Source organism: Acanthochromis polyacanthus, chromosome 7, assembly GCF_021347895.1.
Source record: "Acanthochromis polyacanthus isolate Apoly-LR-REF ecotype Palm Island chromosome 7, KAUST_Apoly_ChrSc, whole genome shotgun sequence".
Lineage (NCBI taxonomy): Eukaryota > Metazoa > Chordata > Actinopteri > Pomacentridae > Acanthochromis > Acanthochromis polyacanthus.
In genome coordinates, this window is record NC_067119.1 from 36,003,868 (window position 1) to 36,148,046 (window position 144,179).

General features: G+C 39.8%; 3 protein-coding genes and 1 long non-coding RNA gene across 8 annotated transcripts; 1 reads left to right on the forward strand and 3 right to left on the reverse strand.

The window, feature by feature from the left end:
• Positions 1-20,939: 20,939 nt before the first annotated feature.
• LOC127534859 (bromodomain-containing protein 4-like) lies at positions 20,940-32,797 on the reverse strand. The gene is made up of 5 exons (XM_051951148.1): positions 32,702-32,797; positions 32,537-32,644; positions 32,230-32,479; positions 22,664-23,379; positions 20,940-22,578 (listed from the first exon to the last, which is right to left on the reverse strand). The coding sequence occupies exons 1-5, from the start codon at positions 32,795-32,797 to the stop codon at positions 22,366-22,368; spliced, it is 1,383 nt and encodes a 460-aa protein (XP_051807108.1). The 3' UTR covers positions 20,940-22,365.
• Positions 32,798-50,906: 18,109 nt separating this feature from the next.
• hmgcra (3-hydroxy-3-methylglutaryl-CoA reductase a) lies at positions 50,907-70,235 on the reverse strand. Its single transcript, XM_022217273.2, has 20 exons — positions 70,072-70,235; positions 68,874-69,039; positions 68,629-68,740; positions 68,398-68,485; positions 68,229-68,313; positions 68,032-68,137; positions 67,601-67,707; positions 67,401-67,517; positions 66,863-67,023; positions 64,244-64,503; positions 63,999-64,162; positions 62,346-62,540; positions 62,106-62,264; positions 60,699-60,856; positions 60,467-60,572; positions 58,837-59,007; positions 58,111-58,251; positions 57,870-58,028; positions 55,488-55,642; positions 50,907-52,564 (listed from the first exon to the last, which is right to left on the reverse strand). Exons 2-20 carry the CDS (start codon positions 69,036-69,038, stop codon positions 52,510-52,512), a joined length of 2,664 nt encoding a protein of 887 aa, XP_022072965.1. The 5' UTR covers position 69,039; positions 70,072-70,235; the 3' UTR covers positions 50,907-52,509.
• A 3,577-nt stretch (positions 70,236-73,812) lies between these two features.
• On the forward strand, positions 73,813-103,059 carry LOC110967609 (beta-1,3-galactosyl-O-glycosyl-glycoprotein beta-1,6-N-acetylglucosaminyltransferase 4-like). 5 transcript variants are annotated; one of them, XM_051950686.1, is made up of 13 exons: positions 73,813-74,031; positions 85,312-85,550; positions 85,689-85,841; positions 85,988-86,130; positions 88,564-88,738; positions 92,105-92,274; positions 92,495-92,591; positions 92,760-92,856; positions 94,366-94,840; positions 97,453-97,585; positions 97,837-98,707; positions 99,030-99,093; positions 100,822-103,059. In XM_051950686.1, the coding sequence occupies exon 13, from the start codon at positions 100,823-100,825 to the stop codon at positions 102,116-102,118; it is 1,296 nt and encodes a 431-aa protein (XP_051806646.1). In that variant the 5' UTR covers positions 73,813-74,031; positions 85,312-85,550; positions 85,689-85,841; positions 85,988-86,130; positions 88,564-88,738; positions 92,105-92,274; positions 92,495-92,591; positions 92,760-92,856; positions 94,366-94,840; positions 97,453-97,585; positions 97,837-98,707; positions 99,030-99,093; position 100,822; the 3' UTR covers positions 102,119-103,059. The 5 variants fall into 5 exon arrangements, with proteins under 5 accessions (XP_051806646.1, XP_051806647.1, XP_051806648.1 ...); XM_051950687.1 differs by lacking the exon at positions 92,760-92,856; XM_051950688.1 differs by lacking the exons at positions 85,689-85,841; positions 85,988-86,130.
• Positions 103,060-110,855: 7,796 nt separating this feature from the next.
• On the reverse strand, positions 110,856-112,625 carry LOC127534744 (uncharacterized). The gene is made up of 4 exons (XR_007943114.1): positions 112,086-112,625; positions 111,886-111,983; positions 111,689-111,800; positions 110,856-111,605 (listed from the first exon to the last, which is right to left on the reverse strand). It is a non-coding gene; the product is annotated as an uncharacterized LOC127534744 (long non-coding RNA).
• Between the last annotated feature and the right edge of the window lie 31,554 nt (positions 112,626-144,179).

Below are 144,179 nucleotides of genomic sequence, written 5' to 3' on the forward strand. Positions count from 1 at the left end.
TCTTACGCTCTTACTCTTACGCTCTCTTCTTACTAACTTGCTTACAGAAACTAAGTTCGAGCAGTTCTTTTGTTCTTTCTTTGGCGCCTTTCACTATCTTTTGTCCTCTTTATTCTAAGTTTATCCTGGTAGCAGGGCTGGCCTTTGCTAACCACGACTCTTAATCATTTTTCTTTTAAATCAAAGAATAGATATCTTCGCTCACTATTTAAACAAATGAAGTCCATTTTTATTTGACGACAATTATTTTTAATTAAGAACTAATTTGATCCCGTTTTCACGGCTCCAACAGTTTTTTTAGCGGCTCTTTATTCATCTGTTCTCCAGCCAAAACTGCTGACCGAGACAAAACAAGAGCCTGCGGTTTTATTTTGTTATCAAGCTATTTTTCGGTCAAGTCAACCCCAGAGAAGGACGAACGTTCCTGCGTTCTCCCCACCATCGGCTGAGATCCACCCAGCTGGCCCGAACCGAACCAGAGGCGCTCCACAACACCCAAGACGGCAGGACGCTAAGACGTTGCCATAGCGACAGACTTCATGACTCGGGGATCCGCCGAGGATTGAAGTTCCGTTCAAGACGCAACGTGGTCCCAGCCGGAACGAATTCTGAGCGACCCGTTCTTCAACAAAGTAAGCCAGCAAACGCATTGGTGTGATCTGAATTATTGGGTTGACATCTCAAAAATAGCTTGAAATCTTACTTAAATAGCTTCCAAAATCTTCCTTTTAATAACTCCGTTTAGTCACCTATCAGTCGTTCATTTTTCCAAATTATTAATCATCTCGTCATACCTTCAGCGGTCTGATTACTCAGTCCATAATCCTAGTAAGAAATGCAAATCTGAATAATTAACACACACACACACACACACACACACACACACACACACACACACACACACACACACACACACACACACCCATCTATCATCACCTACACCCACACACACACACACACACACACACCCATTATACTTATTACTGTATTAATCACTGTTTTGTTATTAGTTTTAGTCAATAAATATCTTTCATTTAAACCACAATTACAGTCTCTTTTGCGTTTATATGTGTTGACTGGGGTCAATGTTTTTCGAGGATTCTCGACATTCAGATATTAGACTGATTAACTAATCAAAATTTTCAATCCATTAATAATATTTTTTATTAAGATGGATTAATAATTTCCCAGTAAATAGACTGGGTGGTGCCCCGATTAATAAACTATCAACGAGTGCAGACTTATTAAATTAACGTTTAATAAGGCAATATCGCTACACAACCCCCAATGAATATTTGACTGAAATGCAGTTCATGAAGACGACATGTTAACCAGCTGCTACTTCCAGGCTGCTGCTCTGCAATGCAAAAATCTTGATTTAATAATGTGTCTTGACAAACTCACCATATCCATGAGTAAAAGGTGATCACTGTGCTGAGAATTTGACTACATTTACATGATCACTCAGACAAAGCCAGAAGAAACAGAATATCTTCTTTTTTGTCACTCATTAACATGTACCTCTGAAAAAGATAAGATCTACATGAGAGGTTTGTGCCATAAGTGCAAATGAAAGGTCTGAGGAGGTTAAGTGTTACTTGGGCTAATATTGAAATGTTCTTGTTTTAATGAATACTCAAATAAAACAAACAAACAAAAACACATAAAGCTGCCAAATCAAAGAAAAACTTTCAACCCCCACAATGAGTGGATCTGGTGGCTCTGTTTACAATGTGAGGCCATTCTGCTTCCTGGACCAACTCCCTTAGACAACATCAACAAAAGCAGTTTCGTTGTTGTCTCTTCAAGGATGACATTGTCCCATCCATAGGCTCACAGAAAGGTCTGATGAAAATGAAAATAATGGGAATCATATGCTACACTTTCACAGTGGAGAAATTTTAGAATGATGTGTTTGACAGCATTCTAGCATTAAAACACAAAAATGTCATGGTGGGTTTGGGGAAACTGTGTGCAGACGCAGGAGCAGGCAGAGACTGAATCAGGTGAAAATAACTGAACTGACAACATAGCAATTTAAATTTAAGGATGAATGTTGTTCAATCCAACGAAAGGACAGAAACACAATTCAATGTGGAGATTACAAACACAAGTGGGGATAACTGGGAGAGAGTGGTGGAAATAAATTAAACCAAATTTCATTCAAAAAAAGTGAAATACTGCAAAAACCCAGAAACAGAATATGAAACCATGGAAATCTAATATGAATAAACTATTTCTAGACTAACAAAACAGGAATACTCACAGGAGAGTGAAATAGCAAACGGGGCAGACAGGAGATAGGTCGGGGTTCAGCGGCGGTGAAGACTGGCTGTGGGGAGGATCAGGGCGGTGAGCGTGTTACCGATGTAGGGTGGTCAGGTGCCGGTGGATTGGGGAAGGCAGGTAGGAGACAGGTCAAGGAGCACCAGGATCTTTGTCAGGCAGGGTGTGGAGGAATGAACTGCTCTTTTATGGCACAAGGAGATTGTTCACAGGTGAGCTAATCCCTGTAATCAACCACACTGCATGCAGGGCTGAATGACAGGAGAGAGGGAGTGAGGGGGGTGAGCCAGGCTGAGTGTCAGGGAGAAAAAGAGAGGCAGGGAGAAAGAGCAGTAGTTATTTATAGCAGCAAGCTATAAATAGCACTCAATAAATGAAATCCAAAAAAGTACATTCCTCTCAAATTTCAAAACACTAAAGACGTGATTCTTAACAGTCAAAATGTCCTTTTAAGTGCGAAAGACCATTAAACATCTTCACACTGTCTGTGCAAGACAGGGGTTAGTGGAGGGAGAATGATGGAAAGACAGTTGACAGTATATTTCCTGGACATACCTGCTTATGTAATCAATGCTATTTTAAGATTAATCTAACTGAAGCCTCACAGTCCTGCTGGCTGATGAAGTTCATGGGATATATCTTGTCGGTCAGTATAGCCTTCTTTAACCCTTGCCTCAGGTTAAATCAGGACCAGCTCTCCGTTTAAAGGGTTAGATTCTATCTGCCTATTAGTATTCCACCTAACAGGTTTCAGCAGAATAATTAAGCTGGTGTCGAGGAATACTCGCCTAGGTCCTAACTGTCTTCTTCCAAACGTCTTACCCCTCTTACTCCAATAAATACTCTCTTACTAAGCAGCCCACCTAAGTAGTAGAATTGATTTATTGAACACGTTTGTTAACGACAGCTTTCCTCTTAAAACTGTGGCACTTGTTGATATTCCTAGGTTCGTTTTAGAGGTTTGGATAACTAACCTCAGGGGTAATGTTTAAATAACTAGTTGGATTAAAGTAACCTTTAAGAACCATTAGATTTAATGCACACAATCAACTTAACTTTTTACCACTATGCAGAATAGGTGAATCATAATCATTTCATTAGACTTCTCTTTAAATGCAATATAGCGTTTTATTAAGCAATTATTAGCAGGGGTACAGCATTAATTCATGATTAAACAATTTAATTATTTCTGATTATTTCTCACTTAACTAAATTAAACTAAGCTGAGCGTACCTAAGAATCTTCTCTAATTAGTAAATTTAGGAGAGAGAGCGGACAGCCAGGCCTTAGCTGCCACGCCCGGTCTTGACCTGCGTCTAGTTGAACTCCTCCGTGGACCAGCAGACTCGGTACGAAGTCTTCTTTGTGGGTGGAGGGTGTTCTTCATAGGCAGGGGGAGTGGAAAGGTGCCGATAGCCAATCGTTGGTCTGGCAGTTATCTTTAGTAGCAGCTGGAACACAAGTGTGGGCGTCTCAGCTGTCTTCTCAGTCGGATGGTGGTGGTGGAAAGCCCCCGTCTCATCAGGCTGTGGTGGGTCACTGGGTCCTCCAGCCCCTGGAGTGGAGCAGCCCTCTGCTGCTGCCTCCTGTGCCTCTCTGGATGCCATGGGTGCTTGCCTCTCTTCATCTCTTTGGACAACTGCAGACCTCTCAGGACTCTCCGTCTGGCAGAGTGTGGTCTTCGCTTGTTGAATAAAGTTAGAACAACTTTGCTTCCAACGATGTTCTCAGCAATCTCTGGAGCCTAAGTCCTGCGTTGTCTTCACGTCTCTTGGGCAAAAGGGTCCGATGAAGATTCTTCAGAACTCTGGCGATGCTCCCCGGCAGCTCCGGCGAGCAGCATCTCTTGTAGCTCCGGCGAGCAGCATCTCTCCCCTCCGGGGGAGAACTCCGAATTCAGTGTCTGTGTCTCTGGGTTTTATACCCTAGCTCGACTTCAGCTTAGCACATACACATTTCTACACACAATTCTAACTAGTAGGTACGCCCAGGTAATTAATTCATAGGTTTAAGACACAACCTTCTTCCTATCACGCATACATCATTCTTTCCATCTTTTCTGTTAACACATCCACTTGTTACACACACTTCAGTTGTCATGACAATGTAGGCATGAGCCCATCCTGTCATCCTGTGGAAACTCCAAGTTCCTCATTTCTGAGGAGACTTCTGCTTTTCCCATCCTGTCTGCATACAGCTCAGAACAGCACAGATTACTTCCATTCAAAACTCACTTTGTTACACTGAATCACTTCTTTAAATCATTTTTCTTAGCATGATCAAATAACTTATTTTAAATCATTCTCTTCTATAGCAATCATCATTTTCAGAATATATATCAGCCTATTAAAATCATTCTTGCATCAAGCATAAGCATAATCATGTGGTTAACTTATATAGTTTCTCATTTTAACTTTTCATTGGTTTGCTTAAAGCTTTTATTTAGGTGGTGGTTGCTCCTGGGATCTCAAATAACTAGGCCCCACTTGACAATCTTGCATACATTTTTTATTAAAAGCCAAAAAGTATTTATTTTGTTTTGCTAATTATGATCATTTATTTACAAATTCCATAATTATTTATTATGGAAATAATCACTTAATAAAAAATAGATATCACTAAAATGTCAATTAAATAACTGCCCAAATTTAATAACAATCACTTTCTAATTAGCTAAACAACAATAAAATGAGCTCATTCAAAAATAGTTTTGATTGTGCTCTTTCTATTAAGTTAAGATAATCATGACAGATATATATTTTTGGCAATATATCACATTTTATATGGAAAATAACAAATTGTATGTGTCCGAGAAATTACTTTCAACTAAGTTACTCATTACAAAAACACCTCTCAATGAAACGTGTTAATTCTAGATCACATGACCTGCTCCACATGAGGTCATTTCCTCCTGAAGAAAAGACTGGCCAGACTCCAAGGCATGTTCTTTTTCCTCTGTCTTAGTTATTCAATATAGTGTGTGAGTGAAATGTGGACAGTGTAACTAAAATATCTTTATAAATAACTTTATTTTTAATTTCTACTTAATTCTATATATAATATTTAGAAGAATATGAAGGCGGCCATGTTGATTTGTGCCTGAAAACAGCAAAAAGGTCAACTATGATACCTGTCTACTATGATGCAAACAGTCCCACAATTATATGTTGTTTTAAATGCTTTCAGGACAAACAACAAACTTCATAATTTATACCATACTCTGGTAAAATAAACTTACAATAATGCAAGGTTTTTCAACAGACATGATGTTTAGCCCCATGCAGTCGCACCACAAATGTAGAAATGTAGCGTAAAAGGACATCATAGTGCGGGGGTGTCCAAACTACGGCCTACGGGCTAGCTACGGCCCGACCATCCATTTTGAATTGGCCAGTATCAAAATTCTAAAAATATAATGGATTATGGCCTGCACATAGTGTTTGTGCTTAACTGTATCGTTCTTCTAAGTTTTAACACTCGGTGGAGCTACTGTCTTGGGCTAGGCCAGGGGTGTCAAACTCAGTTCCTGGAGGGCCACTAGCCTGCATGTTTTAGATGTTTCCCTCTTCCAACACACCTGATTCAGATGATCAGGATCGTTATCAGGCTTCTGCAGAGCTGGATGATAATCTGATCATTTGAATCAGGTGTGTTGGAAGAGGGAAACATCTAAAACATGCAGGATAGTGGCCCTCCAGGAACGGAGTTTGACACCCCTGGGCTAGGCAGTGTCTCCACAAAGCAAACAATCAAAGAAAAGAATTGTTTAGGGCAGGGGTGTCAAACTCAGTTCCTGGAGGGCCACTATCCTGCATGTTTTAGATGTTTCCCTCTTCCAACACACCTGAATCAAATGATCAGCTCATCATCAAGCTCAGCAGAAGCATGATAACGAACCTGATCATTTGAATCAGCTGTGTTGGAAGAGGGAAACATCTAAAACATGCAGGATAGTGGCCCTCCAGGAACGGATCTTGACACCCCTGGTTTAGGGAGACCAAAAATGGCAGGACCAAAGAGACACAAGGTTGCAAGTGAGTGCAGAAAAATTTAGACATGGTGGAAACCTGAAGATTTCTTCAAAACAACCAAGGGAAGTGTGTCTGTTTGATTTGCAATGAAACTGTTGCAGTAATACAGTGTATGATACGGAGTCCCTAAGGTGCCACGGAGGAAAAAAAAAATCGTGAGCACGAGATACGTATTCGTGCGCACGCGATACTAAAGTGTGCACTCGAGATAGTTATTTGTGCGCACGTTTTAGCTCAAACCTGTGCACGTTTTAAGATAAAACGTCAGCCGGCGGGAGGAGTACTCAGATTTGGGCCGTGTCATTGATTTCATACAGGAACAATTACAAGGTCCGGGGAAGATGCATGGATATCGGTGGATGTTCACTAAGTGCCAAGAAAATGGCCTAAAAGTCAAGAAGGAAGAAGTCCGACTCATACTGGCTTAGCTGGATCCAGAGGGGTCAGCATTCAGACAGCGACGGAGACTGTACAGAAGACAGTACTTCTCAAAGGGACCTCTGCCACATCGACTCAAACTGAAACCTTTTGGTGTGTGTATTAATGGGTGTATCGATGGCTTCTCTCGTAAAGTAATTTGGGTGAATGCCTACAAAACAAGCAGTGACCCAAAAGTGATCGGAGGCTATTTTGTCGAAGCTTTAGAGACATTAGGTAAATATCCCAAACTTGTGCGCACTGACCGTGGCACGGAAAACGTCTGTGCGGAGCTGTTCATGGTCCTGAATATTACTGACCTTTTTTCCAGAGCTGTCCTTACTGATTAATCCCCTTATTTAGTCAGACAAGCAAATCAAAGTAAGAATAACTTTGCACAACAGAAAACAGAGCACAGAGATTAAAACAATGTTTTAAAACAGAGTAGGTATACTTTATGTTGCGGGTTAATTTAAAACAGCATGTCGCTGGAAATAACGTGATGCCGAACTAAAAAAAGTTACTGGGAAAAATCCTAAATAATATGCTCCTGGCATGAGAGCCGTTATATAGGCTATGCTCCACAGTTATCGCAAAGTGAGTGAAATTTGCAATCATTTTACGCGAGAGAGAGAGAGAGAAAGAGAGAGAGAGATAGACAGAGAAAGCAGGGGTCTACGTGATACGCAGGTATACGCCGTATACCCACAAGAAAATTTTCCAAATTTCTGTATACCCACTTAAAAATGCGCAACGATACGTATACCCAGGGGTGTAAACACGCAGGTATACACCGTATACCCACTAGAAAAGGTCCCGAATTTCCATATAGCCACTTAAAAATGCGCAAACATATGCATCAGTATGTTTTATTGACATAATGTTCACTTTCCCGTTCATAAATTTGTCTTCTCTGTGTTAGGAAGCGGTGAAGCTGTATGGCTGAGAACAGGGCTCACTAAAAGGAGAGACAACTTCTTCCATCTGAGAGAATCTTCTCAAAAACACGGCAGATATTCACCTGAAAGAAGAAATGGTATCAGCCCATCCAAGCTCAGGCATCTGATTTTTCTAAATGTCAGCCTGCTCTGAGGACATTTATACTGTTTGAATACTGAGTTTGGTTCTGTTTTTGTTCTGGTTCTGTGGGTTCATGTGCAGAGTTTTGTTCATTTGTTTTTTTGTGCAAAAAAGTTTGATTGAGATATTAAACAAAAGTAAGAATGCCTGTTTTCGTAACAAAACAAATGCACAAAATTAGTCAATTATAAGGCTTCTCATAAAAACACTGAATGCAAAAGTGTTTGTCAAAACACAAATGATTCATATTTGCCTGGTTATGCTAAAATATGAGGCTACAAAGAATAATAAATTAGGAGCCGTTTGGGAGCCGAAAGAACCGGCTTTTCTTTGGAAGCTGTGCCAAAAGCTCTCTGAAAAGAGCCGAACTTCCATCACGACTGTCCTCTCTGTCCCTCATCTCTCAACTGCTTTTTGAAGGCAGAGCTGCAATGCAATTCAGAGATGTCATTGGCTGAGTAGCGTCACGTGGTATGCCTGAACTCATACATAACTGGTCTGTGCGTTTCTGAGCTGATAGACCAATGACAAACACTGGAAAGCTGCACTGGTAAAATAGAAGTGGCCTGTCAAATTTACACCCGCAGAGACGGCGTCTGGGTCCGGATTCGGACCGCGGTCCGCCTTTTAGTGATTAAAAACTTAAAATTGATTGGTTCCACAAAAATACATAAAACATTTTGAGTACTGAGTCATTTCGGTACAAGTGATCTACTAATGAGGGTCGTGCTTTTTATTAAAAGACACAATTTTTGTTGCCATGCTTCGTGTCTATATAAAGCAGCACATTTGAAAGTTCTCCAGAAACAAAAATGTCTCAAACAAGGAACCTAATACAGGAAACACACCTGAAGATACAAATTCTCAGGCAGAAAGGATACAGCTGCCGCCAGATAGCCAGAAGTGCAGATGCAGTCCTTCAGCAGTTGGATACACACTGCAGAAATACAGACCAACCAACAGCTTGGAAGAAAAAACGAGATTTGGCATCCAAGAGTTTCTTCTGCATGAAATGACCACATGCTTGGGAGTGCGCATGCGCGGCAGCTGAGCACTCGGTGAGAACGCCAAGCTCCGATATTTTGTCAAAATTGTGATGCTTACTTAACAAAAAGTGCCTCAAAGTTGGTGGACCTAAGATAAAAGACGATTGACTGTGTCATGAGCCCCAAAAAGGTAAAAGAACAGCCGAAACCAAACGACAAGGCCGTGGAACAACAGGTGGAACAAACAAGCAGCATGGCAAGTACACGAGATAACACCGAGCTCTCAGACTTGATATGCTCTGTAATAAGAGAAGAGATCAGTGTAGTAATGAAAACACTTACTACCATCACTGGCGAAATCTCTGCTTGTACGCAGAGGCTTGGAGAAGTGGATGAAACTTTGTCAAAGCTCGAGAGTCGGATTACAACCTTAGAGATGGAGAACCAGACGCTGCTCAAAGCTAATGTGGAGCTGAGAGAGAGGGCTGAGCGGCTTGAGATGCACAGCCGCAAATACAATCTGCGAGTGATTGGTCTACCGGATGGCATCGAAAAAGGCAATCCGACGAACTACATGAATATGTTGCTAAAAGAGTTATTCAAAGACAAGCTGATATCGGAACCTGAAGTAGAAATGGCACATCGAATTGAACCGTCGGGGAAACCTGGAGGGAGAGCAATGATTGCGCGCCTGCGAAAGTTTACCACGAAGGAGGAGATACTGGAAGTGGCAAAAAAGGAGCGTGCCTTACTGATTCAAGGGATGAAGTTAAAGATCTTCCCTGACTTGACAACAGAGATGGCCAAGAGACAAGCCAGCTTCTGGGATACCAGAAAAAAACTGAAGAGTGCTAACGTGAGGCATGGCATCATTCATCCAGCCAGAGGTGAGACTAAAAAGTTCACAAACAGCTATGAAGCTGAAATATACTATAAAACTGTGATCGAACCTGGGGCAAAGAACATCGGATAAAAAGGATGAGTTATGAAAGAAAAGATGGACACAGAGGCCTTTTGGAATAAATATGACATGAATTTTTGTATTAATGACTTAAAGAGAGAGAGTAATTATTATTAAGAAAATACTTAAGAAAAGCAGACCTATATTTTTGTTAGGGTTCTACTATGTAAGCTCACAATGTTTATTTAGATTAAAATATGGATCTTAATTGTGAGCAGGCGTAGCTCAGTAAATGTTTTTGGTTCATTACAAGACTTATGTGAGTGTGACTGAGTGTGTGAATGGTGTTTGTCAGAGCTTATTTGTTATCTATGTTCATATGACAGCTCAAAGGGAAAATAAAGGTTTAATTATTGTGAAACAAATACCAGATGGTTAAAGACAAAATACTGCTGCAAAAAGGAGGATTTAAAATAGCTCATTTAAATGTGTTTAGCTTAAGAAACAAAGTGAAAGATATGCAGGATATATTACAGAATTATAATTTGCAGGTGTTAGTTTTATCAGAAACAAAATTAGATTCATCAATAAACAGCTCTTTATTAAGTATAGGTGATTATGATATCTATAGATTAGACAGAAATTTGTATGGTGGCGGTGTAGCTTGTTATGTCCAAAATCATATCCCAGTCAAAATTAGAACAGACCTTATGATAATAGGAGTTGAAGTTCTATGGTTACAACTACAGTTACCTCATTTGAAGCCTGTGATTATTGGATGTTGTTACAGACCACCAGATGCTACTATAATGTACCTTGACCAAATATGTGAAATGCTGGATAAAGTGAGTGATACAGGAAGCGAAGTCTATTTTTTAGGTGATTTAAATGTAGATTGGAAATCTAAAAGTTGTGCGTTAAAAAATAAGTTACTTTCATTCTCTAATACTTGTAATATGAGCCAACTTGTCCAAGAATTTACGAGAGTGAATTTAAAAATTGATGGTTCTTTTTCAAGAACTCTTATTGATTTACTTTTTACAAATGTACCAGAGCTATGCTCTGAGGCGGTCTCTATTCCTGTTGGTTGTAGTGATCACAATTTATTGGCATTATACGGAAAACAAAGGTGCCTAAACCAGGACAAAAATTTATTTGTAGAAGGACACTTAAATATTTTAATGAAAATAATTTTGTGACAGAAATAAGTGGCATAGATTGGTCAGAGGTAATAAAAGAATTAGATCCATGTAAAGCGGTGGTGGTCTTTGACAACTTAATAACACAAGTGATTGATAAACATGCTCCTTTGAGGAAAAAAGCAGTGAGAAACATCTCAGCTCCATGGCTGGATCAAGAACTCAAAGACTTAATGAAACAAAGGGATAAATTAAAAAAGGAGGCAAGTGAATTTAATGATATAATATTGTGGAATAAATATCGTACATTATGAAATCTTGTAACCAAATTAAATAAATCCAAAAAGCGCCTGTACTATCAAAAAAAGATTCAAGAGGCTAAGTTGGATAGTGTAAAACTATGGGGAATATTAAATGAACTTATGGGAAGGAAGACATTGCTAACTACTCCGACTTTCTTGGAGGGAGATGAAACATATCTTACTAAACCAAGGGATATTGCCAATTACTTGAGTACATTTTTAAAAAATAAAATCCAAAAACTTAGGAATACTTTGGGGCTTCGACAAACTGTAAATATTTCATATGATTTAATAAAAAATAATATCATGCAAAATAAAGACAATACTTTTACCTTTGAGGAGGTCACAGAGGATTACATAAAGAAGCTTTTGTTAGCAAGTAAAGACAAACCTTCTGGTATTGATAATATTGACATAAAATTTCTGAAGTTAGCGGTAAATTATATTTCCTTACCTGTCAGTCATATTATTAATATAAGTCTGCAAAGAAGTGTTTTTCCGTCCCAATGGAAGGCAGCAAAAATAATTCCTTTAATTAAAAATAATAAAGAGCCACTTTCAGGTCCAAACAGTAGACCAATAAGTTTGTTACCGTCATTAAGTAAAATTTTGGAAAAAGTTGCATATGATCAAATTCAGAAATATTTTTTAGACAATGACTTGAATACAGTTTATCAACACGCATATAAAGCAGGACACTCCACGACAGCTGCACTTACTCAGATTACTGATCACTGGCTTGAGGAAATTGATAATCAAAAGATAATTGGAACAATATTTATAGATTTAAGTGCGACTTTTGATTTGTTGGATCATAATATTTTATTAGATAAATTAAGATTGTATGGATTTACATCATCAGCTGTGAAATGGGTTGAAAGTTATCTTTGTGATCGAGAGTATAAGGTTTATTTTAATGGAAGTTATTCTGAGTTTGGACTGATGGACTGTGGTGTGCCCCAGGGCAGTTGTCTGGGACCTTTGTTATTTTCTATTTTTACCAATGATTTTTCGTTGGTGTTACAACATGCAACCATGGCTATTTATGCAGATGACACAACAGTATATGCATCTGCACAAACTGTAGGTCAACTGAATAGCATCTTAAATGATGAAATGGCTTCCATTACACAATGGATTCAAGATAATAAATTAATTATTAATACTGGGAAAACAAAATGCATGGCAATAGGTTCTATATTCAGTATGAGAAATGCACCCAGGCTTCACTTAATTCAAGGAAGTAAATTAATAGAACAAGTAGAGGAAGCAAAATTATTAGGTGTAGTAGTAGATTCTAAATTGTCCTGGACCAGTCAAGTTAATCATTTATTAAAGAACATGGGGAGAAGTATGGGAACCATTAAATACTGTAGAAAATACATTCCTCAGTGGTTGACCAAACAGCTAGTTCAGTCATTAGTACTGTCCTATTTAGACTATGCATCAGTCATTTGGTCTAATACGAGTGAAAATAATTTACACAAGTTACAAGTAGCTCAAAATAGGGCAGCACGGATTGTGTTAGGTTGCCCTTATAGAACTAATGTAACAACAATGCATAATAACTTGACTTGGCTGACAGTTAAATGTAGATTTAAGTACTTTTTAATAACATTTATTAGAAATGTTATTGTTTCAAAAATGCCAAAAATTATTCATTGTAAATTAGAATTTTTTTCAGGTATTCATAATTATAATACACGCCAAGCAAGTGAAACAAGGTGTCTATTGCCTCAGAGCAGAACAAATCAAAATCAGCGAACTGTGAGTTATCGAGCCATGATTGCATGGAATGCTTTACCTAGATTTCTTATTGCAGAGAACAACAAAATTTGTTTTCAAAAGAAATTGAAACTTTTTCTGTTTACACAATAATGGACACAAAAGAAATACTAAAGTGAACTTACAATGAATGTAATATGACTTGTTAGCATTGTTAGCATTGTAATATGCAGCTATGTATTTGTATTTTTGTTTCTCTTGTCTTCAGATTTTCTCATTGAGCTCTTGGTAGCTTTTTGTTAAATTGTATGATAGGTGTGTAGAAGGATATAGGCGTGTGTGTGTGTGTGTGTATATATGTATATATATAAAATAAAAAGTGCATTGTTTGTAATGAATATGAGAAAGACCCCAGGAAGAATAGCCTCTGAGCTGTGTCAGAGGCTAATGGGGTTCTTAATAAACAAACAAACAAACAAACCACATCCTGATCAGTGTGTGCAGGAAAACCACCAAAATGACATTACAGGAGCTTCAACAGCAGTGGTCAAACCAAACTGGTGTCCAATGTTTCACCTGCGCTATACTACGGTACGTGGTTGACTTTTACATCATGGCTCAAGTTCCTACAAGGCTGTCAAGAAGCCCTAATCTATGAGAGATAGAAGTTAGCACAGCGTTGTTGGGCCCAAGCACAGAAGAACTGGACAGCCAGGAAATGGAAGAAGATTCTGTGGTCAGATGAGTCCAGTTTCCAGCTTTACCTTCCTCCTGCTAATGTGACAGTACACAGAAGGCTAGGTGAAGCATTATCTCCAGCATGTACAGTACCTACTGTCAAGCATGGTGGAGGCAGTATCATGGTTTAGGGATGCATGAGTGCTGCTGGTGTTGGTCATCTCACTGTCTGTGATGGCACATTGAACTCTGCCAAGTATTGTGCCATTCTCCAAACATACATGCTCCCTTCTACATGTGCTCTGTTCTGTCGAGGTCAAACTGGATAATACTCCTTAAACACATCCAGGGCCAGTAGAACTTGGCTGCAGGAGCTCAGTATCCAGGTCTTACAGTGGCCAGCTCAGTCCCCAGACATGAGCCCCATTGAAAATATGTGGTGGATTATCAGTGGAAGTAATTCAGGACGAACAGGACAAGTTTACCCCTCAACAGTGTGAAAGACTTACGGGGAACATGCTGCTAATGGCAGGACTACTAAATAGGAATTACTCAGCCAAGGAATGGTGGAGTTATGTGACGATCGACGTATGTTTGTCTGTGAATCCATCTGTCTGTCTGTCAGCATGAAATATTACTCAAAAACGAACTTGGATGAAATTTTCAGGTTGTCAGAAATGACACAAGGACCACCTCATTAGATTTTAACAGTGATGTGGCTTGTTGTCTGGATCCACGGCTTTGTTAAGGATTTCCCATTGCCAGATATTGCTGCCGGGATGGCGTCGCTTAAACCATGACGGGAACACTGTGTCAGTTACCCGCTGATGATCACATGATTGCGATCCCACTCCAAATTGATGTTGATTCATCAGTTGGAAATCATGCAGGGAAGAACTGCATGTGGGGTGTTTCTGAGTCCCATCAATTCCTTCTGCTACATATTTAGGTCATGCAATGTACCAAACTCCAGCCAGACAATGGTGAAGCTCCTGGTGTTTCACAAAGCCTTTATTTACATTCAGCCATCAACCTTATTTTGAACACAAATTTACCTTTCTGTCCTTCACTCCTTTCTTCAGGAACACCATCAGAGCTTGTCCCCATTCCAGCTAGGTACTTCTAAGTTTAGACACATCCTTTGCTAGACAGCAACAGCATGGAACAGTTTTCTTTCATCTTTAGGTAAATTTCAGACTTTTCGGCAGCGTCTTCATCATGTCAAGAAACCGCTTCTTAGATAAACACTTCCTGTGCTGCTGGAATGATGACAAAACAAAAGCCCGTAACAATAAAAATACGTCTTCAAAATAAAAGCCTGGAGGGTTGTTTTAACACAAGGAAAACAAAGGCTTGTCAGAAGTGATGAACTGATCAACAGACCTTTCTAAGAGTGATTTGCACACAATTCAGTATCCATACATAATATGCACATGCAGAACACACGCCTGTCTTCAAGGTCCATCCATCCATCCATTCTCTATACACCGCTTTATCCTCACTAGGGTCGCGGGGGTGCTGGAGCCTATCCCAGCTTACTCGGGCGAAGGCAGGGGACACCCAGGATAGGTCGCCAGTCTGTCACAGGGCTACATACATAGACGAACAATCACACTCGCATTCACACCTACGGGCAATTTAGAGTAGTCAATTAACCTCAGCATGTTTTTGGACTGTGGGAGGAAGAAGGAGTGCCCGGAGGAAACCCACGCATGCTCAGGGAGAACATGCAAACTCCATGCAGAAAGATCCCAGGCCCACCCTGGGATTTGAACCGGGGATCTTCTTGCTGCAAGGTGAAAGTGCTAACCACTACGCCGCTGAGCAGCCCTCAGCTCAAGGTCATTTTTTATTAAAGATTTCTTCCGTCAGAAATGATATGTCAGCTGAGCAGCCTTGGAGGAGTACTGTGCTCTCTGGGTGCGTTTCTAGTTTGATGATGTGATGGTTTATTTATTTTTGTTCAGTTTTGAACACATTCTCTATTATTTGTTGACTTTGACATTGACAATGTTGAGAACTGACTTATTGAAATTGTCAAGAATTTAATTTTTTTAGTTTTTCTTGTAAACAATAAAGAAAAAAATATCATTTGTATTTGTTTGTGTCTGTCTAATGCAGACACACCTTTATGAAACACAGAAATGATTTTTACACAAATATTTCATGATAATATTTGAGATTGTGTACATTTTACAAGGTGTCTGAAACCTTTTCCACCACTACTGTTACAGTACCTTTATTCTACCGACTTCTCATTCATTTCAGTGAAAAAACAAGAGGTTAAGTGCTCCAGGGGTTGTTCAGGGAGCCGGTAGACCTTGAGTGAGTGGCTCAGTCCTTTGTATAATTTTCTTTATGTAGCCCTTAGGTGGTCCAAAATCACTATACTATTTTACACACATGCGTTCATCCAAGAGTAGAAGTCTTCTATCTCTTAGAAAAAAGTTGATTCTTTAATATGAATGATGGACTTGGGAAAAAAGAAAAGCACCTTGAAAAGGAATGGACCACCAGTGGTTACTTAGGCCAAGCTAATCTGCAAATGTTTTTTAGTGTCGAGGCAGAGTTGGAAAGGTTGTATAACAGGATCACATAGATGTTCTTACTGGGTAGTGTTAGGTTCAGAAAACCAATGCTTCAAAGTTTCTCATGATCAACTGTATATACATATATATATATATATACATATATATATATATATATATATATATATATATATATATATATATATATATATATATACACACACACACACACACACACACACACACACACACACACACACACACATAATGAGATGAAACAGTCACAACTCGAATTAGAGGACCTTGAAGGTCAACAGAATGATTTGTATCTGAATTATGGACAAAAATACATGCATATGTAAATGCAAATACATGCAATATTCACAAGGGGATTTTACAAAAGACAACATAGCAAGTTTCTCAAGTGAAAGGCTAAAGAAACTTTTCATTACATGGTTGGTACCATGGGCAGAGAATTTGTTGCTCTATAAAATCATATGATGTCTTTTTGTGAAATGTGTCCTTTTATGTTTTTGTTGAAAGTCATGAAAACAAAGAATTACTCTGTCAGATTACAATGATCTGCAAAATGTATATGACAAGCTGTAAACCAAGTAGTGCTGTCATGAAAAACATAAATATATATACATACATACATACATACATACATGCATACATACATACATACATACATATATATATATATACACACACACATATGTATGTATGGTTGTTTACTTGATTTCAGTAGTTTCAGAAATCTCCTTTGCTTGGAAACTCTTTGCATGTTCATTAAAAACATGCAAAGAGTCTCACACAAAGACGCACAACAGTAATAACTCACCGTGTTGGTTTCCAGAGTTTGCGTAGTGGTGGGATCATCTCTCTCTTGTTGAGGTGGGCTGTTCAAGTCGGGCTTGCATGGTGGTAATGACTTCTTGTACTCCCTGTTGCTGCTCATCAGAACTTGAGCATCATCTCATCACCTGTCAGTCAATCAGCTGCCGTCACAGCAATTCCACTTGCCTACACTGGGTTCAATAAGTGGTTATGGCTGCAGTGTAGAGGAGTCAAGCATGTCATCTTGAAGCTGAGTCTTAGACAGAGGAGAGCAGTGGGAAAAAAGCCACTGGACAAAACAGCCACAAACTGATTTTTGTTGAAGGATTACAGTTACATAATTCACACTGAAAATCCCACCACAGGAGGATAATAGTGGCACTAAGCCTCTGAGTGCTTAAAGTGATAATGTGCTTCATCCATCCTGGTTTTCATTTCATTTTGATGAAAACTTTATTCAGTGTTTGTTAGGGAATTTCTGCGATGTCAGGAGAGGAAACACCGGAGGCGAACTCAGGAACACTCAGATGACTGATGTAGAGAAAAATGCTTTACTGAATTCAGGAGAATTGACATAACAAGTGCATTGTCAGTATCAACTCTGAGGAGTCTCTCTGTCTGAAAGAGAAAAGAGGCAGGATCTAACCTTGTTGTAGTTGCTATATCAGCAAATAGTTGTCTGTCTGAGCAGTTGGTGTGCTTCTGTGTGTCTCCAATTGTAGTCAAGGGATGACCTGTATGTTGGTTCGAAATGACCTATTACCTACAATTTTTCCTTAACAGTGTTTATACTCTGTGATGCAATATTGCTTCATTTTACAGTTCTCTTCTTTCCATTTTCTGATGTTTAGTATGACAACATACACTGCCTGGCCAAAAAAAAAAAAAAAAGCTGCAAGCTAATATTTTGTTGGACTGCCTTTAGCTTTGAGAATGGCACTCATTCACTGTGGCATTGTTTCAGTTAGCTTCTGCAATGTCACAGCTTTTATTTCTGTCCAGAGATGCATAATTTTTTTACCAACATCTTATATTGATGATGACAGATTTGGACTGCTGTGCAAAGTCTGAAGGTCTGGACACTGTAGAGGCCAATCCATGTATGAAAATGATGTCTCATGTTCCTTGAACCACTCATTCACACTGTGAACCCATGAATCCTAGCATTGTTATCTTGGAATATGGGTCATTCCGTGTGGTTTCACCAGATGGTGGTTGCCGCACCATTTTCAAATTAGTCCTCAATTTGCATGCCATTAGATAGTCACAAAAGTACTTTCTATGCAAAATTGTAGGCCTGTAGCTCAAATAGTTTCTGAGTTGTGGGGGTCTGAAATTTTCTGAATTTGGGCTATAAAAGCCTCGCCAGCGTTTTTTGCATCTTTCAGTGGTTATTTCTCAGCTTCTAGACAATACCAGAGAGCTGTAAGTTGGTAAACAAGGCCTCTGCATGTAGCTAGTGCCCCACAAACATCCCCAGGTGTTTCCCTACACTCTGTAGGCCGTGGGGGCTTGCTAAAAATGCTAAAAAAATTAAGAGATACCTACTCACGAGTGGGGTTTGGGAACTTAAAAGTACTAGATATACTGCACAGAAGTGTTCTAACACCCCTGGGTTCCATTCTACACAAACTTGTGTGATAACTTAGCAAACTGGAGCTTTCTAGGTACCTCAGTTTGGAAAATATGAGCTCCCAAATTTGGACGAGATTTTTAATTGGCTATTTTTGGTGGCAAAAATCTCAGTGTGGGACAGGTACCAGAGACCCCAAATTTTTCTACAAGACAGTTCCATCTGTCTTCTATCACTGTACAAAAAAGCAGCAAGGTTATATTTGTAGTTACTTAGATATTCTTACTCAAAATGGCATGGGTAATGTCAAAATCGTTTTTTTGGCTTTTCAGTACTTTAAATTGGGATACAAGTATTAGTAGTCATTCCAATGATAGTATTATGTATGTTTTGTTCTTTTTGAAATGTTAGTTGTTAAAGGTGACTACCTTCAAAAGTGTAATGGTATACCTTAGGTATACCTAAGTTATAACTTAGGTATAGGTTCTTTTGCTTGTAACATGACATTGTACAATTAAATTTAACATGTTTAGTCCCACTGCACTGATACTGTAAAATGTGGGCGTAACCAGCCCATTTTGGGGGGTGCTCAATCACCCCCAAATTCAATCCTAGCACCCCCAAAAATGATAGCATTTTTAAAACTCTTTTCCCTCATAAATGACCGGATACGCTTAAATATGATGTAAAAACGCTAGATAAAGAAATAAAGAATAAAACAAAACAAAAATGTGAACAACGCAGCGTCAGAAATACACCCCTGCCTTGAAATGGTTCAATCCATTTGATTTCCAACCGCTCCCTCCCGCTCCTCCTTCGTTCCTGCCATTAGCGACATACTGTCTGTGTCTGTGGAGGCTCAGGCTTATTACAGTGAGAGTAGTAGTTATGTTACACATTGGTTAAGTTGAACAACTATTCTACCACCCAATACCATGACTTTGTTATTATCATCAACAGACATCAGTCTTCACTTTAGCTGTATTGAATCGAATGGAACATATTATAGTCTATCAGCCTAGCTTAATTGGTGCGTGTGTTTATCCTCCCAGCACCCATGGATATACAAACATTTTTCGCTAAAAAAGCACCATGTTCAGGTGAGAGTGGATTACCCACAGTAACTATAAAGAAATACAGAAAACCTCTTCCTAATTTATTTGTATATGGTTGTCAGCGCTAGGAGAGAGAGGGCCAGAAGGGGAGGAGAGGGCACCTGCAGACCTGGAGAAAACAGGTAAAGTCACTGTGAAGCAAAATATCAACAGTGACTGAAGTTAAAAACACCCCATCCATAATATAATTTAACATGTATTCTGATAATTATGTATTCTCTCCTCATGTCAGTTGACCTTATTCTAAACAGGGTATTTTCATTACATTTGATGATTATCTTTTAATCATTTTTTATTAAGAAAGTTATGAATTGATACTGTTTATGATGATACTGAATTTATATCTTTTTGGTTAACACCTTGTGTTTGATAACACAGAGGTAGATTATTTATTTACTATTTTATTATTATTACTCATTTAATTTTTAATGACTGCAATATATTTTAATGTGGTTGTTAGTGGAAAGGGAGAGAGATAAAGGAAGAACAGGAAGAACCAGGTAAGAAAATTAACTGACTATTAACTGACTAGTGGACTTTATTTTAAGCAGGACATCCTCATTACATTGTCCTTATATGATTTTTGATTTGACTTTTATTGTTAAAGGAGGACAACAGGGAGAGACTGCTGGAGCTCATGAGGATAATCAGCCTGCCCAGCAAGCCCAAGATTTAGGAAACCGAAATACTGGTCCTCAACAAAATTAATTTATACGCAGATGATATATTACTTTATTTAGAAGAACCGGCTACTTCATTAAGTATTTAATTTAATAACTAAATTTTCACATTTATCAGATTATTCCATAAATTGGACAAAATCAACATTACTTCCGATCACAGAAAATTCATGGAATCCTGCAGACTAGGACCCTCACTAGTCTTCCTCTACAGGCAATTTAAAATACTTAGGCATAAAAATTTCATCTAAATTATCTGAATTAACTCACTTAAATTTTGCCCCACTACTGGATAACATCATCAGTGACCTACAGCGCTGGAACAATCTCCCTATATCTCTTCTGGGACGAATAGCTACTATTAAAATGAAAATCCTATCAAAAATAAATTACTTCTTTTCAATGATTCCATTCAAACCAACGTCCAACTGGTTCCAGTCGCTGGACTCGGCTATCACAAAATTCTACTGGAATAATAAAAAAGCAAAAATCAGTCTATCTACTCTTCAGAAAAGTAAATCCGAAGGAGGTCTAGAGGCACCAAATTTTATGCATTATTATTTAGCTAACCAGCTACAATATCTTATTCGATGGACACAACCTAACAGAGATGCCAACTGTTGGTTAGAATTAGAACAGAAGGATTGCAATAGCATCAGACTTTCAGACATACTCTTTATTACAACATCCATTAAACGACACAACTGTTTTAAAAACCCAATGATTTCCTCCACCTTGACCGCTTGGTGGAAGGCATTAGAAATTACAAACTCCAAATTGGAGCCCTGTGAGTTCTCTCCCATTTGGCACAACCCTGACTTTCAGGTTAACAATCAGCCGCTTCATTTAGCTGCTTGGGAGCAGAATGGAATTACACATCTTCACCACCTCTTTTCAGAAAATACGTTCATGTCATATACAAACTTGCTTCAAAAATACAAAATAAAAAATGGGAACTTTTTACATTATCTACAAGTTAAAATATTATTAGAAAATAATTCCAACACTTCAAGGCACGCTCCGGCCGCCTGCATTAGCTAAAGCTATCTCAAAGCTTTCTCTGACAACAACTAAAAACCTCTCTAAAATATATAAGCTACTCTCAAGCACTGATACAATATATTTACCCATCTCTAAATGGGAGTCAGACCTATCTATATCTCCGGAACTAGACTTCTGGACTCAAATTTGTGATAATGCATTTAAAATGACAAAACACACAAACTTACAACTCATTCAATACAAAATCCTCCATAGAACACATATTACTCAATACATGATGAAGAAAATGGGATTCTCCGACTCCGAAATCTGTCTTCAGTGCTCCCAGAACACTGCTGATACTTATTTTCATGCTCTATGGCTATGCACCCCCGTTAAAATTTTTTGGAGTAATGTGTCAGAAAAGCTTTCTGCAATCTTGGACTGCAGGATTCCTTTATCTCCAAGCAGGGCCGGACTGGGAAAGAAATTCAGGCCGGGAGATTTCCAATCAGTCAGGCCACTTCCGCCACCGCAAGGGTTGTGTCACGTGGGATAATGCACCAAAATTTTGTGTTTTTCCTTCCAAAAATATGCATTTTACAGTTATGTTATAGCAATTACAACACTACTAAACAGACAGTAAGTCTATTAAACACAACCATAACGACAGCTCCATACAGTCCAGTACTTTTCTCTTCACTACCCTCACCAATTTTTCCAGTGTTTTCCTTTTCCTATTATTTATATAACATGTGGAATTAAAAAAAACATATTATTTTGTCAACAAATCATTTAGATGTCAGCTGGTCATAGCTAATAACCAATGTTCATTTTATAACTGAAAATTGTAAGTCAACTGCCTATCCTACCTGAAGAGGGGGTCTCAAACGTTTTCAGGCTTCCTGCAACTCACCTGACACCTGTGGAGCTTATTTGGGCCAGACATTTTTTATTATATTTTGGCCTTTGAAGTCTGATGATGCATTTGTGAGAACAACCGACCGTTTGTAAACTTACTTGAAGTAAGGGTGCTGTCACGAACGAGCGGGTGGACCCAAGCAGAGAGCCACACTACCAAGGCTGGCTGGAATGAAAGTGTTTTATTGTTGGAGGTGAAATGGTGGCTCGATGGGGGGAAAATCCAGGGTGCAGGAGCGGCTGGTGTAGTGGGGGGATTTTGGCCAGGAACTGGGGGGAGGGGGGGTCCAGGCAGGGACAGGAGGGGTCCAGGCCGGAATGGGGGGTCCGGTGATGATGAGTTGCTGGGGAAAGTGGACGAGGGTTCTGGGTGGCTGGATCCCGGGCAGCTGGGTCTGAGTGGAGGCAGGAGAAAACAACGTAAGAAAACAAAGGCAGGAACTCAACAGAATATGCAGGAGGATAGAGCATGAACTGAACTGTGTGGTCTTTGTTCAACAATCTGGCAGGGAGTGGAAGGATGAGCTGGTTCTTATTGTGGAGGTGAGTAATCAGTGTGATGATCGTCAGCTGTCCGGGAGCCGTAGGGGTGGTTGATTGCCTGAGTGGAGTCAGCTGGGAAGCTAGACTCCACTCAGGCACCGAGCTGCAGGGGGAGAGACAGGGCAGAGTAGCGGATGGGAGACAGAGAGAGACAGGCAGGGCAGAGGAGCGGATGGGAGACAGCAAGACAGACAGGGCAGAGGAGCGGATGGGAGACAGCAAGACAGACAGGGCAAAGGAACAGGAGAGGGGGAGAGGAGCATGAGAGGGAGAGAGATGGGGAAAAGGGTATTTGGGATGCCAGATGGGAAAGACAGGGGCGCCCCACGGACCCAGCCAAAGAGGGGCCCGCTGGGGCAACCAAGGAGCAAACAGAAACGCAGAAGGACACAGGGACCAGACAGAGCGGAAGGGACCAAAAGGACAGGAAGGGCAGAAAAAATGAGAGGAACCGACAGGAGGGAAGGACGGGAGGGAGGGAGGGAGGGAGGGAGGGACAAACTGAACTGGAGGGAAAGGAAGGGCTGACTGAACGGGAGGGAAAGGAAGGATGGGGGACAGGAAGGACGAAAGGGACAGGAGGACTAGAAGGACAGGAAGGAGAGAAATGGGAGAGGGACTGAAGGGGATTCTGGGCTGGAGCTGGACCTGGACTCAACTGGACTGAGAGAGGGAATGAACTAAGACCGAACTAAGGACTGGGCCTGGACTGAACTGAGGACTGGACAGAACTGAGGGCAGGACAGGACAAGACAGGACTGGACTGAGGACAGGACAGGACAGGACTGAGGACAGGACAGGACTGGACTGAGGGAAGGACAGGACTGGATTGGACTGGACTGAGCAGAGCTGAGGGCAGGACTGGACTGGACTGAACTGAGCAGAGCTGAGGGCAGGACTCCGGGGGTCGGCCCGAAGGCTGAACTGGCCGAGGATGGACAGGCCGGAGAGTCCGCTCTGGAGGACGGACTGTAGGCCGGACTGGCTGGGGATGAGTGGGCCGGAGGGTTTGCTCTGGAGGGCGGACCGTAGGCTGGACCGGCCGGGGATGGACAGGGCAAAGGGTCCGTTCCGGTGGGCGGAGGGTCCGTTCCGGCGGGCGGACCGTAGGTCGGACTGGCTGGGGATGAGTGGGCAGGAGGGTCCGTTCCGGTGGGCGGCCCGGGGGCCGGACTGGCTGTGAATGGACAGGACGGAGAGTCCGCTCCGGGGCCGGCCTGGTCGAGGCTGGGCAAACCGGAGGGCCCGTTCCGGGGGACGGCCCGAAGGCGGGACAGGTCGAGGCCGGACCGGCCTGAGGATCCACTTTAGAGGGTGGCCCGGAGGCGGAGCTGGCCGAAGGTGGACTCGCTGGAGGGTCCACCTCCGAGGACGGCCTGGGGGCCGGACAGGCTGAGGCAGGTAGGGCAGGGACCGGACGGGCCGGGGCTTGACAGACTGGGGCTGGATAGGCGGGAGGGGCCGTATTGGAGGGCGGCCCGGAAACTGGACAGACGGGAGGGGCCGTAATGACATGTTGACACCCATTTGCAATGCATACATGTAATTATAACATACACATACAAATTACATGTACTAACTTGAATTCAGGGAGCTCTGTAGTAGTTTATGGTTGATTAATTTAAAAATACAACAATAATGTTGAATTTTACAGTATTAGTGCAGTGGGACTAAACATGTTAAATTTAATTGTACAATGTCATGTTACAAGCAAAAGAACCTATACCTCAGTTACAACTTAGGTATACCTAAGGTATACCATTACACTTTTTGAAGGTAGTCACCTTTACAACTAACATTTCAAAAAGAACAAAACATACATAATACTACCATTGGAATGACTACTAATACTTGTATCCCAATTTAAAGTACTGAAAGCAAAAAACGATTTTTTTCTTCCTTTTTGTCTGCATTTATTCTCATTGTTTAACTCCATGGAAGGGGTGTCAACACTTTATGACATTAATGCATATTTTAGTCTTACAGCCAAATATCTTATTATTTAGTGCATGCGTGTGACCATCACCAGCCCTCCCTGAAAGCTAAGCTGACACTCTTTATTACATTTCCCTGTTTAAGAGCCAGGGAGGGCAGTGCTACACCTCAGTGGTGATGTGAGGGGAAACAAAGGGTGGACAGGACAAGAGGGGACGGACAGGGACAGGGACTAGCAAGCGGTGCTACTACATCTGAAGAATATCAGGTGTTGTGTTATTCCCAACTAATAATTACCCATCAATAAGACAAAAAAGCAAACACATACACAAGAGAACAGAAAACCAAACAAACAATAAATAAATAATTAGCCAGACAGTACTGAGCACCATAGTTGTGGGTGTCATGTTAGTATAGAGTGGAATAGGCCAGAAGATACTAGAGGAAGATACTAGAGAAAAGGAGAGAGGGTTTAGTGTGAGATTAGACTCTGGAGAGAGTCTCAGCACATTCCGGCGGGTCCCATCACTGCTCAACAGCGGAACTCAACAGGAGCTGGTGGGACCTGAGCAAACATGCACATGCAAGTGTGAAAGAGCCCGAAGCCCAGAACAGCCATCACAGCAATGCAGTGCCAAGCCGACAGGGCCCCCCCCCCCCCACAGGCCGAGGAGCCACGGGGCAGCGCCCCCAGAGAGCAACCGGGGCCACCGTGTACCACATGAACCCCGAAGACAAGAGGGCGCAGCTACCGACACCCCCAGCACGCCAGAACCGACCCAGGCAGCCCGGGCAAAAGGACCCACCCACCACCCAAACCCCAACCCCGCCCACCCCAGCCCCCACCAAACCCCCGCACCCACCACCCCATTCCCCAATGTGAAGTGCACAATCAGAGGCAGTCTGGTGTGGATCCGGCCCAAGAGGACAAAGCAGAGGGGGAGGCAGGTACTGACCACCGGTACTGACACAGAGGGCCCCCAGAGCCAAGAGGCAAGGGACCAGGGAGGGCCCACATGAACCAACTGGCCCAGCCGGCACAAGAACCCCCCGGGAGCTGCAGATCAGAGCAGCGCCCCGGCAGGCACCATAGCCCCAACACAGGTCAGCTACACGCGGCACCCCACCCCGAAGGGGGGACCAGGCCGCGCCACAAGGAAGCGAGGGCCACAAGCCGCCACGCCCACCCAGGGGCCAGTACGCCAAGGACGCCCACCCCGCAGCGCCCCCGAGACCCCACCCACCCCACCACACCCCAGGACAGCACCAGGCCCGGACGGAGGCCCCCAGCCAGCAGAAACTTGACTCCAGTGGGGGCACGCAGGCCAGGATCAAGGCCTGTGCCCAGGTGGGCCAGAGCCACCCCCCCAGTGAGAACACCCAGCCCCCACGCCAGACCGCCCGCCTGCAGAGGGCCACCGGCCCCCCACAGGAGAGGGAGAGGGGCGAGGAGGAGCGGGCAGGCAGGAGAGGAGGGAGAAGGAGGGAAGTGGAGCAGGAAGGGACAGGGGAGCAATGGAGGGGCCGACCCACCCCAAGCCCCAGGACTAGCCAGGCGCCCCAGAAGAGATCAGCCGCCGACACCCCGAGGTCCAGGGAGAGCATGCAGACCCAGCAGACCCAGAGCTCAATGGGGGAGACACCCGAGACATCCACCACCAGGGAGAGGGGCCCAAGCCACCCCGACCCTGCAGAGCCAGAGAGCAACCCCGGGAACCATAGAGAAGGGACACCACCAGTGCATGCATACGGTCTTGAAGTCCATGGTGCTATCAATCTTTGAGAGTTGGAGAGTTCATAAACTGAAATAAAGCAGAGGAAAGTTAGACCATATGCACAGACAGAACAGGTATTACAATTTATTTATTTATTTTTATAATGGAGGCAGTGGCATATGCCCACATACAAGCAGGAGCTATAGGTTAATATTTAATGAATTAATAAATGGAGACCATTTTTCTTTAAATGAGTCCAATTGTTTTTCCCGGGTAGCAGACATTCTCTGCAGTGAAATGTGTTCTGTGAGGAGGTTCAGCCAATGGATGATGTTGAGGGCTTTCTTATCTTTCCAGTTAACTAAAATAGTTTTTTTGGCAATGGCGATAGCTGCAAGTGTGGGTTGGATGTGGATGTCCGGTAAGGCTGTTAGCGTTAGGTCACCAATTAGGCAAATGTTCGGGGAATGTGGAATCCCACAGCCCAAAATATCGGAGAGTTTCTGTGTGATTAGTGCCCAGAATTGATAGACAGGTGTACATAGCCAAAGAGCTTGAAAATATGTGTCAGCCATGTTTTGGGTGCATGGAGTACATGTGTCTGAGTTTGAGAAGCCCATTTTATATAATTTATATTGGGTTATATGCGTTCTATGAATAACCTTAAATTGGATCAGTTGTAAGTTGGTGTTTTTTGTCATTTTAAATGTGTTTTCACAGATCTGGGTCCAAAAATCAGAGTCAAAGGATTTGGACAAGTCTTCTTCCCATTTGTGAGTTGGCAGGTGAATAGAATCTGTCTTTGAGAGTGAACTATAAATTTTTGAGAGGTTCTTTTTGTTTCTTGGAGACAGTTTCGTAATGTATTTGACAAATTCAGGTGGCTGTAAATCAGTTGGCTGTGGATTAGACTGAAGCGATGGAATTCTACTTGTAAGCGTCTTCTTTACCTGTAGGTAGTGGAGGAAGTTTCCATTTCTTATTTCAAATGTTTGGAATAAGTTTGTATATGTCCTAAACATGTTATCAAAAAGGTGGTGGAGGTGGGTGACTCCTCTCTCTGCCCACGTCCTGAAATAAAGAGCTATTTTATTGTTTGCAAAATCAGGGTTGTGCCAGATTGGGGACAGTATGCTGGGTTTTAATTGGGAGCCTGTGACCTCCAACGTTTTCCACCAAGCAGACAAGGTGGAGGCGATCATTGGGTTCTTGAAGCAGGAGTGATGTTTAAGGGCAGAAGTGATAAAGGGCAGGTCAGAGATTTTGATCTGGTTACAATCTAACTGTTCTAGTTCCAGCCAGGAGTTATATTCTACATGTGGATGAATCCATTTGGTGATATACTGAAGTTGGTTGGCTAAGTAATAATACATGAAGTTGGGGGCCCCCAGTCCCCCTTCTGATTTATTTCTCTGGAGGGTGGCCAGACTGATTTTAGCCTTTTTGTTCTTTGAATAGAATTTACCAATGGGAGAGTCTAACGATTGAAACCACTTTGATGTGGGTTTAAACGGAATCATGGAAAAGAGGTAGTTGATTTTAGGTAATATTTTCATTTTAACTGTAGCTATTCCTCCCAAGAGGGAGATGGGGAGGTTATTCCATCGCCTTAGATCATCACAGACTTTGTCCAAAAGTGGGGTGTAGTTCAGGTGAACTAGCTCTGAGAGTTTGGAGGAAATATTTATGCCCAGATATCTGATGTTGCCAGTAGGAATAGAATAATTCGAGGTTTGGACTGTGGGATTCCATGGGTTTTCTGTTAAAGGTAATATGATTGATTTTGACCAGTTGATGGAGTAGTCTGAAAGACGTGAGAAGGTTGTAATGAGGTTAAATACTTCCTTCACTGAGGTTTTCGGTTCTTGTAGGTAAAGTAAAATGTCGTCTGCGTATAGGTTAATTTTGTGTTCAGTCTCCAAAGCACAGATACCTTTGATATCAGTGCTCTGACGTACAGCTGTTGCTAATGGTTCGATAAAAATTGAAAACAATAAAGGAGAGAGTGGGCATCCTTGTCTCGTTCCCCTTTGCAAACTGAAACTTTGTGAAGTGATTCCATTAGTGGTTACTGTAGCCTTGGGTGAGTAGTACAAAGCTGATATCCACTGGATAAATGACTCTCCGAAGCCAAATTTGCGGAGCACAGCGAAGAGAAAGGACCAATTGACTTTGTCAAAGGCTTTTTCTGCATCCAGTGACATAACGATAGCTTCTTTATTGTGGTGTTGCGTCAGAGAGATTAGATTAAGAAGTCTTCTGATATTGTTGTGGGAGTGTCGGCCATTTATGAAACCTGTTTGATCATAGTGGATTATTGACGGGATAATTTTCTCCAACCTAGAGGCGAGTGCTTTTGACATAATTTTGATGTCAGTGTTGATTAGTGACAGAGGTCAATAGCTGGAGGGAAGTGTAGGGTCTTTGTCTGGTTTCAATAATAATTTAATTGCAGCTGTATTCATATGTGAACTTATATAACCATTATTTTTAATCTCTGTCACTGTCCTGAAGAACAGGGGTGCTAACATTGACCAGAATTGTTTAAGAAATTCAGCAGGGAAGCCATCAGGACCAGGTGCCTTGCTTGCTGGCATACTGTCTAATGCACACTGTAACTCTTTGATAGACAATGGAGCATCTAGTGTGTCTCTGTAATCTGATGTTAATTCGGGCAAGTTTAGATTGTCAAGAAAGTTATGAATATCTTCTTCGTTTGGGTTGACTGTTGATGAGTACAAGCTTCGGTAATAATTATAGAAAGTCTGATTAATTTCCTGGGGTGACTGAGTGTATTTTCCTGAGGAATCCTGAATTGCAGTTATGAAGGATTTTTCTTTATTGCGCTGGAGTTGGTTCGCAAGAAATTTTCCTGTTTTATTGTTGTGTTCAAAATTATTATATCTCAGCTGTTGTAATAAGAACTCTGTTTTCTTTGATAAGATATTATCGAGTTGTAGTTCAGACTATAATTGATCACTTGGATTTATTGCATATGTGGCGTGGCGAGGGAGCTCTAAGAGGAGGGGAATGGAGAAATGGGGAAAAATGGCTAGGATTCAAATAAATGTTGCGACAACGCCACCCAGGGGAATTTCACCCCCGGGACATTCAATTCAACATGATCAACCAAGGACCATTTAAACACTGAAGGCACACAGGTTCGTAATCACTTGGGCAAGAGACGTGTTTCCAAAAATATAACAATTTCTTTATTTAATTATATTATCAAATATAAGAGGCAAGCCACCAGTTTAAAATAAAGAACCAGGAGTACTTAACTTAAACAATAAAGGGAGCAGGCTGGCTTACCATGGCGGCAGGCAAACAAAAATAACCAAAAAGAAGATAAAGGGGGTCCAAATAATCACACCTGTGACACAACACACCAACGAAAAAGGGGATCCGTGAACCACCACCAGGGATTAAACTGCCGTCGAGGCTCACCAAACCTGCACAAAAGAAACAGATAATTAGTACTCCCGATTTTAGCAGTGCTGGTGACCAGATCATATACACTATTAAAACACACACGCACACTCACTCGCTCCACACAACATTTAAAACACAGGTACAATATGAGGCATAATAATCCTCATAGCCTGAGGTTTTTAACGTCAGAAGTACAATGCAGTAACTCTAACACGTTGGCGACACGCCAACACAGTCAAAACAACAAATGGTAGACACTAAACAGAGAGCTATAGGCACCAAAAAGAGCCGTAACCAAAGAGAGCCGCAACGAAGAGCCGGCAAAAAGAGCTGGCAAAAAGAGTTATAGGCACCAAAAAGAGAGCCGAAACGACAGGGCCAGAACAAAGAGCCGAAACAGCAGCCAGTCCAGGGAACGATGGCGTCCAATGAACCACACGTTTAGCGGCAACCCGGTTAGCCGTGGCGCAGTGTAGCAGCAATGCAGGCTGAGGAGATCCAACGAAAACAGCAGCAAATAGACCTGTCGTCACAGAAGCACCCACGGCACGCTGAACGGAGCGACCCGTCTCCCAGCATCACTGTACCAGCGATATTATGTACGTCCCGATCGATCACGCCAGATCCAGCCCGCTCGGCTGCAGTTACCACCACGGGGAGAGCTCAAGAGAAAGCATGAGACTGAGGTAAAGCCACCCACCTGTGTATATATATATGCAGCGGCGCCGGATGCCGCCCCGCTGTCACAGCGACGATTGAAATAGCACAGTGCCACACAGTGGCTAGGAGGGAGAAACCATCCGGCCACAAGTTCTTTAATTTTTTCCTCAATTTCTTCCTGTAGTTGTTGATCCTTTTTTTCTTGTACGAGGAGTACGATATTATTTTGCTGCTATTTACGGCTTTTCCAGTTTCCCAAAGTGAAGATGGAGATACATCATTGGAGTCATTGTTTTTTAGAAAGTCTGCCCACTCACTTCTTATTATTCGATCAAATTCCTGGTCTTCGAGTAGAGAGATGTTTAAGCGCCAAGTCAGAGGAGGTTTAGGGATGGAATCTGTTTGCAGGCTGAGAGATATTGGTGCATGGTCGCTGATAATGATTGGGTGAATTTTAGTAGTAGCTTTGTGTGCAATAGAGTTATTTGAGAGGAAAAAGTCAATTCTTGAAAATGTTTGGTGCACCTGAGAGAAAAAAGTATAGTCCTTCTTTGTTGGGTTTTTGAGTCTCCAGACATCTTCTAGTCCAAAATCTTTCATATAATCCTGCATGACTTTTGCTGATTGTGGTTGTTTTGCATGTATTGGACTATGAGATCGATCTAGTGACGGGTTTAATACTATGTTGAAGTCGCCACCGATAATGGTTGTTGAGTTAGCAGATAAGTCTGCTAAGTGGGAGAAAACCACATGAAAGAAGGCTGGATCATCATTATTTGGGGCGTACAGATTAACAATTGAATATAATTTATTAAAGATTGTTGCCTGGATAATAATATATCTGCCCTCTGAGTCTGTTATTGTACTATTTAAAGTGAATGGTACTCTCTTATGGATTAGAATAGAGACCCCTCTTTGTCTGCTGTTATAACAAGATGAAAAGATGATATTATAATTACAATCTAATAGAGATTTTTCTTCTGATTCTACTAAATGCGTTTCTTGGAGGAGCAAAATATCTGCTTTTAATTTGGAGACATAATCCATAATTTTAACTCTTTTTGTTTGTGAGCGTATGCCATGAACATTCCAGGCTACAATATTTAACTTGAACATAGAGAGAGAAGTTCAGTCATTGAATAAGTAGCAATATAGAATATCGTCTGTGTGTGTCCCTGTGAGCTGTTTGTTGCTGTCTGTGAGCTGTGGGCGTTGGAGAGCGATGTACATAGCAAGTCAGGATCTATATATACATTATATAATAGCACAACATTGCCTGAAACATTATCAACAAACACATTATAAAACATAGAAGCACAATAAACATGGGGGGTACATAGGTGTAAGTGAAAATGAGGGGGGTGAGTGTGTGAGAGGGGGAGAGGGGTAAAGGGAAACATATAGACAGGGAGAGACAGAAAAGTAGGAGGAGGAGGGGGTTCTCCAGTGGGGAGTGTAGATAGGGAGGGTGACACATTTACATTTATGTGATTTAGATTTTTTTTAAATTACGTTTTCTAAACTAATTTAATAAGTGGTATACTAAGTGTTTAAGTCCTTATTATCATTCTTATTATTATTATTAGAAGAGCCAGGGGGTAATGGAAGTTTCCCGAAATAGCTGCCCATCTATGTATAGTTTGTCTACAACTAGTGCAGTCCGTTTACCTTTCTGCCTGTGTTCTTTCATGATGGGGTATAAAACTTTGCGCCTCTCGTTTATTTCTCTGGGAAACTAATCATTCATTCCGTAAGACGTACCTTTCAGCTCCCGTCCTTTGCTCCTTACAAGCACTTTCTGTTGGAAGTGCTCGAACTTTGCGACGATAGGACGGGGGCGGTTTCCTCCTCGGGGTCCAAGCCGGTGGATGCGGTGGAAAGTGATGTTTTTAACCGTGTCCGCAGGGATTTTAAGCGCTGACACCATGAAGTTTTTAACCAGGGACTCTGGATTATCCGGCATGGATTCAGCGATGCCAGAGAAGATCAGGTTTTCCCGCATACTCCTCGACTGAATGTCCAGGACGGTCTCCTTCAGGGTTTTGTTTTATTTTTTAAGTGTACTCACCTCTGAAGTGACAGCTGTCAGCGTGGACCAGAGTTCCGAGTTGTCTCTCTGCAGGTCCTCTATCTGCTGGTGAGTGAACTCCAGGGTTGCCTTCAGGTCCTTAATCTCCTGGTGAAGCAGACCAAGGATATAGAGTTTTTTATTAATAGATTCAAGAACACTTACCTGGATATCCGTGGTCTGCAGGTCTTGTGTGTCAGTCGCGGAGTCGGCCTTCTTCCTCTTGTTTGGGTTTGGGGTCTGGGTGGCTGGTTCTTCCATCGAGCACCGGATGAAGCAGTCGTCGATAAATCTCTCGAGGTCCTCCACTTTTAGCTCTATTTCTGCAATCTTGAGCAGGCTACTTCGGTTGTTTTTTTTAATATAAATTAGTCGAGAAAACGGCGATTTGTTTGCTTCTAATCTAGCAGCTGGGGGCCGCCATGTTGAATTTGTCACTCTCGCAGAATCTCGCGATCTCACAGCATCTCCTCCACCACCTTTTGGTGGTGGTGGAGATGCGGAGAAACGATTTTGACATTACCCATGCCATTTTGAGTAAGAATATCTCAGTAACTACAAATATAACCCTGCTGCTTTTTGTACAGGGATAGAAGACAGATGGAACTGTCTTTTAGAAAAATTTGGGGTCTCTGGTACCTGTCCCACACTGAGATTTTTGTCCCACACTGAGATTTTTGCCACCAAAAATAGCCAATTAAAAATCTCGTCCAACTTTGGGAGCTCATATTTTCCAAACTGAGGTACCTAGAAAGCTCCAGTTTGCTAAGTTATCACACAAATTTGTGTAGAATGGAACCCAGGGGTGTTAGAACACTTCTGTGCAGTATTTCTAGTACTTTTAAGTTCCCAAACCCCACTTGTGAGTAGGTATCTCTTAATTTTTTAGCATTTTTAGCAAGCCCCCATGGCCTGCAGAATGTAGGGAAACACCTGGGGATGTTTGTGGGACACTAGCTACATGCAGAAGCCTTGTTTACCAACTTACAGCTCTCTGGTATGTCTAGAAGCTGAGAAATAACCACTTAAAGATGCAAAAAATGCTGGCGAGGCTTTTTATAGCCCAAATTCAGAAAATTTCAGACCCCCACAACTCAGAAACTATTTGAGCTACAGGCCTACAATTTTGCATAGAAAGTACTTTTGTGACTATCTAATAGCATGCAAATTTAGGACTAATTTGAAAATGGTGCAGCAACACCCCCAAGGAATATCTGGTCATTTCTCCTGGAATGACCCATATGCTCGTGCCATCAGGGAAGAAAAGCTCCGTTGATAGAAAGACGTGGTCATTCAGTATATTCAGGTATCAGCTGACCTCATTCTTTGGGAACATAACATTGCTGAACCTGATCTGACCAACCCCAGATCATAACCCTAACCCCACAGGCTTGTAGGCATTGGCCACGATGAGTTCATCACTTTACTGCTTCTCTTCTTACCCTGATGCCCCCATCACTTTGAAACAGGGTAAATCTGGACTCATCAGACCACGACCATATTTGTTCCTCAAAGATGATGGTTCACCGCTATCCTTCCAGGTTTTAATAATGCATTGGACGGTTCTTAACCTGATTGTAGTGGCTTTAGAAATCTCCTTCGTTGTTTTCTTTCCTTGATGCAGGCCAGTAATGTGACCCTTCTGAGACTGATTAACATCATTTCCATGACCACAGGAAACAACGTGGTTGCTTAAGAAATGAGAAGCTTCTCACTGCATCAGCTAGGGTTAAATAAGTTATTGCAGCTAAAACGTATTCATCTATGCAGTAATTGTCCAATGGAAGGCTCTTACCCATTTGTCTAATTACGGTAAATCCAGATGGCGACTTTTTTTGGCCAGGCAGTGAATTATACTGTTGTACAGAAAAAATTGAAAGTGACACCAATGTGGATGTTCTTTCATAATGTTTTGAATACATTTTTCTTGGTTTTCAATTCAGTTTTTCCTTTGATTTGAACTTTTTAAATTGTAATTAGCTCCAGGACATTCTAGTTATGTTCTTTCCTAATGATTTGCTTGTTGAACATACCGTATTATTAAAACAAAAAACCTAAATAACTGAACAATTAAGAGTTTAACATGCTTAATCCTTTTTGTTTCAACAGGTACAAACCTGCCTAAGACAAAGTATACCCTGGGGTACACTTAGACTTGCAGGGGTATAAAATGCCTCAGGCCAGAGAACACATTTTATACTCCTTCAGGCCAAAGCATAGCCTGAGGTATACTATATTTAACTAATCAACGAATTCAAGGGAAATAGAAAATTACTCTGGAAAAATAATGAAAATAAGGACCAAAAAAAACAAAGAAGGAGGACAATTTTTTTTCAAAACTAGGTGATAATGGAAGAATCAAGAGTGAAAGAAGACAAAAACCAAATGACTACCATCTTTAACTCATTCTTTGTCAGGGCTAAGCTGAGAATTTTGGTACAAGATCAAGAGTTCTCAAACCTGAAAAGGCTGAATTATCAGTTTTTACCATAAACAATGTTTCAGAATCAACAGTGTTAAAAGCACTTAATTACATAAAAGGGTGAACGTATGAGGATGCTTTTGATCCTGATGCAAAATTTGTAATCCACTGACTGATCATACCTGATAAATCTAACAATAACAACGTCCTATTTTTCTTCTTCTTGGAAGACTGCAGTAGTGACTCCTGTTTTTCAATCAGGTCACAGAAGCAGCCTATCAAATTACAGATCCATTAGTAGCCTCTTAAATTGCTGTAAAGGTCGTCTGTAATCAGCTAGCCTCTCATTTCAACAACAAGAGATGTACTTTATGCTCACTGCAGTTTGGCTTCCTAAAGCATCATTCCTTAGAAACATAAAGTTGTTTTCTGGTTGAACTAGTCAAATGTTATCTTGACAAAGGTACTGTTGTTGTTTTTAGATTTTAAGAAGGCATTTGACACTATTAATCATAACATTATATTTTTGATCTGTCAAAGCCTAGACCTGGTTTGAATCTTACTTAAATGAGAGAAAACAGTGAACAAGGGCCGATGATAAGTGTTCCCCTTTTTCGAGTTGTACAGTAGGAGTCCCTCAAGGGTCTATTTTAGGACCAGTTCTATTTAGTATTTACAGTAATGACCTTTAAGTGTGCCCAGGTGTCACTGTACAGGTGCATGCTGATGTTACTGTGATTTTTGCTCATACACAATCTAAAGAAAATCCATCCATCCATTCCCTATACACTGCTTTATCCTCACTAGGGTCGAGGAGGGTGCTGGAGTCTATCCCAGCTGACTCCAGAACAGGTTGCAGACAAATTGACTGCAGACTGCAATGACCAAAGTGTCAGACTGGTTTCACAAATTCTTGTTTGACACTTACCGAGGGACAAGCTACTTCTGTCATCCACCACAGTTGTTTTCCGGATCTTTTGGCCTTGCTGAACACAACAGTGTGTTCTTTCTTTTTAAGAATGTACCAAACAGTTGACTTCACCACTCCTAATGTTTTTGCTATCTCTGATGTTTGTTCTGATTTTTCAGCCTAATGATGGCTTGGTTCACTGATAGTGACAGCTCTTCGACTTCAAATTGAAAGTTAATCTCACCAAATTCCAAACGCAAATACTATACTTTAAATAAACTCAAGACCTTCTACCTGCTCCTTGTAAATGAAATAATGAGTGAAACACACACACCTCGTCACAGAACAGCTGAGTAGCCAGTTACTTTTGGTCCCTTACAAAGGTGGAAAGCACATCTAAAATGTGTTGCAATTCCTACACTGTTCACCTGATTTGGATGTAAATACCCTCAAACTAGAGGTGAAAGTCTCCACTTAAAGCACATCTTGATTATTTCAATTCATTGTGGTGTACAGAAACCAAATGCTTAAAACTGTGTCAATGTCCAAATGTTTATGGACCCAAAAAAAGATACTTTCCAGGTTTGTCCCAAAATCAAGCTGGCTTGGAGTTCATTTCAGCTAAGTGGCAGAGAGGGAGAAACTGAGGGCAGAAGAGTTGCTGCTGGAGGCTGGATTCTGATTGATACTGTCACATATGGATGCATGTTATGTTAGGTACTAACAGATCACAGAAATTGCGGCTTGCATGTAGTAAAATGTTAGGTAGATTATCCATGGCAGATTGCTGTAACATACCTCAACAAAAGCTATTATAGACAATGAAACTAAATCCCATGAACTTCCAAAAACTTTCCACAATTTTACTATATTTCATGACTTTTCCATGACTGGAAAATGACATCTTAAAATTTTAAGATTTTCACAGTGTTGACAGTAAATACACTAGACAGTCTTTTCCTGAGTTCAAACGTATCTCACCTGAGGATGTCAAGAAAAATGGATGATACTCCAATGCTCCCTGTTTTCTGCTGAGGTTATCTTAACGTGCTGTGAACTGCACAGATCTCAACCCATACTTAGAATTCAGAGTAGAAAAAGACAAGTCAACAAATTACAGGAAAGCTATTAAATAGTTTCATTGATACATTACAGAATTAACAATGGGTTCCAGTGTCTACATTTGCCTCTCAGTCCTGAACCTTTGACAAGCTTTAGATGCTTTACATGTTTCAAGATAAATGACACAAAAGCTCAGAATGCTATATGAGGAAGAGAAGCTTACTGAGAAGTCATCAATGTTCCTGTTTAAGTCAGACAATCACAAAGCTCAGAGTGCTATGACAGCAGATAGACCATTTCTAGGTTTCGGGTTCATTTACTTTACTAGGTCACATTTCTCAGTCAATATAATGACAAAATAGCTCCAATATTAAATAAGATAGACTTACCAGAAAAAACACACATTCACAGTGAGGTTTGTAATTTTTTTTTTTTTTTTTTACCATGAGGACAGGTTTGTACTTTAATGGCAACACAGACCTGATCAAAATCTGAAGACCAGTTGAAAAATTGCTAGAATTTACCTTTTGCACATTTGGATCTTAATGAGGTTTTAAGTAGAGCTACAATATGCAAAAGCAAGAAGGGGGCGTGTGACAAAAAGCACTTTGAAAAAGTCATTTATTGAAAACAAGTAAACTGAAATAGGCTGCTTATCAGCTGATCAAAAGTTTAAGACCATCGCTCAAAAAATTACAAAAAACTCTCCAAACCAGAACAAAAAATTTTCTCAGTAGGACTCAGTAATGAGCAGCTCCACCGTTCTTGTTAATCACTTCAAAAATTCGTTTGGGCATGCTTGATGCGAGTGATTCCAGGAAGCTTTTGGGAACATTGCTCCAAGTGGTGAAGATGGCTTCATGAAGGGCTCCAACTGTCTGGAACTGATGGCCATTTTTATGGACTTTCCTTGCCATCCATCCCCAAATGTTCTCTATGGGATTTAAATCAGTGGAACATGCGGGATGGTCCAAAAGAGTGATGTTATTCTCCCTGAAGAAGTCCTTGGTCAAGCGAGCATTGTGAGCTGCAGCGTTGTCCTGTTGAAAAACCCAGCTGTTACCACACGGACGAGGGCCCTCAGTCAAGAGGGATGCCCGCTGCAACATCTGCACGCAACCAGCCGCCGTTTGACGACCCCGCACCATCTGAAGCTCCAGTGTTCCACTGAATGAAAAGCACCCCAGATCATGATGGACCCCCTCCACTGTGCCGAGTAGAAAACATCTCAGGTGGGATCTCCTTGTCATGCCAGTAACGTTGGAAGCCATCTGGACCATCAAGGTTAATTCTTTCTCATCAGAGAATAAAACTTTTTTCCACCTTTCGATGTCCCATGTTTGATGCTCCCTGGCAAAGTCTAAACGGGCAGTTTTATGGTGTTGAAGGAGACGAGGCCTTTGAATTTGTTTTTTGTTTTAGAAAACCTTTTCCCGCAGATGCCGTCTGATGGTTATTGCGCTGCAGTCAGCACCAGTAAGGGCCTTAATTTGGGATGCTCCAGCTCAGCGCAGGTGCAATTTTTTTGGGTCTACCACTTGACTTTTTTGTTCCATAATGCTCAGGATCTTTCAAAAAAATTTAGAATGACCATCTTACTGCGTCCAGCCTCAGCAGCAATGGCACGCTGCGAGAGGCCTTGCTTCTGCAGCTCGACGATCCAACCACGTTCAAGAAGAGAAAGCTTCTTAGCTTTAGCCATCAGGAGGTCATGACCGTGTGAATGGCTGACAGAAAATGAGAATTTTGAGCAGATTTTGGCTTTTATAGCTTGTGGTCTTAAACTTTTGATCAGCTTATAAACAACCTATTTCAGTTTATTTATTTATTTTTTAATTACAAGTTCCAAATGTTTTTTGTCTCACTCCCCGTTCTTGCTTTTGCATATTGTAGCTCTACTTAAAACCTCATTAAGATCCAAATGTGCAAAATGCATATTCTAGCAATTTTTAAACTGGTCTTAAGATTTTGATCAGCTCTGTATCTTCACTAGCTTTAATGAGATCATCACTTGGAGCTAGTGGAATACCTTGCCTTATTAATGTTGACACCATTAGTTGGGTTTTGCCAAGTTAGCAGACAACTGACGTGCAGAGAAGGTGACAGATGGTAACTGCATGTGTTGTTCTTACCGAGCATTTTGGAGGTAGGGCTGTGATGGTATGTGGTGGGGATGAGGTTGCTACTGACAGCAGCAGATATTTGGTTTATAACCAGGTTACCTACTTAAACCACCCCTCCAGCCTCTGTAAGGCCTATTTGACCAAGAGGCAGACTGATGGAGTCCTACATCAGTGATGTTCTCCATAATCACTGACCTAAACCTGGGATGCTGTCATGGTTTTGGATGAGTTGGAACACCATGTAAAGGAAAAGCAGCCAACAAGTGTATATATGGGAAGCGTTTTTTGACCGTTGGAAAAATTATATGCGAGACCTTATGAAACTAGTTGAGAGAGGGTAATGTGTGCAAATCAGACATCAAAGTAAAAGACAAGAACGTATAACAATGAAGAAAATGACAACATGTTAACATAATAGTGCTTCTTGTGTCTTTGAATGAGTAGGTGTCTCCAAACTTTTGGCCGGTACTGTATATGCTGTGTCTTTGGCTCCCTTATCATCAAACAGTTGTTCTGGAACGTAAAAAAGTTATAGTTTATCAAGAATAGGGCAGGTCACACAGGTTCATGTCTACATTGAAGATGACAGAAAACTCCTTAGAAAGCAGCTGGTGGAGGCTAACGCCATCATGAGTGTACACCCAGTGTTCACCCGTCCAGTCATAGCGCTTCGGTCCACTGCAAACATGAGAGAAGAAGGAAAAAAGAGAATAATAAAAAACTGTGGACCTGGTATAGAAAGCTATGTATGCTCAGTGGACAAGTCAAAATTTACAAAGGTTAACAAAGGATGCAAAGAAAGGAAAAGGTGCTTGTATGTGTTGCTAAATAACACAGTGGCAGCAGCATTCCTGTTTCTAGTGGATCTAATGTTTCTCTTCCAGTATGAGTGTGCACGTGGCTTAAAAAAATGGGCCAAGGTAGCAAACAGGGTCCGTGTACTTTATGGCCATCCATTTTCCGGATTGATATGGGTAAACGAAAAACGGGAAACCATCCGATTTTCGACTTCCGTTTGGATGAAGGTAAATGAAAAACGGGAAACGAGCCGTGTCCCGTTTTTCGTTTGAAAATCGAAAATCAAAAAACGAGCCTTTTTCTGATTTTCTACTGTGGGTTTATTTCACACAAGTCAGGAAATAAAATACAAACGTCCTTCCCTTTCGTGTGTCTCGCTTAAGTGGTAAATAAAATAATTTCTTGTTATTGCATGTTAATACAGAGCCCCAAAGAATTTTGATAGAAAAACATATTTGTACTGCAAATGTTTATCAAGTAGAAACATGATTATTGTCATTAGGTCAATTTCACTGCATGAACTTTCAGGCTGCTTTAGGTTGATCTGAACCTTTGTATGTGTTCTGTCCACAAGAACTATAGAACCTCTTTCAGTTTTAATTCTAAATTATTCCTGAGATGAAGAAAGGACTGATCAGAATCTAATAGTAGGTAACACTGTGGGGTTTTTTTTCATTTCAGTCAGTTGAATCATTTGTTAAAGCACCACTGTCCTCAGGTTGAGTCCAGAATTTTCTGTTTCACTGCTTAAAAAAAATCAGAAATAAAGTGTGGTGTTAGGAATTTGGACACTCTGATCAGCTGCTTTTAGTCTGTTATTGCATTATTATGCGTTACACATAACTAAGTGTACTGTCTATACTCACATGAATGACAAATATTGCGTGTACCACAGAAAAATGACTTAAGTCTGGACGACGAGAATGCTGTCACTTTAACAGACGAAGCAGCAATGTTCCCTTTGTCTCAAAGCTACTTTAGGTTAAACCAGAATGCCGTCAAACACACTGGAGTGATGACACAGCACTAATCTTACCTGGTAGGAGAAGAAAGCCAGATTTGTTTGTTTGGTGTTTGTTTGTTGATGACGTAGGTTCCATGGTGTCCACCAACTTTCACTGTCAAAACACCACTCTGTGCACAGACCAAAGACAGAACACACTCATGACCACAGCTACCCATTTCAACCAGAAACCTAAAGCAGACAAAAATACATTTCAACTGTACAAGTAGAATAAAATACAAACGTACAAGACTGTATCAGTAACAACTCACATTCACTGTGATTTACCAATGTGTTGTGTCCATTTTCACTATTTAAAGGTAAAGCTGCAACGATTAAGAGTAGTTGTCAGATATTTTAATTAATCAACAATTATTTAGATAATCAATTAAACAGTTTGAGTGTAAATTCAGTGATTGCAGTTTCTTCGGTGTAATTATTTTTTGCTTTATTTCCTCTGCTATAACTCTTTGCTACTCTTGGCTCTCACTTAGACAGCCAAGTAACATCTCTCTTCATTCTGTTATGTGTTTGTTTGTGGCCCCACATGTCACTACAGTCACTATGAAAAAGGGGGTCAGCAGCCAAGACTGGAATACTGGCCAATCAGCCAGAGCCAGCAGAAACAGCTGCTGTCCAGTCAAAATGACTGACGGGGAAAGACGTCACAAGAGAGAAGTATGGAGTCACATGAGTGCCATAAAAACAACAAATCTGTAAAAAAAAACAGGAAAGTAATTTTGAAACAAGAAAAGCACTCAAAGAGCAGTACTCCACCAAAACTGCTCAGTAGTTGTATGATTTCCGACATATAAGTCCCATTAAGTCCGCAGCGGTTCATTTGTAGTAGAATCACAATCATGTAATCGTGAGCAGGCTTGTTGTCATGGTTACAGTGACGCCATGTTGTTATCTCACAATGATACAGAAAATCTTATTGGCTGTTATATGTCACAAATAACAGCCAATCACTGAAAGCTATTGCTTACAGACTAAGGGGCTCGACACACGGGAAACGACAGTTGAGGGGGGAATGCGAAAGTCATCGCAACAGGAGATAGATTCAGCATGGTGCGCGATACTTGGCAGCGGCAGGCGACGGCGGCACACGGCGCGCTGTGCAAAAGCACAGCTCGCTTGTCTCCCTCACTTCTGATCGGCTGTGAAATTGGACGGATTTTTTTACGTTTTCAAAGATTTTCATGACAGAAAAGCATAAAAATGATGAGCCAGAAGATATTGCTTGATTTAGCCGAAATTTTGCTATTGACATTGGCTTATAAAAGTTTACCCTGGCACCAACCAACTCCCATGCAGCAGCTTTTTTATTTATATAACGATAATCATTAAGGGAAGGATCATAAAGACTCGGGAAGTCAATCACGGCTAAAATCATTTGCTCCTCAATGTTGAAAAAAGGCTGAAAACAATTGTTGAAAACCGGAGCGGACCATTAATGTATAGGAGCAGACTGCACTCTGTAACATGCTGTAAGCTCATTGGTAAGTGAGTGAAACCCTCGCTGATTGGTTGAAGCTCCAGGCGACAGCGACAAAAGTTGAACATTTTTCAACTTTCTTGTATCGTGTCACAAGCCAGCGGGTGCACGTCTACGTGAACGCGTGCGAAATTTCACATGCACGAATGTCGCCGTCGCGTTGTTGGGAGGGGGGAAAGCGATGTTTGTCTCGTCACACAGCAGCCATAGAAAATGAATGGAGCGCGACTGTTGTCGCTTTCCGTGTGTCGAGCCCCTGAGACTGTAAGCAATAGCTTACAGATTGAGCACAGAGCAGAGAAGCTCTAGTAAATTAGAAAAGCTGTTTTTGAAGGTGAGGTAGCAGACACTGCTGGAGGGTTCAATAAACACTGCAGTATTCCACAAGCATGCCTTGTTTGTCTGTGTTACAGAAAATACCAAAAAAATTCACTTGTAGCTGTTAACAAGTGGTGCAGCTGGGGTTTATTTTGCTGGCAGTGCTAGGCTACAGCTATTGCTAAATGGTTGCTGTGCCTCTGGAGTACCATAATATTTTTCTGAAGTCATACTAACTTCATCAATCTGTTCTAACTTACAGTCACAACTCTCTAACAGACAGACAATTTGCAAAATCTGAACAAAAATCACAGCCATCACCACAAATCAGTGTATTACCTTATTTCACAGTGGCTGAAGCTACACTAATGCTCATGGGTAAGTTAGGAGGCAGCAACAGACTACCATGAAACAGTGTCAAATAATGCTTTAAAGATCTGAGCCTTAGTGGGCAATAAAAGTGACAGAACAGAGAAAGGTTAAGATAACAGAAGAACAGCAGACAGAACTACAGGAGATGAACTGTAATGGATCTCAATCAATCAATGACGCCGTAGCGTCCTGTGATTAGGGTGACCACCCGTCCCGCGTAGCACGTGCACGTACAGCGTTTTAGGCTCAATTCACGTGTCCCACAAAATCAACATGTCAAAAAAAAAAAAAAAGTCGGTCACAATCCCAGAGTGAGCGAGCCCCCAGGCAGCCAAAAGAACAATTGGACACGACACTGTTGCTCTGAGTGGGTGGGGTCAGAGGTGGCCGTTGTCATGACACCTGACACGCAGCACTTATGCGCAGCGACAACGCCATGGACAAGACGCCCGTGGCCGCCAAATGAAAAATGGAGAAAGACGCTGAGAGTGAGGGACCGCCACAGAGTAAAAAAAGAAGGTGTGTATATAGGAAAGAGTGGGAAAGTGAATATTTGTGGGTAATAGGGGTTAAGGGTGATACTGAGAGGGCTTTTTGTGAGCTTTGCCGGACGTCAATTTCAGTTGGACATGGATTATTTCAGTGATTTGGAGAATTTAGTATCTGTTATTTCTCTGGTCTTTGGTGAGACTGAACTGCAATTCTAACGTGTGAACTCTGGAGATATGATGTCAAACGACACAGGCTCACGGAGATGACAGATGTTCGGTGGACCTGATCAAGTCTGAAATCCAGGTGAAGAGCAACTTCTCATTGAGCTGCAAGGACTTCTACACTTATGTAGTGAAAGAAAAGGCCCTCCTCAATGCTGCACGCTCAAACAAAAAATACCAGTTCAAGAAAAATGTATGTATGTAAGTGTACTCACTTTGAATAAATATTCAGCGAAAGTGCATCTGTCAATTCATTGATTTTTTAAAGAATATTATGAACCTTTATTTAGAAAAAATACACATTGAAAGCTAAAGGCTTATTAACAATGGTTGCCTATTCATGACCATACATTAGCAATTACAAATGTTTAGGGGAATAATACCTTATTAATATACCATGTAAAGAGGTATGTGATAGAAATGGCTTCACTACTATTAGTGAGTCTGCCTGCAAAGTGAGGTCACTGTCGCGCCGAGTGGTGTCCCACATTCTCCCTCAGAAACATACCCCTTGTCCCCCCTTGGGCTTATTGGTAGGTGGTCACCCTACCTGTGATGTTCAAATGTCATCACTCATATTTCTATTGTACATATTCAGTCACAGTACTCATTATTCATGAAAAAGATTAGTTATGGTTGACATGTTCCCTGCTATCACATGGTGTTAATAAATAACATTTAATGTATTTATGCAGTAATAGAAATCCATACACCGATAATTAAAGATATGTTGTTATGAATGACAGGTTTCCTCCCATCATATGCTGTGAATTAATGACATTTAATGTATACATGCATAAATTTAGTAACAGTAATCCTTCTGTAAATAACAAAATTGGTTCTAAATAAAAGGTTTCTTTCTTTCACATCCGATTAATAAATAATTTTTATTAAACATCTGTTCCATATATCAGTTATCAACCTTTCTCGATCACCAATGATAAATATCTACATCAGCCCTGAAAAAACCATCAGTGAATCCCTAGTCAGAAGTGTCCAAAAGTAACAGTGAACAGCAAAAAGATTGACTTACAGAGAAGACAACGTCATAGTCTGCTCCAGTGAATGCTTCATCTGTCAAGTCTTCAAAGAAATCAGCCAAAGCATCCAATGTTTCATCTGCCAGCTTCTCATATGCAGCTTCCGACAGCTCACTTTTACAGAGTGACACAACGTTACAAATCAGTTCAATTATTCAACACTTGTTAGTAGTGCTTAAAAGAGAAAATAACTGTGGGCTACCTTATCTGCACAAGGGGGGGATTCCTCAGATTCCATGACGTCAGATGGATGTTTTTGCTCCAGGCTCCACCAGTTCTTCTCCCAAACCCCTGACACAGAAAAACTGAGATCAGCAACTAAACAAGATACAACACCGAACTGAATAATCATCCCAGCTGTGTGTTGAACATACACTATGCAATGTATCTGTGTGAGAGACATGACTGTTACATTTATCATTAATACAGCGTTGTTGTAGTCACTGAATGAGATGTCACTGAACGGTCTGCTAATCTTGGTTTATATTTCATTGCTTCTGCTCCAGATGTTTGTGTTTATGACATGCTGTTTGAATATTTTGTTTGATTGTCCAGAATCAAATAGCAGATATTATCATTCTGACAGGTAAAAATGACAGCTACCTGTAATTCAGTTTGGAGTAGTCTAAAAAATAGTTGTAGCTGTCTGAAACATCATGACTAGTCCAAACTGTTCAAAAGATTGCTGATCATTTTGTTGTAAATAACTATATTATTTCATTTATAGCTTAATGATCATATCATAGTATATAATAGTGATATGTTCCAGCTGTTCCAGAGTGCTTTTCAAGAATGTTAATTTTAGGGCTGGGCATGTTAACGTGTTGTTAATGCATTAATTAATTAACACTGACAATTATTTTATCGCACATTAACGAAGTTTTTTTTAAAATTTTTATTATTACTATGAAAGTCCATTGCTCACTGGCTCTGAATACACAGAGAGACTAACTGCATTGCAAATGATATGCTACAATTGAAATGAAATAGTCTCTCCACAATTTTCACCTATATTGTACCTGTCCTTACCAACATATATATATATATATATATATATATAGGTTAAAATGATTTAAATAAAAATCTCTAGCCTTTATCAAAAAGCACTTAAAGTTGTAAAGAACATATATTACAGTCTTAAGTTCTACAGACTCTTCCATCTATTCATCCATTTTCTATTCACTGCTTTATCTTTTGAAGGGCTGTCGGAGGGCTGGAGTATATCCCAGCAGACAGAGACAGGTTGCTTGTCTTATACAGGATCACACTTAAAGACAAACAACCAAGTACACTCACATCCACACCTACAGACAATTTACAATCATTAATTAACCTCAGCATGTCTTTGGACTGTGGGAGGAAGCTGGAATACCTGGTAAAAATGGATCTTTGCCACAATAAACAACCATTCATTTTTGTTCTTTCACAGACTTACTGAACTCTTCTGGAAATATCCCAACATTTGCTGAATCAAAACTATATATACAGTCATGCTAATATTTGGTTAAATATTCCCTGGCTATTTTCACCTCAATTAGGTGTTTTTGGTAGCCATCCACAAAGTTCTGGTTGTATCTTTGACCGCTCCTCTTGACAGAATTGGGGTGGTTTAACTAAATTTGCTGGCTTTCGGACACAGACTTGTTTCTTCAACACAGGTGAGATCGGTCTAAAACGACATCTTTAGCCTGATTTAGTCACTACTTCACCCCTTAATGATGTGTTTGGTGTCACTGTGCTGTTGGAACATCCAGCTGCATCCAAGAACCAACCTTCTGGCTGAGGATTTTAGGCTCTCCTCCGTCTTCAGCCCAGAGCAGAATGCAACTAGGAGTGAACCAAAACCAAACCTGCATGTTTTTAAACTTTCTGACATTTTAACGTCAGGTTTAGCAGCCACAGTTTTCAATAATATAGGTGACAAAAAGAGCCCCGGGTTCATTTTAAAACATGAGGCTGAAAACAAACATCACCATACGACATGAGCACGAGAACAACTGCAACAGCAGAGTTTTAGCGGAAGCTGGATCTTTTGCGTTATCTCGTCCGGAAAGAGAAAAAAAGTCGAACTTACTGTGTTTGGTGACGGACAGACGGGATGCTGCCTGTGTTCAGTGAAGGGAGGAACCCCGCTGAAGTGACACAATCTCCTGGGCTGGAAGGTTAGATGTAACCTCAGTGACAAACAAACATGCTAACTGCTAACATTAGCTCGAAAACATGAACTGAGCAGCGTATCGTCGGACCGCCATGGCCTCCTCTAGTTACCTGAGTGGAGACGTTCCTGCTCCCCTGCACTGTCAACGCTGTCAGCTGCCTGTTCGCAAGGTGACATATCTGTGAATAAATCCTGGGTGCTTTACTGGAGAACTGCATGGCTACTAGCAGGAAGTTTTGGTTGATTAATGCAAGATTGTATCAGACAGAGGAACACAGTGGGAGGGACGCTCGGCTATGATTGGTGGTTCTGGTGACGGTCGGCTTCGGGATTGGTTGCTTTAGGGTAGGGTGGGTGGAGGGTGGGTGGAGGGTGGGTGGGTGGGGGGGGGGGCTTTCCTTCTTCTTCGTCTGGTAACATTTGCGGCAGGCTGGACGCAGCAGAGGTGTATTGCTGCCGTCCATAGGTCCTTTCTAGAATTTTATTGACATAATTGCTTAGTAAATACACAGCCTGGTAAAAAAAAAAAAAAGTGGCCAACTGGATTTAAGTCAGCAAATAGGGAAGAGCCTTCCATTGGATCATTTCTGCAGGGATAAATATGTTTCAGCTCCAAGAACTCATTTAACCCCAGCTGATGTAGTGAGCATAGACTAGGGTGACCATATTCTGTTTCTCTGAAAAGAGGACACACTTCCAGCTTGCGCGCAAAAAATTTCATTTTTTTCCCACCCATTTTTAGGGGTTTTCCGTGGGTCAGGGAGCTTTCTGTGCTTCTAAATCAGTTAAACAAATATTCTGAATTCCCCAGAAAAGAACACTTTACTTGGATATACAGAAAAATAGCCCAAAACACTAATATATTTATTAATTTAAAGCAATTCTCCTAAACAATATAATCAGTCACATACAAATATGGCATGCTCTACTCTTTAATAGTTATTGACTCAAGTTCTGTAGGAACACATGTATTCCGATGTTTAACAAAATAAGAAATAATCATCTCTCTTATGTCTGACACACCTTATTTAGGAAAAGTGAGGTAGAGTACCATTCTTCAAAATAACCTCCAAATTATCAATTATGTAAAAATAGAAATAATGCCTCAAAATATTAAACAAAAAGAAAAAAGAGAGGTAACCTATTCTTCAACGTTCAGTTAGCCCATTCTTCAAAATAATGTGTCTAATGGCAAATGAAAAAATATATATAAATAATGCCTCAAGTCAACAGTCCTTTTTTCCTTCTTTTTCCTTCTCTTATTAGCTACAGAGACATAAGTCCCAGCTTTGCAGACTGTACATTCTGCCTCCCATTTGACACGACCCTGACGAAAACAGGGGTACTTTTTTCGCATTTCATCAGTGAAATGACATTTGCGTTTCGGCATTTTCTTTCTGTTCGAGTGTTCTCTCGCAGTGTGTCTACCTGCCTGTCAGCCTGCGAGGAGTGAGTGAGTGAGTGTGGAGCGCCTCTGTACAGCTTTGTGAATGATTAATACACGTTCTGGGGTTCGGCTCAAACTCCGCCTCTCAGAGCGTGTTTCCAAAGGAACCATTCAACGTGAATGATAAATACACTGGTCTGTGATGCGCTCAAGCTAGGCAAGATCAAAAACCCGGACATTTGAAGGACTTTATAAACGCCGGCTGGACAGGCCGGACAGCCTCTCAAAAGAGGACATGTCCGGGCAAAAGAGGACGTATGGTCACCCTAGCATAGACTGTATGGCAGTGAGGAGCTTCTCACACCTTTAAAGTTAAATGGCTGTAAGAGTGCATCACTAAACCTAATTCATTGTGGTATTTAATCCCTAATAATATTTTTGAAAAGTTAGGAGGGTTACGTATTTTATTGAGCTGCAACTACTGTGTGTCAAAACTGCCAGTTAAACTTTCGAATTTCTATAAACAAGCATTACAGGGTTGGAAACTTTGCTACAATCATAACTTTTCTCCTCACAAATGCATCATCTGGAACAACTGCTGTATTCTCAAAAAGAACAAATCACTTTTTTCTCAATCTTGGATTGATAAAAAAAAAATATTTTTGTTAAAGATCTGGTAGATAACGATGGTAAAGTATTGCAATATGAAAACTTAATTCATAAATTCCAATTCCCAATTCAATACAAAGAATATAAAGGAATCTCCCAAAATTTCCCAGCAGGACTTCTTCATCTTATGAAAGGCCACCAGATGGCGCCAAATCCAACAACTAACACTCATCTGTTTGTTAATGGTATCAATTTCCTTGACAAAAAATGCAACAATAAAAAAATAAGAGAATCTATACAGACAACAAAACGAACCCAACCTAAATGCAAAGCCAGATGGAATTCACAGTTTCCTGATATTAACTGGAAAAAAAACATGGATGATGCCATTCAATTACTGCATAAACAACAAAATTAGAGAAATTCATTTTAAAATTATACATAGATATTACCCAACAAATGAAAACTGACATTGACTCAAACTGTTGTTTTTGCTCATTAGCCACAGAAAATATCATCCACCTCTTTTTTAATTGTACTAATACAGCTAAATTATGGCGAGATATTGAATCTTATCTATCACTTAAATTCGCAACACCAATAAATATTACCTTTAAACACATCTTAACTTATTTTCACTACAAAAATAGAAAGATTGCTAAAATAGTAAATGCGTTTATATTATATGGAAAATATCACATTCATAAAGCAAAGTTTTCAAACTCAAAACCAATATTTACTGTATTTTTGACTGACATAAGTTACTTTGACTCATTGAAATGCATAACAAACAAAAGATCCACTGACTTGTGTAATATTTTTGAAGAAATGATGTAAATCTGTTTGTATTCTCCTATTTGTCTACTATTGTCATATTTGTCTATTGATTTATTTTAATTAGTATTTTTTTCTTTTCTTTCTTTCTTTTTCCCTTTTGAGTTTATGGCTATTTTTCCTTTTTCCTTATTGGTAATGTTAAAACGAAATGAAGTCTATGTATGTGTAAATATATCCCACTGTAAATAATGTATATATGCACAATAAAAAAAAAAAAGAGGAGCTTCTCATTTCTTAAACAGCCATGTCGGAAGGCATTTCGTGTAGTCATGGAAGGATGTCAATCTGTCTCAGAAGGGTCAAATTACTGGCCTGCATCAAGCAAAGAAAACAACAAAGGAGATTTCGGAAAATACTAAAATCAGGTTAAGAACCATCCAACCCTTTATTAAAACCTGAAGGAGAGTGGAGAACCATCATCTTTAAGGAACAAATGTGGTCGGTCATGTGGTCTGATGAGTCCAGATTTACCCTGTTCCAAAGTGATGGAGGCATCAGGGTAAGAAGAGAGGCAAACATAACACTGCTCAATTTTCTCTCTGGAGAGGGTCTTTGTGACTTTTTTGTTTCTTCATTGAATGTCATGGTGAAATATTTGACAACATTCTTGTCATGTTTTAGAATGAATGAGTTGGATTTGCCCCCATGTCCAAAGTGCAACTAAACATCCTTCCAGACCAACACAGGATACTTTCGAGTGTGTTGGCCTTCAGATAAAATTGGAGATTTGTTTTTCCCTGGTCTTCTAATCTCTTTTGCCACACTCACAATACAGTTCAGATGGTATGAATTCTGGGTCTGGCTATAGAATTCCATGTGTAGTTTAATAGAGGCACACTGATATAACAATTAAACCAGTCTGAAGTCCAAGGTAGCTGCAGATACTTTAGCACTCTCATTTAGATGGATCCATAAAACCGCCCAAAGACTGCATTTAGCTTTTTAGTCTTTTTAACATTCCCCATTTCTGAGCACTGAATATGTATTAGTGTATACTGATATGAAAATTCATGACTAATAAATAATGAACATGTGTATAACTTACATAGGAGACCCATATGGGTCTGAGGCTCTGGGGCAGTTCCCTGCTTGATATGATTAATCAAAACTGTGCAATCTGTTGCTGTAAAAGTCTTTTCATGTTTATTACAAAATATATTAAAAACAGTTGCATCTAGGAATTCATTATACCCATCGCACCACATCTGCAGTATGTTTTTTTTTTTTACACCTCGATGATATACACCAATCAGATACAACATTATGACCACCTGCCTAATATTGTGTTGGTCTCCTTTATGCTGCTAAAACTCCTCTGACCCAGTGGTTCATGGACTCAGGACCTCTGGGGATGTCCTGTGGTACCGGGATGGTTTCAGTGAATTCTGTAGATCCTGTAGGTTGCAGTGTGGGACCTACCTAGATGAGGGTGATCCTAGACCATCCCACAGATGTTCAAGAACATTTAAATCTGGGGAGTGTGGAACTTGGGACCTTAGCTCTGTCATGTTCCCTGAGCCACTCCTGAGCAGTTGTGGTGTGTTGGGGTGAATGGACCTGCTGAGGGTGGCAACTGGCATCAAAGACTGCTGTAGCCATGGGAGGTGGTGCAGGGCTTTTGGGGGTTGTTGGCCTGCAATGTTTAGGTGGGTGGTACATGTCAAACATCCACATGAATGTCAGAACTCAAGGTTTCCCAGCAGAACGTTGCATTTTAACAAAATGATCGATGTTCTTCACTTCACCTGTCAGTGTATGCAAATGCAGTTGAAAATGTGCCAGTGGTTACACTTTCTTGACTTGTCTGGATTACAATAGAAAATTCTTTGCAAGTTAGTTTCCACACAAAACACACACATTTGTAGTAAGGGGACTAAAACACTGTCAAAGAAGAGGCTAATTGAACCATTGGGCATGTTTCTAAATGGCAATTATACAGTATAATCTCAACATGAACTGTCGGATGATTTGTTGCATAGTCCTATTGCCAGGACTGTCATCTGCGACCAGAATAACTCTTATTTTTATTTATCCCCAGACCTTTTTGAAGGACACTCTCGTAATTTTGTCCTTATCTTTTCATTTCTGTATAAACAAGCTTGTAAGACTTGTAGTCTTGGTCATTAGGTATCTCTCTTCATAATCATTTACCGTATTCATATATTTATTTATTTGTTCCCTAAATCACTCATGGATAATCTTACTATCTTCGTGTAGAGGAAAGGCTTCTTAACTGAGACAAATTGTGCCCTTGTAGGTCAAACGCTTCAAAGTCAGTGCTAAGTAGGATTACTCTTGGGTTCCCACACCCAGCCTTAATGATCATTCACATTTCTCTGTTATGTATACTTGTTTCTGTGATAGCAGGGTTCATTTTGGCAATAGGACAGTAGGAGTATTTCATTTGAACACTGCTTTCCAAAAATGTGGCAGCTGTCAAAACTGTAAAAAATTAAAGAAGTCAATAACTGACTGCTTCTAACCAACCAAACACAACCAGATGCAGAAAATGAATACTCCCACAAGAAAGCTGGTTCCTTTTCATATCTGGAATAGAAATTGGTCAAAAAGACTCTAATGTGTCCCTTTGAAAGCACTTGGAACATGTCTGAGGTCTTTTTCATTGATGAATTATTGTTCCCTTTCAGTACATATTTTCCTGGTTTTGCTGTTCTGTCCAGTGACCTGAGTGTACTGAACGATGTCAAGCTGCTTTCTAGCACTCAGGAGGCTTTTGTGGTGCACACTGCTGGAGTGTCCTGGAGGTTCACCTTAGATCTGCAAACAGAACAGAATCACATTCCATTATATTCTTTATATCAGATGCACAGTGGATTTCATTTTTCTTTTTTCTTTTTTAATTTAAGTGCATCTATATTAAATTCGCTAAGAAATTATTGCATAACATTTATGTGCATACATCCCTATAAAAACAAAAACAAGACTTGCACTGACATACCAAGACATTTTGAAATTGTTCAGTGTAACATATGCTAAGATTGTTGCATATATCAGGAAGATGATCTCTGAGTTAATTCTTAAAAGTAGTAGTATTCGCAGAACTTCCCATATACAGTGTATATGTGTTTACAATCTCTTTAGTCTGTGGATGTTGAACTTTAAGATTGAACAGTTTACAGACAAAAATCCATCCATTATCTATATATCACTTAATCCTCATTAGGGCTACAGCGAGGCTTAAGGTAGTATCCACTAGATCTGGCAATTTCTCGTATCCCATTCATTGTCTACACACGTGGACAAAATTGTTGGTACCCCTCAGTTAAAGAAGGAAAAACCCACAATTCTCACTGAAATCACTTGAAACTCACAAAAGTAACAATAAATAAAAATTTATTGAAAATTAAATAATCAAAAACAGCCATTACTTTTGAAATGTTGATTAACATAATTATTTAAAAAAACAAACTAATGAAACAGGCCTGGACAAAAATGATGGTACCTCTATAAAAGATTGAAAACTATTTGACCAGAGTGACATGATTAACTCAGGTGTGTCATTTAATTGACATCACAGGTGTTTCCAAACTCATAATCAGTCAGTCAGCCTATTTAAAGGGAGACAAGTAGTCACCCTGCTGTTTGGTGAAAAGGTGTGTACCACACTGAACATGGACAACAGAAAGCGAAGGAGAGAATTGTCCCAGGACATCTGAAAAAAATGATAGACAAACATCTTAAAGGTAAAGGCTATAAGACCATCTCTAAACAGCTTGAAGTTCCTGTGACAACAGTGGCTCATATTATTCAGAAGTTCAAGACCCACGGGACAGTAGCCAACCTCCCTGGACGTGGCCGCAAGAGGAAAATTGATGACAAATTGAAGAGATGGATCGTTCGAATTGTATCCAAAGAGCCCAGAGCAACCTCCAAAGAAATTAAAGGTGAACTCCAAGGCCAAGGTACATCAGTGTCAGATCGCACCATTCGTCGTTGTTTGAGCCAAAGTGGACTTCATGGGAGACGACCAAGGAGGACACCACTGCTGAAAAAACTCATAAAAAAGCGAGAGTGGAATTTGCAAAAATGCATGTTGACAAGCCACAAAGCTTCTGGGAGAATGTCCTTTGGACAGATGAGACCAAACTGGAGCTTTTTGGTAAGGCACATCAACTCTATGTTCATAGACTCAAAAACCAAGCATACGAAGAAAAGAACACTGTCCCTACGGTGAAACATGGAGGAGGCTCAGTAATGTTTTGGGGCTGCTTTGCTGCATCTGGCACAGGGTGTCTTGAAAGTGTGCAAAGTATGATGAAATCTGAAGACTATCAAGGCATTCTGGAGAGAAATGTGCTGCCTAGTGTCAGAAAGCTTGGTCTCAGTCGCAGGTCATGGGTCTTCCAACAGGACAACGATCCAAAACACACAGCCAAAAACACCCAAGAATGGCTGAGAGAAAAGCGTTGGACTATTCTAAAGTGGCCTTCTATGAGCCCAGATCTGAATCCCATTGAACATATGTGGAAGGAGCTGAAACATGCCATTTGGAGAAGACACCCATCAAACCTGAGACAACTGGAGCTGTTTGCTCATGAGGAGTGGGCCAAAATACCTGTTGACAGCTGCAGAACGCTCATTGACAAATACAGAAATCGTTTAATTGCAGTGATTGCCTCAAAAGGTTGTGCAACAAAATATTAAGTTATGGGTACCATCATTTTTGTCCAGCCCTATTTCATTAGTTTGTTTTTTTTTAAATAATTATGTTAATCAACAATTCAAAAGTGATGGCTGATTTTGATTATTTAATTTTCAATAAATTTTTATTTATTGTTACTTTTGTGAGCTTCAAGTGATTTCAGTGAGAATTGTGGGTTTTTCCTTCTTTAACTGAGGGGTACCAACAATTTTGTCCACGTGTGTATGTGAAATGCACCGCATTGCATGCTGGTCCGGTTGCGGTGCGTTTTGAGCTGCAATCCGGTGCATCTCCCCGGAGCGGGCCACTGCTCATTTACATAAAGTAGACTCGACTTCTATTTGATGCAAATTTGATGCTGCGTGGGGAGGTCTGACGCATCACAAAACTTTTGTCAAACGTTTAAACCAGCCGTCGTTGAACTAAAACGACAATAGATTCAGCAACTGCACAGGTTATTTTTCACCTCAAATGCTTTCAGAAGTACTTTTTGTTGAACTGTTGTGATAATAAAAGAGAAAGATTGCGACCGAGCTGCCATGTTGGTCCGGAGCAAACAGCTCCCGAGTCAATGCGTTTGTCCAATCAGGGGCTGGCAGGATAGTTGGAGAAGAAGATCGGCAGGGATTGAACACTGCCTCCTGGACTCAAGTATACGCCCATCAAGGGGGCGATTTTCAGATGTGGCACCTTTACATGCAGGAAAAACGCATCAGGTAGACACGTAGCATTAGGGCGAAAGCAGGGGACATCCTGGACAGGTCACTAGTCTGTCACAGGACTACATATACCGACAATCAAACTCACGGACAATTTAGAATCACCAATTAACCTCAGCATCTTGTTTTGGACTGTGGGAGGAAGCCAGAGTACCCAGGGAGAACATGCAAACTCCATGCAGAAAGATCCTGGGAAGGCAGGGATGCAAACCAGGGATCTTCTAGTTGCAAGGTGAAAGTGCTAACCACCAAGCCACTGTGCAGCCCTTGCAGACAAAAATGACACACAAATCTGTCGGTTAAGGTTATTTGCTCTTACCGGTTGTGTGCCATGTGACTCTTGACCAGGTGTCCGGCAGCCAAAGCAGACATCAGAGAGAGCTCTCCAGCCAGAACAGTGGCACACACAACCCTGGCCAGCTGCCGTGCATTTTCCCCTGGACAGTCCTGACTGGCTCCCTGCACGCCCAGCATCTAAACACACACACATGTAATATAAGTATGAATCATTTTATATCTTTTTTAATCAACTGGGTCAGCAGAAACAAGCTGGAGTTTCACTTTTAAAGTTGTGATAGTGCAACAGGAGCTTGTTTTGTCTGAACTGAACTCAACCAAAATAGAAGTGCCTGTTATTCAATTCAATTTCAGTTTATATTATTTATATAGCGCCAATTAAAGGTCAGATTGTCTCAAGACACTTTACAGAACCCATATGCCTGAACCCCCAGAGCAAGCCCTGAGGTGACAGTTTTTGACAAAAGCATACTGCCATCTTCGAGTGCTTAGTTGATTATAATAAGCATGTATAAGAAACTATTTTACATGTGTTTATCTTTTCACACCCAGATTACTGAAACGGCCTATTTACATGCCTAATTAATAAAACTGGATTGGCTACAAACGGTACAAAAGTCAGTTGCCTGGCTTCTAATCAAAGAATACAGCCTCTGGTTTTAGCCTCCTTACACTGACTTCCATTATATTTTAGAACTGACTTAAAAACTTAAAAGACATTGTGTCCCAGTATATTTTGAATCTTTTATCTCCATAGAACTCTGTCCACGCTCTGAGATCCTCAGACAGGTTGAAAAAGGCAAAGGGGAGTCAGGCTTTTGAAATACCAGACCTAAGGCTCTGGAATAGCCTGCTTGTGGATCTAAGGCAGGCTGTCAGAGGCTTCTTTTAAGTCCAAGGTTAAAACATACATTTTTTCCTTTGCCTTCACTGATTTTATCTGATATTATGTTTATGGGCTTTGTCATTTCTAATTCCATTGTGGCTTGTTTCATACTTTTGTTCCTTTTGCTGTTTTCATGTTATGTCTGACACTGCCTTCAGCTTAAGTCAGCTGGGATAGGCTCCAGCCCTCCACAACCGTAGAGGGGATGAAGTGTTGTATCGATAATATATGTATGTATGTATGGATAGTTATGTCTGAGCTATTTGAAGCGCTTTCTAATTTTGCTTTGAGAAGTGCAATACAAAACTGATACGATAGTTTAGGCATCTAAGCGGCCACAGAGATACATAATTCATTTAGTGGTTTAAGTGTTTTTGTCACAGTACTTGCCTAGTCAGCCTTTTCTGTCTTCTTCTCTCCCCTCTTGTCCTTCTTTTCTCTCTCCCTCCTTCTATCATCCTTTGCTTCTCCATCCTTTTCTCCTCCTCGCTTCTCTATTCCTCTCTTCTCCTTCTCTCTCAGTTCTACCTGTTTCTGTCTTTTGTCCTCTTCACGGTACCCCCCCTCTATGCTACGCCCCTGGCCATGCTGACGATCCCGGGGGATTGGACACAGCTACAGAGGGAGCGCAGCACACATAAGCTGCGTTTAAAGCCTGACTCACCCACCAGTCGCTGCTGGATCATTGCTCCTGCTGGCTCCTTATTTAAAGACGTTCTGTCTGTCTTTCTGTCTTTCTGCCATCTGTTAGTGCCTGCACTCAGGGTTCAACCCCCCTGGCCCGTACCAGTTTTAGTGTGTTTGACTCCACCAGAAGAATATTAGTTCAATATGCTCTAAGAAAAGAGTCTGTTGTTTTTTTAGCTACAGTAACCTCCAGCATATTCACCAACCAGTGTCTCACTGTGTCTGTCTACATGGTAACTGATTTTTGGTGTGTAGCGTAGATTAACAGCCCGGCAAATTCTTTCTTTCAGTTAGGATGAGACCAGCCATGCTCCTTTTGATCAAATATCCATGTAACACTTTAGAAAAGGACAATCAGTAGAGAAACAAGAACAGATTTCACAGATTTCACATTAATCCCATTATATTACAAGATTACAAATCTAAACACAGCTAATTATGGAACGGACACTTCACATAACGGAAAAATATCAGCCTCTTCTATTTAAAATATAAACACAATAGGTTACTAGAGTAAACTACACATTGGTACCGCCTACCAAGTTCAAAATGAAAGACATGCAGCCACATTTGTGAAATTGCATAAACATAGTGTAAATACCAATGTTTCACACTACTGATGCCGTCTGTGTCAGTGTCTGTGTAGTATTAGCTGCTGAGGTAGTGTGCACTGTGTTTAGCAGAACTTTTTCACTAAAACAGCACTTTGAGAGTAGCTGGTGAACCAAAGCAGCAAAGCAAATTTGATGTATACATATTTACAATTTTAAACACAGTACTTATTTTCCATCTACCTACAGTTGCCTGAAAGGAATGTTTATGTGCATGTACCTGGAGACAGGCTTGTTGAGCAGGCAGGTTGGTGCCTCCTCCTACAGTGCCCAGTTCTATAGAGGGCATAGTGCAGCTAATGTACAGGTCCTCCCCTGTTGATCCAGATGGTTCCATGAGGGTGATGCAGTTACTGCTGCCCACTGACTGGGCTGGATCCTGATCGACATATAAACACATAAGACACAAAAATACACTAAAATAAACTGATGCATATAATTTTCTTACTTTACTACTTTACCTGTCCACAGGCTATGTAGATTGCGGTCACCAGGTTGGCTGCATGTGCATTAAATCCACCGACGCTACCTGCCATGGCTGAGCCCACCAGGTTTTTACTGACGTTAACCTCCACCAGAGCGCCCGTTGTTGTCTTCAAAACCTACAACACAGGGACAAATGTTAACATGAGTCTGAGGCCTTGTGCTCCCTGAGCTGGCCCTCCTGGCTGACAAAGAGCCTCCACAGGCCACCTGAGCAATCTTGCCAGTCACCCCCACCTCCAGCGTGCCTTCTGGAGTGGGCCCACCAGTCTGCCTTACACCCCAGGCAGTGTGCCTAACATCTCCAGTTCCATTGGCTGCCATAGAGTTGTGTGCCTGAGCCTGTGGACTCTTGTTTTGTTTTGTTGGATTCTCCCTGATTTGACTCTGCAGTCCCATTTTATTAGAATTTACTCCTCTATCACCCTTTGTTTGCCTCCAGTAAATTTTATTAAACTTTATTTTTGTTCATTCTAACTACTGTACTAACAGCAATGCAAGCCAGAACCAGAATCTTTGCTGACTAACCTAGTGCAGTCTAATCAAAGTTTTCAGGTTTTTAAAACTGCAAGTTTTTGTTCACTATCTGTTAAAAGATATAAAATCACAGGTGGAAACATTGGAACAATTGGTTAATGCCAGTAAAGAACATACGTTTTAAAATAAAAACTGTTGGCTGCACTTTCAGTTCTGGCTCTTCCTACCTCTCTGACCACCTTAGCAGGGATGATGGCCTCACAAACTGCAGACTTGCCCCTGCCTTCAATCCAGTTAACGGCAGCTGGTTTCTTGTCCGTGCAGTAGTTCCCACTCACAGCCACTACCTGCAGCTCTGGAAAGTGCTGCTGCAGTCTGCTCAGAGCCTGCTCTGTACCCTGCACACAGACCAAGAGGTAATCAGACATGAAATGCAGTGGCACAACATCTTGAACATTTCTGCAGTTCTATTATGCCACTATGTTCATTGTTCTGCACTGTTCTGTCATCACAAACATCTATTTCCAGTTGTGAACATAACTTTGAATACACTTGAAAAGACCATGTATGTCATAGCCATCTTGAGGTTCCAATGATGTCTATAACTCTGAATTTTCTATGATGGAATCATTAAAACCAATGTATCTTTGTCACAAAAACAATCAAGCATTTTGGTTCTTTCATAGATTTATTATACAGTGGTGTGAAAAAGCATTTAAATCACAAGCTTCTGGTTGTATCTTTGACCCTTACTCTTGGCAGAATTGGTACAGTTAAATTAAATTTGTTGGCTTCCTTACAGAGAATTGTTTCTTCACCACAGTCCACAAGTTGTTGAAGGGGTTTAAATCATTACTTTTTGGGGACCATCTCAAATTATATTTCTAGCCTTGTTTATTCATTTCTTCATCACTTTTGATGTGAGTTTGGAGTCATTGACTTGTTGGAACAAGCAACTGCTTCTAAGACCCAACCGTCTTTTAGGTTTTCCTGAAGAATGTGGAGGTAATCCTCCTCCTTCATTAATCCATTTACTTTATATAAAACACCAGTTCCACTGGCACCAAAACATCTCCAGAGCACAATACTACTATCATCATATTTGATGTCAAGTGGTCTTGGGGTTAAAGGCCTCTTTTTCTCTCCTCCAAACAAATTTCTGCTCATTGTGGTATTTTCATCTGACCACAGAACTTTGCTCTAGAATGCTTTTCTTTGACCATGGTTTTAAGATGCCTCTTCAAGAGGAAAGACTTCCTTCTTGCACGGCAGCCTCTCAGCATATGGTCATGTAAAACATGCCTGACGATGTTGCAGCAGCATCTAATTCATCCCGGACCTGCTTTTTGGTGGTTGATGATTGATTCTTGAACCGTCCAAACCAATCAAAATTTCATATTGAGATATGGTAATTGTTTTGTCATTATACTTCAAACCAGTTCTATGAGGATATTAGAATGAACTACAAATCCCCTGACAGTTTGAAATATCAGTCTGAAAACAGAATAAAGAGTATGCAAAACACACACACACACACGTTTGTACTTCTATCTTAGTGAGGACATCCATAGGCATAATGCATTTCCTAGAGCCTTACCCTAACCTTAACCATCACAACTGATTGCCTAAACTTAATCCTTACCCTAACCAAACCTCAATTCATACCTGTTCTCTAAAAACAAGTCTTCACCCTCAAACATGGCTGTTTCAAAGTGAGGACCGGCCAAAATGTCCTCACTTTGTAAAAATGTCCTCACTTTGATAGTTAAATGCAGAAAATGGTATTCACCATGTAACAAGTACAAGAACACACACATACACACACGCACATGCACACCTAACTATTCTTAATGGTACCTTAGAGATCATATTCATCCCCATGGCATCTCCAGTCTTGGAATGGAAGCGGATGTAAAGATTTCTCCCAGCCAGACCAACCAGCAGCTTTTGGAGCCGTGCAAACCTGCCAACAGTCACCACACAATCTTCCATATGAGGACAACTTGACAACTTGTAGATTATACACATAATGGATATTCAGTCCATTCTCTGAATTCTCGGTCTGCCCATGTCAGATGTCATGTCTTACCTGCTGGTGCTGTCAAAAGCCTCTTTGATGGTTTGAAAACCATCTGTGCTCTCCAGCCAGTTCTTAACCTCAGCAGCCTGACAGGCAGAGGGCAGTCTCACTACAGGTCCCCGAGTCATGCTGTCAGCCAGGATACGACTGCAGGCTCCACCGCCCAGCTACAGTACACAGAAAACCAAAAAGATTGTGAATACACAGGAAAGCACTGAACAAAATATTAGAAGAGCACTAAAAACATTTCTGAAATCACAGTTACACACTAGCTGTATATTTCTTGCAGCATTTAGACATGACACTCTACCTGTTTGTTCTTTCATTTTATTGCTACAGCATGCTGTAAAACAATACTAAAGACATCAGAACTATGAAATGACACATATGGAACTAGAAAAGCACTCAGAGAGTGCAGTACTCCACCAAGGCTGTTCATTCTCCCATATGGCGTTGTCAGAAATGCAGCATTTTAAAAAAAAAATGCAGCATTTGTATATTAGTTATCTATGATTAGAAATCACGACACTATAGAATGTGGCCATTTAACATAGATCTACCAACCATGTGGTGGAATTGTTGTAGGATCGCAATCGTGATTGTCAGCAGGGAGCTGATGTCGTGTTCATTTGTTGTCACGGTTACAGTGACACAATGCCGCTATCTCGCAATGATAGAAATCTTTAACAAATCCATGGATTATTTAAATCACGTTAAAGGGTGGGCAACGTAGGACAGAATCACAACCCACAATCTAAAACACAACAGTCCCTGTAGATTTAGTTGAACTTCTGTAAGCACATGATTACTTGTGCATATGCCGGGATATAATTCCTGTTGTTTAAAAGAAACACTAACATCCCCGATCAACAAATCTCAGCATCTTGTTTTTGCTCTGATTTTGTTTTGGTACTTAATGAAATTTAGCCCCAAGTAATTTGTGCATAATCAAATAATTCTATGCAGTTATTGCAAAATTAAATGTGGAGTAATGGACCTTAACTCTTGCTCAGTGGCAATAAACCATAGTGTGTGTCCATTAGCTGTAGCCACTTTATTCTTGCTGTGAAGTGACAGTGCTAACCACTGTAGCACCGTGCACACCACATAGCGTATTTGTCAGCTTTAAAACTCTCCCTACAACCACTTTTTTGATGTAACATGTGAAACATACAGCTACAAAGAGGTCAATTATTTGTAGATAGGGACCTACGGTTAAAAACAGTTATGATTTGAAAACACATCTTTCACAAAAAGCAATGACATGCATTTGCAAAGAAAACAGGATACATTATGATGATAACGAAGAGATGACAGAGGTTGAATTTTTACATTTCATATATTATTAAGTGTTTTATGTCCACTCTTGTATATGTCCCTAGAGACCCTGGTAGCAGCAACAAATCTGAAACTCACAGCGATTGCTCGACAACCACGATTGGTGCTGGCAACCAAGCAGCCTTCTGTAGTTGCCATGGGAACCTGGAATTGCTTCCCATCCAGATGCAGCGGTCCAGCCACGCCCACTGGTATGGGCATGTAGCCAATCACATTCTCACAGCAGGTGCCTATAACCTGGAAAACAGAACTATTTCAAGTAGGAAGCAGAGTGTTACAGGTAGGGCTGCAGCTTCTTGTGTTTGTGTGTTCTCTCACCTTAGAGTAGTCGTAGTCAGTGTATGGCAGCGAGGAAAGCGCAGAAGGAGAAGGAAGCTTTGCTGATATCATCAGCCTTCGTATGGCCACTCCTCTCTCTGGTCTCTCCATCATGGCTTCCAGTTTGTATGCAGGGATGTGTTTGAAGTTGACCAGCTGCATCACCTCATCGTCACTCAGAAAACGAGGTCCCAGCTGCAAGAGACGTGCAGAGTTACGAACTATTCAATATGTAGCATGGTCAGAACAGTGGCCAGTAAGACTATTTTTAACTATTCTAAAAGATTATTGCATTGTGTATTTTAAGATAATGTGGTTGTTTTTTGCACGATATACAGACTGGAAAACAAACTGACAAACACTTTCTTACATTTTCACTACTGTTCAAAAGTTTGGGGTCACCCAGAAAATTTCATGTTTTCCATGAAAACTTTTATTCATGTGCTGACATAATTGCACAAAGGTTTTCTAATCATCAATGAGCCTTTCAACACCATTAGCTAACATAATGTAGCATTAGAACACAAGAGTGATGGTTGCTGGAAATGTACCCCTATGGAGATATTCCATTAAAAATCAGCCGTTTGCAACTAGAATAGTCATTTACCACATTAACAATGTCTACACTGGATTTATCATTCATTTAATGTTAGAAAAATATGCTTTTCTTTGAAAAATAAGGACATTTATCAGTGACCCCAAACTTTTGAACAGTTGTGTTTATTGTACATTTACAACCACTTGTTAGGGGAGCTTTGTGGTAGGCCATGTGTCAATTTTCTGCCATGTCCAAGTTCTCCATAGCATGTTTGAAATCACCCCCTTCTTCAAGTATTCATTACTCCTTATAAAAGAAGTTTGCTCATCAAACTTTGAGTGCATAGTTTGTTCTCCATCTGCTGGCACTATGTCAATAAAATTGAAATGAACATAATTGAATTAAACTGAAGCCTTCAGCAGTACATAAAGGTTTAGAAAATGTTTTGGTACTTTTGCTGAAATATATGAAGAATATATTTACATATTTACAATTCAGACCCTCAAATAAAATGGGCAAGAGTAAATGTAGTGAATGAACAGTGAATGAGCCAAGATTTACTGCAGGTCCATTACTGGTTCTGACTGCACAGTAAAAGTGATAATTATGTAATGTAGCAACTACTGTGTTATCCAGCAAAATGTTTTGCTTCTGATAATGTTAACAGCCAATCTCTGTCTACATGTTGTCATCATTTGGGACATTTTGATCTCATATTTCTTTGGTGAAGAAAGCTTCCAGTGCGTGAGTACTGTAGCCAATTTCCAATTATACTTGCCTCAAACTACTAATGTACGAGTATATCTCATGTGGGAGGTGCAAAGGCCAGCTGAGTAAATGTAAGGCCACAAGAAGCTCGTAGAATCAGTGCAAGTATCTTTTCTATTGTTGTCATGCTCTAATTGGCTCAGCCTCAAAGAGAGAGCAACTAATCTCATTACAGCCAAGGTAAATCACACGGCGGTCTAATACTATGGAGTCTAATTGGCAGGATGAGTCCACATTAACTTAGGGAAATGGAAAGTGGGCTCAGGATCTTGAAAGGAGGTTACCTTGGTTTCTTGAGTTATCAACTGTAAAAGGCAGATTTTGGGGATTCATGTGTCATATTTCACCTCAGGGTTGTTGAGGATGGCCATGCAGTCATTCAGGCCTCTGGGTTGTTGGGGAAGGCTAGGCTGAATAGTCTTCACATGGACATCTTCCTCTTCTTCTCCCATGACAAAGCTCTTTGACTGGTAATCAGCAGCCGTGGCAGTCAGGGGCCGAATCACTTCATCTAGAGAAACAAGGTGGAGTTGGATACCACAGTGCTACACAAGTCCATCTGCTAAAGCATCATCACTGAGGACAGACACACCTCTCTTTTCCCTGTGGCCAGGTGCTGGGGCAGTCATGACGTTGGCTGGGGCGAAGGATAAGGATTGGGGAGCAGGTGTCTCCTGTCTGCAGCAGGTCTTAGAGGGCTGACGCAGGCTTAAGGCAGGGGTGGTCATAGTTATGGGGTTCTTGAGTGACAGTGTGGACTCCATTTCAACCTGCTCAAAGAATATATACTTGACAGCCAACAGCAGTGCCAAGGCCAGACAGATCATCTGCTCTATGTCCATCGTTATGATCCTGCAAGAGAAGACCAACAATAATGTGTCGTGTTTTTGTTGATTCACAGGAGAGCAATGGCGTTAGCTGACAGTTGATTTTTCATTTTTTTGGTTAATTTATCCTGGATAAACAGCTTTGGTTTTCAGACTGGGGTCATTAGTTTTTTTACTACAATGCAATGTACTGCCAGAAAACCTTGAGTCCTGGCATTCATGTGGATTTTACTTTAGCCCCTTTCAGATGTGGGACACGGAACAACAATTAAAGTGACGGTATTCTGTCATTCAGATTCTGAGACATTGCATTAAAGTTCATCACAGCTGCAGTCATACATATCCCGCACTTTGCTAAGGAGTGCTATGGATTGCAAACAACACTTGTCAATCATGAAAGACCACACAATGCAAATTTACACTACCGTTCAAAAGTTTGGGGTCACCCAGACAATTTCATGTTTTCCATGAAACTACCACTTTTTTTCATGTGCTGACATAATTGCACAAAGGTTTTCTAATCATCATTGAGCCTTTCAACACCATTAGCTAACACAATGTAGCATTAGAACACAGGAGTGATGGTTGCTGGAAATATTCCTCTGTACCCCTATGGAGATATTCCATTAAAAATCAGTCTTTTCCAGCTACAATAGTCACTTACCACATTACCAATGTTAGACTAGAGTGTATTTCTGAATAATTTAATGTTATCCTCACTGAACAAAAAAGCTTTTCTTTCAAAAATAAGGACATCTCTAAGTGACCTCAAACTTTTCAACGGTAGTGTATGTGATTATGGGGCTAAATAATCCAATAACAAACTAAAACTAGAAAAGCACTCAGAGAGTGCAGGCCTCCACCAAGGATAGAGAGGAAAACAGGAAACCCATGCAGTAAAGGATCATGAGCTGGAATCAAACCTGTGTCTCTTACACAGTTCTGTTTACAAATCACCTTCTTAACCAGTTGAGCTATGTGGACACCTTGCTCCAATTTGTTGGACGACATACTAACCTATGATGTTTTTGTCATATTTTGGACCACATACTAAAACATACTAAAAAATTCAAAGTGATCCAGAATCCAGGATCCTTTCCGGATTGCCACCAAAATTAAATCAGCTTTTCCTCTTACCATAGTCTACATCGCCTCAAAATTTCATGTGAATCTGCCCAGGCGTTTTTGAGTTATCTTGCTAACAGACAGACAGACAGACAGACAGACACAAAAATGCCGGGTGTCACATAACCTCCTTGGCGGAGGTAACTAAACTGTTAGCAACTGATCAAAGTGTTAAAATAACTAACAGCCTAGTTTATTGCTGATTTCTTAAACAGCAAACTGAAAGTTTGGGACTCAACCTGAGGACAACCACAATGTGAAATTAAACTGCAGCTAATAAACTGTTACTCTTTGTTTGTTTGTACTCTCTGTTACCTGTCTGAGATGAAGAAATGTTCACAGCTGCTGTTCGAGCTGATCAGCCCTTTCCCCAGGTCAGAATAATTTAATTATATTCGTTTATTGCTATGGACATTTATTTTGTTACTTAATAGATTTGAAATTGCAGAGCATTGTAAAGTATGCAAAAAAAAAACGTGTATTGGGATTTTAGCAAACAAAATGTGTATTAAGCATCTCTGTGATGTTTTCAAATGAATACTGATTCTGAAATGTGGAAAAATCCTTTCCTATATCCCTTTACACTACTCACAGAATCTCTGCTTGTGAATATCTATCCATTAATATGACAGTTCAGGCCACACTTGTACCGTGTCTAAAGTTATATGGAAATGTTACTAGGTCTAACCTAGTGGGATTGCTTAGATTGCTTTAGTTACCTTCATATTAACAGAACAAAGTACATATCTAAAAGAGGTATTTGAAACCTGCTACTCACCTACACATTGTACCAGACATTTACAACATGTATCTATACAAACATGCTGTAGCTCAGCATTTGGGACTTTGTATGGAACCCTTTGTGCATAGGGAGATGACACTGATGTTCTCACATTGGTGTCACCTCACCATCTTGCTTTGCCACAACCTTATATTGTAGGTGTGCTGCAGGTGAAGCCCTTCCGTGGGACATCTACTCTGTGTATGGCCTGCAGTAGCTAGGTGTAGCCACAGTGTAAGTACCTACCTCACCCCACTGAGGTACATCAGCCACTGATCAATTTCAGTGGACCATTTGACGGGCTGACTGGTGTCTGATTAATGGCCTTACATACGTATGTTTTACTTATAATTCAAAGGGTTTAAAAAGTGAACACAAAGTTGTGGAATGTATCTAAATATCTAAGGTCCAGTGTTACAATACTTTACCATTCAATAAAACCACTGCAGAAACAGCTCAAGCAACTTGTGATAGTCACCTGGTAAGGTAGAAATGCCAAAGCGGTTTTTCTGGTTCGATTCTCCTGGGTGAGAGCGGGTCCAGATCCATGCCAACCTGTGGGATACCCACAGTGATGTTGTTGGCCAAGGGCTCAGCAATCCAGCGGCTGTGGGCATGAACCATCACCAGGCCAAGAGACTGCACATAGAGCAGAGAAGAGAAAGCAGAAGGACAACAAGTAAACACGTAAAGCATGAGGAATTTTAGAGTTCTGAGCTGATTTAGTGCTCAGTACACATAAAGTTATTATAGTGGATGACTTTAACATCCATGTAGATGAAAACGACAGCCTCAGCTCTGCATTTAGTTCACTGATAGACTCAGTTGGTTCTTGATTCCTCCCACCATTGTCAACCACTTGCTCATCGGGAATCCAAAGGCAACTTTGCATTGTTGGGCTCTCTGTTCTTTGTTTAAAATTCATAAGGTCCCTCCTTTACTATGAGAAGTGCTATGAGATGGCATGTTGTGAAATGGCAGTATATCAATAAAACTGAATTGAATTGAGGTGTTACCATGATAATTTTGACTCTCTGGGTTACAGGGTTGGGTTTGTTGTCCTCCTCCTCCATCACTCTGGAGAAGTGGCTCAGCTGCCATATGGGATGACCCTCTTGGCTCTCACGGGACAGCTACAGGACCAAACACAACATGATCAAACTGACATTATCATACACATGAATACACATACGTATAGCGAAAACTGTATTCTTACCTCCAGCACCAGTGAAACACATGCAGGGAAGAAAGTCATGAACACAAAATAGTTGGCCAAGACAGACATACATCCAAAGCAACACATGATTTCCAGTTGCCTCACACCTGAAAGAAACAGGACAAACACTCTCACAATCTGAATGAGATCTGAATCAAGCATACTCAGTTGAACTCTCATGATCACATGGCTACTTGAGTAGTTAAAGAATAAAACAAAGAAAGCAAGAAGTAGATGCTTGCTGTGTCTTAAACAGGAAGTGCTCTTAATTTACGTTTAAATAATCATGTCTTTACCAGTACTTGATCTTTGTGCATGAAAAGTATGGGAAATCAGGTTAAGGAAGTAAGATGCAGTACAATGCAAAGTCCTCATGTTGCAAACCTCGGATCTTGGTGTTATTCAGTGAAGATGTAAATGGCTGCAAGTACCTGACATGGTTCCCACTCCTATCACTAAACACTCCACCAGAGCATCTAAAGTGAATGTAGGCCCCAGGATGGCCATGCCACGAGCAATGTTGTCCCTTACTTCATCCTGAGAGAGTTAAAGTAAAATATATAAATGCAGTCTACTGCTGGAACACACAGAGGATGTTGTAATATGATAACCAAATATTTCTTCATACCTGAGAGCTGGAGCTTAAGGCAAACTTGGCGAGAGCACATGCTTTGGAGAGGTCAATGAGAAGCAGGAAGAAGGGCAAAGCCTCACTGGAAAACAACAGAGAAGGATATACTGTACTGGTTTTAAAAGAGAAACTGATAAAAAGGACAGTATGTTGAGTTTGTCCTTACTTGAGGCCTGTGAGCTCTTTATCAAGAAAGTGAATGACAACTGTGCTGAATACGAAGCTGGAGAATATGGTGAAAAGACCAGCAATGCCTGCAAGAGAGTAGACCCAGTGCATTTCAGTGAGTTTAACTAGTTGGGTCATCAGAATTACTACCTCTTCAGCCACAAAAGCCACAGCATTTTAGGCATGCTTGGCATCTTATAAACATATTATGTGACCATGAATACTTTACCTAAAATGTATTTGGATCCCAGTTGTTTCAAATTCTGGAATTGGAAGTAAATATAGATGATGGCAATACAGCGTGTGATAGTCAGGATGATGATGTCGCTGCTCAGAATTTGCTGTTGAAAAGGAATACAAATTGACCAGTGTTAAAGTCCCAGAAATTTATTAAAAATGTATGTCTACTTTACATTGGGTAGTATGTACACTAAACAGATAACACAGATATTCTTGATCATGTCATTCACTCACCTCCTCTGTTTTGGGGCATTCAAAGTTCCAGCCACAGATCTGGTCATTGCCAGTGAACATGTTCATGGACATCATACAGATGGTGAGTGTAACTGTGGCAACGATCACCTCCCAGGGGTGAGAGGCCACCAGGAGGCCGTGGGCTCGGAACAGACGGGTCAGCATGCTGCAACAGAAAGATGGACTCATGCAAGGTTTCTTAATGTCAGCCAGGAGAAGTTGGGTGTCAATGTAGACCTTGACAAGGACTTCATTAGTGCAACGGTGTGGAAAACAAAAGTAGAACCACAGTAGAAATTTTAAAAAAATACATTCTTAGTTCTTATACCACCACAACATTAAATGGTCCATCTCAGTTTATCAATATCAAGAGTATAAATAATAAAACAGTCACACAGTGTAGATAATCATGTAACACACATGAACACATTTTCCTGTAAAATTACTGTAAAACACTTGTAGTTTTGATCACCAGTAATTTACAGTAATTCCTACAGTGTTACAATTTCAATGTACACAAACAGTTAATTATTGTACAATTGATTACAGCACAGAATATGAGGTTTATTGATTCATACTACAGCTAGACACACAAATTTGGATCTAACAATTTTGTTTAACATTTCAAAATTCATGTTTCACTAAAGCAATTGAAATAATAAAGGCTACAAGACTTTTGTGAGAACATTTTTTGGTTACTTTATAGATATATTTAACAGTCGCTGAGAGTAGACCTAAAGCCTCATAAATCCGATGAACTTGTTTTAATAACTAATTAAAGCATACAGATATATTAACATTACAGTTTTATTATATATTTTTTCTCTACCATTTATAGCTGTATTAAATCAATTGGCCTATTTATCTCATTGCTTTAAACGCGTCATTTAAGTAGCTTAATAGATTACAGCTGAGCACTGAAAGCTCTGGACTACTGCACCTGACCCTTCAGTCCGCTCTCAAAAGACAAACACGGCTAATTTATTTCTTCACAAAATCACTGAGGAGACACACGACATACTGCTTTCTTCATCTAAAACATAACTGGTTGTACATATTGAGAAACAACGTTTTCAGGAAGAGAAACTTAGATGAATGCTGCTGTTTCTTAAAGCTCGTCCCTGAAATCACCTGTTTCAGGTAAACTGCAAAAAGTCGTAAAAAATGCATGTGTGTTTATGTGCGCAAACTGACTGACCTGGTTGGAGGATGGCAGCTGAGACTGAGAGCTGGTGATGAGCAGAGCTGTGCCTCCTGCAGTGAAGCGGACCGCACACTGTCGGAAGGGCGCTCTGACACACGGGGCGGCCTCTGCAGCTCACAGTACCACACCGATGGAACGATGGCACGCTACTACATCATCCGACGCTTTAGCCAATCACCATAAGTCACCTCCTTCTCGAGCGCCTTCTCCACGCCCCGTTTCCCTGGTGACAGCGGTAAAGGGGCGTGGCCAGAGAGAAGACGCCTAATCTCACCACTACACAGACAGAGGTGACAGTACACGGCTGTTCTCAGTGGAAGTGTTTATGTATTTGGAAATATTTGTACTGTGTCTCATAGATGAGTAATGACAAAGGCTCTGATTATTATTTTTTTTGGTGATGATTATAAATATTATTGTTATTTTAGTGCATGCTCTGCTGTTCAAAAGGTTGGGGTCACCCACAGACAATTTCATGTTTTCCAAGAAAATTCACACTTTTATTCATGTGCAAACCAAATTGCACATGGATTTTCTAATGATCAATTAGTACATTAGAACATGGGAGTGATGGTTGCTGGAAATGGGCCTCTGTATCCCTATGTAGACATTCATTTAAAAATCAGCCTTTTCCAGCTAGAATAGTCTCTCTCTCTCTCTCTCTCTATATATATATATATATATATATATATATATATATATATATACATGAAATTATTATTAATATTGTTATTATTGCTATTATTATTATTAGGCTTCATGAAAATTTCCTCTCAAAGAATAACAGGCTCAACATTGGCAGCCTACTCCTGCCTTATCATTATATGCAGTGGTCTGTGTGCTGTTCCTTATGTCTTTTGTTTTTGCATATTTCTCATACTCAACCCATAAAACACAAAACACAGTTTTAAATGACAGCTTTTTTTTAAAGATTTACTTAAAACCTATACCACCCCCATGAAAAAGTCATTGCCCCCCTAAACATTTGTTATAACTTGTGATCAGTATTCTATATGGTCATGGAAGAATTTGGGCACACTCTTTTTCTGCAAAATAGTTTTAAATCAGTCACACTAGATTTTTTTGAAGCATAAAGTGCCTTTTTAAGGTCTTGCCAAAGCATCTCAATCAGATCCAACAAACATTAGTTTAGTCACAGTTTTTTTAGGTACAAGAACTGTCAAACTTTTACAGTGACACACATGTACTATCGCCATAGAACAGCGTGTGTCGCAGATATAGACTGTATAATAAAGAAATACATTTATTACAGTTTTTCTCAATTGCTAAAACACTAAACTCTATTGTCTAAACCAAATTCTCAGTTGCCTGAACCCACTTATTGAATCAGTCACTCTTTTGGCAAAACCATAAGCCCTTTTCACCTGTTTAGACACATCTTGTCAACACATTGTCATTGTGATGCACCTGTGTTGCATAATGGTGAGCACTGGTGGCAAAAGTCAAACACAGTTAAAGCTCAGGCGTCACCGATTGAACACAACAACTCAAAATTGATCACACTTGTGGCTAATGATGTGAGGGTACATATAAGCCAGACCACTGGTTTGTGAGGCACTACAATGGATAGCAATCTAAGAAGAGGAGCATGGATATGGCATGCCAGGGCTTTTTTCCCCTGTTGCCTGGCCAGAGAAAATGTGACCTGTGATGTAGATGAAGTCCTGTGGCCTGACCCAGTATGGAGAAATGATGCTGTGGCAGAGTAATGCACTTCTTTTCTTTGTACTTCATTTGTAAATTTTTGTGCTTTATTTTTACATACAAGCGCTACATGTAAATGCACAGGATTTCTGTTTTTTGCAAATTCTTTTTTCTATGTACAAGTGTTACAAATGCCCAGGTATTTTGTTTTGCAACATGCATTTAGCCTAAATAACCATTTATTTCTACTGCTTCATGTCCTGAGCATTGTGTTTTCCTTTTTTCTATGTAGTGTTTATTGACTACTCAGCATCTTAACTCTGGGTTGTCATGCTTTAGGAGTACTAATAAAATCAGCCATATTCCTAGAAATGAGAGCTGCACCAGCCAAAGTGGGATGGATGCCGTCTCTCCTCATCAGAGAGATTAGGAGAGACGGCAAAGTTCTGCGTTCTCATTTTAAAAGTCATGCTCTGTCAGGCTACATGAAAGAAAAACTATGTCACCACGGTTGGAACATAGACTGTGGAACCAGTGGAGCTGGGATCTCTGTTTACTGTTAAAACCTGTTAAAGCAGCAGACAGGAGACCAGCACACGGTGTACACGTTATTTAACAAGAAGTTCACCAAGCAGGGTGATAACAGAATGTTGCAGTATAACATTAATATATTGATACAGTATTGGCAGGTTTAGATCACATTGTAGCTACACTGTCTTATTTAAAAAATACAAACATCAAAATTTTTACTTAAACAGCCCAGCAGTATTTAACGTATTGGATTTGAAATGCAGCAGTTTAGCAAAATTCACAGGACATTCATGTTCAAACCAGCAGCAGAACTTTGTTGTGTCAGACTACTCTAAACTGACATGTCACTGAGAAAAGACACCAATTCCTTTCAGTACGTCACATATACTGGGGTATTATCTCAGGTGACTGAACAGGAGATCTGTAAACAGAAAGATAAACCCAACGCAGCGGCCCGGGTTTAACTCCAGCTCATGACTTTTTGCTGTAGGTTTTCTCCCTACTTTTCTGTCCGTCTCTCTACTTACTTGTCAAATAAAGCTAATAACAAAGGGAAAAAAATAACATTAATTCACAGCTATTGGTAGTCATAAGTATATATAAGTGTAAAGGTGTTCAGTGAAGAGGCAGTTTTTAGTCTGAGAGGGAATCTGCAGATGGAACTTAGCGTGGAGCGATTCAGCAAGATGATCTTATTTTATTGTTTCACGTCTTGAGTTCTGAGATCTTGTTTGAAACAGCAGCTAGCTATATAGTTCAAGGGTGGGCTCGTTAAGGTTTTGTAGAATAAATATCCTCGTCTATATTATTGTTCTAGGTCTTTAGAAATAAAAAAAATACCTTTAATTTTGTGTTCTATAAAGTTAGTGCATTTAATTTACAATGCATTGATTCTATAGAATGCAATGTTGATTAACTTGCAATGCCCCAGTAAAATAAATAAATCCTGAATAACGGGGGAAAAATTAGATGAAGCATATCGTCGTTCTGAAGGCTGGAATGTGAAATCTCTGGTTAGAATGTGGTCAGATGGTTTATATGATGTCATTTTTTTTAAATTAAAATCTGTTTAAAAGTAGAACAACTCAGGTCCGACTGGTTTATCGCAGTAAGCTTTGAAAACGGTATTAGAACTTCTCTTGCTGTTTCTGTCTGACCGTCGGACTGAGGACACAGACTGTCACCAGTTACATAATCTGATGGAGGTCGTCACTCTCTACCGCAGCGAAGCGATATTTCCACTCCGTTAGGTGGAAGTCCTCATTAAACCGAGTATTTTACTGGTAGACTGAACACCCGTGAGTCCAAACAAAGCAATAACGGAGATGTTAAAGCTGACAACAAGAACATTTCGGAACAGTTTATTGACGTCTGTGTGTTTTGAACAGGCACCGGTACAGTCACCTATGCTGTGTATTGCCGTTGTATGTCTATGGTTGTAACAGCCATAGATATATACAAACATATATATATATATATATATATATATATATATATATATATATATATATATATATATATATATATATATGGTAACAGCTGCCTCGCTCACTGAATATAACCAGTTGATCGGACCACCAGCTAATCTTGAACACCGGTCATGTCACCGCTTTGTGAGCAAACATCTGGCTGAAGATCGTCATCAGAGCAACTACCAGAATGTAACCAGCAGATGGCAAGAGACTCTGTTCTTTTCTGAGATTCTCAATCCCATTTATTTAGCTTGCTCTGGGGAGTTTTATCACGCAACACAGGAAGGTAGGACAGTGATTTTACAGTAGGAAAACGTAAAACTGAAATAGAGAAATGTGTCTGCGTGATTTAACGGCTCACCCTTTTCTTCTACACAGGCAAGACTGCAGGTTCATAAGATATCAGACATGTTACTGTGATATGACAGGAAAAATCCACAGGCACGTTTCAAATGATACTCCTTCTTATACTGAACATGTTGTGGTCGTTAATAGTTTTAGCATATTTTTAGAAAGAGCAGCCCTATTGCTGGAACACGGGCAGGCGCTACTCGGCCAGCTTTTCAAAATGGTGGCCAGAGGCCGAGTCTTGTGAAACTGGTAATAGCTGTCAGTAAAACTAAATTATATTTTCTTCTTCGGTTTTTTAAAGCCTTTAACTCATTGCAATTATCTGTTGTTGTCTGTGATTGCGCAGTTTTGGAATAATATATCCCTCTTAATTAGCTTGTACTTGTAGGTAAGGCAGGGTAGGTTTAGCCTTATTTAGGAAGGTTATTTCAGGATGTATACTATCGTTCAAAAATTTGGAGTCACTTAACAACGTCCTAATTTTTGAAAGAAAGGCATTTTTTTCAATGAAGGTAGCATTAAATCAATCAGAAATACAGTCTAGACATTGTTAATATGGAAATTACTATTCTAGCTGGAAAAGACTGATTTTTAAAGGAATATCTCCATAGGGGTACAGAGGAACATTTCCAGCAACCATCACTCCTGTGTTCTAATGCTACATCGTGTTAGCTAATGGTGTTGAAAGGCTAACTGATGATTAGAAAACTCTTGTGCAGTTATGTTAGCACATGGATAAAAGTGTGAGTTTTCATGGAAAACATGAAATTGTCTGGGTGACCCCAAACTTTTGAATGGTAGTGTGGGGAAACAGAGTTTGGGTCCACAGGTGTTACAGAAGCAACACCAAAGAAGCCCAGCATTAACTGTCATTGGCGTTTAAGTGCTAGCTAAAAGAAAAGCACAGCAACTTGCCATTTTTTAAAATATAGTTTTAGAATGCCTGCTTTCAATGTACACTAGTACAGGGAAAGTAGTTTGTTATTTAAAGTATTTATCATGGTGACCCTATTTAAATTTGTAGCTTCAAAAGTTTTGTCACATATAGTGACATAAGTTTTTATTAGGCACATATAGCTAGCTAACTATTACAAACATACTTAGGGTCTACATAGGTACATTATGCAACAGACTTGAGAAATGTGCAATATCACTTAGATGTCAAAGAATTCATGTTACTGCAATAATTTCATCACCTTACTTAATTTCTTCTTAGTTGAACAGTAGGGCATTTGCTCAAGTGTAAAATTAAAAGCTCACAGTATAGATTTACTATATTAAAAATGCAGGGCTCACAATATAAAGTCAGGGTTACATGAGTCATTACAACTTTCATGAATGCGATTCAAAATGTATATTTTTTTAGTACTTTATTCACCTTTTTTAAGACAAACTCATCCTCCTCAGCATGTGGAATACTTTTCTGTTTTTTGCTGGGGAGGTTGTGTTGCTCTGCCTTTCTATTTAGTATCCCAAAGATGCTTTTTTGATTCAGGTAAGACTAGATACTTGGCCAAGTCATAGTTTTAACTTTATTCTTCATAAGTAACTCTTGTGTGATTTTGGCAATGTGCTTCGAATTGTTATCATGCTGGAATATCCCTTTTCTGCCAAGCTTCTGCAAACCGGGAGTCATCTTGCCAGTCAGTATTTTGATATATCCACACATAAAGATGTAGACATGAGAAGTGATTCAATATAAAGTAATTTAATATTGCACAGGGTGAGGGGTGTGCTCACTTCTGCAGTATACTATAGCTCAATATTATTCATGATTTTCATCGTCACAGTAGTTTTAGTTAGATAGGGATCACAATATTTAAAGCAGTTAATGGAATCTTCTGACCAGTGATGTAACATTAGCCACGATCTTACAGTTTTTAAGAGATTGTTTTGGATTACAGATAATTTTATAGATTATATTTTTATTCGTAGTTGAACTTCAGACAAGGTATAAGTTATGAAAAATTTTTATGAAACAAAAAAGATTTTAAACAGGTGCAGAGGCATGATGAGAGAGAAGGCCCTATGTTTGCATCTGTTTGTCTAAATTAAACCTACCCCTTCCGCCATGCGTCCATGAAAACATCTCTGCTGAGCACAATACTGCACAAGCCCTGTGATGGACTGGCAACCTGTCCAGGGTGAATCCTGCCTTTACCCTTAGTCAGCTGGGTTAGGCTCCAGTTCGAGACCCGACAGAGGGTGGTGTGTAGAAAATGGATGGATGGATACTACTCAAAATATATTGGGAAATAATTAAAAGGAAACCTCAAATGCATGTACAATTTTCTCAAGGCACGACAACTAATTAACTTTCTTTATTAGTTATAAAGTAGGCGTGCAGCAACCTAAATTTGCAGTGTTTAGTTGTGGTATGAGAAGAAAAATATGCACAACTGTAAAGAAACTGATTAATACTGGAAGGGACTTTCTATTCTTAACTCAGGTCCTTAATTCATTGAACTCTAGTGAACAGTGACAATGACTGTATGCTTGTTAGGCCTTCTTTCCATATTTCATAGATGAAATGGTTCATGAAGAAAACTAATAAATAATTGAGAGATTGATCAGTAATTTCTCTCATTGTTAGTTACGGTCCTGTCAAGGAGATTCCTCACTGGCTTAATATCAAAATATGTACAATATGAAAATTAGTCGGTATGTAAAACTGGTGAAATATATTTTACGTTGTTTTTACTCATTTTATAATCTGGAATAGCAACACAGAATCCAGCAAAGACAGAAGGCCAGGTCCATATGAGGACATGCTGTAACTAACAATGGAGGTGATATAGGTTTGAGTAGGGGAGGGAGGCTTCAATGTTGAAATCCTTCTACCTGAGGAGAGGCTTGGAGTGACAGTGAGTACAAGCGGTCCTGGTCACAGAGAGTGCAGTTAGTAGCAAGAAAATGGAACTCAAGCAAGAGAGAATTAGAAACTACTATGGTTAGTAGACCATCTAGCAACAAGTGCCTGAACATCTGGTGTCTTTGACTTGAGGAACCAGAGGACTGACAGGCCCACTGCAGAAACAAAGCACAGGACACTACAAATACAGTTGTCATGGCCACTGCCAGTATAAACCTGCTGTTCTGCACAGTGCATTACTTATGCTATGATATACAGTTTATTAGACATTTAACAGATTAAAAATAGTTAATAGTGGAAGTCCCAGAAAACTCTTAGGATACAAATATTGAAGTGTGCATTTTAGTAGTACAGCTCCTTTCTTCATGTTAATGCTAAAATTGACCCGAAACTTTGAAAGCTTTTGCCCACTGAATAAAGAAATTAAATAAACAATTTTAAATGTGCTTTCATCGAACAGATTTCACATAAATACTCAATCAAAAGAATAGAACATTAATTTTACTAAGGCATTAATCTATAAGTATTGCCACTCCTTTTCTTTGAAACTGGACAAAAACATCTCTTGACATTTTTATCACTCTTCTGTTCTTCCTCAGCCTCTAGGCTGGCTAACTCACAGTCACCACCAAACTGACATCAATTAGTATAAGGGTAGCTGACAGCGAGCTGGGCCTTTAACTGACTGACTAAATGATGTCAATATATGTGCCTGTGTATTTAGGGCTCATCTGATAGGTCCACTGTTTGCATCCATGGTATGATTGATTGATTTCTTTATTTTCGTGTCATGCACAGAAATGTGCCCAACCCTCATGGGTTTACAAGACACCAATATGCCCGCATTGCAGCAGAATACATCCAAAACATCACAATATCCTGTTACTCAATCCTTAAACAAAATATGTTGCCTTTTATCCCAGGCCTGGCAAATAAATTCTGCCACGAAAAAAATCCTCTTCTAAAACATACCTCTAGTTTTTCATGGTCATCCAACCAAAAGAAATCAAAATAAACAGAGGACATGTTACTGAAAAGTACCTCTCTTACATCTTCATATACAGGACAGTAAAACACAAAGTGAACCTCATTCTCAACTTCACCTAAATTACACAGCAAACAAAGTCTTTCCTCCTCTGGAGTAGCATTAAACCTCCCAGTCTCTAAAGCTAATGGTAATGTTCCTGAACGTAGCTGTGCACACAAGGATCTCTGTTTTTTTACTTAAATTATACTTAACATAAGGTTCTACACTGTACCTATCTTTTATAAGGCAATAAGTTCGTAACTTCGGTTTATACCAAATATCAACAGACCATTTTTCTCTAAACCTTAGAAACATATTACTCCTCATCTCTTGGATGTCACATGATAACCTATTATGAAAAATAAATGATGAGTTGTTCAGATGGAATAAAGACTTTATCTCGTATGCCCAGGGGGGAAGATTGGAGATGCCCCAATTAAAGACCTTTTTAGTGATTCTCTGATTTGACATCTTCACCAATCTATTCCAAAGACGAAGCATTTGGCATTTATGTCTGATGTTTGGGGGTTCCCATCCCATATCTCCAGTAATGGCCAACGCAGAAGTAAATTCATGAACTCCCAGAAATGATCGAATTGCTCTGAGATGCACTATATTACAAGTTGTATATTCCCGGAAGCCCCAAACACCAGAAGCATAGTCAGACACTGGGCAGACACATGAATTGTATAGTTGTGTATAAGTATGGAATCCTAGATTACCACAATATGTGTTCCACAACAGTGTTCAACATACTCTGCAAGTTTTTTTCATTTTTGGCAAGCAGAACTACATCATCCGCATATAACAATATCCCCACGGTTTGGTCACCAACTTTAACTCCCAAGTTAGAGGCCTTGATCTGAACAGCTAAATCATTCACATAAATTGAAAACAGTGTCGGTGACAAGACATCTCCTTGCTTCACACCGAAACGTTGGGAAAACCACCCTGTTCTAAATTCATTAACTTGAACGCAAGCAACAGGAGCCTGGTAAAGAGACTTGATGGCAAAATAGAACTTTCCATTAACACCAGATTTTAAAAGCCTGTATTGAAGAAGTTCTCTATTAATTGAATCAAACGCCTTTCTAAAGTCGATGAAACAAGCAAAAGTAGCTCTATTCTCCTTAATTCTTGCTCGTATCACGGAACTGAGTACAAATATATGGTCAATACAAGCTCTAGATTTTCTGAATCCGTTTTGCTCATCCACAAGTGCACCTGTCCTCTCAAGCTGGTCTACAAGCCTGCGATTTAAAATTGATGAATACAAGTTATACACACAACTAATTAGACTTATACCCCCATAGCTAAGATGCAGCTGGGGGTCATTTTTAGTAGATTTAGGAATAGGTTTTATAACAGACTTCTGCCACTGTGTAGGAATGGTGCCACTATCAAAACAAAACTGAAATAGTTCATATAGTACATTGAATAACCTCGGCGACTTTAAAACTTCATAGGAAATTTCATCAATTCCAGTAGCTTTTTTCAATTTACATCTACACACGTGGACAAAATAGTTGGTACCCCTCAGTTAAAGAAGGAAAAACCCACAATTCTCACTGAAATCACTTGAAACTCACAAAAGTAACAATAAATAAAAATTTAATGAAAATTAAATAATCAAAAACAGCCATCACTTTTGAATTGTTGATTAACATAATTATTTAAAAAAACAAACTAATGAAATAGGGCTGGACAAAAATGATGGTACCTCTATAAAAGATTGAAAACTATTTGACCAGAGTGACATGATTAACTCAGGTGTGTCATTTAATTGACATCACAGGTGTTTCCAAACTCATAATCAGTCAGTCTGCCTATTTAAAGGGAGACAAGTAGTCACCCTGCTGTTTGGTGAAAAGGTGTGTACCACACTGAACATGGACAACAGAAAGCGAAGGAGAGAATTGTCCCAGGACATCCGAAAAAAATTATAGACAAACATCTTAAAGGTAAAGGCTATAAGACCATCTCTAAACAGCTTGAAGTTCCTGTGACAACAGTGGCTCATATTATTCAGAAGTTCAAGACCCACGGGACAGTAGCCAACCTCTCTGGACGTGGCCGCAAGAGGAAAATTGATGACAAATTGAAGAGACGGATCGTTGGAATTGTATCCAAAGAGCCCAGAGCAACCTCCAAAGAAATTAAAGGTGAACTCCAAGGCCAAGGTACATCAGTGTCAGATCGCACCATTCGTCGTTGTTTGAGCCAAAGTGGACTTCATGGGAGACGACCAAGGAGGACACCACTGCTGAAAAAAACTCATAAAAAAGCAAGAGTGGAATTTGCAAAAATGCATGTTGACAAGCCACAAAGCTTCTGGGAGAATGTCCTTTGGACAGATGAGACCAAACTGGAGCTTTTTGGTAAGGCACATCAACTCTATGTTCATAGACTCAAAAACCAAGCATACGAAGAAAAGAACGCTGTCCCTACGGTGAAACATGGAGGAGGCTCAGTAATGTTTTGGGGCTGCTTTGCTGCATCTGGCACAGGGTGTCTTGAAAGTGTGCAAGGTACGATGAAATCTGAAGACTATCAAGGCATTCTGGAGAGAAATGTGCTGCCTAGTGTCAGAAAGCTTGGTCTCAGTCGCAGGTCATGGGTCTTCCAACAGGACAACGATCCAAAACACACAGCCAAAAACACCCAAGAATGGCTGAGAGAAAAGCGTTGGACTATTCTAAAGTGGCCTTCTATGAGCCCAGATCTGAATCCCATTGAACATATGTGGAAGGAGCTGAAACATGCCATTTGGAGAAGACACCCATCAAACCTGAGACAACTGGAGCTGTTTGCTCATGAGGAGTGGGCCAAAATACCTGTTGACAGCTGCAGAACGCTCATTGACAAATACAGAAATCGTTTAATTGCAGTGATTGCCTCAAAAGGTTGTGCAACAAAATATTAAGTTATGGGTACCATCATTTTTGTCCAGCCCTATTTCATTAGTTTGTTTTTTTAAATAATTATGTTAATCAACAATTCAAAAGTGATGGCTGATTTTGATTATTTAATTTTCAATAAATTTTTATTTATTGTTACTTTTGTGAGTTTCAAGTGATTTCAGTGAGAATTGTGGGTTTTTCCTTCTTTAACTGAGGGGTACCAACAATTTTGTCCACGTGTGTATCTATTACATTTTGTACCTCTTCTACAGAAAATTTTCCATTCAAAAATGTATTACAGTTATTACCGTCAGTTTTCATTTGACATTCCAATAATTCCTTCAACCTCGTTGTTTCTTTCAGAAATACATCATCAAATGGTTCATTACTCCCAGCAAACAAATCTGCAAAATCCTTCTCCCAACTCTGTAGTACATCTCCTAAGACATGGCTACATTCACCATTCTCTAGTTTTATCTCCATGGGAATCTCCCTTAGCTTCTTGGGGCCCAATTTGTTAATTTCATTCCAAAACCTTTGTGGATCATGAGTTTGTAAGTAATCAATATGCAAAGAAAGACCTCTATTTAAACTGCGCTTCATTATACGTAGTCTTCTGTCAAATTTGGTTTGCTTTTCCTTAAATTCAGTCTTGAACCTTTCCCTCAACACTTTGTTCTTACATCTCAGAAAACGTTTCTCTGCTATTCTTAGGGTATCCCATAAAGCCTGCAAATCATCATTCCAATAGGATTTATAAGAATTCCGGAAGCTTTTATGGCTGTTAGGTTTCTTAACATGCATATTTAACGCTGTATAAACATAGTCACAGAATCTATCGGACCAAGCATTCAAATCACTTTGATTATTCCTAATATTTACCAGTTGCTCTGTAAAATTTTGTAAAACAGTATTACTGTAGCTAGAGGACAAAAATGACTCAGGAAGTCGTCGTTGTACTATAATTTTCTTAACATACGGTAAATGCAGCTTTTCTTTAACAGTGTGAAGTCCTACATGAATTTGTAACAACATTAGAGAATGATCAGGTAATTTACATCTATCCCCCAGTAGAGAGATAGTCTGGGAATACCCAGACTGCCTGTGCACTCATTGTCATTTCGTTTACTAGGCAGTCTGGCGACCTGGGGTTGAATTTGTCCCTGAGTCAGGGATCCAATCACAGGACGGGGAGGGACAGTTAGACGATGACGCACACTAAGCGACTACGCGCAATGCATGATGGGTTGTTTGAGAAGAAGCGTTACCTTTGTTGTCGTGTTTCCGAAGGAACAAGCTAGTGGACTCGGTGGGTTTGGGCAGGTCTTTTTCAAAGTCCTCGGTGTCTTGGACGGGGTGGGTTCACGTTGTCTTTTCGATACGCTGCTTAACCGGACGTTCTCTTCCCATTGCCTGAATAAAGGAAAGTCTTTTTCAAGCCGACCGAGTGTGGAGGTGCAGCGCTGGCAGCATCTGTTTGACTGCTCCGGCTCCGGGGTGACTATCAGGTCCATCATCGCTAACCTATCTGATATGGTCGGCGTTGTTTTTGACACAAACATATCTGTGGAGTGTGCATAAACACGGGGTCCACTTTCCCTCATGTTTACTTTACATAAACGGCAAGAATCGTCCGGCGACATGGCGAAAGAAGCAAACACATGAGCAAACACAGCAATGATTCTTTTTCGTGGTGCTGCCGTCGCTCTGCATTTACGTCAGCGGCTAGCAGTGACACGATTGGCTGTGAGCTTCAACTGCCCCAGACTGACTGACATATGCAGCGCCCAATCAACGGCTGTGGAAAATTTTAAACTGCTCCACCCCTACAAGAAAATGAATAGCAGGTACCCAGCCTGTATCTCACTTGAGATTCAGGCTGGTGGTAGCCAGCCTAGTAGAGAGAAGCCTTCTTGTCCAACTCTCTCCATTAGCTCCCTAGGGGTGAAAACCCAGACCATGGCACAATTACTTAAACTTTCATGCTGAGCAATAATATAGTCTACCACAGCTTTCCCTTTAATAGAGATTGAGGTGAAGTTGTCCTTACCCAAACGTATTCTACCATTGAGCACACAGCATTTGACATCTCCTAAGAATTCTATCAACATTTCTCCGTAGTTATTCACAAAGCTATCTAGATTCTTCCTATTAGGTATGTTATCTACATCACTTATACTGTCATCAAGATTACCAATATGACTGTTGAAATCCCCACACAGATAAACACCATCCACATCTGACAAACTGTATATCTGTGCAGTTAAATGCCCAAAAAAAGAATGAGAACCAAGTGATCTTGTTGATCCTTCTGGGGGTAAATAACAGGTGAAGATTGCAAAACAATATCCTGAAAGCCTGTTCTTAAATTGCAATCCTAATATCCCTTCTATGGATTTGTCCTTTACTTTCATTTCATAGAACTCAAACAACTCATTTATAACTAGAAAACCAACTCCCCCGGATCCTTTTACTGCCTTTATGTACATTATTCGATTATGTCCAAACCAAGTATAACCCTGCAAATAAATGACATCGTTATGTTTTAAATGCGTTTCATTAAGTGAGATAACATCAGGATTATGATCAAATAGTATTTTCTTCCTCAATTCACAGTTCCAAACAGTCCACCCGTTAATATTCCAGTGCGCTACAGTAAGAGTATCAACATTTGAATCAGTCACCTTGTCAATTCTTGAGGGTTGGGCAGCTCCCGTTCAGTTCTCCAGGCTCTCTCGAGCCCTGCTTCTCCTGTTGCGGCTGTCACTGCCCGCTGCTTCCTTCTGCTCACGTCTCCTCAGCCTCCCTGACCCGGTCAGGAAGTACTCCTTTCCAAGCGGGAGCTCGCTGAGAAGAGTTCTAAAGTTGTCACTGATCAACCTCTCTGCATGTGACTTTGCAGCGTGGATGAAAACACGGCAAAATGTTTCGCTTTCCCTCAAACTCTGTTTCCGACGAAGAACATGGATCGCAGCTCCACTTTAATCACACCTGGCCCCCGTCCTCTTGGCTTCATACGCTCGGCATTAACAATCTCCGGTACAGGGTCACAGTGTAGCCCTTCCAACAGTAAAGATTTCACTCTTTGCAAGGGGATTTCTCCATCAATAAACGGAAGGCCAACAATGATAACCGACACATCAGAGTGGAATCCGAAGGCCGGGCACTTAGCTTCATCCATCTTCACTTCCAGCTGTTCAATTCTAGCAGAAAGTTTCCCAACATCCATGTTAAGATTGTCTTGAATTTCCCGTAGTTTGTCGTCCATCTCCGCTTTCAGCTCCTCTTTATTTTCAGCAATAAGACGCTCCAGGCGTCCCACTTTGTGGTCCAAAAGTTTTTCTAGAGAGCTATGCACTTCGTTTATCTGTGATTTGAGAGAGTCACTCTGTGACTGAAGTGTCTTAAAGGCTTCACGGTGCGACCTGAGCTCTGCCATGATGGCATTCATATCACTATTTTCAACTTCTTTCTTTTCTTTCAGCCTTGTAAAAACCATGGAGCGCTCACGTTTTTCTGCCATATTGTACTCAACGTCAGACTGATCTTTGTACAAAAAAAAACAACAACTCAGTAGTTACACTGAAATATTTAATTGTCTCCACTCGCCTGCTGCAACGCCCACGCATGCGCACATGCGTAGTAATATCAGTCTTCAGACCTGGTACGTGTAATTGCAATGATTTCTCCTAATCATTAAATTTTAAGCAGGGATAGTCATCATTAAAATTCATTGAAATCACTTTATTTTACATGTGTCTTTTGCAGAATTAACAACCAACCTGAATTTTTGCTTGAACTGGACTAAACTGGATACTGTGCTTTGCACAAACCAGAGAGGGGAAGAGGAACAAATTAGAAATAGAAGTAGTAAAGTATCATTAGTGTGTAGAGTTACCAGAGATGCCACTTTACAGTGACAAATTATCACACATTTCCTTGCTTATCCCATATGTCTTTGAATTAAGAAATAAAGTCTCAGCTTCTCCTGCTGGAAAAGAGAGAAAGCCTGTCCTGACCAGAAGAATGCCAATCTCTGTCGCTCATTCATACCCCCAAAATGACTAAACCCTCTGGTTTATCCTGTGAATATAAACTCTTGTCATCATTTAGGTGGGAATGAGTTGATAGGTCAAAAAAGTGCAACTATGACACAGGTTAATGTTTGCATTTAACCGTGCTTATGATCTTTAACTAGTTTCAGTAAATAGGTTTTGTGCAAGACAATTTCTGTGAATCCATTTTGTGACAGTTTTAGAAGGCATTCACGTTGTCCTTTGGCCCATAGGGTTGTCAATTCTTTGTTGTTTAGTTTGAGAACTTGTTGCTTTCAAAACATTATATTTTGGAATAATTTGTAATGACTTTCTAAGTATCATTATGTGACTGTCACCTCTATGTATATTTTTCTTCCAGCAACACTCTGGAGATGACAGACGGCTCAGATTCAGACGATGACTCTATAAGCATGTTGCATGATGTCAGTGCCTCCAAAATCAGAGGGGCCAGTGAGGACATGGCCATAACTGATTTCAATTCACCACTTGGCAGTAAAGTAATGGTAAAGGAGATAAATCAGCTCAAATCAGCTGAGCCTGGGATGTCCACCTCCATCCAGTCGACAGCAGGTGGCTGTGGAGAGTCTTCAAGATCAGGTAATCATAAGTTAGAACTTCCTGAAGCAACATGTATACCATCATTAATGTGGCAACTGAAAGTATCTAAAGTATCTTCCCTTCTAATTTGTCATGCTTTGTCATTTATTGTACACATCATTTTACATGTCTTCAAAGCAAATGTCTTGCACTATGTGAAGATTCCAAACCTAAACAAGAGGAATGGAAAGGGAGAGACTCTTCTGCACAAAGCATGCAAGAGAAAAAATCTGGCACAAGTCAGAATGTTGATTCAACATGGGATCAGTGTTGACACGGAGGATTATGCAGGTTTTTCACAGCTCTGACACTTGTTTTTTGGCTTGTAATGACACAGATTATGACAGCATTAATCTCTATCTCTTAACTGTGAAGCAATTGTTAACTATCAAACCCAAAATCCACTGATATTAATACATATTTGCTTGAATTGTCAGGCTGGACAGCTCTCCATGAGGCTTCTGCTGCTGGTGATGTGGCAGTGGTGGAGGAGCTATTGCTGGCTGGAGCTAATGTTCATGCTAGAAGCAGTGATGGTGTCACACCCCTGCATGATGCTGTTTTCAGTGGACACTATCAGGTGATGTAGAAACCTTGAATCAGACTTTTAAGATGTAGCAAGCTTGAGTGCCGTGTTTAGTAACAATTTCCACACCTCGCTGTGATATGTACATGACATGAAAAAGTGAAACCGGTTACCTTGTTTGCAAAGACAGATTAACTACTGCACTAACTGAAACAATCTGAACCCAACTGTGAATATCCTTTTTCAGTTTATTCTCATATTCTTTTCCTTTGATATGTGTCCTAATACCAACAATGAAAGTTATCAGAACTGCTCAAAGCTTCTGCAGCCATTTTTGCATGAAAGGTTGTCATAACAACCCAGTGCTTGACTGAGTCACAGTAAACGTTGACAATGGACATACTGAAGGACTCCGAAAGCCTACTGCAATTCCTGTGCTGTTTTTTTTTTTGGTTAGGCGGGTATTTATCATGACTTGGCAGTCTCCAATTTCACACCTTATGTACATTCAGCACAAGTGAGTACAGCACTTGATACATCACTTAATTGTCAAATGATTCCAAATGGTATCACCTCTCAACATCTGCATTATTTCTAAGTCAAACAACAGAGGGGCTGCACAGTGAGTAGTGGTTACCACTTTCGCCTTGCAGCAAGAAGATCCCTGGTTCGTGTCCCGGCTTTTCCGGGATCTTTCTGCATGGAGTTTGCATGTTCTCCCTGTGCATGTGTGGGTTTTCTCCAGATACTCCGGCTTCCTCCCACAGTCCAAAAACATGCTGAAGTTAACTGATTATTCTAAATTGCCCGTAGGTGTGAATGTGAATGTGAGTGTGATTGTCTGTCTGTATATGTAGCTCTGCGACAGACTGGCGACCTGTCCAGGGTGTCCACTGCCTTCGCCTGAGTCAACTGGGATAGACTCCAGCACCCCCGTGACCCTAGTGAGGATAAAGCGGTGTATAGAGAATGGATGGATGGATGGATGGATGAATAGCAGAGTATTTCCTAGGAAGACTGTATTAAAAGTGCAGGCCCTAAAACAGAAATAGAAATAGAAACTGAAACGACAACTGAGTACACACTCATGACTTCTAATTGGCCTAAATGCGTGAACATGGTTCTAAAGTGCTGCTGAACGCCAGAACTTTCTCAGTTTGGGATGTATGTGCTGTGTCTATCTGTCTTTTTGAAATTTCACAAAAATAAAAAAAGGATATAGGAAGATCAGTGACCAGCTAAAAATGATTGGAACAGGAGACACAGAACAAGCTTTAATACTAGTAATCAGAGCTCCAATGGTGTGAAATGTTTTCTTAAAAGAACACCACAGAAAAGGCACTTGTGTCATGCCCTCCACCACTGCTTAGTTGGCAGCTTTTCCTCTCCCTCCTTCCCTTACCATGGGCATGAATGACTGTGTGTGCGTGTGTGCATGTGTGTGTGTGTGTGTGTGTGTATCCCTCATACTGGATAATCACCTGAGTGAGGACACTTGTGCTGGAGAGTGGTTCACCTGCCACTGACTGCCACCATGTACTAAAAAACACTGGTTCAGCTCATCATTTGACACCGGACTGACTTTTTCGACTTTCTCTATCTGTAAATTCTCTGCTGTGCTTCACCCTGTAGCACTCAGTTCTTGTTCTAGTTTTCCTCTGTTTAGAACTCAGTTCCTCTCCAAAGGTTGCTAGAGCTATTCCTGTGCCCCTCTTACTTTAGTCGATGTCCCTTCTATTTAACCCTCTGGTTTGTGAGTATCTGCGTTTTGTTGGTCCAACTATGTTAATTAATCTGTGGTTTACTTAGATTTCTCCTTTGTTAGTTTACAGTTTGTGTAGTTTTTGCTTAGTCACCCCTGCTGGTTTCCCCCCTAGTTTGTATCATTAGATTTTGTTTTAATTAAAAAAAAATCGTATTCATCCAAATGAGTCTGTCTGCTTCTGTGTCTGCACCAAGGTTCCCAGACCCGCCATGACAATTTGACATGTACTAAAAGCATGTATTGTCTCTGCCTTAGTTTTAGAGAGGACTGGTCAGAGTCTAACAATATTTTTTCAGTGGAAAAAAACACCTTGGTAATATTTTTTATTGTGGAGCTCAAAATGAATTGCTGAGGTAATTAATTTTGAGAAGATGATGCCAAGATTTTTCATTTGTTTGCCAGAGCTTTTAGTTGTGAACTAAGCTTGTCTCTCTGAGCTTCATTTTTTTTTTTTTTTTTACAATATTTCTTGAAAATGGATCTAAATTATTTCTCTTCAGAAGGGGTTTAACATGGCAGTCTTCTATGTAATATGCAATGATATTGCACAGGAGTGTACTCACTTCTGTGATATACTGTCATTTTCTTTAAGTTGAATATGATATGATTGCATTGGGTGTCATCAATCATGCACAGCAACGTCAGCTAGAATGAGTGAAATTACTTCATTTTCTCCCGATAAATGTTTTGTTGATCTTTTATATTGGCTGTGTATTTCCTAGGTGGTGAAGCTTCTGCTTCAGTATGGGTCAAATGCCAGTGACAGGACTATTGAAGGCCTCAGTGCACTGGACATGGCACAGGAGAAGAAAATCACAGAGCTGCTCTTAACTTCCCAAGCATCTTCTGTTTCAAATGAGACATCTTGCAAAGCCCTTGCACAACACAGACAACCAGGTGTGCAAACTTACATTTTTTTTATACTTCAGAAGTCAATCTGGTCACATTGTCCCTGTGATTGAAACCTTTTTTTTTTTAACATACGGAAATGGTCATACATAGAACAGCTACAAGAACCAATGATAACATACACACTGTGTATTTAACCAAGATAGCAGAGAAGTGAATAATATTGGTTTTCTGAATGTGCTGAAACTTTTTGGCAAAGAAAGTACACATTTCAGTGCGACCTTTCAGGGCAGCAGGAGGTAAGTGTATGATGACTAAAACTTGCTTGTTATTCTTAGTTACAGTTGAAGATAACTCAACCTTGTCGGCGGCAGACAAATGTTTTAGATGTGAAACAAAACTGTTTCTCCTTAACCCTAGGATGCATAGGTGGGGTCAAAATTGACCCCAGAGGTTGTTATTCCTTAATATCTGTAAGATTAAAAGTTTTGATATTTTCATATTCCAGGTATTCCTCATAAAACATGTTTGTGACATGATGCCATTTGCATTTTTATTCATTTTGTCATTAATTTAAAAAAAAAAATCAGTTTTTGTATCAGTACCCCACTCTTCCATGGGCGGGGTCAAAAATGACCCCAAGTATTTCCAATGGGATATTTCACTTAACATTGGTTCTTGGCAACTGTGAGTGTGAATAAATATTTACTGTCCCTCATACAACTGATGTCAGCAGTCCCACCACCTACAGCCATGGCCATAAGTTTGGACACAAGTACCATGACGCTTGTGAATCTTAGAAAATACCACAAAATTGTCACTTACAATACAGTACACAACTCCTGAGAACTATATTAAGTTTCATATTTAAAAAAAACATCAAAAGAGTTTGGTGTCATTTTGTTATTCTTACCAAATTCAGTTGTTGAAAGTACTGCATTTTTTTTTGTTATTTTCTGCTAATATTATGTTTTGGGAACAAAGTTGTTCCAATTGTTGGAATTTATTGATAATATTATATTCCTTGTTGATTTGTTGACTAATTAAACTGGTGCTGTCAAAAAATATTAGTTATGTTCTGTAATAGACATCAAAACAGACATAGTAAGTCATGCTGTGTCCAAACTTATGGCCATGGCTGTAGGAGGTCATTTTTGCACAGCATTATACATGTAAATATTATCTCCATTTATGAACTTATTTTTCATTGACAGAAAATGTGAATTTTATGTGAATATCTGTGAAATTTGCCTAGTTTGTGGTTAGCTAACAATACTGTTAGCTAACATTATTATTAGCAAACAGTATTGTTAGCTACCTCAATCACACACACACACACACACATGCACGCACATTGGGACATTAGCAGCAGCCAGATACTGGTTTAACATGAAGTGGTTGGCAGATTTGCGGCACAAAATGATAATTTACTATTGAATGAATCATATTCGGACATATCTCTCAGTGGCTTAAAAAGTTAATTTCACATCCTGGCACACACGTGTTCACACACACACACTCACGGCTTGTCACGTCAATTAACAAGAATGGCACTGAGAGAGCGCAGTCCCCCACCAAGAAAGGTGTGTGTTATACATGTTTACATACTGAATCGCGTGGCCTAAATATGTAGCGGGCGAGGGGAATTGATGGGACTCAGAAACACCCCCACAATTTAATCAGTTGTTCCTTGTATCATTTCCCATTCATCCATAGTGGTAGATTTGTTGTAGGATAACAATCATGTGAAGTCTAAAAGTCAAGTCTAATCATTTGGTCCTTGTGTCATTTCTGACCGACCCTGAAAATTTTATTCAAATCCCTGAGTCTGTTTTTGAGTAATGTTGGTAACAAAGGAATGATTCACACACGCTGATCGTCACATAACTCCACCGTGTTCTTTGGTGGAATATTTAATCTAATTTACCTTCATTCTTTCTAATTTACCTTCATTCTTTCAGTGCTCTAACGGACCTGGATGCAACATTTTCCATCATGGTGATTTATCTGGTCTGTTGTCAGATCATTTCAGCCGTTCTAATATGTTTCGTGTTTTTTTTAAAAGTGTATCAATCGATGATTTTTTTTTTCTTTTTTGTATTCCACCACAGTATTGAACGGTTGTAAAACAGTTTACCTCCGCTTTGGTGAAGAACATCAGTGAATTAACTCTTTATCATGGTCTTCAGCAGTAATTTTTGTTGGTAAATGAGAGACATTAGTATAGGCACACATCTGCATCTTCAAACCATAAACAAGGAAGTGAATTTGGTGACATATGTGCATTACGTTTGCGCTTCTAGCTGCTATGATTGGTGGAACTCACCGGAGGCAGGCCAAAATTGCGGGAAAGTTGCGGTGATTGCGATGTTGCGTGAATTTGCGCAATCGCAACATCGCATATTCCTGGAGGGACTGTCTTGAGTAGGTTTGTACAGGGTGACACAAAAAAACGGGAGCTTTTTAATAGTCCAATAAAACCACGAGTGATGGAAGAAAAATATTTTATTCATAGTAATTGAAACCTTAAAACATGCCATTTAAGAAATAATGATGGAATTTTCATTTTTAACAAATTACTTCCTGTAGATGGCGTCCTCTTGTACGAATGCATTCTTGAAATCTGCTGTTGAGATTCCTCATTGACCGCTGCAACATCTCAGCTTGGATACTGTGAATTTCTTCCTGAATTCTCTGTTTTAACACATCCAGAGTTCTTGGTCGAGTCGTGTACACTTTACTCTTGAGATAGCCCCAGGCAGATTTCAAGAATGCATTTGTACAGGAGGACGCCATCTACAGGAAGTAATTTTTAAAAAATGAAAATCCCATCATTGTTTTTTAAATGGCATGTTTTAAGGTTTCAATTACTATTAATAAAATATTTTTCTTCCATCACTCTTGGTTTTATTGGATTGTTAAAAAGTTCCCGTTTCTTTGTGTCACCCTGTAGTTGGTGTAACAGTCATTCACTTGGGCAGGGCTATCTGCGTCTGCATATTCTAGCCAAATCCTCAAAGATAAAACACTTTTACCAATAGCATTAGGACATATGATGTTTATGTTTACTGGGGTTTTGCTTGTTTTGCTGAGAAAAATGTGGTTTTACAAAATGTCCTAGTACAGTAGGGTTGTTGAATATTATGACTGACAAACCATGATTTCATGATTTTGATGACTCACAAAGTTGCAACTAACTGTTAATTTTTATTTTTCTCAAGTTTCTGGTTGAAATAGCTGTACATGTTTAAAGCTGGACAGTGTAACTATAAAATGTGAGTTTTGGTAACATGTTTACACTGAATATTTCAGTTTGAAAAAATGCAGATATATTTCTTATTTCAAACTTGCAAACTTTAGGACTTTGTGCAGCTTGATGATTGCCACTGAGATCTGATTACAGGATTGTTTCAGGTGCCTCATCCTCAGAGCCTCATCACCACCGGGAGCTTTCCTGCCAGAGTAATTTCAGTCTGAGACATGGTGACACAGTAATCATCCAATCTAGAGAATCAAGTAGCAGAGACAGAGCCAGAGATTCCAGTGATATACAGCTGGGAAAGAAAGGCATCACTACTGATAATGTGAGTACTATTTACACTTGAAACAACTTTCTAGCTTTATAGGGTCAGCTGAAGCTCAATCAAGCATACGCCAACAGCACAGTTTTTTTAGCCATGTATAGTCCAGGTCCAGTCATTTGATGATGTCCATCTTTCCTCAGCATCACTTCATAGAAAGCTTCACTAGTGTCACAGCTTGGATATGATAGTATTTTTTGACTAATTCCTTTAATTTTTATAGGTGAGATATTCAGAGGTCATAACAGTGATTTTGGAGCTGGTTGGGAGGAAGCAAACAGAAATGTTGACTTGGCCTCTGACAGGGCTGAAGGATTCAGGTAAAGCCTGCTTCACTTACATTTATTTGATGTCTTTTCGTCGTAATTAGTCAACAGTACTTGCGAAAATTAAATGATTTGCAAATCAGTGGTAGCTTAGCATCAAATATAGGACCGCCAGAAAGATACAGAATTTGTTTCATTTACTATAGTTCTCCCGTTTTTCAGATATATATCATGCAGCTCTGACACAGATCCAGAGTGTACTGATTGAGGTGCTCGCCAAGCAGCATTTGGAGAAGGATAATCTTGCTCAAAAATTCTGGTCAGTATATGGGTATTTCTCATGGTTGACTTAAGTTAAGCTTTTTGAGCCAATAGTAACAGATATTATGCTACAAAGAGCTTTAATTTTCAGAACATGACAAAATTATATTAAGTGATCCCTCCAGCAAATTTTCGATCTACTCCTTCACTTGGGGAAGCAACTCCCCCATACCCAGAGACAGCAATCAGTCCACCGGTTTCTGGCAGAGAATCATGGCCTCGGAATTGAAAGTGTTGACTTGCATCACAGCTGCTTTACACTAAGCTGCAAACTGCTCAAATGCACACTCGAGGTCCCACGTCATTTGAAAAAAACAGATGCGATCCTGAAGTCCCCAAGCTGGACATCCTCCACACCCTGGCTGTGCCTTGAGATAACAAGCCCAGTACCCCATACTCCTACACTACTCCAATAAAGTGTAGTTCAGCCAGGGGCTTATGAGTATTCCCACACCCACCCGGCACCTCTCACCCCGTGTAACTCCTGAAAGGATGAGAGTCCAACTCTTTGCAGGAGCCACTGTTGTGCATGGAGGTGAAGCCCAACTATGTCTAGTCAGGACCTCTCCACCTTCCACATCAGCTCAGGTTCATTCCTAACCAGTAAGGTTCCTCCCCAACCAGTCTACACCACCAGGGGGTGGCATGCCTCAGTGCCCACTCCTGCTTACTGACCGGTGTACAGATGCTGAGGGTGGTGTTCCCACTGTGTGGAGGTCTGATTCTCAAGCAGAAGATTGTCCATTTATGTACGTTCCTTTATCTATTGCTTGAAGAAAAATAAAGTTGGTAGAAATACATGAATAAATCCCAGTCCTTCACTATGCATCACATGACAAATTAACAGATTAACCCCCCCCCACACACACACACACACACACACACACTGTGAGTCACTATTTTAAAAGCATCACATTTTTCAAGTAGTCACAAGTGTATCCATGTTTCTCTTGAGCTTGATATGAGTACCATTTAACTTCACTATAAACAAAACCACTTATAGAACCAATGTAAAGTGCACACTTAAGAGTGACTTAGTTTCTTGATCTGATGTGCATGTGTTAGGGATGTAAGAAGAAACTGGAGGGAGTCTGGACTAGACTCATTACTTATCAGACAAAAACATAATCATTTTACAAATTTACACACCTTGCGAAGGAATTTGTTTCAAACAGCATAGAGTAAGACAGTTTGTTTCACCAGCATAAAACAAATTACACTTGAAAACTGTTGATTTTATTTTTCATAAATTACCTTTTCATTTTTGAAACATGACTTTTGGACATTCCTATTGAATATTATAAAGCTTCAACAATAAATGAAGCTGATAAAGTGTTCTTGCAGTTCTGTGCTTCAGTATTTAGTAGCTTCCTGTATTCCCCTCTCATGAGATAGTAAAGATGTGAATCAGTATATGCTGTCTCACATCACTCTCTTTCTCAGCCTAGCACATTAGCTTCCTGAATAACAGCAGTATTGCTTGATTTTGTTTAATTTTTTCGTTCAGGAAGGTTTCTGACTCTCTACGGCAACGCGTGTTGAAAAGTCAACTTCTCTCCCATGCGTCCTGTCAGAAGATCCTGATGGAAATCCTCCAGAAGCAAAAAATATTGATAAAGACATATGATACCATAAGGACCACTCAGCCTCTCATTAATCAAGGCAGCACAGTGAAACAGCAGCCAGATCGCAACTATGTGCAAGTGTCTACGCTGGAACCTTCTACACATAGAGAAAGACATGCCTGCAATCAAGACAGTCAACAGAGGGAGAGCCATAGATCAGTTACACAGGCCAGTCTAAAAAGATCAGCTCCAGGAAACAGTACCAAGAACCTTACAACACCAGTATGTGATTCTGTACTAACCGGGGGCACAAAGGCTCCCACACTCACTGATGTACAGAAGGAGAAAGCCTTAAGGTGTCAAAGCACCCTACAAGGAGTCCTGCCATCTGAAAGTGCTCTACAGCTGTGGTTGAAGGTCAGATAAAGCTCTTCTCTTATTCAACATTTAGAACAGTTGGTTGTCTTTCAAAGTTGTCACCAGAGACACGTATTTGTTAACAATCTGGTAATAACTAGTAAATTACAGATGAATGATTATGTTGCATTTAATGATTACCAGTTTCAACCAGTTAAAATTCCTGGCAGTCATTTCACAATTCATGTAGCAACATGGCCAGGGACATGGTAGTCCTTTAGTTCTACACTTTGTTCTTAGAAGGCAGTAAGTCACTGACTACTGATACTATGTAAGAAGTTCTTCTTGATGTTCTTAACTCTATAGGGAATGATGAGATTTTAAGCCACAACATTGACGTGAACTGTTTTTAAATGTGTAATGTAACATCCCACACTGCCACTTCATACATGAATGGACAACTGCAGTACAGCAGTACACATAGGCTGTTGGCTGCCTGCACCATGGTCAGTCAAAAAAAAAAAGCAAAAAACATCTATAGTGGGGTGCGTAAAGGAGACAGCCTGTCTTTCATGCTCCCTGTAGGATCTCTGGCACCTTGCTCATGAGATAGCTAATGACTCAGTAATGAATGAAGGCGAGTTGCTCCTGGCTCCAGAATGCTAGCTGGAGTGTATTCACCGTAACAACATATCTGTCAGCTCAACACTTGCCTGCGACAAGATTAGACACCCATTTGCCTTAATCTCATAGGAATTGCTGTAGAAACAAACAAAAAACATAGGACATTTTGAATTCACTCAGGTGGACAGTAGAATAGTGAGCACACCGTAAAGTGCTGAGGTGATGTTAAAAGCAGCTTTATAGGTGCCAGTCAGGTTTATAGTTTGATTTCTTCTTGTCAATTTTCCAAGATGACTTTATTCAATGTGCCCCAATACTCTCTGACAAAACCACTCATAAGTGTTTTTACCCAGATAAGGTGAGATTTTGTAAATAACAACAAAGAAAGCATTGAAAGCAGCATGTGCTGGTGCAGTGGGTTAGATGGAGGAGTTTAACTTCGAATAGTCTGACGTACCAGATGTAGATTGCTGCTTAGAGATGTTTAAGTCTGCCATTGACCTTGCATTTGTGCTACCATTTTCAAAATCCCCATCAGTGCGGGAAACAACGATCACAACCTCTAAGTGGCAACTGTCATGCTGGAAATTTCAAGTTTTGGTATAGGTTTGGATTGTGTAATGAAACAGCTTTTCATATTTTTGTTGTTCGTGAGTCATTCCACCTCAGTTCACTAAATGCCTCTCAACTGACCATCTTCAGTTTGACAGATTTCTTTTTATAGTGGTGAATATTGATAGCCTACCCATGCTAGACAACCCACGGCAACAAATGTAAATCTCTGCCAGGGTGGGTCTAGTTACCCTCCATAAGGCTCGAGGTTGGATGCTCCTAAAACTGGCCGGACGAATCACCATGAAGTGTAGAGTCAGAAGGCGGGCGTAACTAAGTGACGACAGAGGCGCGACAATTCTGACAGAAACAACCGGAAACAACTAGCCTAGCCGCGCTAGACAACCCACGGCAGCGAATTTAATTCTCTGCCAAGGTCAACAACAAAAACGACAACAGTCATTGAGCTCCATTAGCACCGACTCTGAATAATCTTTCTGTTAACATGTCTGTAATATACTTGAGCTTCACCCATTGACTGTATAAATAAGGCTTCACCGAACTACCGCATTCTCTGATTTCCGGTGCTCTAGGAGCCTATTCGTTGCGCTGATTGGTTGTATACCTACCCAACTGCTGCAGAGTGATTTGATAGACAACCTTTTAGCCTGCCTCCCTCCCTGTCGAGCGTGCCTAGACCCTTGCGTCTTCAGAGCATGGGTCTAATGCGGCTAGGCTAGAATATTGATTGAGTTGAGTTGTCCTAATATTTGCCATAAATGCAAAAAAAATTGAATATTTTTTTCTTATAAAGTATGCATTTGGCTTGTACCATACTCAAAGCTTCTATTGGTGACAATCACAGGAAAACAAATCAGCCTCTTACAGTAAAAAAACAAGGATTTTATGACTGGTGGAATATTAGAGTAGACAGAAACATTAAAATTTTTGACCAACTTTATTCCATTGCGTAACTGGTTTGTAATATTCTATCAGGGCAGGGCTGTACACAGATTGGTGTGAAGAAAACGATGCAAAAATCGATATGACCTCACTTTCTTTAAGAATTTTACCTGTGTCCTCAGATTTTACACCCGATTGACTCAATATCGGCCACTTCGGTGAAACCGAAGCTGGTCAGGCATGATTTTTAAAATTTTATTTGGTGAATTGAAGGGGAATGACCCTTATTTGTTTCTTTTGTTTTGGTGAATTATCCATTTTAATGAGAGTGTTCACCTCCCTCCATACAAATATTCAACCGGAACAATTTTACAATAACTATCCTGAGTAAACTGTCAGTGTGTTCTGTTGTTAGCTTCATCTAAGACGCCTGTGATCGAAATACAAACAAGCCATAGCTGCCAGGCCGTTGATAGGCCCTTGGTTTCACACAGATCCATTGGGACCCTGTTAATAATAAGTCTTCATTTATAAACAGAGACATCGGAGGAGAAAAACTTTTAAACTCTGAACTCCTTTGACTGTTTTTTCAGGTGACACTCAGAGACTGGCCTTTGTCTTACCACTTCCTGAACACAGAAGTTGGATTAAATGCACTACAGAGACATCTTGAGGACAGTGTTCAACACTGCAAGGCTGGTTCTTCTTGGGACGTACTAACAACAGGTCTGTTGTTCTTGTCTACTGGCATTCCTACCCCAGCCTCAGCCTTACATATGTTTCTTTTAGATTGACTCACACAAATAAGGAGGCAAGCCAGCCAGCCACTAAATCATGACTTTTTAAGTAACTAATCGTCATCTCACCTGGAATGTCTCTGAGCACTATTGAAAACCTTGTTCACATACATTGTAGAGCAGTTTTAAAATGTATAGTGTGGTTTTGATTGTATTTGAATGCCTTTTCCAATCGTGCAGAAGCAGCCAGCCTAATGAAGATCAAGGTTGTCCATTTGGTGGATGATGAGGAACTACTGCCAAATGCCATAATGGACTGCTACTGGGACAAACTTGTAATGAAAGATTATTCAGAGTCTGACTGGGAAAGTGAAATTTTGTAATTATCTCTCCCTATGTTGGTCCATAATTGTTCATTTTGAAAATTTAACTTGGTGAGTTTTGCTTTTTCATTCATTGTTGGATCTATTGACTTGATATTTGGTGATCAATGAGAATACAATGACTCCCAGTGATAAACATTCAAAATACACCTAAAGTAAATTCAAACATTTCATGGTAGTTATTCATTTTTGACATGAGTTTGTAATTATATTTTTGCTTCAGGTTTCATAAAGGCAAATTTCACTATTTCTTGGTTGGAAGTTCATCTGAGCAGTGTTCAGTTATCTAGTGTTTGCTTTGTTAAATGCCTGCTTTTTTGCTGTCATTTAAACCAAATTAAACCAAACGATAAAGAGAATAAACGTTTTAAATGGTGCCTGGTGTTGTGTGTAAACTTTTCCTGTGCAGGGTCCTGTGCTGGAACACCGTGTGCTTCAGTTTAACAGAGCTGTACATGATAGAATGATGGCAGTTTCGATGAAAATATGAGAGGCGCTATCCTAAATCTTTATTGAACTTTTCTTAGCGGTGTTGAAGAGTGGTATTTATCCGGGGATGGGTGGTGAATGCAGGCTGTGTGCTGGGGATGTCCTGGATGTGGCGGGGCAGTGGGCGGACTGCTGCTCAGACACTCCTGAGAACAGTCGCTCCAGTCTCCGATGGCGCTCCTGGCATAAGAGACGGAACGCAGGACCACGGCTCCAGGAAAGCGCTCTTTTCGCATGTGGTAAGCTTTCCGCCACCTCGTCCTCTTATATTCTAGAATTAGTTGTTAGTGAATGACTTTAACGTGACCGTTAAACAGAGAAGTGAGTGAGGATAGACTGGCAGCACCGCACTGCGTCCTGTCTGTTACCTTTTGTACACGGGACATTCTTCAGACGCTCCAATGGAACTTGTGTGTAATGCAGGGGAAAAAAACGAACTCACCAAAGAGCTTAGTTCCTGAAACTGAATTTGTGAAGTCACTTTCGTGTTATCTCAGTATTGTTTTCTCTTTTCCTGGTTTTATTTGTTTCTATATTAAGACGTGTTTTCATTATATGAAGGTTGTAACTGTGGGAGGAGTTTTCATGGCGTGAGAGCTGCTCAAAGACCACCTTAGGGAGCAAGGTAACTGAATCACGCTGTAATATGAAATGCTTGACTTCTAAACATATTTAAAAATACAGGCCTATCAGTAGCAACTCAATGCAACAAAAGTCAATCCACCTTTGATGAGAATCAAATGATTTTTTTTTTTTTTTAAAAAATAGACTTATTTTCCCCCTGTCCTCCTCAGTATGGAGTGTTGCACAAATTTCTGAAGAAATGTTCTGACATCCATCAACAGCTACTCTTTGCCATATACAATCCATGCTCTTTGCTGGAGAGGTTGTGTTGGCCTGCCGTTCGCTAAATGGGCTGTGTTGGGTTTAAGTCAGAAGACATGCCTGGCCATGGTAGGTTTTTTTTTTGTTTGTTTGAGAAACACAAGTGATTTTTTTGGCATTGTGCTTCGGGTTCATTATGCTGGAACATTCCTCTTCTGTCAAGCTTCTGCAGGCTGGCAGTCACACTTCTGCAGCTGTGTTTAAACTGATATTTAGTTGGTAAATGCTCTTCTTATATCCTCGTCCATCTTTGTGAAGTCATTTTGGTAGCCAATATTTGGTATATCCACGGACATTCCTGGTGACAGCTGTAAATGTCATCTCCCTTTGCATTCATGCAGCCCCATACCATCACACTAAACTCTGTGCTTCACTTTCAGAACTATGATTCCACACTGATAGTCTTGACCTTCTAATCAAACATGCTGGTCTCCATCAGAGCTGACAGACTTTTTCATCTGACCGTACAGTAGGCTCACAGTAATTATCAGGCTTCTTTTCATGTTGTTCAGCAGTTTCATCTTGCAGGTTTTTGATAAAGAGCAAGCAAGAGTCTTTTCTCTTGGACGCCGTCCACAGAGATTGACATTATGCCATTGCTATTGATGTCCACTGATTACCCCTGTGCCAAGTCTAAACCCCTTGCTTTTTTTTTTTCTTTAAGCAGAACTGGACTGTATAAATAGTGCGTCATCTGGTGCCATTTAAGGTGGACAGAGACTGTGGCTGAGGTTAATGGTACAATGTCTCATTCCATGCTTCCTGATTACTGCTGCAACAGTGTTTTTACTGATTTTTAGTTGGTCACAGATCTTCCCTGCATCCTTTTCCATCTTTGTGAAAGATGCAGTCACATCTTTCAGTTCCTCTAATGATTCTTTTTCATGTGGAGCCATGATGCAGACATGCAGACAGACACAGCCCATAGGTCCAAAACTGAGAAAGTGCAGGTCTGCACAGGCCATTTTATCACTGTTTTCACACAGTTAGCTATTTTGAAATCACAGATTTAGTCTGAGTAATTTCTTGATCACAGGATTTCTAACTTGCATGTCAGTCATTGCAGGTGTTTTCACTTTTGTTGCATTAAGTTTCTACTTTGAGATCTCTGTTTTCATTGTAGTCTTTCGAAAGTATCTGTTTTTGATTATTCTCTACTGAACAACTTAGAAATAATGCTATATTTTTATATATATATGATGCAGTTTTGAATCAGTGGACATTAAGTGATATTGCACTGGGTTGCACTTATGTTGTATCCTGCATGTGTAGTTCTGACTCCCAAGGCTCTCTATAAATTTAAATGATTTTCTTGGGCCGTCTTATAGCAACCTGTGCTTAATGAATTCTAAGAATTTCTTACACCTTAACAAAATGTACAGATAACTAAAACTATTCCAAGTTATTTTGTTATGCTTTGAAGTATTTAAATGTCATCTTCATGTCTTTTTTATCACTTTGTTCTTAGAATGAAAATAAGATGCGCCCACTACATTCATAGAGTGAGACACAGGTGCTTCCTGCTTTCTCTGTCTCTGCTGTTGGTCTGTCTACTCAAGCTGGTCTACATTAAAGGGACAGTGAGAGGCAGCGTCTACATTGAGCCATATGGAATTACTCTCAGCTTATCCAGAATCCACAATCACGGGTATGATGTCAACTGCACTGCTATCTATGAGCTTGACCCTGTGGAGATAGGCAAAGCTCAAGTGATAAAACGGAAGGTCATGGTTGACATGGATGATGATAACATGATCAGCTTGACCTCAGACTGCCAAACATTTATCAAAACAAGGGGTTACAATGCGGTTCCAGTGTTGGATGCAGAGCGGAGTTTCCCATTGGCTTACACCCTTGTCGTGCACAAGAATGCACCTATGGTGGAGCGCATTCTTCATGCTATCTATGCACCTCATAACATCTATTGTATTCACTATGATCTGAAGTCATCTCCAGCATTTATACAAGCCATTATAAATCTGGCTCAGTGTATTCCACATGTGTTCATTGCATCCAAAGTAGAGTCTGTGGAATATGCTCACATCTCCAGGCTTAATGCTGACCTCAACTGTCTCTCTGACTTGCTGAGGTCAGAGGTCAGGTGGAACTATGTCATCAACCTGTGTGGTCAGGACTTTCCTCTCAAGTCAAACTATGAACTGGTTTTAGAGCTGAAGCAGCTGAATGGCAGTAACATGCTGGAGTCCAGTCGTCCCAGTGAACTCAAGAAACAACGCTTCAGCTTTCAGCATGAGCTGAAAAGTGTGCCTTATGAGTACCATCGTATTCCTGTCAAAACCACAGTGGCCAAAGATGTTCCTCCTCACGGCATCGAGGTGTTCATCGGGAGTGCATATTTTGTTCTGTCATGGGATTTTGTGAATTTCATTAGCAGCAGCCAGGTGGCGAAGGACTTTCTGGCATGGTCTGCTGACACATACTCACCAGATGAACACTTCTGGGCCACTCTTGTCAGAGTTCCTGGGGTACCAGGACACATTCCCAGATCAGAAGCAGACATTACAGATTTGAGAAGTAAGACCAGACTAGTCAAATGGAATTATTTAGAGGGAGTCCTTTACCCAGCCTGCACAGGTACACACATGCGCAGCGTTTGTATCTATGGAGTTGCTGAACTTCGCTGGCTCCTTAACTACGGCCACTGGTTTGCTAACAAGTTTGATCCCAAAGTGGACCCAATCCTGATTAAGTGCTTGGAGGAAAAGCTGATGGAAAAACGACAGTATGCGCAAAAATGGTACTGAGAGGAAGAGGAAGTGGAGCAAGGAGACAGTATTTTCAGAATTTTTTGTGATATTAGCAAAGGTGCAACATTACAGAAACAGAAAAAAATGTGCATCTATACTTAGTACATTACACAAACAGTCACTCCTGGGATGCAGGAAGTTTACTTGACTGTTGCCATTTTTTCAGCTGTGTATTTCATCAGAAGACACTGAACTTGTGTGTGACATTTATCTAATGGCATCTCATCAGATCAGGATTTCTCAACCAAACAGATGATCAGGACATAAAATGTGGACAATAATTAATATAACTATACTATAAGAAGCACTGTTGGAACCAGTAGCAACATGACAACACTGAATTAATAATGCAACAGTAATTTAACCCAACAAAATATGTTCTTTTACTTTTGTTTGAAAGGTACATTATGCTAAAATTAAATTTACTACCTGGATCTTTACTTGTAATTAATTCACTTTACAATGTGGTATTGGTAAAGGATTTGAATATGCTTTCAACTGTTGCCTATCAGTGTCACTCTGTAACTTTTCAAGGTATTGAATTAGTAACTGAATGAAAAAAGTGCCTCTGTTTTAACATAGTAATGGTTATTTCAAGAAGTGTCATTCTAGAAACAAGCCCATTGGCCATCACATCCAAAAATGTAAAAAGTCGAAAGAAAAGAGCAGATATACTCACTAACCATATTATTCTCATGTGTTCTGTAAGTTATACTCCACCAAGGATTATTTAAAAAGTATGATTTGTGTGTGTGTTTTGCTTTTTTTTGTTTGTTTGTTTGCTTTTGCTGTAAAGACAGCAGTTGATTAAAGCCTGTGATCTCTGGTGATCGTTTTTCTGGATAAAAATGACTCTTCTTATTGTTCTTATGAATTGATAATAAATTGTACATCACGTCTCTGAACCATCTTTGCCTTATTAAAGAGTCATGAATGAATTTTTGTATCATTTATTTTATCAGTTTGAAGTATTTGATCCTTAGTGCTACTGTAAAGCAATGTTTCTTTAGCAGGTTCACTTCCTTTCCAACAGCAAACAGGGATATACATGTGGCCCTCAATTTTATTCATGTGATGAACTTTTATGCAGACTGCAGAGTTGGGTGATGTATGTTCGCCATGTCTGGCAGTGATTTAAATTTAAAATAATAAACAAATTCCGACACAAAAAAGATTCATTGACTGGAAGATATTATGCCACCTTTGTTTCGGTAAGTATTTTTCTCTGTAGAGGGCCATTGTGGACAATTTTGTAAATGAAAGTGTCAGTAAGCTTCAAATAATTCAGTGTCACGTGTAATTTGACCACGTCTAATTTATACCTGTCCCACAGAAATGGCTGCATGGAAAGGTGAGACGTAGTGAAATGTACACATGGAGATAACAGTGCACCCATTCAAACAGCTTGCACTCGAAAGCATGCTCTGGTAGTAATGGGAGTTGTTGAAATGTGAAGCATGACAAAACTGCTAGAGAGAGAAACTCGAACTCTACTGTGGCATTTCTTGCCAGATTGTCTCTTTGTGAAAAAGTTAGAACAACTGTTTATTGTTGACACAATACAACAAATTCCCATGAGATTTTGCCTCTCTGCCATACTGGAGACTAATGATCAAGATTACTTCATAGCAATAATGGATTGGCAGTTAATTCCAAGTATAAAAAAGTTTCAAATTTCTAAGTCAATGGGTATAAAATACTGGCATTTCCTTCTCTGGAGCACTGGTCTGATGAAGGCTCTGGTCCAAAATACATACGCATTAAATGAGTGAAATGTGACCATTTTGTTTTCATTGATTTGAAATGTGCTACTTTTTGTTTTAGATTTTAGTTAAACCCTATAAGATTTCAGTGCATCCCTTTTTTCAGCACAATGGATTTACCAATCCCGTCTCATACAGTATATCCAAAATGAATTCATTACTTCAAGAAGGTTTACATGTTTAGTTGATGATGAATTTTCTATAAGGAAGTGATAATTATATTAGCTTTATGATCATTGGAGGATGAAAAATGTATATTTTATATTCGCTAAGTCAGCGAGTAAGTGCTTTTAAGGGAGGTAAGAGCCTAATTCCACCCCTGCAGGTTCCTGAGATCAAATAGGTGAAGGTCATTTGCTCACTGGAAAAAAATGCTCCTCTCAAAACAAGAAAAAAAAATCTTATTTCAAGGAACCTTTACCTTGAAATAAGTGGAAAAAATGCCAATAAAAAGTGAAAAATGGCTTGGTAAGATTTCTTGAAATAAGATATGATATTTAGAATCTTGAGATCTTAAAATTAGCTGGGAAAATTTATTTTAAGTTGTATTTTACCAGGATTGTTAAGCTCAGGTCTCTTAAATAAGCCAGACATGCTATAAAAAATAGCAATTTTTCACTCAGAAATAGATTTTTGCTTTTATGTAACCTCCTAATTTGAGGTGTTTTAACCCTCCTGTTGTCTTCATTTATGGGCACCAAAAAATATTGTTTCCTTGACTGAAAAAAATCCAGAAAAATTCAGCAAAAGAATTACCCAAATTTCTGCAAATTTAAAAAACCTTCAGGAAGAAAATTCAATAATTCCTTGAAAGTTTTATTTAAAAAAAAATCCCCAAAATTTAGCAAAAAAATTCTTGTAAATATTTTCAAATAATGAGTAAAAGTCTTCCAAAAAAAGTGATTACATATATATCAATAAAACTTCAGATATTTTCTTTAATACATTCACATAAAAATCAACCAAATTTACTGGATTTTGGCTGATTTTTTGTGAATGTTCTTTAAAAATATATACTTTAACATTTCTTTATTTCCACCAAAAAATGTTCAAAGATTTCCAAAAATGTTGAAAATGTGGACATCAAAAGTTTGACTGTGAAAATATATGGGTTTTTTCCCCCACATTTTCAAACTCTAAACCGGGTCAATTTGACCTGCAGGATGACACAATGGTTAAAACAAGTCCCTCCATCTTGCTGGAATGTCACTTGTTCATTGAATTTAACCAAGTGGGATGAGACATTTTGACTAAAAATAAGACAGATAGACTTGGTAAGATTTAGAATTTTTACAGTGCTAAAACTCGATGTTCATGTTTGAGTAATGGACCTTTGGTGTGAGAGTGCAAATGAAAGCACCGACGGGGTTCATAAACTATTGGTAGCTGCAACCAATTCACATGAACACCACAGAGAATGTAAAAGCTACAGTATGTGTGACTTTAGTTGATGGTGGTACACACAGAGACCTCTCCAACATCACAGATGTGTTGAGTTTTATCTTCTTTACTTTGCGATGCAGTTTTATATCTATTACATAATGCGTGGATGAATGTAGTCAAGGTTTTAACAGGACGTTAACAAAAGCTGAAGTTTAATCTGTTGCCTTCAGCTGTTTGTAGTACTCTTTCTTTCAGCAGGATCCGTATGTGCATCTCCAAAGAGAGGGAGTTGTGCACCTTTAGTCAAGTGACATAGAAACTTCACTTAATAATATTTAGAATTTCTTACATATACTTCTTTACACACACCATTAGTTTATCAGCTACCAGTAATTCATAGATTACACAGCTGAATTCTGAGCTCAGCTAAGCTCGATATAATTTTACTCTTAAACCCTGATCTTTTTTATTAAAATCAAAATATTTTTCTGTTGGGGATTTTTTTCCATTTCATCTTGCCTTTCAGTGAACTTTCCCCCCTCAAATACACTGCAGTGTCTGTCTGCTGTGTCATCAAGGCTATTTTGGTAGCACCATACCAAAGTATGTCAGTGTTGTTTTTTTAACTCCCATATTGACATAGTTTTTATCTAACCTTTGTACTAATGCAGTGCCTGAAATTCAGTTATTTCTGTTGGTCTTTGTGTGCAAACACAAATTTTTCAGTGAACCCATCTGGTAAAAGTTGGTCATTCTTGCTGATTATAAATTAATGGAATAAGTGAAAACAAACAGTCCTATCTGATTACTTCACATACATATGTATCAATGAGGATAGACCCAACAACAGAAACACCTCTAAGTATAGTTTACCACAATTGATAGAACACAAACAAACTATATCCTCCCACGATCATGAAATAGTTGAATTAAAAAAAAAACTCAAACAGTTTTGACACAAACTGAATTGGAAAAGCTTCATGAAGGGATCATTTCTGGACTGTTGTATGTAACTAAACTTTGGTGTGTACCACCACTGTCATATCAATTTACATTTGTTGTGCCAGAGTTTCTTTTTGTAAAGTAGGTATTATGTTCGCAGTACAATGAAGTGCATGGCTTTAATATTAGAATTTAATTTGTTTAGTGCCTGACTACACAGTGGCTCGGTGGCTTGAAGTTCCCCAGTTCCCGTCCTGGCCTGAGCCTGGGATCTTTCTGCATGGAGTTTGCATGTTCTCCTTGTGCATGCGGGGGTTTACTCCGGGTACGCCGGCTTCCTCCCACAGTCCAAAAATATGTTGCGGTTAATTGGTTACTCTAAATTGCCCATAGGTGTGAATGTGAGTGTGATTGTTTGTCTGTATATGTAGCCCTGTGACAGACTGGTGACCTTTCCAGGTGTGCTCAGCCTTCATCCTAAATCAGCTGGGATCGACTCCAGCCCCCCTGTGACCCTAATGAGGATTAAGCGGTGTATCGATAATGGATGGATGGATGGATAGTTTGTGCCATAATTATATATAGATCCTATGGTTCTGACTGCATCTAAGTATATCTGACTGGAACAAGTGCTGCTTTTCCACTTTAGCTGACTCCAGACTTGGCTCCACATATTGATGACTTAACAGGATTGAAATAAATTCTATCAGATAAGTGCAGGGAGGTGGGAGTTTGGAAGCCAGCACTGACCAGGGCTCCAGAGTCTGTCAGAATGTACTGGAAAGGAAAGACTCTGACTTCAGAAAAATGCTTCAAGTCTGAAAGACGTTAACTGTAATAACAGTGATAGAAAATGCCTTTTTTAGACAGCTTTGTCTTCAAGTCTTGGATTTTTCAGCCAAGTGTGCTATAAAAAATATTTTTCCATAATTAAAATACATTTACTAGTCCTAATTTTACACAAAGTTTTTAATCTTAAACGATATTTACATGTGGAAAAACCAATGAAATTACCTCCTTTGTGTATTTTCAAAAACTGAGGGGGAAAAAATCTGTATTTTTTAAAAGTGTCTTGAATGTTGACTTTTGTAATCTGATGCATACAAGTCAGAGTGTGTAAATGGATTCCTGCTGAAATGAGATCACTGTTTTACCTGAAGTAGGAGAACACAAAGAATGGGGTGCTGCAGTACTGTAGCAGAAGTAGGTGGTGTTTGTAGAGCAGCAGCTCATGGACTGGACTGGCTGGTAAATACTACAAGTCAGCGGTTGTCTTTCAGGTAGGTTTTAAAGATTACCAACAGAATATGTGTCAAATGGTTAAATCAGGGGTGTCAAACTCAGTTCCTGGAGGGCCACTATCCTGCATGTTTTAGATGTTTCCCTCTTCCAACACACCTGATTCAAATGATCAGACTCGTTATCAGGCTTCTGCTGAGCTTGATGATAAGCTTAGCCCTCCAGGAACGGATCTTGACACCCCTGGGTTAAATTCATAAATAAATGGTTATATATTTCTGTGCTACCTTGAAAAAGTCAAACACAAGCATTTTTAAAAATTCTTATTGCCATGGAATATTGCCAAATAGCCTCTTTTCCCTATCCCCTCCAATAAAAGTTTTTGGATCTCAAAAGCTGAGACTTCCAGCACCTAAATTACCCATCGAGGCAAAACTCATTTTGGTAGATTGAAGCAGAAAACAACATCCTTTTTCCAATCATTTCTGATTTACTACCCCCAAATCCCTAAACCTTCCCAGATCCTCACCCTTGTGGAAAGTCTGTTCCAACAATTATTGAAATCAGTGATTCCAAAAGTATTTCCACATTAAGGTCAGGTCACTGAGTGTGAGAAAGTAGTTGCTGTTTGAATTTCTCTCAAGCTCTCTTTTCATATTCTTCAAACAAGTGCTTCCATTGCTTTTTGCATGTGCTAGTGGGAAACGTTGTGGGCTATAAAACCAAACAAGGAAGAGAACAAAATTCTCTGAGCTCAGTCTCAGAATTCTCTTTGGGTTTACAATATTGAACAACACAGTCTTGCCTGTTGTTCATAATTTATGTTGTTTTAAAAACAGTATGGTGTGAATAAACAACTAGTATATTTCAGAAACCTCAGTTCAATTTTTTTCATGAGGATAATCCATTCAGTCCAACAGTATTATTCTCTGTGGAACTGGTGTTTTACACAAAGTAAATAGATAAATGAAGAAGGGGGAAGAAGGAGGATTACCTCCACATTGTTCAGGGAAAAGTAAAACGGTCAGCCAGAAGGCTGAATGCAGTTTGGTGATCCAACAACCCAGATAGCAAACTATGGGTGATCAATGTTGAATCTATGTTGAGACCTAACGTCGAAATTATACAGAAAGCGCAAGGTTGATGAAATGTTGAGTCAACGTTTGCTTTTCAACCATAAATCACACTTTACCCAGATAGCAAAAGATGTTAAATCAATGTTGAATTAGGGTTAAGAAGGTTGAATTGTGGTGACGGTTGAAGACTGATGGTTGGATCAACGTTGATTCAACAACATTTTGTCAACATTGAAGTTTGTGTTTAAAAGATACCATTGAATATACATTGTATTTTGGTTTAATTAAAATGTTTGACGGTCAATGTTTAATTAATGTTGAATCTATGTTTGCAAACATGTAATCTATGTAAGCAAACATTGACTCAACATTTTATCAACCTTGCGCTTTCTGTATAATTTCGACATTAGGTCTCAACATAGATTCAACATTGATTCACCCATAGTTTGCAATCTGGGAACACAGTGACCCCAAACACATATCCAAAGTGGTAAAGAAATGGTTAAATCAGGCTAAAATTAATGTTTTAGACTGGTCTCCCCAGACCGGTCTCTCTACTCAAACTGCCCTGAAAACTTGTTGAAGGTGATGAGGAAACATGTCCATGTAAGAAAGCCAACAAACTTTGTTTAAATGCACAGATTCTGTCAAGATGAGTGATCAAATATACAAACAGAAGCTTGTGGATTGCTACCAAAAGTTGAGGTGGATATGGCCAAAGGACATTTAAGCAAATATTGCCATTGCTGTATGTATATTTTGACCCAGATAACTTTGGTATATTTCCACAAGACCAAAAGAAAAAAAAAACTCTGAAAGAACCTGTGCCAGCAATGTCCAGTACACTGTTCTGGGCACATTGGATTCATTCTATATGTTGCGGTTTGTTTTTTCAGCTCACTAAGATGCTGAAGTGTGAGTAAGGGGACCTGTCTGCTTGGCATGCTTGGTTCCAGCACTACCACCCTTCTCTCTCCACTCTGCTTGTGACTGCTGCTACAGTCTCATTTGATTTGTACTGCTGCACCAGACAACATCTATCACCCCACCATGTTACACCACTCATGCCGCTGATTTATACTCTTAACATTAATATTATTAGTAGTATTTAATTAATACTCCTGCTGACACTGTCTGTGTCATTTTTCAGTTTAGTCAAAGTCTGTTTGCTGGGTCATAAACAAATCAAAATGCATGATTGTTTTTTGTGATAAAATCACATTGTTATGGGATGTGCAGAGATCCAGGAGCAGAAAAAGACACACGGTAGAACCAAAATTAAAATTTCAACAGATTTAGTAATAGATTCACAGTAAATACTGACCAGGGGCCTATTTCACGAAGCAGGTTTAACAAACTCTGAGTTTAATCCTCAACTCTGAGTTGATCTACTCTGAGATAGGAAACTCTGAGTTTTCGGTTTCACAACGGCTGATTTGAGTTGGTTTAATCAACTCGGAGTAGTTTCACTCGGAGTTAAGCGGGTGCACCGCAACTCTGAAAAGACAGCATCAATGGAGCCCCGATTCGACGAGTCACCATGGCAACGGGGAAGCGAAAGGCTGCGTTTTTGAACTGGTGCATCACCGCTGCAGCTGCAAAAGAGAGGGAGACGGTGTGGAGAACATTGCTGCGTCAATGCGTAAGTTTAAATGTAGTCCTTTGTAATCGTAATAATATTACAGGGAAAAACTGTCTGAATGGTAGAATATTAAGTTATTTCATTTAGGTGAAATCCCGCGGTGGAGAAGCGCACGTGGCAGCAGCTTAAGATGAAATATAAAAACATTGTTCAAACAGGTCAGATCTCGGCATTATTTCATGGAGGTACTTGTTGATCATGTTTTACATTGTAAAGTAGCCTAAATATTAAGTGGCTGTTTGACTGTGCAGTTCTTTTATTCACACATAGCCTAAATGTCTGCATCCATATCATGTGCTGTTAAATAATTAAGCCTTTTTAAACTAACACAGACTTCTGCTCAGCCAACAGAAAGAAATTAGATGCCTGTAAATCGGGTGGAATAAAAGATGCATATATATATATATATATATATATATGATTATTTAGTTCTCTTTTGTGTCTTTTTTGTCTTTTGGCCCCTTCACACCACAGACCTTGTACCTGTAAGTAGGCAACACTCCAAAGATTTATCCAAATGGTAGTTTAAATGTACTGAAACTGTGTCTGCTGCCTTTACAGAGTGGGATCCAGAAAGGCATACAGAGGTATGTTACTGATAGTTCTCTTCCCATTCACATTTTGGGTGGAATATAGAGTGTGACATTTAGCCTACACTGAAGTATTGCACATTCTCATCTTTTTTTTAACAGAGCATGGCTGGACAGCAGCAGGATGGTCCCTCAACTTCCACTGCAGTGAGATGGATGTTCAGGAAACACCAGAGGTTCATTCCGTGGAATTCATGTGCAACTGTATAATTTAATGTCCTCTATGTATTCCCAGTTATCAGTAAAACAGATTTACAAACTGCATTTGCTGAGAAAAATCCAAAAAAACAGATTAGGAGGGCAGATCTGGAAATTGAAATACTGGAGCACAAGTTAGAGGTGGTGATGGTCACAGGTGAATTATGTTAACTACTGGAACATGAACTGAACTATCTCTTTTATTTGTAGGAAATAAAGAAGACCAAATGAAATGTGTATCATGTCTTTATTTGCTGTGGTGGTGATGATGGTGACTTAAACTCTAAAGTGATTATTGCATACGGTGTCTCTGACTGCTCTGCTGTCCTGGATAGCTGCAGGTGGATGGGGTCATCATCTGGGTCTTCAATTTTTAGGGCAGGGTGTTGCTCTCCTCTAATAGTGGTAATATTATGAAGAACAACACATGCTACAGTAATATCACAGGCCCTCTCAGGGGTCACCCTGAGGTGATGTAGGCTCTGGAAACGGGCTTTCAGCAGACCTATGGTGATCTCCACCCGGGCTCTGGTCCTGCAGTGAGCCCGGTTGAAGTTCTGTTGGGGGCCTGGTTCAGGGTCAGGGTATGAGGTCATCAGCCTGGATTGTCATGGTAACCCCTGTCATCCAGCAGAAGGCCATCAAACTCTCCTGTAATGTATAGTGGATACATCAGAGTATATTAAAGGAGAGAGACAAGAGAATTCTATTGTGAAAATCTTTAGGCTGCTGACCACGTTGCAGTCTGTTGCTCAGGTTAGACTCTCCATAAATCCTGGAGTCATGAACAGACCCAGGTCACTTGGCCTCCACATTAGAAATGATGTATGCAGCATCACATATGATCTGGACAGTGCAGAGAATGACAGATGTTGAACTATGATGCAGTCTTTAACATTTAGAAACAGTAGTCAGTCTACCTGTAGCCAACCTGCACATTTATGCTGTGAATGGACTTCCTGTTCATGATGTGAGGGAGCTGTGATGGAGATGTGTGTGCATCTATGCAGCCAATCACACTGGGAAATCCTAAAAGAAATTAAAATGACTAATCCCAGTCTGAGTTTGCAGCACAATGTCATTAACAGAATATGATTTAAAATGAATTTAACAGATCTCTACATCATTCACCTGCAATCCTGTGGAACTCCTCCTTGATGTTCTGACAGGTTTATGTCCACAATGATGATAAAATGATGATAAAAGTCGTTTCAGAGCCAGGAAAGCTTTTCTGTCTGTCCTGCATACAGTTGTCTTACTGTAGCACTCTGCATCTCTGACATCATATAAAAAATTTCATTTGCAAAGAACCGCAACGCAACACACAATATCTGCTGGATGTGAGAGCATGACTGCGGCTGGTAATGTAAATGTAAGGACGGATTAGGTTGTTTATGTAGATTATGGACTTGAAATGATTACGAAACGGTACCGCTCAAACCGATAATTGTCCGGAAATGCGAGAACATTTATGCGCGGTCTGATAACAATCTACCGACGAATATTTAATTATCTGTGCAGTAATGCTGCTCCTTCATCCACTGGATCGTTAATAAAAGCTGTTCTACGCCAAAACTCGCTCGCTTACTGACTAAATGAATGAGGAAATGAAACAGCGTGTGTGGCTGAAAGAGGGTGGAGACAGAGAGAAACTCGAGGTTTTGCAAGATAAACCTGCTGGCGAGCAGGTTAGAGTCTCAGAGTCTGTTACTGCGGTAACTGTAATATGCTGGGTATACTGAGGGACTGAGACGGAGTACTGTTAGCAGTTTGTTGGTTTATTGAACACTGACTGGCGCACGCACAACAACATGGCACCTGCAGTTAAAGCCGGCAATTCAGGAGGGACATGCTGTAATAAGAGCATTTCCAGAATAGCACCCCTGGCGCTCACAGTACATTACAGTAACTGACCGAGAGTTTAAGTTACCCCTCTTTGTAAAACAGACTAGAGTTACCCCGCATTCCCTGGTTAGAGTTACCTCGCTTCGTGAAATGGAAAACTCTGAGTTTCCCTCATTTCAGGGTTAACAAACTCAGAGTTTTCAATGAACCTGCTTCGTGAAACAGGCCCCAGGAGTGTTGGGGAATGGGGAGAGGGTGACACTTGATCGAAGCTACCAGAATCACACATGCAAGCTATGGAAAATCACAAAGGACATTAAGCTAGAAACACAAAAGAATTCCAAATAAACACTGTAACGGGTCAACGCCACCTCTGCTGCTCCTCATTCCAAGCAAGCTGACACCTTTTCTGCTGGATAGAGCACTTGGACTGGATAATTTCCACTCTAACCAAACCAGTTTCCTGCTTGGGGAACTGATGAGGCAGCATCGAGTCCCCTCAGGAATGGCCAGGATGCCGGACTGGGGCAGCGGGACCTCCACGACCCTTGCGAACGGTAAGTTCTGGGTGCTGGGGAGCGAGCATGAGGTCTGGCGTTCTCTGAAAAGCCTTCCAGATGTAGGATTTCTGGATATATGTTGATATATGTGTTTAAATTGTTTGTAAGGGTTTTCTTCACCAATTATAACCGTAAGATTATAATAATGTTTCTCCACCAATATTAATGTAGGGATAATGTTTGCTCAAATGGGGTTAAGAGTTTTATACAGAATTATTATATAGTCTACCTGATATTCGACCAGCGAAGTATTTAGATTAGACAAATATAATAGTTAGCCTATGAAACACTTCTTGTTGCGCTGTCAAGAAGAGCTTCAGGAATCATAAGGGGAATTATTCAGCTTGAAAGGTTATGTATAAAATTGAGGTAGCTGGAATCTATACAAGTTAGGGACCAAGATGTGAACAACAAAACAATTGAGGCACTGAACTTATATTTATGTACATTTATTACACTAAGCTAAACAATAACAACAACAATAACACACATTAAGACAAACAACAACAACACAAAATGAATAAGATGGTGAGATGTGAATGATGGGAAAAAGGAAGGAAGAGAACACAATATTTCAGTGTAACACTGGGATTAACATTACACTCAAATATGATGCTCTGAGGGAAAAGGGATAAATAGACCACACCTGAAAGCAGCCGTCAATTTGATAGTAGGCTAATTTGTTAGCCTGTAAATATTATCTTTGAAAAGATCATTTGAGAAAGTTGCTGACTTGATGCTTCGCGCCCCCATGCCAGACATGTCCCACATCTGGCATGGTGTCCTGGTGTCCCTCTTGCTTCGCTGATCAAAAGGGGAGCCTCATCTCCACTGTGGTTGTGAAGGTGTTAAATCTGTTCTTGTCATGTTCCACTGTTGATAATGCCTGGTCGATCCTACACAGAGGATGGCTCCTTGGAGTGCTGAGGAGCAGGTTCAACGTGTAATAAATAAATAAATAAATATCTTATTAACAACGTGGAACAAATACTTTAGAAAGACTATATTGAAAATTCAGGCCCCATAATAGAAACCAAATTGAACAAAAATTTGAAACATTTGTGCTCACTAACACACAAGTTAGAAAACCTCTATCCATCCATTCTCTATACACCGCTTTATCCTCACTAGGGTCGCGGGGGGTGCTGGAGCCTATCTCAGCTGACTCAGGCGAAGGCAGGGGACTCCCTGGACAGGTCTCCAGTCCGTCACAGGGCTACATATACAGACGAACAATCATACTCACATTCACACCTCCAGGCAATTTTTAGTCATCAATTAACTTCAGCCTATTTTTGGACTGTGGGAGGAAGCCGGAGTGCCTGGAGAAAACCCTCGCATGCACAGGGAGAACATACAAACTCCATGCAGAAAGATCCCAGGCTCAGGCCTGGATTTGAACCAGGGATCTTCTTGCTGCAAGGTGAGAGAGCTAACCACTATACCACTGTGCAGCTCTAAATCTAAACTGACTAGACCTGACTACACCTGTGAATTACATTTTGTCTAAATCTATTAACATAATTTTAAAATTAGATGTGAACAGCAGAACGTCTTCAGTTTTGGACCAACTCGCTGTCAACCTGGATGTCTGCATCGCGGCTCCACATAAAACAAATTGCCACTGGAAATGAAAACTGTGTGCAAATTCACAAGAAGAAAAAGGATACAGGAAGATCAGTGAGAAACTAAAATTCATTTGAAATATACACTGTCCATCCAAAAAAAATGTCACCACTTGGATTTAACTAGGCACATAGGTAGGAGTCTTCTGCTGGATAATTATTGCAGTGATGAATACGTTTTAGCTGCAACAATTAATTTAGCCGTAGCTGACACAGTGAGGAGCTTCTCATTTCTTAACCATGTTGGAAGACAAATAATGTAGTCATAGAAAAGATGTTAATTAATTTCAGAAGGATCAAATTATTGGCCTGCAACAAGCAAAGAAAACATCTAAAGAGACCGCTGAAACTACTAAAATCAGGTTAAGAGCCATCTGACGCATTAATAAAACCTGAGGGATAGCGGTAAATCATCATCTACCAGGAACAATGTGGTTGGAACAAACTCTTACATGATTGTAGGAAATCAACAGTAGAACTCACGGCTAGGTTTTTGTAACAACTTTCCACATGCACAATGCGAAAGGAACTCAAAGGATTGGGACTAATCAGCTGTATAGTTGTAGTTGTGTAGTGAGAAAACCACTGATCAGCGAGGTTCATAAAAAAGAAAAGGCTTCAATTTGCTTGGTAGCATAAAGATTGGACTCTGGAGTGAATGAAAGAAGGACATATGGTCTGATGACCCTGTTCCATAGTAATGGCCGCATCAGAGTAAGAAGAAAGGCTGATGAAGTGATGAATTCATCATGGCTAGTGTCTACCAGCCTGTGGGGTTAGGGTTATGATCTAGAGTTGTTCAGGTTCAGCAACGCTCTGTTCCCAAAGAATGAGGTCAACTGATTACCTGAATATACTGAACGACCAGGTCTTTCCATCAATGGAATTTGTCTTGTCTGATAGCATGGGCATATTCCAAGATGACAATGCTAGAATTCATGGGACTCACATTGAGAATGAGTGCTTCGGGGAGCATGAAACATCATTTTCACACATAGATTGGCCTCTACAGAGTCCAGACCTGCTGTTGAGAATCTTTGGGATGTTCTGGAGAGTAGCAGTCCGATTTTCCAATTGTCAGTAGATCTTGGTGAAAAATTCATGCATCTCCGGGCAGAAATAAATGCTGTGACATTGCAGAAGCCTCGAAATGATTCCACAGTCAATTTGTGTTGTCAGAGCTAAAGACAGTCCAGTGAAATATTAGTGTGCAGCTGTTTTTGGACAGACAGTGTAGTTGCAGCAGTGTGACTCTCCGTTTGCAGAAGTTTTTCTCAGAAGAGGAATATTCTAGCATGATGATGGTCCAAACGCACTGCCAAAATCACACAAGAGTTTTAGAAGATGGAAAAAGTTAAAGCTTAAATAGTCTCTTGAGAATGGCAGAACATCTGTCTAGAAATTTATGTTTAGTCCATGCTGACTGGCACTGAGTCTGTCATCGAAAATAAAGGTGGACATACAAAGTATAATGAAAATAAAAGATCAAAATCTCAGTAATGTTATACTTCTACTGTCTATGTTTAGTATTTCTTAGCTGTTAGCTTTAACTTTTACAGAAGAACAAATATTTAACTTGGAAGTGATGTAATTACAAAGTGACAAAATTTTGAATCATTTGACATTTAAGTGATATTTCATAGGATGTACTCACTCGTGTTGTGCCATGGACTGTCGTATAACGGTGTTATCTTGACATTAAAAGTGGCCAAACCTTTACTTATGCATAACTTTAAATCATAGTGCAATTCACAGTTACATAACTTTATTTGCACGAAGAACTTCAAAATTAAATATTCAGTTGTCATTAAGATGGAAATTTAAAAAAAGAAACAGAACAGGTTTTTGAACCAGCTGTTTATTTCTGCTGGGATATGGAGGTCTTCGTTAGCTAGGACAGGTTCCAGCCCCCCATGACACTCTTCAGGATGAAGTGGGAACAACTAATGGATGCGTGTCATTAATTTAATATTCATTTTACAGATGTGATCACTGCATCATTTTGTGTAGCTTCACTAAAATGTAGGCCGTAATGGTTCTAAACTAAAATGTAAAACTTTTTTCATGTTGATTTGAACTTTTTCAGCTGAATAATCATGAAAAGCCCCAAGAATACCAAAACAACTGGGCAGACTACACCAAGTAAAAATAACACAAATAAGCGTGTGTGGCATTACTAAATGTTATGGTACAATTTTTAATATATCTCAAAATGACATTGTTTATCAAGTGCTTTTGAAATTACTGGTAATGGTCATATTTTCTTATCTTCCTTCTTATTTGTTGTAATGAGTGTCACTACAAAAAGCTTTGTAGATCTGTTACAATGCTACTTGACTATTTTTCTCAATGCTTTGTGACACCACACTTCATGGTAGTTAGCCAGCACAGGACTCAAGTCAAATGTTGAGTTGTTCATAATATGCACTGTTGAGGTGAACAGAGTATTTAGTCACTGGTGGCTTCAGGGTTTCTCCTCCTCTATATTGGCCTCCTTTTCACAATAAACTCAATTCATGGCTGTTCTGCAGTGCCGAGGGGTTGTAGAGGACACTTGAAATTTGAATACCAAACCTCTGCCCCCTCCTGCATCTGTGTCAGTTGCAGGTATACAATGAACAATAAGTATCATTCTTTCTCTGTCTGCTCTGGTATTTTGGAGAGGCCTCAAGTTGAGAAGTATTTTTTCTTTTTTCCCTTGGCTCATTAAGACCTCTTTCCCTGAAGATATGCTTTGCCCTCTTCTAAGTCTGTATGATCCAACATTAACCCTTTAATAGGTCTTTGATGTTCCTGTTTAATCTGTGTTTGATTGTGCACCATTTGTTTTGGCTTTAAACCTCAAAGCGCCAGTCAGCATAAGCTTATTTTTCAAAAAGAAATCTAAAGAAACTACTAAAATTCCACACTGTAGCTCATACATCATACTTTAGGAGCCATTTATGTGATACATTCAACTGCAAAAACAATCAGTTTTCACTCTTTACATCCTTTTTTTTCTTTTTTTCAAATTCATGCAAGTTTTATGTTTGATAAACTTTCCCAGAGCTTAGAGAAGGAAATCATTTTATTTGTGTGATGCTGCAACACTGTAAAGCCTATGGGTGAAGTATGAATACCTGGACTCGGCAAAGGGGAGAAACATGAAGTGCAGTGGGCTGCTGAGTGCAGGGGAAAATCTGGGACACAAATTTGGGGTCATGCACACGGCAAGCAGTGTTTGTTCAAGTACGTGTGAGGCCCATCCTCCATCTGTTGACTGTGAGCTCAGTAAAAACATGACTTCACTTAGATCTTTGCTTCTGACAACTTGATCATTATATTATGGATTTTTTTTGCTGTATTCTATCTGTCTGTCTGTCTGTCTGTCTATCTTGTCTGCCTGTCTGTCTGTCTGTCTGTCTGTCTGTCTGTCTGTCTGTCTGTCTGTCTGTCCATCTGCAACTCAATACATTTAAGACAACCTGCTGAAGTTCAAACCGAGCATCAGAATGGGGAAGAAAGGGGATTTGAGTGACTTTGAATGTGGCATGGTTGTTGGTGCCAGAAAGACTAGTCTGAGTATTTCAGAAACTGCTGATCTACTGGGATTTTTATGCACAACCATCTCGAGGGTTTACAGAGAATGGTTCAAAGAAGAGAAAATATCCTGTGAGCAGAAGTTGTGTGCACAAAAATGTCTTGTTGATGTGAGAGGTCAGAGGAGAATGGGCAGACTGGTTGGAGATGATAGAAAGACAACAGAAACTCAAATAACCACTGGTTACAACCAAAGAATGCAGAAGACCTTCTCTGAACGCACAACACGTAGAACCTTGAAGACGATGGGCTACAGCAGCAGAAAACCACAGCAAGTGACACTTCTGCCAGCTAAGAACAGGAAACCGAGGCTGCAGTTCACACAGTCTCACCAAAATTGGACAATAGAAGATTGGAAAAACATTGCCTGGTCTGATGAGACTCCATTTCAGCTGCAACATTCAAATGATCAGGATTTGGCGTAAACAACATGAAAGCACCATCCTGCCTTGTAGCAATGGTTCAGGCTGGTGGTGGTGGTGTAACGATATGGGGGGATATTTTCTTAGCACACTTTGGTTCCCTTAGTACCAACCGAGCATCGTTTGAACTCCACAGCCTACCTCAGTATTGTTGCAAACCATGTCCATCCCTTTATGACCACAGTGTACCCATCTTCTGATGGATACTTCCAGCAGGATAATACACTATGTCCAAAGCTCAGACCTTCACAAACTGGTTTCTTGAACATGTCAATGAGTCCCTGTACTCCAATGGCCTCCAAAGTCACCAGATCTTACAGTTTTTCTCAATTGCTTTAGTACGTTTCTCAGATCAGAAGTGAAATTCTCAAAACAGTTTGTGCATTTCTCAAAACACGTCGCACAAGTAGCAAAACAACATGGATTACCTGCAAAAGACAGTTTTTTGTGCAAAATTCTTAGTCTATCGCTCAAAATTAAATTTCTGTGTCAATGAACATGTCAGTGCTGTCACAATGACAAGTCCTTGTTTCATTGTGTACAGACAAGACAGCATGCTTACTCATGCTCTCATTATAACAGTTACTCTGGTGGAAGGCTCTGATGCTGAAGATGGTTTACGTAAGTTTTGATGAAAGTTGCAAGTTACACCTTTGTGTGTGGGAGATTGATTGCAAGAGACTGGACAAGATTCAGTTTACACTTTTACTGTTTTTACAATTTCTTGACAGACAATGTTATTGATACAGAAAGGAAAACAGCGCTGCATACCACAAAGAAAAAAAACAAAAAAATAAAAGTAGAAATGTGAACATAGGACAATCTCCTCAGGGAGAACTGTACTTCCAGTGCTGTAGGAATTACACACAAATTCTCATCACATCAGAAATTTATTCTCTTGTGTCTTTGAACGATTTCAGAAAATTCTAACCCTTCACACATTTCCCTTCATTAGAGAAAGTCAAGCTTTACCTGGGAGCAATTAACCAATTAAGGACAGATTTAGATTTCTTTTTCTAAATCTGTCCTGAATTGGTGTGTTTGTATAGAAATGTATAGAAACATCCTGACATATTATGATAACATGTTCAACCATTCTGCATGTAAAGACTTAAGCGATGAATTAATGCCTAAATGTTGTGAGAGCTGAGACTAATCAACAGAGACCCATGATAATACATTTTGATCAACATGACAAAAGCGATTGATAATGTAGGAAATAACAGAGAATTGTACAGAATCATTTGCATGGATGGACCAAAGCATTTGCAACTTGTTGAAAAAAATGAGAAACTGCTTTCTTGATGTGCACAAGTGACACGATGATGTGAAAACTGAACAAGGAGTTTAGAGAATTTTAATTCTGATCTGAGAAATGAACCAAAGCGACTGAGAAAAACTGTAATCCAGTCCTTTGGGATGTGGTGGAACAGGAGATTGGCATCATGGATGTGCAGGCGACAAATCTGCAGCAACTGTGTGAAACTGTCATGTCAATATGGACCAAAATCTCTGAGGAATGTTTCCAACACCTTCTTGAAAGTATGTTATGAAGAATTAAGGCAGTTCTCAAGGGCAAAAGGGGGTCCAACCTTTTACTAGCAAAGTGTACTTAATAAAGTGGCCAGTGAGTCTATCTATCTATCTATCTATCCACACACACACACACACACACACACACACACACACACACACACACACACACACACACACACACACCATATTGCCAAAAGTATTCACTCAGCTGCCTTGACTCGCATATGAACGTAAGTGACATCCCATTCCTAATCCATAGGGTTCAATATGACGTCGGTCCACCCTTTGCAGCTCCAAAGGGGCCAGCTCCAAACTGTTCCCACAAAGTTGGGAGCATGGAATTGTCCAAAATGTCTTGGTATGCTGGAGCATTCAGAGTTCCTTTCACTGGAACTAAGGGGCCAAGCCCAGCTCCTGAAAAACAAGCCCATACCATAATCCCCCCTCCCCCAAACTTTACACTTGGCACAATACAGTCCGACAAGTATGGTTCTCCTGGCAACCGCCAAACCCAGACTGATCCATCAGATTACCAGATGGAGAAGCGCGATTGGTCACTCCAGAGAAGGCGTCTCCACTGCTCTAGAGTCCAGTGGCGGCGTGCTTTACACCACTGCATCCCACGCTTTGCATTGCACTTGGTGATGTACGGCTTGGAGGCAGCTGCTCGGCCATGGAAACCCATTCCATGAAGCTCTCTGTGCACTGTCCTTGAGCTAATCTGAAGGTCACATGAACTTTGAAGGTCTGTAGTGATTGACTCTGCAGAAAGTTGGTGACCTCTTGGCACTATGTGCCTCAGCATCCACTGACCCCGCTCCGTCAGTTTACGTGACCTACTGAGTTGCTGTCATTCCCACACACTTCCACTTTCTTATAATACAGCTGACAGTTGATTGTGGAATATTTAGGAGCGAGGAAATGTCATGACTGGATTTTTTGCACAGGTGGCATCCTATGACAGTTCCACGCTGGAATTCACTGAGCTCCTGAGAGCGACCCATTCTTTCACAAATGTTTGCAAAAGCAGTCTGCACGTTTAGGTGCTTGATTTTATACACCTGTGGCCATGGAAGTGATTGGAACACCTGATTCTGATTATTTGGACGAGTGAGCCAATACTTTTGGCAATATAGTGTGAGTAGTATATATGTATGTATATAGATAGATAGATAGATAGATAGATATAGATAGATATAGATATAGTAGATGAATGAGTAGATTAATACGTCGCCGCGTTGCAAGTGGAATGGATGAATATGTAGTCACACAGCGTGCAGAACAGATGAATACTGTATGTACAGTCATCACGAGGTGCTATAAGTTGGCTTTGTTTACATTTGCCAACACATTGGACTAAGTTACATTTGCTAACTTCATTATGGCTCCCAAGCATAAGTCAGGCTCTTGTTGTGTTTCAGTGTAAGCTAATGACTGTTTGCTGTTACTGTAGTTATACAAATATGCACTGTTTCCCCTGGGTTGAAATGGCTGTGAGGTGGTGGGGTGTAGGCAAGGGCCGAAGGGGGGTCCGGGGGCATGCCCCCCCGGAAAAATTTTGAAAATCAAGATGCAAAATGGGGCATTCTGGCACAATTTGGAGCACATTTTGTTATATTTGTAGCCATTTCCAAAAACTAAATTAAATACATTTTTTTATGTTTCTTTTCTAAAAATTAGTGATAGGGAGAAAATATGACAAATATAAACCCACTTGTCCTTGCGATCAAAACATGTCAACTAGTCCAGTCTATTATATTCTGGTCAGATTTCCACAAGCCATTCCAAAATGCCACATCACTTCTTATTACAAATTTGAAAAACATGACAAAGGACTTGAATCTGGAATCAAATGGTGACTTTTACTTTTTTCTAAAAACAACTACATGTTAGGTACCAAATTCCCACTTCATTTTTATTTATAATAAAAAGGTTATGTCATGACCTTCATTTTACTTAAAAATGTGAAAGAAAACTGTAACTCTGGGTTAAGAACTGGTTTTCTGAAGGAGTTAGTTATGTTTTCAAAACTGTTACCTTTTTGAACAAAGAAATAACTTCTTTAGAATACCAGTTGTTAACCTTGAGTTAAAATACATAATTTTGCACTGTGATATGTGTCAGGCAGCTGAATTAAAGACTTTAAGTAAACATTCTTGAAAACACAAACACCAAATTTGAACACATGCTCTCTTTATTACATGAGGCAAATCAAATATACACACGTGGACAAAATTGTTGGTACCCCTCAGTTAAAGAAGGAAAAACCCACAATTCTCACTGAAATCACTTGAAACTCACAAAAGTAACAATAAATAAAAATTTATTGAAAATTAAATAATCAAAATCAGCCATCACTTTTGAATTGTTGATTAACATAATTATTTAAAAAAACAAACTAATGAAATAGGGCTGGACAAAAATGATGGTACCCATAACTTAATATTTTGTTGCACAACCTTTTGAGGCAATCACTGCAATTAAACCATTTCTGTATTTGTCAATGAGCGTTCTGCAGCTGTCAACAGGTATTTTGGCCCACTCCTCATGAGCAAACAGCTCCAGTTGTCTCAGGTTTGATGGGTGTCTTCTCCAAATGGCATGTTTCAGCTCCTTCCACATATGTTCAATGGGATTCAGATCTGGGCTCATAGAAGGCCACTTTAGAATAGTCCAACGCTTTTCTCTCAGCCATTCTTGGGTGTTTTTGGCTGTGTGTTTTGGATCGTTGTCCTGTTGGAAGACCCATGACCTGCGACTGAGACCAAGCTTTCTGACACTAGGCAGCACATTTCTCTCCAGAATGCCTTGATAGTCTTCAGATTTCATCGTACCTTGCACACTTTCAAGACACCCTGTGCCAGATGCAGCAAAGCAGCCCCAAAACATTACTGAGCCTCCTCCATGTTTCACCGTAGGGACAGTGTTCTTTTCTTCGTATGCTTGGTTTTTGAGTCTATGAACATAGAGTTGATGTGCCTTACCAAAAAGCTCCAGTTTGGTCTCATCTGTCCAAAGGACATTCTCCCAGAAGCTTTGTGGCTTGTCAACATGCATTTTTGCAAATTCCAGTCTGGCTTTTTTATGAGTTTTTTCAGCAGTGGTGTCCTCCTTGGTCGTCTCCCATGAAGTCCACTTTGGCTCAAACAACGACGAATGGTGCGATCTGACACTGATGTACCTTGGCCTTGGAGTTCACCTTTAATTTCTTTGGAGGTTGCTCTGGGCTCTTTGGATACAATTCCAACGATCCGTCTCTTCAATTTGTCATCAATTTTCCTCTTGCGGCCACGTCCAGGGAGGTTGGCTACTGTCCCGTGGGTCTTGAACTTCTGAATAATATGAGCCACTGTTGTCACAGGAACTTCAAGCTGTTTAGAGATGGTCTTATAGCCTTTACCTTTAAGATGTTTGTCTATAATTTTTTTTCGGATGTCCTGGGACAATTCACTCCTTCGCTTTCTGTTGTCCATGTTCAGTGTGGTACACACCTTTTCACCAAACAGCAGGGTGACTACTTGTCTCCCTTTAAATAGGCAGACTGACTGATTATGAGTTTGGAAACACCTGTGATGTCAATTAAATGACACACCTGAGTTAATCATGTCACTCTGGTCAAATAGTTTTCAATCTTTTATAGAGGTACCATCATTTTTGTCCAGGCCTGTTTCATTAGTTTGTTTTATTAAATAATTATGTTAATCAACAATTCAAAAGTAATGGCTGTTTTTGATTATTTAATTTTCAATAAATTTTTATTTATTGTTACTTTTGTGAGTTTCAAGTGATTTCAGTGAGAATTGTGGGTTTTTCCTTCTTTAACTGAGGGGTACCAACAATTTTGTCCACGTGTGTAAGTGGGGATTAATGTTGATCAATCTAAGCTTTCCATGGGTGTATAGTGTTTCTATAATCGCGTTGGCAGTGTCGTTCTGTTTTGAAAAATGCTTATTGCAGATATCAAAACGGCCTGCCCGTGGGCCGCTGAACCGTTGAAATTACAGAATTTGTTTTGCCATTGAATGATATAATTTCGGGCACTCTATAAATCATTTTATCAAAAGAAACTAGGAACTTTATATTCCGTTGAAATCATTTGTCTCGTTCGTGAGAACGGGTTTTGTCGTGCCTAAATGTTTTAACGGGAGCCATTTTTGCAGTCACTGTCAATTCGTATCGCCGTGGACAACAAAACAGTAAGCAAACTCAGTAAAGGAAACGAGATCGATGCCTACACTGCGTTGCTCACTTTATTTTGATGACATGCGATAGCTTTGATACTTAATTTGACATATGTCTGTGATACACACCTGCTTTTAGCCCCGAAAAACGAAATCATGGAGCGCTGCCGCTTCTTGTCCACAATGGAGATGTGCCTTGCTGTCTTCAGCCACGGCGAGAAAAGGCTGCCATTCTGGCTTGTTGATTTCAGCGGCGAATATACCGGACTTATGTGTCAATGCTTTCTAATATTTGGCATTACTTTTTTTTTTTTTGGCGCGGACCAGTGAGGCGGCAATGTCGGCAAAATTGTAATGAGGCAGTGGCCTATACCAGCGAGGCGGCCCAGTAGAGATTGCGATCGCAACCTCTACCAGTAGAATTGGAGTCTCTACCAGTAGAGACTGCGATCGCAATCTCTACCAGTAGAAACTCCAATCCTACAAGTAGAGATTTGTCAGGGCTCAGGTTAGACTTTTAAGGTTAGGGTCAGGGGTCAGGGCAGGGGTCAGATTTAAAGGTCAGGGTTAGTTAAGGTTAGGGTCAGGGGTCAGGGCAGGGGTCAGATTTAAAGTTCCATCTCTACTGGTAGGACTGGAGTTTCTACTGGTAGAGATTACAATCGCAAACTCTACTGGTAGAGACTCCAATCGCAATCTCTACTGGTAGAAACTCCAATTCTACTGGTAGAGACTCCAATCGCAAACTCTACTGGTAGAGACTCCAATCGCAATCTCTACTGGTAGAAACTCCAACTCTACCAAATCGCAGTCTCTACCCTGACATATATATATATATATATATATATACATATATATACTAATCAAAAGTTTGGACAGGACACTCCTTCTCATTTAATGGTTTGCCTTTATTTTCACGACTATTTACATTCTAGATTCTCACTGAAGACATCAAAGCTACGTATGAACACATATGGAATTATGTAATAAACAATAAAATGTGAAATAAGTGAAAACTTCAGCTTTGATTACTGTTTTGCACACTCTTTTCATTTTCTCGATGAGCTTCTTTTGATGAGCTTCATTCAGTCACCTGAAAATGGTTTTCACTTCACAAGTCTGACTTGTCAAGGTTAAACTGTAGAATTTCTTGCCATCTTGATGTGGCTGGGACCATCAGTTGTGTGGACAGATGTCAGGTTGGTACACAGTTGAAAGCCCTATCTGACAATTGTTAGAATCCATAATTGCCACGTTTACATGAGACATTTAATTCCTCTTTAATTCGAAATTAAAGTTAATTCCGCTTTAAAATCTCCTTGTAAACACTTAATTCCGAATTAACCCTTTAAGCTTCAGTCAATTCCAGCCGTTTTCAGTACAAAAAATCGCTAATATTCTATTTTTAAATAAAAAAAATTACGAAAAATACGGGGAATATTGGACGCGCATCGGGAGGTGCATTTCCTTGAAAACGACCGATTCGGGGATTTTATACCGACTTCAGGACATGTTTTGAATAAAATAGTTTACTGGCTTGTGTCATCTGATGTAAAAGGTTGGATTATGGCCGTTTTTTGTGGAATCTTTTTTTTTGTGTGTAATAATAAACCCGGAAATGTGAGTCGCGCTGTGTGCTTTGAAGCCGTGTATAGAGAACGGATGGATGAATATTTGTTTTTGTCGGACAAATGTGTTTTTCTCACCCGCTGTGGTAATCGCATCTGAAAGTGGTTTATACCAGCGGATTCATGAGAATCTAAGCTTTCCATTGGTGTATAGTGTTTGTATAATCGCGTTTGCACCCGTCGGACATTCTTGAAATTCCTATGCAAATTAGTAGGCGGTACACTGAAGCTTAAAGGGTTAAAAAGTTAATTCCGAATAAACTAATTCCTGTGTACATTCTATACATGTATACAGTTCATTCTGCTTTAGTTAATTCCAATCATTCTGTGCATGCTTGGCTCCTCACGTAGCAATGATGTAGCGACGTACACGTTCTGCGACCTTACTGGCACAACAGAAGTAGTACGCCATTATCGAGTTGCTGTTACAAAACGACAATAAAAAGCAAAGCGAAAAGCGTGCTTTTTAGTTGTTCCTCCATGCTCCTGGGGAAAAGAAATGCCGCGGGAAATGGAGTTTGTTTTCTTCCGGTAAACAGGGATACGTCTCGTCCACTCCCTGTCCAATCAGAATCCTTTCCAATGCCCAAGTGTTAAAGCGGAATTAAGGAAGGGGAATAAACATGCAGTCGGAACCTTAATTCGGAATTAATATTTCCATGTAAACGCGAAGCACAAAACTTTTATTCGAAATGAGTTGATTCCAAATGAATAATTCCGAATTAAAAACCTTCATGTAAATGTGGCCACTGTGACAAGAACCAATCAGCTAAGTAAAGAGAAACAACAGTCCATCATTACTCTTAAGAACTGAAGGTCAGTCAATCTGGAAAACTGTATAAACTTTGAATGTTTCCCCGAGAGCAGTCACAAAATCCCCAAGCACTCCAACAAAACTGGGTCACATGAGGACCGTCCCAGGAAAAGAAGACCAAGAATCACCTCTGCTGCTGAGGATAAGTTCATCTGAGTCACCAACCTCAGAAATCACAAGTTAACAGCAGCTCAGATTAGAGCCCAGATAAATTCCACAAAATTCTAGTAGCAGACACATCTCAACATCAATTAGTCAGAGGAGGCTGCGTGAATCTGCTTGTTTACTCATTTTAGCCACACTCTGTGAAGATGCCTTTTGGATTCAAATTTCTTTCATTTTACAATTATTGAGGACTGTGCTCCTGAAAAAGACTCAAAACTTTATGAATGGTTTTATATCCTTGCCTTAAGGAGCTGTGCTTTGCCACAGCTTTATCCTTGGGATCGGCATAGAGTTCTTCGAACTGGATGGCTTAATTTTTGAGCTCACATGCAGTAAATTAATAAAAATAAATCTTAGGACCATGTATTTAGACGTGTACCTTTCTATATGTCTAATATGTGACATGACTTCAGTTTGCTACAGATGGACATCAGAAACATCTTAAGAATTATTCTCTGAATACCTTTGTAAAAGTGAAATTAAATTTTTGATTTTTAAGGAATTTGTCGGTGTCCTAATGTTTTCCTCCACTCACTTTTTGTTCAGTCATCCTAATAGACATGGACTTCTTGTTTTCACTAGTGTGAAAAGCAAGCTTTATTACTGACAGCTAATGGGAAAAAAATTCATTGAGCCGAGTTCTCTGAGCATAATGGAAGCCTTGTCTGTGCAGACAGCCCCTGGTTCTGACCAACACCTCACGACATGACGTAACTGCCTGATATAACTGAGAGTACTGTATGTTATAGCTTACAACAGTCTTCACTTAGCTGCTGAGCAGTAAGGTTTTATAAACAAATGCTGTCTTTTAAAAAAAAAACTAAGAAAATCTTTTTTTACCTTTAATGCATGAAGTCATGTATAAGTTAGAGTTTATTTTCAAAGACAAGACTTTGCACAACTAATTGTTTTTTTAATAGCAATAAATTTGATCAGTTTAAAATGCACTCTAATTGTATAGACATGTTTTTTTTTGATAAAGACAGTATGGTTGTAACAGACAATTTTTAGTGCAATTTAGTGGTTGGTGTTGGTGAGATGTTAAAGTTCAACTGCACTGTGTTTTTGTCCATATCTCAAACAAGTTAAGAGAATTTCTTATGGTATATAGTATAAATGTGCACTTGGACTCAAAGATGAACTGATTAGTTTTGGTGGTCAAAAGTCAACATGACCTCATAAAACACATAACTTGAGAATTCACCAGAGAAAATTCCTTGTAAGTGTAAAAACCTACTTGGCAATAAAAACCGATTCTGATTCTGATTTTACACAAATATCAAATAGGATAAACATGACACTAGACCACCACCACTTGGTGACCATCTTGAAACTGTGATGATGGTAGAGTTCTACCTTGGCTGAAGAGTGAAGATTTGTTTGAAGCATTAGTACAGACCAGTGCAAGAACCTGCTTCTTGTTTTCATGAATCCCAGCACCAAGAGGGTGAACGTCCTCTTCCATCTGTAGAGATAAATATTTATATATTCCAAATGAATCACATTTGAGGTGTTTTGCACATTAGGTGGTTGAAAAATTTTTTTTTCTGAGGATCTAGGCCAGGGGTCAGCAACCTTTAACACTCAAAAAGCCATTTCGACCTGTTTCCCACAGAAAAGAAAACACCGGGAGCTGCAAAATCCTTTTGGCATTTAAAATGAAGACAACACTGCATATATCACTTTTTTTTTTTACCTCTATGCCCTTTTTAATCAGTCGTGATTAATTAATTACAAAGCCTCTAATTAGATAGATTCATTTTTTTAATTGTGCCCTTCCACTAATATTTATCTTACTTGGTTCATGTCATTTTTGCTCCTGGACCTCATATGTTACGTAATGTTAGCTGGAAATCAATATTTTGCGAATGTCTATTTAACTTGTAAAATCTATTTACCTTAAGCTAATAACTTTTCTCCGGTAAGTCGCTCCCCTATTTTCCAAGACGACACTCCTCTTACTCTCTGACCTGCTGCCTGGATGCTGGACGAGCCGTGTTCTCGCGAGTAACGTGTATTACCCTATCAAATAGTAGATACTGAGCAAGACAGTTATCCGTAGTTTACCTTAGTGCTCATGACTGCGGTCAAGCCAGCCGCCTCTCGTTTCTCCGTAGTCAAGCCAGCCGCTCCTACATTTTCAGTGCGCTCTTACCGTCAGCTTACGGTAAATGCACGATCGCGCATCAACTATTTCCGGTTTAAAAAATAAAGCGCTGCATTCGCAGATGTATTATACAGCGATGTTTTAAGTAACTGACTCAGCTTAACTGTTAACTATCGAATTGCACGCTTAATATTTACACTAAATAAATAGCTTGAAGTATAAGAAGCTGAAAACTTGTTTATCTATCTGTCTATCTGTCTGTCTGTCTTAAAAATTGTGAATTCAAATAAAAAGTGATGTGTGTCATCCCGCTGATCTATTAGTGTGATAATAAAATAAACCTCAGTTGAAAAGTCACATGATCTGGACCGTAATGAGAAGACATGCTGATACTTATATTAAAAAATGTTTAGTTTTTTGCTTTAAAATCTTTTAAGCCAAACTATTTATTCTTCTTTGGCGTATGCTGACCAGGTAAGGTAGGATTGTGATTCTGCATGAGTTTGGGGTCAATACGTCACATGACCTGAGAGCTATTGAGCTAAAATGCTAATATTTACGGTAAAAAAAACTGTGAAAAATCAATAAAGACCTAAAATCAAATATAAATTGCTGTACGTTGACCATCCTTAGTACCACTATCATTCTGCATTAGTTTGGGGTCAATACGTCACATGACCTGGTAGCTATTGAGCTAAAATGCTAATATTTACTGTAAAAAAAACTGTTAAAAATCAATAAAGACCAGAAATCAAATATAAATTGGCGTATGTTGACCATCCTCAGTAGCACTATCATTCTGCACTGGTTTGGGGTCAATACGTTACATGACCTGCGAGCTATTGAGCAAAAAGGCTAATATTTACTGTAAAAAAATGGTTAAAAATCAATAATGACCTGAAATCAAATATAAATTGCCGTATGTTGACCATCTTTAGTAGCACTATCATTCTGCATTAGTTTGGGGTCAATACGTCACATGACCTAAGAGCTATTGAGCTAAAATGCTAACATTTACTGTAAAAAAAAAACTGTTAAAAATCAATAAAGACCTAAAATCAAATATAAATTGGCGTATGTTGACCATCCTCAGTAGCACTATCATTCTGCATTAGTTTGGGGTCAATACGTCACATGACCTGAGAGCTATTGAGCTAAAATGCTAATATTTACTGTAAAAAAACGTTTAAAAATCAATAATGACCTGAAATCAAATATAAATTGCCGTATGTTGACCATCTTTAGTAGCACTATCATTCTGCATTAGTTTGGGGTCAATACGTCACATGACCTAAGAGCTATTGAGCTAAAATGCTAACATTTACTGTAAAAAAAAAACTGTTAAAAATCAATAAAGACCTAAAATCAAATATAAATTGGCGTATGTTGACCATCCTCAGTAGCACTATCATTCTGCATTAGTTTGGGGTCAATACGTCACATGACCTGAGAGCTATTGAGCTAAAATGCTAATATTTACTGTAAAAAAAACTGTTAAAAATCAATAATGACCTAAAATCAAATATAAATTGGCGTATGTTGACCATCCTCAGTAGCACTATCATTCTGCATTAGTTTGGGGTCAATACTTAACATGACCTGGTAGCTATTGAGCTAAAATGCTAATACTTACTGTAAAAAATTAATAATAAATTCATAAAGCATTCAAATGTAAGAAAACCTGGTGTGTCTTGATCACCTTTTACAGTCCTGTCAATCCTTATTGATTTGGAGTCTCTAGGTCGCATGACCTGGGAGCTATTGAGCCAAAATGCTAATATTTACAGTTAAATATCAATATAAAATATGCAAAGTATCCAGATGGAATAAAAAGTGCTGTGTCTTGATCACTCGATGAGATGCTCTAATCCTGCATAGATTTGGTGTCTGTAGGTCACATGACTTGGGAGCTATTGAGCTAAAATACTAATATTTACATTTTGAAATGAATTAAAAACTCACTAAAAATATATTAATAGTCTCCAAAAGTAATAATAAAGTCTGTGTAATAAACCAGGTCTAAATCTATTTAGCCAAAAGATCACATGACCTGGGAGTTATAGAGCTGTAATGCTCATAATTACGGTATAAAATACATGAAAAATTCACAAAACATATTAATTGTGTCCAAATGTTCATTCAATGTTTCTAAGTGTGACAAAGAATCTATGAACTACAAATCCCTATATTTGAGTGCCGTAACGTATCATAACATAATGTAACATAATGTCACGTCAGGTCTTTCTTACATTTGAATGCTTTATGATTTATTATTAATTTTTTACAGTAAGTATTAGCATTTTAGCTCAATAGCTACCAGGTCATGTGAAGTATTGACCCCAAACTAATGCAGAATGATAGTGCTACTAAAGATGGTCAACATACTGCAATTTATATTTGATTTCTGGTCTTTATTGATTTTTAACAGTTTTTTAACCGTAAATATTAGCATTTTAGCTCAATAGCTCTCAGGTTATGTGACGTATTGACCCCAAACCAGTGCAGAATGATAGTGCTGCTGAGGATGGTCAACATACACCAATTTATATTTGATTTTAGGTCTTTAATGATTTTTAACAGTTTTTTTTACCGTAAATATTAGCATTTTAGCTCAATAGCTCTCAGGTCATGTGATGTATTGACCCCAAACTAATGCAGAATGATAGTGCTACTGAGGATGGTCAACATACGCCAATTTATATTTGATTTTAGGACATTATTGATTTTTAACAGTTTTTTTTACCGTAAATATTAGCATTTTAGCTCAATAGCTCGCAGGTCATGTGACGTATTGACCTCAAACTAATGCAGAATGATAGTGCTACTCAGGATGGTCAACATACGACAATTTATATTTGATTTTAGGTCATTATTGAGCAAGGTTATATTTGTAGTTACTGAGATATTCTTACTCAAAATGGCATGGGTGATGTCAAAATCGTTTTTTGCTTTTCAGTACTTTAAATTGGGATACAAGTATTAGTAGTCATTCCAATGGTAGTATTATGTATGTTTTGTTCTTTTTGAACTATTAGTTGTTAAAGGTGACTACCTTCAAAAAGTGTAATGGTCGAAGTTAGGTATACCTAAGTTATAACTTAGGTATACCTAAGTTATAACTTAGGTATACCTAAGTTATAACTTAGGTATACCTAACTTAGGTATAGGTTCTTTTGCTTGTAACATGACATTGTACAATTCAATTTAACATGTTTAATCCCACTGCACTGATACTGCAAAATTCAACATTATTGTTGTATTTTTAAATTAATCAACCATAAACTACTACAGAGCTCCCTGAATTCAAGTTAGTACATGTAATTTGTATGTGTATGTTATAATTACATGGATGCATTGCAAATGGGTGTCAACATGTCATTATATCTACAGGTATGGCTCTAAACTAGACCTTGTGACACAGAAAGGGCATTACACTTTTTTGCTTTTCAGTACTTTAAATTAGGATACAAGTATGAGTAGTCATTCCAATGGTAGTATTATGTATGTTTTGTTCTTTTTGAAATGCTAGTTGTTAAAGGTGACTACCTTCAAAAAGTGTAAATGTCGATGCCCATTTGCAATGCATACATGTAATTATAACATACACATACAAATTACATGTACTAACTTGAATTCAGGGAGCTCTGTAGTAGTTTATGGTTGATTAATTTAAAAATACAACAATAATGTTGAATTTTACAGTATCAGTGCAGTGGGATTAAATATGTTAAATTGACTTGTACAATGTCATGTTACAAGCAAAAGAACCTATACCTAAGTTATAACTTAGGTATACCTAAGTTATACCATTACACTTTTTGAAGGTTGTCGCCTTTAACAACTAATATTTCAAAAAGAACAAAACATACATAATACTACCACTGGAATGACTACTAATACTTGTATCCCAATTTAAAGTACTGAAAAGCAAAAAAACATTTTGACATCACCCATGCCATTTTGAGTAAGAATATCTCAGTAACTACAAATATAACCTTGGTGCTTTTTTGTACAGTGATAGACGACAGATAGAACTGTCTTGTAGAAAAATTTGGGGTCTCTGGTACCTGTCCCACACTGAGATTTTTGCCCCCCAAAATAGCCAATTTAAAATCTCGTCCAACTTTGGGAGCTCATATTTTCCAAACGGAGGTACCTAGAAAGCTCCAGTTTGCTAAGTTATCACACAAGTTTGTGTAGAATGGAACCCAGGGGTGTTAGAACACTTCTGTGCAGTATTTCTAGTACTTTTAAGGTCCCAAACCCCACTCGTGAGTAGGTGTCTCTTAATTTTTTTAGCATTTTTAGCAAGCCCCCACGGCCTGCAGAGTGTAGGGAAACACCTGGGGATGTTTGTGGGGCACTAGCTACATGCAGAGGCCTTGTTTACCAACTCACAGCTCTCTGGTATGTCTAGAGGCTGAGAAATAACCACTTAAAGATGCAAAAAACGCTGGCAAGGCTTTTTATAGCCCAAATTCTGAAAATTTCAGACCCCCACAACTCAGAAACTATTTGAGCTACAGGCCTACAATTTTGCATAGAAAGTACTTTTGTGACTATCTAATTGCAAACAAATTTAGGACTAATTTGAAAATGGTGCGGCAACCACCATCTGGTGAAACCACACGGAATGACCCAATTAGGTAAACTAATCATTGTTGTGTTTTATGTTATTTTGAAAGTGTAAATTATGAAAATAAAATCTAACTTTTTTTGACGTATTATAAGAATGTCTCATCTGTAATTTGATGACTTTTGGAGATTTTTCCATCTTTCCTTGGCTTCTTGATGCACGTTAATACAAATTTTTGCCTGGGGTGCCCAAACTTTCGATTCCCACTGTAGATGATGCATACAAAGTAAAGTCAACATTGAAAGTGATTCATAAGTTTACTGCTATGGTGTATGGCTCTGGCATTAAATATGCTATAGCTGGTAATATGATTCAAACATTGTGTTAATAAGCATATCAAGTATAGTAAGGATGATGCAGAGTAGATTGGTGGAAATGGACATCTCGAAGCATATTCCAGGTATTCCTCAAAAACATGTTTTTGATATCATTCCATTTAAATTGCTTTTTTAGAAATTATAATATTTGTATTACAACTCCAAGCTTCCATAAGTGAGTCAAAAAGGACCTGCATGCATTTCACATAAAATCTCATGGATTCTCTGTGGAATCTCTGTGATTCTTATCAGTTGTGACTGTCAGGTATACATTTGCTGCTGACCACAAACACTCAACCAAGAAACCTAACATTTCCTTAAGATCGAAAAAAATAAGACAAAAGCATCACACCTTCTATTGAGTCCCATTTACATCTTGCTGTGTTCACTCTCATATTTAATGTCCCAGGCATTTAAATTAAAGAACTCTGAGATCTTTTCCTCACTGTTAGTGTGTTTTCCTTCCAGCCTTGGTCTGGATCACTGGGAACATCTAGTCTATGGACTGAGAGCTCAAGACAACATGAACATCCAACTGTGGTTCTCTGAAGAGTCTTCTCTCTTTCATCACGTTGAGGAAGAGCAGCACTGATGTCCTCCTCATCCTTCCAGTAATAACAGTAATGTTGCACTGCAGATTCAGCTCCTCTCTTCATAATACAACTTGTCTTGTGACTGTTAGGTATTTAAACTTCATTGTAAGCAACACGTTATTTATTTCATCCATTTATTACATGTGTTTACACATCTTTGCAGTTCATAATTGTTAAATAATGTAGTTTTAAATGTGCAGTAAAGGTATTCATGATGCTCTTGCATGTTTCAATGCTGCATATCTGCTATAAATGATAAAAACATGTACTCTGTATCATATTTCTGATACAACAGCAGAGGGAGTCAAAGGCATGAAATGAAACCTGTGAACACTAAGAAGAGAGAATAATAAACTGCTAAAAGAGTTGGTCTGTCCTTCCATCAGAGGAAGCTGAGCTGGAAGTGCACACATTGTTGGCACAATACAAAAATGCCTTTATTACTGTTTTTAATTTTTGGCACTACTTGATATTTTTCAGCATTCAGTGAACCATCTTGGAAGAAATATTTCACATTGCCACTACTGAATAAACACCAAGTTTTTTCCTTAAGTTGACATTTAGATTTAAATATTCTTTCTGTGTGACCTAGGTAAGACTGCTGCACCAATTCTTTCAAGAGGTTTTCTAAATTAAGGAGAAAAATTGAGGCGTTTACTGCACTGAAAAAGATTTTACAGCAGTAAAATTCAACAGTTTCCATGTTATTGCTCATGTTTGTGATAACTGCGGTCTCATAAAGTTGGCTATTGATAGTAAAATATTGGCAAAAGAAAAATTAACTAGTCAGAGGGGCAAAATATAAAACTTCTGGAAGTATCAATAAAAAGAAAGCATATACTGCAAAGTATATTTGGTCTGCAAATAACAAATGAACAACAAATTGAAAAAGAAATTGCAATGAAAATTAAGTCTAGGTTAGGGTTACTACCACAAACTCTGATATGGTAAGACAGAGGGAAACAAGTTTTTACCTTAGTTTGGTTTCTAATGTGTTTTATTCAACAATTTAACTACCTTTAAAAAATTCCTAAAATCAAAAAAAGTGAAAATCTTAAATACTTCAGTGAACATTTTAGACAGACATTTAAGAGTAGACTTAGGGGGAGACACTACATGCTGAAACATAGTTTTTAATGTGAAATGAACCCGGTTAACAGGTAGCAATTGGCAACACGTCTGAATGGAGAAAGGCAAAACTTGTGTGAAATGAAAGTTAAATTAAATTTTTTTATATAGCACCAATTACAGGTCAGATTGTCTCAAGATGCTTTACAGAACCCACATGCCTGAACCCCCAGAGCAAGCCCTAAGGCAACGGTGGCAAGAAAAACACTCTTTTACAGTTTTTCGATTGCTAAAACACGTTTTTCAAAACTGTACGTTTTTTTCAAAACTGCACGCACAAAACTCCAAACATCACAAATTGCTAAACCCTTACATCCCCTTGCAAAACAACTCTGCTATCAAATCTCTTAACATGTTCACAAAATGGAACACGTGTTTTCATTTGGTAAACACAGCCATATTTTCACATGACACACACATACCATTCATTGAATAAACACAGCTAAGCTTTTGGCTGAACACTACCAAGCATGTACAGAACACTGTAGAGCAAAATTGAAAACAATTACACTGGTCAACAACAAAAAAATTGTCTGAGGTTTTAAATCTGTTTTAAGATAATTTTGGGGTGCAGAATTCAAATATAACATTAGTTTTGCTCTATCAGGTCAACTTTTTTAACTATGACCATTTGTTGTTTGTCACCTTTTCTTTATATATATGTGTATGATTGCTTTATTGTTTACGCATCTACAACTTACAATCACGATATTTTTGGTGTTTATCTCTATCATATATTATTTTGGTGTCACAGTTCCGCTCCTCTGCCCTGTCTGTCTGGTTGTCTCCCGTCCGCTCCTCTGCCCTGTCTGTCTGGTTGTCTCCCGTCCGCTCCTCTGCCCTGTCTGTCTTGCTGTCTCCCATCCGCTCCTCTGCCCTGTCTTTCCCCTGCAGCTCGGTGCCTGAGTGGAGTCTAGCTTCTCAAGCTGACTCCACTCAGGCAATCAACTATCTCCATGGCTCCCGGACAGCTGACGATCATTCACTAACGACTCACCTCTACAATAAGTACCGGCTCAGCCTTCCACTCCCTGCCAGAGTGTTAACCAAGAACCACGCAGTTCGGTTTGCTCTCTAGCCTTTTGCATTATCTGTTTGAGTTTCTACCCTGTTTTTCTCACGTTTGTTTTCTCCTGCCTCCACACAGCCAGCTGTCCGGGATCCCCCGCCATCCTCCTTCCTCTCCGGCTCTCCCCCAGACCAGTCTTCACCGGTTTCCCCATCCTGGACCCCCCACTCCTGCCTGGACCCCCCCACTCCTGCCTGGACCCCCACTCCTACCTGGAACCCCACTCCTGCACCCTGGTTTTCCCCCACCTAGCCACCATTACTCACCCTCGCACAATAAAACACTTTCTCCTCAACCAGCCTTGGTAGTGTGGCTCTCTGCTCGGGTCCACCAGCTCAGATCGTGACATTTGGATGATACCCAGTTTTTGTTTCTTGAAATATCTTCAGTAAATTACTTATTTTTATTCTTTGCACATAGGTGAATACCATGGCTTCTTGCAGAAGAGCTTGCAAAAATCAACCTGATGTATTCTGCTATATCTGTGGTGAATACACATTGGCAGCTAACAGGAACTCTGTTACAAGCTTCATAAAGCGTGCCTATAATGCCTATTTTGGTATAAAGCTTGGTGACCAGGATAAAGCCTGGGGCCCACATATGGTGTGCAAAGCATGTACTGAGTATCTGCGTCAATGGACAAAGGGCAAGAAGAGTTGTCTAAAGTTTGGAGTTCCCATGGTTTGGAGAGAACCAGCAAACCATGTCACTGACTGCTACTTCTGTGCTGTAGATGTAACTGGGATTAATAGAACAGGGGCAGCCTTACATATCCTGATCTTCAATCAGCACGTCATCCTGTAGCTCACGGTGATGACATCCCAGTACCTGTCTTTGGAGAGCTTCCAGATATTAGTGAGGGAGATTCCTCTAGTGACCATGAAGATCAAGAGGATCAGGTGTTTCTTGATGATGATGCTCCACATCCTTTCACACAAATAGAGCTAAATGGTCTAGTTCGTAATCTAAGCTTTTGGCTTCCCGACTGAAAGAAAAGAACCTTCTTGCAGACAGTACTCGCATAACATTTTACAGAAACAGACACCAGGAATACCTCTGTTTTTTATCTCTGAGGAGAATGATTTGGTGCATTGTTCAGACATTGCGGGTCTCCTGCACAAGCTCGGGGTGCCAAAGTACGACCCCACAGATTGGAGACTGTTCATTGATAGCAGTAAGCGATCCCTCAAACGTCCATCCATCCTCGATACACCGCTTTATCCTCATTAGGGTCGCGGGGGGTGCTGGAGGCTATCCCAGCTGACTTGAGCGCAGGCAGGGGACACCCTGGACAGGTCACCAGTCTGTCACAGGGCTACATATACAGACAGACAAGCACACTCACATTCACACCTACGGGCAATTTAGAGTAACCAATTAACCTCAGCATATTTTTGGACTGTGGGAGGAAGCTGGAGTACCCGGAGAAAACCCATGCATGCACAGGGAGAACATACAAACTCCATGCAGAAAGATCCCAGGCCCACTCCGAGATTCGAACCAGGAATCTTCTCGCTGCAAGGCAAAAGTGCTAGCCACTACGCCGCTGTGCAGCCCTCCCTCAAATGTGTATTTTGTAATAATAAAGCATTCTTAGATCAGAAGTATTGGCATAACTCAGCCGTTAACTCCACAGAGGTGTATTTGATTTGGGCAAAAAAAAAAAAAAAAAAAAAAAAAATTAGATTTTCAACCAATCTGTATAGCTTCAAAACCTGACCTGATAGAGTAAAACGGATGTCATTTTCGGATTAAGCGCTACTTAATCCCCCTAAATCAGTTAAAAAACTCAAGACAATTTTTCAAAAAAATTTTTTTGTTACCCAGTGTTATAGAAATGGAACACACTGAATTAATGAAAATGGCCCCTTCTCTCATAGACAAACAAAACATCACACAAATTTTCAGACGAAACATTTTATTTTTAAATGTTTCCCCCCATCCCCCCTTACTTACTTAGGCCTTGAACCCCTAGAGGGGCATAGGCCATTCACAACAGTCTGCCAGCGTCCACGGTCCTGGGCGATTCGCTCCAACCCCACCCACCCCCCCATTCAAGCATAAACATCATGGGGCATCATGCCTCCGGTTTCTGTCTGGCCAGAGGGCCTCATGAACATTGCAGGCGATGTCCTCAAGGTCCAAACAGCGCTGGAAGAACCGCCTAGAGTGCTGCATGAAGCCCTGACAGGCCTCAAAGCCCACATCTCCACAAGCCTCCTCCATTGATTGAAGCAGTGGGACTTGTCTCTGTGGGTTCCTTTCATACACCTTCCACCTCCAGGCCGAGAAGAACTCCTCAATGGGATTGAGGAAGGGGGAATAAGGTGGAAGGTATAGAACAGAAAACCGTGGGTGGTCCTGAAACCACTCATGCACCTGGGCAGCCTTGTGGAAGCTTACATTGTCCCAAATTATCACATAGTTGACCCGCTGTGGGTTATCTATGTCATGATCAGGTCGGACAAGCATATCATAAGGCTGTTTAGAAATTCAAGCAGAAGGGCTGTGTTGTATGCCCCTAGGTGGGCATGTCTGTGTAGGATGCCATGGTGGTTCATGGCCGCACACATAGTGATGTTGCCACCACGCAGGCCTGGGACTTCAATTATGGCTCGCTGGCCAATCACATTTCTTCCCCGGCGCCTCTTCTTCAACAGGCTGAACCCAGCCTCATCTATGAAGACATATTCATAGATTTCATTGGCTGTGTCATAGTCCTGGATGTGTTGAAGCAGACAGTACGAGAAGACAAGTTACACTATGGACACAGAGACACAGCATGCTACAGTGACACAATGTAGAAAAGGAACAGTAGATTACAGTATAGTGGTACAATGCATGCATGTGTCAGTGATGAAAGTATGGGACTTACAAGCACATACTCTCAACGTAGGGCCTTCACACGGTCTGTGTTGCGTTGGAATGGAACCCTGTAGACTTGCTTCATTGTCATTACATTTCTGAGACGAATGCGATGTATTGTCGAGATGCTGATTGTGTGGAGGTCATTGAAGATGGTATTGTCAGCCAGGACCCTTGTTTGTATCTGTTTTAGTGTGAGGCTATTGTTTTCACGGACCGTGTCTACAATGGTTGTCTCTTGTTGCTGTGTGACAATTGAAGGTCTTCCTGCACGATGAGGTTCTCTGGCAACCCTGAAAAATATAAATACTGTGAGCACATTGCAGTCCACTGGTTCCCAAACTTTTCAGCTAGTGACCCAAAAGAGAGATTACTGTAGACACTAGCCCAAGACCCAAACGAATGAATAGCAGATCTACAAGCTCACAACGTATCACTTTGTGCTGGGTTGTGAGCTTGTAGAGTTGCTTTTTTCACTACTTTTTACTGTACACATTTGTTTTCTAATTCTGTATTTCATGGAATTTCTTGGATTTTGCTTTTATTTCTTCATGAAATTACAGTACCTGGGAAACAAAAATGACATTTGCTTCTCACAGTAATTCATGGAAATATTTGCTTTCTTTGAATCATTTTTCTTTACTTATTTTTTTTGAAATAATAATAATAATTAATAACAAAATGTAGGAAACAAAGGATAAAGGGACCCAAAACAATGTGACTGCGACCCACAAATGCATCCCAAAACACTGTTTGGGAAACAGTGCTGTAGTCTATTGAATGCAGTATTACAATACACACAGAAAATAGATTTCATACCTGTTCTCCATCCTGAACGTCCTAATGATGGTCGACACTGTGGAGCTCCTTCTCTGACTGTTGTCTCTGTTCTCCATTGCTCATCAAACAAAACAGAGGGTCAAGCCTCCTTTAATGCTGCAGTCCTTGATTGCAAATTGCTCGCCAGACCTGAAAGTTTAGAGATTTGCATATTTGTGTGTTGTGGATTGATGCTTTGAGATTTTATGTGAGAAGTGTGTGCAAACCTGAAAAATTGTGTGTTGTGTTTTGACAACAAGGTGATGTGAAATTGACATCAGAGTGTAAAGAAGGAAAGTTAGAGTTCTAATATGATAAGGAAATCTAAAGTAGTAACAAATTGAGTCAAGCGATTGGGGACAGAAGTAAAGGTTGTGAAAATTGTGCTTAATTTTTACTTTTTGTGTTTTAGCAATCGAAAAAAACTGTAACAAGGAAGAAACCTTGAGCAGAACCCGGCTCTTTATGTAGGGGGGCCCATCTGCCTGCTGGCCGGCAAGTTAAGAGGGACAGAAAAGGGAGAGGGGGAGAGGGGGAGAGGGGGAGAGGGATGGGGAGATGGAGGATGAGCGGGAGGGATGGGAGAAGAGGAGGGTGGGGAACAGTTATGTCTGCATGCTTTGTGTGATGAAGACTGATTCAGAGAGCAAGAGCTCCCCTTACTGGCTGTTCACCAGATACCATTTTACTTATTTTTGCTTGAGCTACTTTCTCAGACTTACAAAAAGAAAAGATACATTCAGCACAGTGAAATATCTTTCTACAGCTGATGTCCAGGGTATTTTGAAAAACACAGAGTTTTTCAAATTTTAGTAAAATAATCAGAGAAATAAACTTTTCTTTCTTATGACTGTAACTTTGCTATGTTGCACTGCTGTGCCCATTGAAATGGAGCATTATATTGGACTTTGCATTGAATATTGCAGTCAAAAAGAGCACCACAGTGAGGAAAAATATGGCAGGAACTAAACAAACAAATAAAACATTTGGAAACTGCTCAGAGGTCCAATAAGTTCCAATGATTTGTACTTATTAAATGTGCCAACGTTCATTCTGAGTTTGGGAACACTGTTTTAAGTACTCTGCACCTGCTGCCTGGAACTCACTGCAGAACAAACTGAATCTAAAGGAACTCATCACCTTCAGAACTTTCAAAAACTGTATGAAAAATTTTGCAGCAGCTACTTTTCACACTTGTTTTACAGTTTTTCTCAAATGCTAAAACACATTTCACAAATGTTTCCTCCATTTCCCCCAATGTCTAAACACAACACACTTTTCTGAAGCTACATAAACACAACCACACCTTCTCATTTCAAAACTCAAACTTTCACACCAAAAGAGCAGCTCGAAGCTTTCAAAAATGTAAACACTATACTCATCATTACACACTACAGTAAAACAATTGAAAACACAATGTTCAATTTGTGAGAAGGTTCTTTGTTTCATAACTGCCAATGCATATTTTTTAGAAACTTTAACGGATCTTAGAATACATCTCTGTAGAGGATTGGGCATTTAGATTTGTGAGTTTCATTTGAAGAGTATAAATCTATAGAAAATACTGTATGTAACACAAGTTACACAACTCAATGCAAAAACAGAATCTATTGCACACAACAGTTCTCACTGAAAACATGTTCAGGGTGTAAAGTTTTTTTAATTTACTTTATTCACACCACACACGCACCACGATCACTGTGCGGCATCATGTCACTGAGCTGCATCGGGCCACATCACCTCATCCACATCACAGGCTATATTCTCTCTATAGACCTCAGGGCTTAAAGTGAGAAAAAATCCTGAGCCTGAACTTCTAAGATCCAATTTATAGTGTCAATAAACGTATTTAAATGTGTTTTAAAACGCACTACAACACAATATGTATGAGATTCTATTAATTCAGAGCAAATATGAGGTCATCTGGTGGAAATAATGCCCATTATGATCCCACTATTTTATTGTCGCTCAAATGTAAAACCTTACTCGGCCAAAACTTAAGGCATTTTAGAAAGTGCCCCAAGTCAGATTTTTTTTGTGTTGATGTTTCAATACCACATCACTATAATTGCAAAGATTTATTTTAGTGTAAAGGGGAAAAATCATGAAAACCAAGTACATGTATTATTAATAACTTTTAATAATTTTTATCTCTTCAGTAGATTTAACAAGAACTCAAAACAACACCAACCACAACAAAACTGCTACAAAACTATGCAGCTTCCCTTCATACGGCACAATTTTTACTTACAACATTATCTCAAGTGTCAGTCTCAAGAGAATATTAAGTGTTTGGAGAATACTGTTTGAAAAAGTCATTTCTTTTTTCGTTTTTGCTTTGTTTGTGAATTTTCTGAACATTTTCTTTTTAACATGTTCAAAAATGTTGTTTGTTGAAATAAACTGCAAAACACAGACAACAGAATGAACTTGTTTAATATTCTCTGGAACACTACAAGAGAATAAACTGTCATATGTCACTTGCTATACCAACTTTGTATTTAATCAGGTAATAAAAGTACTAGTATTAACTCTTTAATGCAATTTTAGTTATTGCCTCACAATATAAATAAGTTGATCATGACGCTGACTCTCTCAAACTCTGTAACTAGCAAAGAAATTCGGGCCTTCCTGATCTGGTTTATCTGGGTCCTGGCGGCAATGGACTGCTCATGCTGAAGAACTTCTACTCTGGCCTTTTCCTCTGGAGTCAGCCCATTTCTCACAAAGATCTGATTAAGAAGCCCTCTGTAGCACATAACCACACATACGCATGTTAGTAACTGCTCATTTGATAAACCTCAATAATCTGTGTGATTAGTTTAAATCATTTGATTTTCAACTTGAACTGACACACATTTTGTTTGTTTTTGATAAGGGAAAAAATGTATTCACTGTATAATTTGTTCAGTTGGCTTTCAATTTAAATGTTTCTATTTTTTTATCTATATTTTGGGAAGAAAAAATGGTGAAAGCAGCCTAAGAACATTCTTATTTAACTACCTATCCATTATTCATTTCACACAACCCATACGTTCATTCTGTTCTTACTAACAATATTTGCTTGAGATTGGAGAGTTTTTGTTTGTGGCTAGACATCATTCGGATGCATAAGGTCAGAAAATCTGCTGAGAGCTATTTAACTCATTATTACTTGTTTGAGCCGTTCTCAAAACATATTTTGATTATGTTCATAGTTGAGAAAGCTGCCTTACAGCTGTTTGTTGAGCCAAACATGGTCAGCATGTGACCACAGTCTGTCCTCTAGAGATGTATAAGGCACAAAAGATACGACTCTCAGAGTCGATGCTTTGTAGTGAATCTGAAGAGCCGACT

Excerpts from the sequence above, each read along its gene's own strand:
- LOC127534859 (XM_051951148.1), bottom strand. The coding sequence starts at position 32,797 with ATGGAAGAACCAGCCACCCAGACCCCAAACCCAAACAAGAGGAAGAAG. Across the intron at positions 32,645-32,701 it reads TGCAGACCACGGATATCCAG|GAGATTAAGGACCTGAAGGC; the intron begins GTAAGTGTTCTT and ends CTGCTTCACCAG. Across the intron at positions 23,380-32,229 it reads CAAAGGACGGGAGCTGAAAG|TCCAGGTCCAGCTCCAGCCC; the intron begins GTACGTCTTACG and ends AGTCCAGTTGAG.
- hmgcra (XM_022217273.2), bottom strand. The coding sequence starts at position 69,038 with ATGCTGACCCGTCTGTTCCGAGCCCACGGCCTCCTGGTGGCCTCTCAC. Across the intron at positions 62,541-63,998 it reads CCATCCTCAACAACCCTGAG|CTGGGACCTCGTTTTCTGAG; the intron begins GTGAAATATGAC and ends CGTCTCTTGCAG. Across the intron at positions 58,029-58,110 it reads TCTACATAGCCTGTGGACAG|GATCCAGCCCAGTCAGTGGG; the intron begins GTAAAGTAGTAA and ends TATGTCGATCAG.
- LOC110967609 (XM_022217274.2), top strand. The coding sequence starts at position 85,325 with ATGACAGACGGCTCAGATTCAGACGATGACTCTATAAGCATGTTGCAT. Across the intron at positions 88,739-92,104 it reads TGCACAACACAGACAACCAG|GTGCCTCATCCTCAGAGCCT; the intron begins GTGTGCAAACTT and ends GGATTGTTTCAG. Across the intron at positions 94,841-97,452 it reads CTCTACAGCTGTGGTTGAAG|GTGACACTCAGAGACTGGCC; the intron begins GTCAGATAAAGC and ends CTGTTTTTTCAG.